General features: G+C 52.1%; 8 protein-coding genes across 15 annotated transcripts; 5 read left to right on the top strand and 3 right to left on the bottom strand.

Annotated features, from left to right (window-relative positions):
- The first annotated feature begins 21774 nt into the window (after positions 1 to 21774).
- On the top strand, positions 21775 to 28343 carry LOC104344426 (interferon-induced protein with tetratricopeptide repeats 2-like). Of its 2 annotated transcripts, XM_086478621.1 has the most exons (3): positions 21775 to 21902; positions 25636 to 25779; positions 26749 to 28343. In XM_086478621.1, exons 2-3 carry the CDS (start codon positions 25715 to 25717, stop codon positions 28076 to 28078), a joined length of 1395 nt encoding a protein of 464 aa, XP_086334747.1. In that variant the 5' UTR covers positions 21775 to 21902; positions 25636 to 25714; the 3' UTR covers positions 28079 to 28343. The 2 variants fall into 2 exon arrangements, with proteins under 2 accessions (XP_086334747.1, XP_086334746.1); XM_086478620.1 differs by lacking the exon at positions 21775 to 21902 and having other exon boundaries at positions 23607 to 25779.
- Positions 28344 to 30614: 2271 nt separating this feature from the next.
- On the bottom strand, positions 30615 to 36901 carry RACGAP1 (Rac GTPase activating protein 1). Its single transcript, XM_086478608.1, has 16 exons — positions 36817 to 36901; positions 36152 to 36354; positions 35652 to 35788; positions 35387 to 35456; positions 35114 to 35167; positions 34295 to 34372; positions 34051 to 34168; positions 33728 to 33858; positions 33329 to 33493; positions 32803 to 32898; positions 32369 to 32567; positions 31947 to 32052; positions 31623 to 31755; positions 31356 to 31494; positions 30999 to 31107; positions 30615 to 30690 (listed from the first exon to the last, which is right to left on the bottom strand). The coding sequence occupies exons 1-16, from the start codon at positions 36899 to 36901 to the stop codon at positions 30615 to 30617; spliced, it is 1899 nt and encodes a 632-aa protein (XP_086334734.1).
- A 16129-nt stretch (positions 36902 to 53030) lies between these two features.
- On the top strand, positions 53031 to 70996 carry ASIC1 (acid sensing ion channel subunit 1). Of its 3 annotated transcripts, XM_086478615.1 has the most exons (13): positions 53034 to 53395; positions 54471 to 54725; positions 56483 to 56493; positions 58349 to 58374; positions 68412 to 68562; positions 69048 to 69175; positions 69397 to 69547; positions 69630 to 69686; positions 69767 to 69920; positions 70006 to 70097; positions 70380 to 70459; positions 70588 to 70692; positions 70892 to 70996. In XM_086478615.1, exons 1-13 carry the CDS (start codon positions 53034 to 53036, stop codon positions 70994 to 70996), a joined length of 1677 nt encoding a protein of 558 aa, XP_086334741.1. The 3 variants fall into 3 exon arrangements, with proteins under 3 accessions (XP_086334742.1, XP_086334741.1, XP_009949965.2); XM_086478616.1 differs by lacking the exons at positions 56483 to 56493; positions 58349 to 58374 and having other exon boundaries at positions 53031 to 53395; positions 54471 to 54666; XM_009951663.2 differs by lacking the exons at positions 53034 to 53395; positions 54471 to 54725; positions 56483 to 56493; positions 58349 to 58374 and adding an exon at positions 66991 to 67614.
- A 5804-nt stretch (positions 70997 to 76800) lies between these two features.
- On the top strand, positions 76801 to 83666 carry SMARCD1 (SWI/SNF related BAF chromatin remodeling complex subunit D1). 4 transcript variants are annotated; one of them, XM_086478611.1, is made up of 13 exons: positions 76801 to 76968; positions 77108 to 77295; positions 78226 to 78268; positions 78355 to 78477; positions 78781 to 78903; positions 79395 to 79511; positions 79815 to 79916; positions 80001 to 80162; positions 80273 to 80370; positions 80801 to 80936; positions 81298 to 81420; positions 81662 to 81763; positions 81993 to 83666. In XM_086478611.1, the coding sequence occupies exons 1-13, from the start codon at positions 76801 to 76803 to the stop codon at positions 82044 to 82046; spliced, it is 1539 nt and encodes a 512-aa protein (XP_086334737.1). In that variant the 3' UTR covers positions 82047 to 83666. The 4 variants fall into 4 exon arrangements, with proteins under 4 accessions (XP_086334737.1, XP_086334738.1, XP_086334739.1 ...); XM_086478612.1 differs by lacking the exon at positions 78781 to 78903; XM_086478613.1 differs by lacking the exon at positions 81298 to 81420.
- Positions 83667 to 84614: 948 nt separating this feature from the next.
- Positions 84615 to 88518, top strand: GPD1 (glycerol-3-phosphate dehydrogenase 1). Of its 2 annotated transcripts, none has more exons than XM_086478651.1 (8): positions 84615 to 84655; positions 84822 to 84999; positions 85708 to 85779; positions 86118 to 86256; positions 87194 to 87306; positions 87608 to 87841; positions 88031 to 88137; positions 88422 to 88518. In XM_086478651.1, exons 1-8 carry the CDS (start codon positions 84615 to 84617, stop codon positions 88516 to 88518), a joined length of 981 nt encoding a protein of 326 aa, XP_086334777.1. The 2 variants fall into 2 exon arrangements, with proteins under 2 accessions (XP_086334777.1, XP_086334776.1); XM_086478650.1 differs by having other exon boundaries at positions 85639 to 85779.
- A 3394-nt stretch (positions 88519 to 91912) lies between these two features.
- Positions 91913 to 92071, top strand: COX14 (cytochrome c oxidase assembly factor COX14). Its single transcript, XM_086478689.1, has one exon. It carries the CDS (start codon positions 91913 to 91915, stop codon positions 92069 to 92071), a length of 159 nt encoding a protein of 52 aa, XP_086334815.1.
- Positions 92072 to 92764: 693 nt separating this feature from the next.
- CERS5 (ceramide synthase 5) lies at positions 92765 to 111250 on the bottom strand. The gene is made up of 11 exons (XM_086478632.1): positions 111218 to 111250; positions 110896 to 111176; positions 105016 to 105121; positions 102778 to 102908; positions 101745 to 101802; positions 101276 to 101326; positions 100488 to 100580; positions 99003 to 99131; positions 98611 to 98717; positions 96568 to 96724; positions 92765 to 93691 (listed from the first exon to the last, which is right to left on the bottom strand). The coding sequence occupies exons 1-11, from the start codon at positions 111248 to 111250 to the stop codon at positions 93542 to 93544; spliced, it is 1296 nt and encodes a 431-aa protein (XP_086334758.1). The 3' UTR covers positions 92765 to 93541.
- Positions 111251 to 114365: 3115 nt separating this feature from the next.
- LIMA1 (LIM domain and actin binding 1) lies at positions 114366 to 137006 on the bottom strand. Its single transcript, XM_009951283.2, has 10 exons — positions 136888 to 137006; positions 134213 to 134258; positions 131680 to 132141; positions 126123 to 126231; positions 124587 to 124747; positions 122127 to 122234; positions 119742 to 119799; positions 118886 to 119001; positions 115805 to 115938; positions 114366 to 115414 (listed from the first exon to the last, which is right to left on the bottom strand). The coding sequence occupies exons 1-10, from the start codon at positions 137004 to 137006 to the stop codon at positions 114415 to 114417; spliced, it is 2313 nt and encodes a 770-aa protein (XP_009949585.2). The 3' UTR covers positions 114366 to 114414.
- Between the last annotated feature and the right edge of the window lie 594 nt (positions 137007 to 137600).

Below are 137600 nucleotides of genomic sequence, written 5' to 3'. Positions count from 1 at the left end.
TATGGGCAGAGAGGCGGGGAAGCCTTTCAGTGGCAGAAGTGGCAGTAAAGTTCTCATCTCTTCCTGAAAATCAAGGGAACACAGTCACGCCTCTGAAAAGCTCCACTAAATCTGAAGGTTTCGTCTACATTTATATTAACATGTCGGCTCCCGCTGGAAAAATGCCTGTCCCAGGCAGCAGCACAATGGCTTCGGAGGTTTCCTCCTGCCACAGACCTGTTCAGTATCAAGTCTGGAGATGCTCGCTTTCACCTCCCTTGTTCTGCTACTTTAAAGCCCAATTTTATCCAACTCCTTCAGCTCGGTCAATGGGGTTTCAGGTCAACGTGGCAGCTTCCCTTGTGCTGACAGGCTCTGATCCACCCTGGAGTGGAGTGCTCCCATGCACGCCCATCTAGCCCAGTGTCCCTTCCCAAGCCATCCCTACCCACAGCTCCATTTTCAGAGATAGCAGAGTGCTGCCCAGAGCTGCCGGATTTACTAGAGCAACTAAGAGCGACTGGCTAAGAGCAACTGGCACAACCCCATCTGCACTGGGATGGAGGGAAAACACTCCATCTAGACCAGAAATGTGATTTTATGGAGAGAAAAACTCAGAAATATATCTAGCCTACCCTGACTTTCTGCGTAACAGACTGCACGGGCTCTCTAGATGACTTTTGCACAAGCCACAAGTTCTGCAGGTCTCCTAGAAAACTTCCAGGCATGCTTTGAACAGTTTATAGGCTGCAGAAAATGGGACAACTTTTAGGCCATTTATAGCATAAGAACATGCCACACTCCAATGGCTGCCTGAACCAACGCAGAACCCCAGACAGTCTTAGTAATGCTTTAACGAGTAATAAAAGTGTTCTTTCATACCTTCTTTGATCATTCCCTGTTTATAAGGCCCAAGATCACGCTTGTTTTTTCAACTGCCATATTATAGCAGAAACAGCACCGGTGGGTTTCTTCTTTCAAAGCCTCCTGTAGCCTCTTCAAGGCATTGCTTCCTAAAACACAGCTCCCTCTTGCAAATACGCCCTACATCTCCACTAGGCAGCATCAACATTCCTATTTTCCAAAAGAATCAACTCTAGTCAGATTAAAACATAGGCAGGACACAGCTGATACTCTTATCTGCCAAGGTATCACACTGGGCGCTATGGGAGAAGTGGAGCATGTCCGTCTGACTACCCAGAGTGGTGGCCAAATCCTGTCCAGAGTTGGTTTCCTAGAGTAGAACCAGCCGTCAGCATCTGACCTACTTTCTCTGGTCTCAGCTACAGCCTTGTCATGTTTTCTAACACCAAATCACACTGTTTGCGTGTGCCCAGGTTTACCCTGTTAATCTGAATATCCCTTCATCAGCTGTCTTTCCTCTGTCTGTTTTTCCTGTCTTTTCCATGTGTAAGTCATCGGCTCCTTCTCCTAAAGCCGCTACCAGAAGGGTTCAGCTTACCCAGATTAGAACTGCACATCAAATATCTACTTTTCGCTGAGATGAACAGTCCTCAGAGGAGCCTCCTCCTCCCCTCCACCTGCAAAGGGGGCCAAGGCTGAGCGGCTCAGCTGGGCTTGTCCACCTCACCTTGGATGAATTCCACCTGACAAGCCGATACATGGGATGAAGGAGACCAAGAAAGCCATCAGAAACCTTCCTAATTGTGGTTAATCAAAGACTTACTTTCCTGTTCTAGGGCAGAAGACAGAAATTTGGGAAGCTCACCTGTAACAAAGCTTTTAGGAGAACTTATCTGAGGATCAGTCACTATGGCATGGAGGCTTGCTATGGACTTTCAGAGACCAAGCTTTTCCATGCCCCATCCCAAGGACCTCCGATACCCTGTGGTATTTCCTAGGCGAAGATACTATTTCCTATGAATCATATTTCAGGGCAGACGGCAGATGCTGGGGACAGATGGAGACGAAGAGGAGAAACACAGAGGGGAGTACTGAGACACGGGGTCATTAGATAACAGCTTCTGGGCTGTATTGAGTTGCGCGTAATCGACTCCTCAACCTGGGAATCGCCCCACTTCGCCGTGTCTTTGGCAGCGAAGCCTTAAGGACTTCCCACCACGGCCATTTGATCCCACCAGCGCGTCGCAGTTCACGGCCGCGCTCGGAGGCAGCGCTACTGTCACTTGTGGCACGCTGTTAACCGGATCCCTGAGCTAACATTAAGCAACTGAGGTTAAAAATAAACCCTTAGGGTCCAGTTTAACCACACTGCAGTCACACAAGTTCAATGGCAGAAGCGAAGGGGCAGCCGAGAGATGGGAAAAGTGGCAGAACTGCTGGAGAACCTTCCCTCCCAAAATCAGCTACTGCTGCACCTCACCAGTATTCCCTCCTCTAGTTTTTCAAACTCTGGTGGTTACCAGTCTAAGGAACACGCCGTGACACAGCAACATTTCTCTTAAGCATGCAGGATTTCCCATTTGCCAAAGGACACCTAGTACCCCTGTCCTTAGCCCATATTGTACTGCAGATTCCCGCACCGCCACGCAGCCCACGTGCATCACCAGTAACACCCGTCACCATCAGTTTCCCCCCAGTTCCCTTAAGTAACATGAAGGTAGGGAACTCATTCCAGGTTATTCAGCAAATAGAGGAGCCGATACAAGTGAGAGGGGGGGGACTTTTTGACCTCAGACACCCTTCACTGTCGTGGTTCTCGCTCCTTTGTTCCCATTGTCACCTAGGCACTGCGAGCAAAATAAGTTTGCATTAGCATTGGGGGTGAAGAGAGGGGCTGCCACACCAGCGAGCACACCAGAGCTCAGGGAACGCAAACACCTTGAAAAAGAAGATCTCACGAGACGAGTGTGTTTTAGCTGTCAGCAAAGGCCTGCCAGAAAGAGCAGGGCCAGCCACACAGAGCTGGTTTAGTGCGCATCAAACGGAGCAAGTGTCCTGGGAAGCTGCTCTGGGGGAGGAGCTGGCAGGTTTACAATGTGCTTTTTTTTATGGCGTGCAATCCCTTGGGAACATCTTAAAGATAGATCTGGGATAGGCCTTCTCGTCCGTCACAGTCTCCCGTGTGAATCGGTTACGGTTCCCTGGGAGGGTAAGACTGGGACCCCACAGTGGGAGCTGCATGTTTGGCAGCAGCACCGTCACTTGTCCCAAATTCCTCCATTAACGTGCATCACGCCGCTGCTGAGACGTCCTGTATTTTGCCCTCTGCTTTTCTGTGCGTGAAACAACCTGAAGGGATCACTCTGGCAAAACCAGACTCCAGACAAGACCCTCTGCATGGACAACGCACGCTGCGCCTCTGCCTGCTTTCTGCAGCCCCCAGCACGGACCGCAGCGAGCCCCACCGGCCGCGAGGCGCCGATGCCCTGCGCCGTGCAGAGGTTCCCCTGTGCTCCAGCCCGACTCTCTCTTCACCATTTAAAACCGACTGGAAAATTCCTACGAGGCTGCTGGAGGCAAGAGAGCAGAAATGCCACAGGCACCGGCAGGAAGGTCTGCAGCATCCGCACGACGCAGCCCTCGCCTCCGACACCCCTGGATCGTGGCGGTGTCTCCCACCCGGTGCCTTTCCAAGCTCCTCTTTCAGTGTCGCCCCTGGCTTGCACAGCCCCAAAGCGGCGGGGAAGATCTCCCTCCCGCAGCCCTGCTCAGAGTCACGCTAGATTGCATCACGTTTGTTTTCCTTTGCCTTTGAGATCAGGATTCCTCCCACCTTGCCGAGAGCCGGGTTTTGCCCGGTCTCATGAGGAGGGGAGCCAGCGGGTGACCCGAATCCGGGCGCGCAGCTGGGTGGCAAAGCCTTCTCCAGCGCACGCCTCCGACGGGGACAGCGTCCGATGGGGACAGCGTTAGCGCTTTCCCGGGCGGCGCTGGTTGGGTTTCGAGAGTTTTAGCATTTACAGCGTCTGCTCCTGTGCTACACGATACCTCCGCAGCCCGAGAGCGGCGAGAGGACCCCGGTGCTGTGGGGAGGGACGCGAGCACCCGCCGGGAACGGCCGCGTTTGCAGACGCAGTGACCGGCGGAGTCACTGGCAGGCTACTCACCCTGGCTTTGTCCTTGCATCCAGAGGAATTAAAGCCCTTGGAGAGGAGGTCTCATTGTTCGAGATGGGCTTAAGGGAGGCAGCTGCTTTCTTTATATCTCAAGATTCACTAAAGTTCAGGAAGAGAGAGAGAGAGAAAGAGAGGGGACGGCGAAAGGGGAGGGACTGAGAAGGGCCCAGAGGCCGTATAGAATGACAATGGAAGGAAATGCTTTATCAAACCTAGAAAGCCAACCCTGTCCTGGGAACACAGAGGGAGAAAAAAAAAAGAAAAAACAAAAAAACTTGCACAAGAAAAGTGAGTTCAGCTGCCCTGGGTTCCTCCCTTGGCAGCGCAAGCCCTCCTCCCCCAGCCCCTCTCTCCCAAACACAATGCGAGCCGGTGAAAGCCGTCAGGCTCAAACACTTTTTTTTCATTAAACAGAGAGAAGTTTTAGTGTTGTGTTGTTTTTTTTTTTAAAAAAAATAATAAAATAAAAACAATCCAACAACCAAACCCTGCCCGGGAATGGGAATGTGACGCTCTTCCCCCTCCCCCGGCTCCAGCCTTCCAAGTTTCTATGAGTCAAACGTTTGCAATGTGTTACCGAAATGTTACCAAGCTGGAATGCAGCATCTGAGAGGGTTTAGCTAATAAAACTTTTGTTTGTTGGCTGGAAGAAAGTGTCACCGGCAGAGAATTCGGTTCTTCTTCTTCTTCCTTTTGTCTTTCCCATCTATGTCTTCGCCGGAGAGGGTTAACGGGTTGGGTTAACTGGTTGTGCAATGGTGACACCCCACGAGGGTGGCATTAACCCAGCGCTCCCTGTTCGAAGCGAAAAGGGAAATCGCAGCGTTAAGCGAGAGACCAAGGGGAAGAGTCGATCCGACGGAGCAGGTGGGAAGCAGAGAGCCGGAGCGAAACAAAATTGTACGGACACCCTCGGGCACAGCTAGGGACTGACCTCAGCTATGGAGCACAGCTCCCCAGAGATGGGATCTGGGGGTCGGAAAAGCACTGTTTCCTCATCTGACAGTCCTCAGGTTTGTCCCAAGGTAGGAGCTTTCCTCTGAGACAACCACCTGCTGGGCCCAATGGCTATAGCGTTTTCCAGAAGCATCTGCTCTGGGTTTGCACACATCAAACTTCTCAATTTTTTCCTCAATAATTTAACAGCCTAACAAGGAACACTTTTTTTTTTTAAATGATGTGAAGTTACCACCAAAATCAGTGTCTTTTTTTTCTTGTTTGACTGCGCCTGGCTTTAACTCTTGGCAACTGATTACTGTTACGCATTTTATCACTCTCAAATCTAGTCAAATCCAGTATTTTCCTGTGTCACTGAACACACAGCTGAATAACGGGCTGTTGGGTTTTGATGTCGTGACCAGATTAAGTTCCTTCAATGGCTTTCTGCAAGTCACACTCTCTCCTGTTCCCACCCTGTGCGACGAGCTGGTCTCTGCCCTGCCTGAAGCCATCCTCCTTTCAAGGATCTGTCTAGGGCAACACACACAGATTTCAAACATGAAGTCAGCTGCAATCAGGAAAAAACCTCCAACCTGAGGATTTTATTTTGAATTTGCTCAGAAGAGTTGAGCCAGCTGCACGCTGAGGTGCTAAACACCATTTAATGCTGGGTAGAAGTTCCAAGAGCACAGAACTCATTTGGATGCTGATATCTAATTCTCACGAGAGTTTTTGGCCCTTATGAAGAAAAGTTGCGGGAGCTGAAGAGAGGGCTTCCTCTCTGGTCTCTCGAGAGAAGGTCTCCAGGGTAAGATTTTGTTCTGTGCCAATTCTTGGCTCCACTCGAGGATCCTCACGGATCTTGGCCACATCATTACCTGCCCTTCACTCCTCATTTCTTTTCTTTGAGGAGAAACCACCGGTGTTTGTGCAAAAGGCCAGTGGGGCCTCCGACATGCTGAGGGACATAGATGTAGCGTCTTCCACTAGATCTGTAAGGGAATTTGGGCCATAGCGCAATAGTTTTGCAGCTCTGAGCCTTTGAGCATCTCACTGTCATCGTGGGAGCACAGCCTGGTCCAAGAAAAGTTGATGAGGACGATGAGTGCAAGAAGGAAAACAGGAGAGTGGGCGAGAAGCTGAGGGACTGTCCTTCTTCAGTGCTTGCAAGCCTTACTCTTTCCAGGAGATGGCTCCTTCCACCTGGGATTCCCAGCTCCAACCATTTCCAAGGATTGTAGCCTTCACCTTTCTGAAGGACCTTGTCTTCAGGGTTCAGCTCCAGGAGGAAGACAGTAATGCTCTTCCTGCCTCACCCATTGCCACCAAGTGTCCCTTTCAATAATAGCAGTTGACCTAACGTAGGACGCCTGGCTTCAGGTTTTGCCTCTGTCTGAGGGAAGGAAAGTCTCCAGCAGCCAGGAGAATCCTCCCAGGAGCCTTGCAAAGGGATGGACTCCACCTCTTCCGCTGAAGTTGCCCTGCTTTGTGCAGAGAGCACACAAACTCTCCTGAGAGCGGAGTCCGGGCTCCCTGCCCCGCTCCTGGATTGGAGGATCATGGTCAACCTGTCCTGGCTATTTCCAACCCAAGCTCACATTATCCTTTAGTGCCAATTGGAGCAACGTCAGCGGAAAAGAGGGACCATGGTGGTCCTTCTCCTCCCTCCTCCAAAAACCAAGCAATGCCAGTCCTGCTCTAGCAGGTAGATGTGAATTTCCGAGACTAGAAACAGCTGAAGTCTTCCCAGAAGCAGATGTTTAGCTTTGCTGTCACAAGGATGAAAATGGCTTATTTTTGTCCTCACAACTGGCAGCAGCAACATTCAAAGGAAGAGCAGGGCAAGTTCTGGCAGGGGGCTGGGAGGGATCCCTCAGACTGCGGAAAGCTGTGATTAAGGGCTGTTTTCTCCCCCAAATGACAAGTCACTCCCTGGGGTGTCCCAGACAGTCCTGTCCTGGAGAAGCCTGGCAGTAAAACAAAACTGTTTTGGGGATTTTTCTGACTCTGTTCTCAAATAAAAGAACCTGATAACCTGAAAGAGGAAAAAAAAAAAAAAAAAAAAAAAAAGAAAGAAAGAAAAAGGGGAAAGACCTGAGGGGAAGGGAAATGGCCATGGTAAAGACACGCTTAGGAGAGAGTGGCCATCAGCCACGTAGAATTGAGTGCCCCCAAACAGGGTCACTCCTGCTCTGGGTCTGAGGATCCTAGTTTTTATAACGAGTTACAAACTTTTACCTAGTTTGCATCATTTGCAGGTTAGGTGTAAGGGGACAAAACAAATTGCCAAAAGCAGAGTTGTTTAAAGGCCAGGCAGAGATAAGAGATACTGCCTTGTTTAACAAAGAGACATTTCCATATCTAAGGAAGTGAGGCAATCCTGTCTAATTAAGAAGACTGACCAAAGTCTCCCAGGAGGAAGAAAGAAGGTGAAAGATTAAAATCTTTGTGTTTCAAAGGCAGAGGAGACCAGCCAGGAAAGCTCCCGTTCTACCAACTGGAGAACCCAAAAGATGTTGTGTGGCAGCTTGAGCACTGGAAATGGTTATGATGGTGGATCCAAGGTGGTTCCTGAAGGTGTTCATGATGGGGGGGTGTGTCTGAAGGGTTCGGGACGGCCACCCAAAATGGGTTCCGTCCCAAAGAAGTTCTGTCTCTATCAGAGGCGCCTGAGGCCAAAGGCAAACTCTGGACACCACCCTGCAGGACAGACAGTCAGCTGGAGAAGGTAAGAGAAGGATTTTGTGCAGATCTGCACCCCATCAGCCAGGGGCAGCATTTCCCCCAGTTGCTGGTTGGAAGGACCCTCGTCTGAGGGCCCGAGGTGCACATGGCAGCTCTGGCACAGGAGCAGCTGGAGTCTCCTGGAAGGGTCAGTCCTGCCCTGAAAGAGCGTGGGCTGCCAAGGAGGGTAGGAGGGAACAGAGGCCACACAGAGCTTCTGGGGCAGAGTAGCTGTGGTGTGTGCGTGAGCACGTATAGACACCCCCTTACTGCAAACACGGGCAGCAGGTTCATGCTGTAGGAGGAGCTGGGAAGCGGCACCCAGTGGACTTTGAGGTGGGAGCGCAGAGACCCAGGGATGGAGCAGGCAGTGAGCAGGGCTTTCAGAAACCATGCCATGACCCACCTGACGAAGGAGAGCACGTGCTTAGCTCCTTTGAACTTCCACAGTCGTGCAAATGCTAAGCCCCAGTGCTCTAATCTGTGCTGGCATTTTCTAAGAGCACTTCTTCAAGGCTTCATCATGAAAAAAAACAAACCTCTGTACATTCCAGTGGGCGCCTGAAATCCCTAGCTATGTACACTGCTCTCTCAAAGGGAAATCTTCAGGTAGGCCACAAGTGCTTGTTTACCACTCATACCGCTGCCCTGTGGGTACACCCTGCTGCATTTAAGGATGTACGCGGAGAGGAGGAATTTCAAAATTTCAAGAAATTTCAGAGGAACTGTAGGCTAGCGCAGAGGAACGCAAAGACATACACGGAGAACACTCACACCATGTTGGAAATGGTGTTCTGGGACGCTCCCAGGACATGCTGTGCACGTGCACAGGCAGCCTGCAAGCTTTCTGCTAACTTGCAATCTGCAGAGCAGATTGCCTTGGGACTGGGAATGAAATAGCTCTGGAGGGACTACTGTGGCCTTGTTCTGTGCTGTCCCTCTTTTCTGCAGGTGATGGTCCCAGTTAAGCCTGGGATACCTCTTCTCAGGCTGTGCCTGACCCTGACAGTCCCCTTCCCGAGCCCCGCACGGCCCAGCACAGCACAGTGGCTCAGCACGGACTAACTTGTGCAGTTCTCTTTCAGTGCAAGATTTCCCCTCGTTGCCACCCCCTGGTGCTGGTCCAGCATCCCGCTAAAGAAGTCCCAATGTCCCCATCAGTGGGTGACCAGGGGCACAGCAGAAAGGCGTGGTGGCACAGCCAGGCCACGTCGCCTTCTGGGGTTGCGTGGCAGAAGACCTGAGCAGCTCCAGTGGCAGCATTTTTTGGCAGATGCTGTGACATCTGCCAGCACTGGCTTCTTCCCTGGTGTCCTCTCCAGTGTGGCACTGTCACATCAGCATGGACGCTCAGTTCATTTAAGGCTGGGAAAGCTGAGGCAGCGTAGGGAGGAGAGGAAGGGTTCTTTGAACCACATAGATGCAGATGGGTATTTCAGCAGCCTTGTCAGCTAGAAACTACTCAGAGGACAACAGTATTCCGTTCATAAACTGGAAAATTACAGGCTGCCCTTTCTGCACCTAATGAGGCTGGAGCGGGTCTGGGATGGTGTTTAGGGGTATAAAGGGTCAGATGAGTTTTGAAAAGCCTTTGGGTAAGAAGCAGTACAAGCTTTGCTGAAAATCCTGCTAGATGCTGTATCCTTGTGTTGAACACGCCTTCAGGACCTCACCTCTTCCAGTCAGAGCACGAAGACCTAAGCTGTGCTGCTGGATCCCAGGGTCTTGAGCTAAGTCAGCTGCATCCCACCTGCCCTGGCGGGCTTACAAGAGCTTGGCCTTTGCTTCCAGCAGCCACGAGCCTGCTCTCGCATCGCCTGCCTGAAAGCTGAGTGGAGAAGGGGACAGCCAGGGTGGCCCTCGGGCACTGGGCAGACCATCAGCGGCTTAAAAACTGGAGGGGCAGCAGCGTGGGTGCGGGCAGGGGGAGGAGAGCAGCCTGGAGCTGCATCTCTCTCCATAGAAGGCAGGAAACGAGCAGGTTTGTTTCTTCAGGAGGAGAAGAGTTATGTCTGCAAGGCACGCCGGCTAAAAATACTCGGAGCTGTTGAGGACCGGGGTGTGCGAGGGAGGTCGCGTGGGAGAGCGCGCCACAAGGGTGCTGAGCGCCCTGGGTCCGGAGGGAAGGTGGCAGCGCCACGTCTGCGGCGCTATGGGCTCCTTACGGCCTTTGCAGGGGAGACCCTGGGGTGAGGTTCAGCACAGCCAAGAGGCAGGACTGGGGTGCCCGAGACCCACAAAACTGGGTGCTCTCTGAATCCTGCCCACATACTTTGGCCCTTGTTTTCGGCTCCCAAGTGAGCACAGCAGCCTGGCTCAGCCCCTTTGTTAATAATTAGTACACAAAGTAGTTTGAGGCCCAGCTGCGCTCTGCAGGTTCTTCACATCAATTGTGCAGGGAACAGACATATGAACCCCCCCCCGGGGGGACTCGGTGCCCCTGCACAGCACCCAACACAGGGGACACCCCCCCAGGAAAGGGAACAGCCATACCCAGGCTCTGGCCATGTGACAAACAAGCAAGATATCCAACACCAAGAACATTTTGGACACCTGACATGAAATGGGGTGGGGACACAGAGTGACAGACCCTCACACCTCTAACCCCAGAGCAGACCTTCCCACTGGGGTGCACCTGCTGACCGAGAGCAACTCCAACAACTGTATTCCTCACGGGGTGTTTCCACCAGCAACTGTTCAGTCACCACAAGCCCCAGTCGAGGGTAAGGGCCAGGTTAAACTCACCCATCCTCCTGGCTCCGAGCTTCTAAGGATGGAGAAGGTGGCACATCAGCATGCCCAGTGCCCCTCCACACCACAGCACCACCTCCCTGGAGACCTCATCCAACACCAGACCTGCTTGAATCATTTCACATCTTCTCGAGTTTCAGCGAGCAAAAAGGCATTTCAAACCATTTTTCCCCTCCTGAAAAGGCTGGTCCCTTGCGGACGACTCCACAGCAAGGGCGTGAGGAGGAACTTGCCTGGCCTCGGTCCCAGTAAATCACAGTTCAGAGACAGCTGAACTCCATTTTGTGATTATTAACCCCAGCCCCGCTCCATTTGTTTGGCCTGTCTGAAGCTATATATAGTGATGGGAGCAGGCATGGCCAGGGGAGAATTGTGTGCAGCTGTTAGGCACAGCCCCCCACCATCCCAAAAATATTAAAAAAACAACCAAAAAAAAACACCCCCAAAAAAACCCTCCAGCAAAACAGGAAGACTATGGCTGGGAAATGAGAAGCAGCTGTGAAGAGGAGGGATGAGATGTCATACAGGGAGGCCTGACTTCGAAACTTGCAGGAAATGTATGAGAAATTTCACAGCCACTTTTCTAATCCATCATCCCACCCGTGTCCCACGGTGGCCCTTGGCTTTGGTGGCAGACTGCGAGCGCCAGAGGTAGGGGCATCTCCAGGGTGGACTCAGCAGGAAGACCTACAAGAACGGCTGTTTGCTCCCGCGTTGCCATCAACAATCTCTTGCTGTGCCTTTGTGACAGATCCTAATCACTACAGGCAGATTAAATGTCAAGATGAGGCAGGTGCTGAATCAAGGGAGCTCCAATATTGATTCTGTGCGTACCTGGTGATGAAGATCCTAGAACAGAAAAGCTCTGAACATATGCACCCACCTAATATGTAACCTGGGTGCCAAGGGAGTGAAGAAGAGGACCAGGATGAAAAAGTAGGGGTGGAGAAACCATGGAGGCGCCTTGCTGAGACCCCTGTCCTCTTCCTGCGCTCTCACGAGCCGGTGGCCTCTTGGCATAGACCAGCAGAAGATGCTGCTGTTCCTCATTGTGATTCACTTTGGAGCTGCCAGAGAAATACGCAGCAGGCAAGATGACGCTGCATTAGCAGTCTGCACACAAAAGCTTCCCTTCAGCTTCTGCGTCAGCCTGAGAAGCACCTAATGACTAAAAAGGACCGCTTGTAACAGCATCCAGGGCTCTGAACTTTCAGTGTCAGGCATAGGAATGTTGCTTCTCCGTGTGCACACGCAGCAGAAACCTGCTGGAGCTGTGGACGCATTTAGTTTGGATGGATCCTGCTCTTAAATCCGTGCCAGCGTTCTTACAGAAGCAAAACCTACCTGGCTTCTGCTGGGTGCGTATTTCCTTAGGCGTTCGTACTATTTAATATAAATTTATTTAAATGGATCGTTTTCCCCTCTAGACTTTCGCTGGGCAGACTGTTTCACAGCCAAGTGTATCTCACTGCAAAGCAGCTTTTATCTGACCCAGTCACATTTCCCTGGGCACGTGCTTGCTCCATCAACACCCAGTTAGACAATCCCTGCCTCCTGTGGCAACAAACTGCAGTAAGGGAAACCTCGCGGGCTTGAGCCTGAACCCCCTTAGCCAGGAGCAGGACAAGGTGGCCCGTCCCTCCTAGATGGACTTCTTCCACATTCCTGGAGGAGTTCAGAAGTGGAAAGAGCATTGTGGGGGAGGAAAGACCTTCCCTCTCCATGGGAGGATGACTTACTCCGAAGACCTGGTACCAGCCAGCGTACTGGCACGTAGGAGGCTCATTGCTGGCCACCAGTCTCTTGGCTCTTTGTCAGTTTTTCTCCCTGGCTACAACGGCAGCTCTGGCAACAGCCCCTCGCACCTGAACTGCTGCTCTGGCAGATGGTGCATCAGTTTAACGTTTCGTCTGAAGACAAAGCTGAGGGAGGGGAATGCAAGTGCTCAACTCATCCCCTGTTTGGCTACAGATGTCAGTGCATCAGCTGGCCAGGCAAAGCCAGACCCATGTTTACCTGGAAAGCTCTTCTTTCACTTCACTGCAGGTGGTGGCTGGGGTGTGTTCCTGGTGTTACCCAGGAGCCCATAAACTTGCTCTTCCAACCCTTGCTCGTAGCTTCCTGTTTGCCAGGAGAGTTTAGGCTGAGACCAGCCTGATTTGGTTTTGTTTTCGTGCAGCACAGCCTTTTCTTGAGCAAGGGAGAGGAAGGCTGGCTTCATTCAAGCTGTGGTTTCAGCAGCTGCGGGCACCAAGCACCCCGCAGTCAGGTGCGCTGCTCTCCAGCGACCGCACAGGGCTGATTCGGTGAGAAGGAGAAGACGGGGGAGCTGAGATCAAGGTGTTCATCTGCAAAGGAAGGAGCTTCCAACCGAAGTGCTGCCTGCGCGGTAGGCTTGTGGCTAGCTAGCTCACCCCTCCCTGTCGAGGCTCGGAGAGCTTCAAACTCGACCTGGCGCTCTTGTTCTGCACCTGGTGCCGCTGAACTGCTCCCCCGATGGAAAGGTCTCTCTGTCTTCCTTTCAGCAAAACCCAGGCAAAGGTCTGGGATGAACATGGGAGACCAGTATCTCTCTTTAGAACATCTCTCAGGCTCACCGCATTTTTCAGTCTTCCAGGACGGTAGGAACTGTCAGTGTCCCTCCCAGGGGCCCTAGGGACAGGGTGCTGCCGTCCACGCAGAGCTCGCAAAGGCTCATCCCTAGCCAGGACCCCGGTGTCCAGCTTTGAGTCTCTAAGTCCAGGCAAAAGAGGGAAGGGTGAGCAGAACACTCAGAAAAGTTGCCCACCCCAGGCAAGGATGCTTCATGCTCTTCGATCTGTTCATTCCATCCCTCTTAATGTGCTGCTCAGATACAGCACAGAGCAGTTCGTTGGAAAACGACCCAGAGAAGCTCATTCAGGCACGAGAGCTGCCAGGAATTCCTGAAAATTACCCCCTTCACACTCGATTTCACCCCTGGCTTTATTGTGCCAGTTTTAAGGCAAATGCTGTGTCCCATCGGAGCTGCTCAGTCCAACACGCCAGAGAACGAAGCTTCTCAAGCTTTCTTCTACCAGCAACCTCTGCTCTCACCAAACCGTTTTGCCAATCCCATCAAAAATTCCTGCTCCAAAAATGACTAATTCCTCTCGTGACACCAGGAGAATGGGGACCCTCCTGAGCATCTTCGTCACCCACAGGGGAAGCTTCGTGCCTGCAGGGTCATTGGGTGGCTTGGTAACGGGACATTTCTCTTTCAAAACCTCAAGACCGGTGCCATGTACTCTCTGCACAGGGAGCAGTAAAACTTCTCTCCCTGTTCTGCCTGCTTTTCCAGCTTCCTCCGAGTCCTGAGAGCTGCCACATGGGCACAGGCATCTAGTGGGATGCAGAAAATAAAGGGCAAAACCTGGGTGGTGACAGGACTGTGGACACAACGGAAGGAGTGAGAGGGCAGAGAAAGGGAAGGCTCTCGGGAGAGGTCTCCATGAAGTGCTGGTGGACCCGATGCTCCTGAGTGGCACTGATTTTGGTCATTCACAGACTGAAATCTGACCATTAATAGCTCCTATTTTCCCTGTCAACCACTGCTTCTTCAGGGCTCCTTTTCTGCCAGCTGCTCTTTGTCCATCTCAGCCAGGCCCTTGGAGAGCCGGGACAGTGGCACAGACCTTGAGAAACCCTGTGCAAATGCATTTGAAACCCAGAACCTCTTTTCCAGTCCCCAGTTTGCACCAGCCAGCAGGGAATTTAACCCCTTGTCGTTTTGTTGCTTCCATCTCAACCCTGTGTGCAGGCAGGAGAGCGAGAATGGGGAGAGAGTGTCCAACTGAGCAAACCCCTAGTCAGGAGAAGAAGTTTGATTTACTGAAGCCAGAGGTACTAAAAAGCTTGGACAGGAATTTGCACTAAACCTTTGACACACAAGACATTTCCCTTTCTGGCCAAGACAAACAAAGGAAGGAAGTGTCTGGGACTTTTAAAGCGACCTAGTGGAGACAGGTAAGGGCAGATAAGGGCTGAAGGAAGAGTGGGTTGGGTAAGGGAAGTATCTAGTTTTAAAGATTTGTTTGAGTCTTTAGTATTCAGCAAATCAGACTTCGGGGAGGCGAAGCTGCCTGGGGAAGAACTGCTTGCAGTGAGAGAAACAGGCTAAACATCCCCAAAGTGCTGAGTACGGGGTTTCTATTCACCCTCCGCTTTTTCCCTTTTTCCACATACTTTGCAAAGTTCTTCTGCGTCCAATGCTTACCCCGTGACTAAGGCTTACAGGATTTCGATGCTCATTAGCTGACCACCATCAGGATCTGTAAAGTCTCCTGTCAAACGAGGTTGGGCTCAGGTGCCTGGGTGGTGTTCGCCTCTACCATTCCTGTAGGATCCTGTGATTTCTGAGCTTTGTTGCTTGGTGTAAAAGAGTATTTGCCGCTTTCCAGCACCTCTTCAGCTCCTCTAATAAAAAGAACAGCTTGAGCTGTTCCTGCCCTTCAAGAAGGAGAAAAACACTATAGGATGGAGGGATTGACCAAAAAAAAAACCCCTCATGATTAATGCAAGGATCAGCTCTTCATTAATGCTGTTCTCTGTCCCCATAGCACTTGTATTGGGGACACAGGGGATCCTCACGTTTCCAGTGCTGGGAATGGGACCAGCAAGGAGTCTTCTGTGGGACAGCAGTCAGGACGAGGCCTGGCTCCTCCTTAGCCATGGCATCTCCGCCTGACTCCGAGAGGGCATCCTGTACCGTCGGCTGCTACGGGAAGACAGGCATCCCTCCAGCCTAGGAGCAAACAATAAGTACCCTTCCCAATTTAACGCCACCGATTCCTCATCCCTGCAGCAAACGATTGCTAGAAGACTGTCCCTGCCGACAGACTTAAGATGCCAGGGTTAGCCTTGCCCACATAGGGTTAATTTTCCTCCCAGGGTTTCAGTTTGTCCTTGGAGTTACCTGTGTGGTGGCTCCACAGGTCCCCTACATCAATCCCTCCATTAACATCCTGCTCTTTGACCTCAACTCTTTCCATTCTCCACAAAATTGCTCCAGTTTCTTTTTAACCCTTTTCCTCACTCGGGATGCAGCCCGGCAATATCCAGCCGCAGCACGGGGAGGCCGCTGACGGTTCTCCCTGCAGTACTGCAAAACTCAGCGTGGATGGAGGAGGTATTTTGGTGAGATCCAGGGCCAGAGGGAGCAGGAAGGTCCTCAGTGCTGTGCCCACAGTTCGCCCATGCCACAAAGTCACAAATTCTGCTCCTCGGTCTTATCGTGTTGGGGTATTTTACATGCTGTGAGTCATTTAATAAAATGCCTGTCCAGGGACTGGTCTCCTCGGCCAGGGCTGCCAGGGTTCGGACAGCCACTCTGCTGAGGCTCCTCCGCACATCCAGTCCGAGATCATGAAAACAAAGCTGCTGCTTTCTGGGTTATTTATAAAGCAAGCTGGACAAATAAACTTTTCCTACCCAGAATGGTCAAGGTTATGAATCCATAGTTCTCCTTTCCTATGGGGACCTTGTTTGTGACTCATTCCCGGCCGCCGCTCGGGGGCTTCCAGTCCATGAGCTGGAAGCGATGAGCCTTTCAAAGGGAGGAATGGCTTAGCAGAGGCAGCTGAAGGCTCCCTGCAAGGACCGAGCCTGGTCCACCCTCGTTTGTTACTACTAAGCAAAGACCTGCACAGAGAAGCCATCTGTAACCAAGCAAATTCTTTTCAAAACTCAGAAAACTGGCTGGAGCACCATCTTGAGGCAGTTTCTGGAAGCTGTAGGCACCCAATCTCTGGTAACACCTTTCGCTGGGCTTAGGGGGGGGTGGTGGTGAAGACTGGGGTGTCCCTCTGTGAGCACTGCGTGGGGTGGCACACACACATCACCAGGGAGCGGCTGCGCAGCCTCCGGACGGCAGCGGGACCCAGCGAGGCTGAAGGGCCCGTCCCACCCATAACTACCAGGCTAGAGCAGGACCTTGGGATTCCAGGTCTTTGAACAGCAGGTCATTACCCAATTCTTCCTTTCTTCAGCCACGTACCCTTGGGCAAAGCCTCTGTTACTGGATATTCTGCCGTGTCGTCAGCTAATCCGGCAGGTGGCCCCGAGACGAGGGTTTTCACAGTCAGTCTCTCCTGTGTCCCTAGAGGGTCCCGTGAATCACACTCTTCTCTTCTGCTGACTCTAATCTGTCCATTTATGTCATCTGTGACCATGGCGTGACTTTTTGCCTGTGTTTCTCTGCTCTTCATTGGTGCTTGTCACTGGAGCGCAGCGGGGGCTCCCTGCACTCGGGAAACGCTTCTCCGTCGCTTTTCCAGAAATACCTGGTTTGTCATTGCTGTGCTTGATTTGTTATCGGATTTTCTAAGATTTTCTTTCAAAAACCAGTCTGCCTAAGAGTCCACCTATGTCTTCTGATGGTTTCAACCGCGACTGTTATCCCACTGTATCCTTTTGACAGTGCAGAGTGCCGCTTCTGTTTGCTCTCTGAAAGCGGAGACTATCATATCTTTTAATTCCGCTGATGCTGAAAAGAGCTGCAATTTCTAAGCAGCGCTCCTGTGCGTGCCCCGACATGTTTCACAACTCAACACCAAGCAAGCTGGGCTCTGTAGCATTCAGTGAAGAGGCTGGAATTGTTTGGGTTTTTTTTTTTTTGCAGGGATTGACTTTCTGTAATCTGACCATTCAGGTTGTTCACAAAGACGACTTGATTTTTCAATATGCTCAAGTCCGCGATCAGCTTTCCCCACGGCTGATCAAGGTTTCCTGCACAATGAGTTGACTCTTTGTAGCTGATTCCTGAGGATTTCTTAGCAAATACTGCACAGGCTTAGAAAACCTTTAGCCTCGCTGCACGTGCCCTAAGCTCTGAGGCCGCTTGGGGGATGCTCAGCCTTGGCAGCAGGGGGTTAACAGCTCAGGGCGTATGTTTGAGGGTGATGCATCTTGGAGTGTTGTTTTTCTCTATATGTCCTATGTTCACAATATTAAATACTTCCTTCCCCTTTGGCCCTGGAGGCTGTTCTGAAAGCTGGAAGCCCAGCGTCTGTTTGAGCAGAGCCTCTCTATCACCAGAATCTGCTTATCTGCAGCTCAAAGGAAATTCTGCTTGGCTGATGTGTTCCAGCTCCGGATGAAACGCCTCCTGCCTGCACACGCGGAGGGTTTCATAAGCGAGGGGCTGAGATGCTGCGAGACTGCTTCTCAGGAACGCCGTCTGTGAAAATAATCAGGGGTTCTCGTTTCACGCCGTCAGCAGTTGCGGGGCCAAAGTCGTCGCTGGGATCATGCGAGCACCACGGGACTAGTTCGAAGCCTTTAGGGCAAGAGATTTCAGGGCTTGGGCGCTTTAGAGCGAGGGGGGGTGAGGCACTCAATAAACACTTACGTGGGGAGCAACGTCTCAGAAATGAAGCATCAAATAAAATCCCGCCAAGTGAAACACGATCACAAGGACTGAATTAAGCCACTAGAAAGTCTGGGCAGGTTTAAGAGCTCACGTCTGTTGAAAAGGGGGAGTTTTAGATTTTCAAGTGTCTTTGCATCACCAACAGCGTGCCTCAGGGCATGGAGCGTGCTCTTCATGCCGTGCTAAAAATAAACCCTTCAGGAAGGCTCCGACAGCCTTCTCGGTGCTTCAGGTACTCTGAACCAAGAGAGGGAAAAAACCACAAGAAGAGAAAGTCTTCGCGGGCCACCTGGGTGCCACGTGAGGCTGGAGAAGACTTTGGCCAAGCAGCAGGCAGTGGGTACAAAGCCAGGGTGCACCGTGGTCGTACTGAGTTGTGTCCCCAAACAGGGGAGGGGGTCACAAAGATGTTAGAAACAACACAAGTACCACACGTTTCTTCTTGTCTGATTCAACGTATATTTGAAGCCACTAAAACAGCTGGTGGGACGGCACTGGCAGACACACGCAGCACCGTATCTTTGCCACGCACCGGTGACAGCTGTTGGCTGAGATACGTCCTGGGTGAGAACAAGTGGACGAAGCAGAAGCGAAGCTTCCAGGAGCCGCTGTTTGAGTGGCTGGAAGCACGTGGGAAAACCTGCCGTCCTGGTGAGAGGTCTCACACGGGTTTAGGCCATTCGACTTGCCTGGGTGAGCAAGGGCCATCGTCAGCTCCACTTGATAGAGAAGGGAGCAGGGAGCTGCCGTCTCACTGGGTGGAAATTATAGTTTATATAAAACAATTTCACCTCTGTCACTTCATTTCCTGAAAAAAGCTGATGGAGGAAGAGTCAGAATTAGGGAGCGATAGAGTTTGTTTTCTTTTTCTAGAAGACGCTGTATATTTTTATTCTCCCCCTTCTTTCTGTGTTTAGATAAAAGTTAGGACAAAAAGACTTTGCTGAATTGGTTCCAAGTTAAAGCCCAAGAAAACAAGCTTCAGCCTTCAAGGCTGAGGCGTTCAGCGGGTCGTCAAACCCAGTTTTGCTCGCCCAGGAAGCAACACCCTCTAATCTCGTGTTTGTGACTTTGGCCACACTTAAAATCCTTCTCAGCAAGGATGTGCTGACATCTCGGAGAGCGAAGTCCCAAGAGAAACACAGCATTTGAAGGAACAGGAATTTTTCAGGAACAGACAATACGGTGGAGATCTGTCTGCAGAAATATCCAGGTTCCATCCCTGTCTGGGAGAGCAGGCACCCAGGCACAGTTTGAGATGTTTCTTCATGAATTAACACTTTTAAAGGGATCTTTCTGTCTGTAGCCTCTTTGCGCTATATTTTTGTTATCTTTAGTTAGTTAAAGCTGCTGACAGCTTCTTGTTTCAAGGTGTAGTTTAGATTCCTGCTTGCGAAAAAAATCAAATTTGTTTCATGGAAATTAAAATTACGTTCTTTTCCAAAATGTCTACACAAGCCTCCGTCAATAGAGGCAGGAAAATATCCTCCTGCCCAATCAAGGACCAGTTACATCACTCCCAACCCATTTCTTCAACCTGCTTTTAAAAGCTTGCTTTACTTCTATCCTTCCACTTTGCAGGGAAACCACTGAAAACTCTCCTCTGCCTCAGGCTCGTCACTCAATCTTCGATCCGCCCTGTTTTATCCAAACTGTGATTCTGTATCTTGTTCATGGACCATGTGGAACAGTGTCAAAAGCCATAAAACTGTATTTACTGCCTCTTCTTGGAGTGCAGCGCTCATAACATCGTTGTAGAAGTAAATTATCTTAGCTTGGGATGGTTGGATCTTGCCAAATTAGCATTGTCTGTTTCTCATTTTCTTTGGTGTTCTTCTTTAGGTGCTGACAAACAACATGTTTAACTGCTTGTTCCACCGTTTTCCCAGATCCCAACACCACATAATTCTCTCTGGATCTTCAGTCTCCTTTTTAAGAGAAACCTGTGGCATTTTTCTTGACTGTTTCCCACCCTCCCCAGGTTAGTGGAGGCTCCCTTCTCAGCTTTCTCCCACCTGTTGGGTGGATTTAATCTTGCCCAGATAACCTGAAAGTACATAATGAATGTAAGTGCATTTCTAGCTGTTTTTTCCTTACTGTATTGAGATTTCTTCCCTCTTTACCACTCATGTCAATTATGATGCTTATCTGATCTATCGCCCTTTGAAGTCTTGGCATTATTAGCTTCTCTTGAGAAAGACTTAGATCTACAGTTTCCTCAGTCTCCGCTCTCCACATATAGAAATTTCTCCATGATTTACCAGAGAAATAATCTCCTACCCAAGGAAGAATCCGAGGAATTGTAGAACCAGCTACGGTTCATCTCAGATATGCCCAGAATAATGGCTTGTCCTGCACGGACTGGTCGCAGGTGTCCGACGGCCCTTTTCTTTTGTTTCCATGGGACTGTCTATAAGCTCAGCCACATTTCAGAACTTTTAAATTCTTTAAACCTATGCAAAGCACCTAAACATTTCACTGGGGAGGATCTTCTTGCCTTCTCTTCCCCACAGCTGCTGTTAACTAGACCAAGTGTACTGCGTTCTGTTTTTCTCAAAGCTGTGCAGGAAACAGATTCGTCCTTCAATATCTATATTATTTTAATTAACACACTGTTTAGATCATCCACTGGCTATTATTCTTTCTACACATTATGTTGGGTTGTCATCGCTTCAGCTACTCTTCTTTCCCCGTTGCTCTCTGAGAGTTTGGCTCAGAACTAACGCAGCGTATTACTGCCACAACCTTACCAAAATCTGAACACCACAACTTCACGCCACACTAGTAGGACCATGTGCCTTTGGACCAGCAGTTGGCTGCTGGAATCAGAGGACCTGATTTTCTCCTGTGCTCTGCCTTTCGTTAGTTAACAACCCTACAAATCCCACAGATCCTCTTGTCCCCTTTTCCGTAGTCTGGAACTGGGATTTGGGCCCAGCCCTTTTGCCAGAGTTCGGGCCGTTTGCTGCCTCCTTCGGCAGCCATGAACGCTCTCAGCACAGAAGGGTGTCAGCCCTGGTCATCTCAGACACAAGTCACTGCTCACCTGGGCAGCTCTGCTGTCCCCCTCCTTCTGCCGACCTGCACCACACTCCAAATCCAGAAAACGAGGAGAGAGCCCCTTGTAGCCAGAGAAGAGAGATCCCAAATCCAGTGAAATACAGAATTAGACAAATAGTTGGTTTGGAACAAAGAAGGCTGGAACGTTGTGTCCCCTGCCCCGGGGCAGTCACTGCTGTGGGAGGAGTTAGAACCAGGTAAGAACTGAGGTTCCTGCAATGCATTGGCTTCTGAGAAGCGTAGGATTCGGTCTTATTTCTGAGCTATTCCAGCCAGCTGTCTTCCCCACATGTCCTCCTCCCACCTCCTCATCCATCATTGCTGAGGAACAAACCAGGCCCCCTCGCCGTGCTGCTGTTACGCTCCCAGCTGAACCATCCTCAGTGCCCTTGAACGTTACGACTGGCTCCGGGCCATTCCCACCCCTGGAACACCTCTGCTCCGCAAAGCTCACCCCCTCACTGGGGTTAAGAGCCATCCGAATTCAGCGCCAGGCCCTGCCCGCAGCCCCAGGGGCGCACGCTGCAGTAAGAATAGGCAGCGTTGTACGTACACATCCACTTTTGGCTTTCACTGCCTGCGCTTGCGAGGGGGCTCCGCACTTCCCAGTCTTGGGAGATGGCCTGAGGGCCGCAGCCCCTTGCGGGGAACGAGCTGGATCCCGAGGGAGCTGTCAAGAGCTCCTGGATCCCGGCTGCGTGCTTACGGCAGGGCGGTCGCTGCTCTCCCCTGCCCAGCCGCCTGCCCCGCGTCAGCCCCCGGTGCTCTGGAGTTTCCCGGCCTCGCTGAGTAGCAAATGCTCCGGGCTTATCACCGCATCAGAGCAGTTGGGAGACAGTTGAGTGGCTCTGTAAGTGCTGATAGAAGGGAAGGCTTTGCTCGTGGAGATAAGAGGTCCTCCCTGAGGAGCCAGGGGAGTTCGTTGGTATCGGAGTGTCTTCCAGCACTTCGCAGGCACCCTTTGTACGTGTGAGCTGGTGAGGCGGTCACGTAGAGAGCAGACAGAGGGCTGTGTTTTTGAGGTCAGTTAACCGAACCCCTCGCTATCATCTGTTTTCTTCTCCCTATAACTATTTTTCCTCTTGTTGATCAAGCCTTCGCAGCGGCTTCATCGGCTCACCAAGCTGTAAACAGACAGGCGAATCCTTGTATTTTTGGAGCCAGATTAACTCAGGAGAGATAGGTACTTTGGGAAGGTATTTCAGCCTAAGATTTTGAAATGTTTAACAGCTCCCTTTCTCTGCTCTCTGTACATGCTTGAGCAGCTGCCCGGCTCTTGCAGCAGGTGATAGAAGACACAGGTTTGTGAGTATCCCGGCCGGTCTGGGGGGAACGAGGAGCGGCTGGAGCAGAGCTATTCACTGCCATCTCCAGAGCGAGCTCCCCGCGTCAGCCCATGGCAGCAAGTCCAGTCTCTGGTGGTTACGGGTCACCTGATGCTCGTGTATCAGTAGAGCAGAAAGCCCAGGGCCGGTACCAGGTAACCCAGGTGTGCACAGAGAGGCTGTTCTCTGCTGTACGTTCAAAGCATTTAAAAAGAAAAAAAAGAAAGTCAAATATTTTGGTGAGGCAGAGGCTGTTTTTACACAAAGTTGCTCTCACAGTTTCAGTATAGATTATATGGAAAAAATATTTTTTTTCATTCTAAACTTGCTGCCCAGTCACTTTTTCGGGCCCTTCCTAGCTCAGCCATGAAGGATGAACGCCCTGCGCAGGCAGCTCATGCTCTCTGAAGTCCTGGTCTGTTTTCCCTCCTTGTTTACACCCAGGGGAAACCGCCACGTTTCCAAATATAGGTCTTTTCATCTAAGGGGGCGGGGAGGGAAATTGGAATATTGTTAAAAAACAATCCAGCTGCGAGGCAGAAGCGTAGCTGCTTATTCACAGGCTGGAGAGAGAACGGCAACGCAGACCTCGTGTCCTACAGCTCATTGATGGAAATCCTCTGCCATCTGCCGGCACGAATTACTAAAGTCTGTGGTTAGAAGCAATTGCCTTATAAGAGGTAGGAGAAAACAGGCACCTTCGCAGTATATAAGCCCTTATCTAGGGGAAGCGTTACCCATTTTGGTCTCATAAAAGATGCTGCAATCCTCTGCACACCCTCCAGCTTCTGAGCAGGTGGAGACCACAGGCTTTTGTCAGCGCAGCTCTTGGCCAGGGCCTCGTACAGTGACCAGCAGAGCTACGAATCGAACGCCTCTGTGCAAGTATTGATGTACCGGCAAAGCTCCGCTTCTGCCACCTCCTCTCCCCAGAGGCGCGGGTACGTCCGCGTGCAGAGCCGCAAGTAGCACGGCCTGGAGCAGCGGAGCCAGCACGGTCTGAAAAGGTGCGACAGAGACTGTAACCGCCTGTTTCTCACCTGGCTTCTTGCTCAGAGGAGCCCCACCTGTACACTTCAATGCCAACAAGGAAGCGAGATACAATTAACACGAGAAAGATTTCAAATGTTCAGCCAGGACTCGAGCTTTGTCAGGGAAATCCTGCTGCCGCACCTCAATATATTTTTAGTTTTGGCCTCTGCTACTCGGCTCGAAGCTCCTTGAGACGTCCCAGCCCTGCAGGCATGGTTTTCAGGAGAACAGCCTTTCCAAGCTCTGTCTTTCTGCTCCATGTTGCAGAGACAGCTTTAGGGCTTCAGAACCCCTTCACTGCCTCCAAGAAGAATCGGGCTGAGTCTGGGTTTTTGTTCTTCCTTTTCTTGCTTGATAAAGGACTCTGAGCCTGCTGGCCCCTCTGCCTTTCCTAAACAGTTCATCTGGTCTTATAAAGGTTATTTATTCCTACAGGCCGTGCCACGTCTCCATTCACAGGTTGTCAGTACAATAGCTGCTACAAAGGAAGATGAAGACAGGGCTCAGGCGCACGGTCTTGCCCCGCAGCATCAGGCTGCTGTGGGTAAAGGAACGGCCTGGAGAGGCAGAAAAGCAGATTCATTTCCAAGGCATGGAGCGGGTAGAGTACCAGGCTGGTTCAAGCCCCCTCCGTTCCCGAGTGGGCAGCAAAGGAACTTTATGACAGACGGGTGTTTTTCCAAACCCAGGAAACATCCGGGCCGATAAACCAGGATTTCAATCAGCTCAGAGGATTCGATCAGCGTTACTTGATGTAACACAAAACCATTTCAGAGCCAAGGACTGGTTTCAAGCTATCTCCGAAGCTACTTGTATTTTTCTTCTCTGCATCTTATTGCAGCTCTTTTGCTTTTCCTTCCCACTGTTTATCTTTCACAACACCAAGCCTTGCCTGTACTTCCCGTTTGGCTGCGTGGTTCATAGTTTTCTCATTTGCTGTTATTTTTGACTTCCATCCAAGCTTTGTATGATATTAATAGCTATTTCACAGAACCGTAATCTTCCTCAAACCAGCCCTAATATTAGCAGGAGAAAGAGCCAAGAACCACTGCCAAGGCCTGAAGGGCTTGAGCTCTGAACTTCGTTCTGCCAGCACTGCCCACAGCCCAGCTCGGCCCCTGCCCCAGGGAGTCAAAACATCTGCCCATCACCCAGCTCACATGGCCCCATCCTGGCCACGACGGGCAACAGAGAAGCAGCTTGTGCAAGCCGAAGTGCACAGAAAGATGCTTCCATGAGGATTCAAAAACCAGAATTTAGCGGTAGTCTAATTAATGCCTCAGCCTAACCAAGATCCAGCAATCACTTACCATTCATCCAGTTACAGCAACACTGACGACTAATATCCAAATTACCCAATCTCTATTAAAGGGTGTCAGTAATAGAAAAAGAGCAGCACAACAGGCAGAAGCATCGACCCCATCCCTCTAACGATAGAGGTACTTCCCTCGCGTTGCTGCAGTGACTCATCAGCATCCTGAGGGGGAAAGTTATAGTGATGGGTTTTTTCTTCTTTGCTGGGAGGAATGTGATGATCAGGTTGATTGTTTCTTCCTCCTCCGTTTAATAAAATAGCCCTGGGTAGACCCTAATGTATTTTCTACTGCTCTGTACCCTTGAATCTTTCTTCACAGAGCTGCAGTTCCATGTTACATCCAGATATACTGTATATATGGTGTTTTACCTAGTTTTTTTTTCTGTTACCTCTAAGTCCTGTTTCTGTCAGGAAATCTAAGTTTATGTCACCTGCCAAAACGGTGTTCTTCGATGAACCGTCACAGCTCACTGATGAGCTGCTGACAGCCCTGGGGCCGTGCTGTGCTTGATGACTGTGCACTGACCCCCTCCCTAAGGATAAGCATCGGGTTTATCACAGGCACAGCCGTTGTACCTCACCGTTATACAAAACTATGACAACCCAAATGCTAAAAAAAACCCAAATGAATTAGGTAACAGCCACCTTGCTGCTGGGCAGTTGCTGTTACAGGTAAACAAGCTGAACAAACCACAGCAAAGTTTCAGGCAGATCACGACAGATCCAGCCCGATGAGCCCCAGTGCCAAGGTCTTACAGAGTCATACGGAGCCTTTGGCCTTTTAACGACAATGCTGTATTTACACTCTGCAGCCCAGTATCCTCTTCTGTGGTCTTCCCCTTGTTACTTTCTAGCAGCTTTAATGCTAACAAAGTCCTTTCCAGTAGAGAGAAGGGCCCCAGGGGTGAGTTCAGAACCTGCTGCTCTGACCACTGGGTTTCCTTTCTTGTCTATCCAGACCCCAGTCCCATTTTGCAAAGGGAAGGTGGCAGCTTCAAGGCAGGGAGACCAGGATACTTTCTTGTCCTAGTTTAAGCTTTTCCCCTTTAGTCTTGTTTCCTCTGAGACAAATTGTTTTATCAGACCCTGCCCAGAAGGAAGCACTTTCGCTATTTAAGGATCAGTCAGTAAGTTACAGACACTGGACTGCCCCTGCTGCAGCATGGAAGAGGCGCAGCCCAGGCCATCGCTCCCTGACGGTGACGCTACACCCACAGCAAAGATGAGGTAAGTGCCCAGCGCCTGTTCTTGCAGCGGCTCCCACAAAGAGCGGCTTCGGGTTGACAAGGCTCAGCCCAATGTCCATGTTCAGAACCACACCATGGTTCAGGTGGAAGGGACCTCTGGAGGTCACCTCATCCAACCTCCTGCTCAAGTAGGGCCACCTAGAGCAGGTTGCCCATGACCACGTCCAGATGGCTTTTGAGTATCTCCAAGGATTGAGACTCTATGACTTCTCTGGGCAACCTGTGCCAGTAAGCCGTCATCCTCACCATTAAAAGAAGAAAATTTCCTGGTGTCCAGATGGAGCCTCGTGAGCTTCAGTTTGTGCCCATTGCTTCTTGTCCTGGCACTGGGCAGCCCTGAAAACAGCCTGGCTCTGTCTTCTTTGCACCCTCCCTTCAGTTATTCATGTATGTTTCTAAGATCTTGCTGAGCCTCCTCTTCCTAGGCTAAAGAGTCCCAGCTCTCCCAGCCTTCCCTCATATAAGAGATGCTCCAGTCCAACATCTTCACAGCTCCCTGTTGAACCCTCTTTGTTGAGCCACCTCTTGCCTCATCCTTCAGATGAAGGCACAGCCTCTTTCCTCCCTGCAGGGAGCAAAGAAATTCTCATCATGTGGTTTTGGCTGGCTGTGCTCTTTCCCATTCTTGCAGTCCAGACCAGGGCCTTTATCTTGGATAAAAAGAAAGAGCAGCCCTGGCTCCAGGCACCACTGGCTCCTCTTTGGAGCGCAGCAGGTCGGGAATGAAGCTTCCCAGCTGAAAATGGGCTGATTGGAACAAAGATTTACAGGTTCACTAGTAGCTTGAGTGCAATGGACTTGTTGAGCCAGTGGGGAGAGCCCCATCCTCCACCCCTCCCTCCTTTTTGTTCCATGTACAGCTGGGAGCTCCTTTCTGCTCTGTGCAGGTACCACAGGATCCCACCCCTCTGCCCGCTGACTTTCACAACTCATGTTTTCCTCTTTGCAGCAATGAACAACTGAAGGAGAAGCTGGATGCCCTTCAATGCCATTTCACCTGGAATTTGAGCGTAACAGGTCACGTTGGACTGACACATGTCCTGCAGAAGCTGGCTGTTGAAATCAAGCACACCCTCCACCAAAACCACGCAGCTCTCCTGGGGCTGCAGGCGTACCTGTACCAGCTGAACGGCCGGAACAGAGAAGCTCTGCAGAGCCTTAGAGACGCTGAAGAGCACGAGCGACAAAATAAGCACGAGGGACAAGATGAGAAGCAGGCGTCGGCTGCTAGTTCATTGATTATCTGTGGGAATTACGCTTGGATTCACTACCTTCAGGCCTCTTACCAGGAGGCTGAAAGCTACCTGGAACAAATTCAGCAGCTCTGCCCCGCTCCTTGGGATTCACGGCTGATCCCGTACATCCAGGCCCAGAAAGGCTGGTCCCTCCTGGCTGTCAGAACCCGCAACGGGGAACGGGCAAGAGAGTGCTTTGAGGTGGCAGTGATGCTGAAACCAGGGAACAGATATTTCCATACTGGGCTGGGAATGGCTCTTTATTTCTCCTGGAGTTACTTCTGGTATCCCGATATTGCAAAGAAAGCCATAATGCAATTGGAAAGAACTATCCTTGAGCAGCCAAACAACTACAGAGCCAAAATGGGTTTAGCCAGGCTACTCGAACAAGTGGATATAGAAAGATCGATTGACTTGATAGAAGAATGCGCAGAGAAAAGCTCCGATCCCGACGTCCTCAAAGGCACGGTTTTGTTCTGGCTCCGACGATCTACGGAGCGAGCAACTGAGATATTACAGCGAGCCCTGCAGCAGGATCCAGGTTACCACCTTCTCTACCAAGTCTTGGCCAGGTGCTATAAGGTACGGTGGCTTAATGCAAAGAAGGAAGAGAAGAATAATATATTGGATGCAGCCATCAAGGACCTTGAGCAAATTCTTTGTAACCACCCAGACCTTGACATCGTGTTTTTAAAGCTGCAATTAGCAGAGTTCTACGGCACGAGAGACCCAGCCCAGGAAGAGAAGATCTACAAGGAGCTGCAGGAGACAGAGGACACCCTGAGCCCCAAAAGCCGTCAAGCCCTTTGTCTCTACTGGGGGAAGTTCTTCCTCTACAAAAAGAAATCACCTGACAAAGCAAAAGCGAAGTTTATGGAAGGTTACAAAATTCCCACGCGGACAGAAGAGAGGAAGGAGTGCGCCTGGAGGCTGACAAAGATGGCTTGGTACTGCAGCCGCGACGATGCCGACGCCATCTACCACTTCATCCACGAGACCGACCGCCGCTTGCCCACAGAATTTTCTGGAACCGGTCCAGACTGATGGTGGGAGCTCCAGTCTGGAGAGAGCAGAGTACCCCTTCTGCAAAGCTAGAAGGCATCAAGGACTAGTGTCTGTCTCTCCAGCTGCAGGATCATCACCCCACGTAGATACAAGGGCTCCATCAGGTTTTTGGACCATCCCAGAGCTCATCTATTAGACACAGGCCTACCCATAGATAACTGGCTGCCCAAAATTTACACACCCTGCCCTCAGTGCTGCTTCTCTGAGAGGAGGGAACAAAAATAAAGGTGAAGAATTTGTTTCACGGGCTCTGAGCACAATCCTTTATAGGTACAGACCTGTGTGTCTCCCTTGGAGGTGCTGTAGATCAGAAGTGCGTGCCGATTCAGGCAGCGTGAGAAATTAACTCCCTTCAGCTACCAGAATTCTGTCACTTGCCACAAATAAGGTGGCTTCTCTGTAACGGCACCAACTGCCGAGTGGTCTTGGTGGGGGCGAAGCACTTGCGTGCGGGTCCCTGGCCTGTCCAATCGCATTTAATGCGAACACAGCAAGAGCCACCTGCTGCAAAGGAGCAGAGCGCTGCGATTCTACCTGCACTAGTCCTCTGAAGCGTCCGTGTGCTCACCCCTGCCTGAACATAAAACGGGGAGGGGGGTCGCTTTCTTGCACCAGTGCCCATTTAAGAGAAATCACTAGGAACAACTTATTCTGTTTCTGGGGCCAAAGTGAGGCTTTTTGTAGTCTTTGATCAATAAATGCTTCAAATTCCTTTCTACACGATTTCTCCTGGGCAACAGCTGGTGCCTCCTTGCAGCCCAAAGCAACAGAGCGTGGACTGCCAGAGATACACCCTTCCATCAGTTTTCAGTACCCCCAGGCTCACAGCAGGTACAGCTCTTCCCCTGCAGCACCCTGTCTACTTGCACATCCCACCGTGGAACTCGTGTCCTTCCCCTGCAGGCATGGGTGGGCACAGAGCCCCCCCATCCCAGCACTTGGGGCCTTGTTTCCAAGCACTGGCAGGGCCACCTCTGTGCCCAGCAGGAAGCAAGTGGGACTGGCTCGCTAGGGTGTCCCCAAGCCCCATCTATCCCCACAGAGAGCAGCGATGCCCCCCAGAAGGTCCCGCTGCAAATCCCCCAGAGTTTCTCTCCAACAAGGAACAGGCAAGGACCCGGTTTGGGAGAGGATGCACCAGAGAAGGACTAAGCCAAGTGTGTGCAAGATGCAGGATTTGGGGAAAGGGAACACGCCTCAGTGGTCCCCTCAGGCACATCTGGTGGGCATGAAAACACTAGAGGCCAGAAACACCCACCTGCCCTGGGGTCCCAGCCCCACAGGGAAAGGGGACCAGCAGCCCCCAGCTGCCCCATCTCCTGCACTGGGTCAGAGTCAGGCCAACACAGCAGGAGAGGACTTCACCCTCCAGACCCCACCACCAAGGGAGAGACAACCCAGGCCACCACGTTCAGCCCAGGCTATTTCACCTCCCGATACAACGTTGGGGACCAAATCCGTTGTTCTCCTTCCTTCTCCGGAGCCACGAGCCACAGCCTGGTGCGTGATCCTGCACCCCAGCAGACTGCCAGGTTCATTAGTCCTTGGGGCAGGAGCTACTCCGAGCACAGCACCACAGCCTCCTGTAACGCTCACAGGCCCACGTTACAACGCTACAGCACAAATAAAAAGCCATCAACCAGAGTCACGTAGACCACCAGCATTTACTTAACTGCACAGGTCAGGACAGTTCTCCAGAGCTCAATAAAAACAGCCACTTTGTAAAACTTCTGTATGTGTTCCACCAGTCTTTTCACACTTATCTCAATCTGGGAAAGCAGGGACTCCCAAAAGCAAGGGCGCTGTTCAGCCACCCTCATTCCCCTCACCAGTATGTGCAGCACCAGTAATTCATTTAGACTACCCAGGAATCCTTTGGGTTTGCATCTACAGACAATCCTCTACAAAATTCGCGTCTTGTAAACACAGTATCAGGAAACATTTCTTTAGAAAAAGTCACGGTCCCTCCGGCAGCTGATTAACCAGAGCATTTTGCCCACCAGAGAAATGCAACACTGCCATCCTCAGGGTTACAGGCTGCACGACCACGGCACGAGTCCAGAATTACAGACTTGGGTGCTGTTGGAGAGACTGGATTTGACAAAGTTCAATTGGGGTGGTGCTGCGCTGTGAAGAACCGCCTATGGAGTTTAAAGAAACACAACACCACCAAAGCAAAACACAACTTACAAACCTCATGTGACTGTTCCACTTAATACAGGTAGAAAACTGGATGCTACTGAAAAGTTTTGGTGAGTTCCTCTAGCACTTTTTTTTTATATTAACACTTGGACCAAATCCTGCTAGTTACTTTGGTCACCAATACTAAATATTAGATAATAAAAATACATTGCACAATAAAATCCCATTAAAAGTCTCAGTTAAGCCAAAAGATAAAAGGATAAAACCCAACTTATTACATAAGCTGCCAAGGGCTGCGGAGAGGACTTGCACTTATTGTACTCATGCGTGTCGGTGTGCGACCACTAGGACGACTCTAACTCCCAGGTCCACTTCACTTCAGCATAGGAGAGGCAAAGAAGTTGCCCTGATGCCCAAGGTGAGTTGTTGACTTGCTTTTGCTCCCAAATCTAGTTCAAGAGAAGTAGAAAGATATCAGTTTGGGATTTGGGATACAGAGGTCCAACACTCTCCCTTTCACAGAGGTCATTCCCCCAAATTTTCCCCACCTCCCAAAGAAAGCGTTCCTCTCCCTACCACACAATGAAGCTCATTAACCATCATGCAGCCTGCACTGCTGCTGCGGCACCAATTAAGGGAGAGCAAATCCAGGCTGCTCCCAGAATGGAGTCCAAAAGTCTGTTTTCAGTCCTCCTTGAACACCCAAACCACCTGCAGCCACCCCAACACCTCCACGACACCACCCATCGGCACTTACTTGGGGGTGCTTTTGCTGAAGGTGGACCGGACCCTCTGGGACAGGGAGCCTGATGACGGGGTCTTGGAGAGCTGCTGTTCTGGAGTAGTGAGGGGTCCAAGCATGCTCACTGTCAATAAAGAGGCAGCAAAGTGAGCGGCACGAGGACAGCTGAAGTTTTCATTGCCATGCAAGGAACATTAGACATTCCCTAGCATCTGTCAATACTAGACAAATCTGGTATTTCCTGGCACACTGTTCTTCCCTCTTCCCCCATAAAGCCTGCAGGAAGGGCTGGATCCAACCGTACCACAAGCAGCTTTGACTGAGGGTCATTGTTTTTAACGCACAGGCAGTAAAGCAGCGCCCAGGGGTTACCTTTAACATCTGGTGTCTGTGGAGTGGAGTAGGCATTGGTGTTCTCAATCACGTGCACTGCTGGGTCAATGTTTTCTTGGTCCACCATCATCAACTGGCTCCAGTAGTCCATAGGCATCAGCAGAAGTCGCTCCACTACCTAGAGACACCCGTGAGCAGCCGACGTTACCAACCACCAGACAGGCGTCGCCTCAGCTCCCTCCAGAATTCCCTTGAGCTCCGGGACTGGGAAACATCCACCCGGGTCAGCCCTTTCTGCTGACCTACCTTGGGCTGACGCTTAGTGTCCTGCAGGATCGTCATCGGGTCAGGATCAGGTACCGCGTGGGCAACGATGGTGGGGCCAAAGACCTTGGCCAAGTTGGCAACATCCATTTTAGTCTCTGGGCTCTGAGCCACCCTACGTTAAAAAAATTACCAAGAAAGAGAGAACATAGCTTCTCCCCATCGCCTGTCATACAGCTCCCCCATCCCACACACCCTTCAGCCTCTGAATAAGCAGGTTTTTTTCCAGAATGAAGACGTCGTGCCCACAAGCAGTAACAAGAGCCAACATCCCCCTTTCAGAACCACCAGCGCATGGGAACGTACCTCTGCAGGTGGACCATGAGGAAAGCCAGGGTGTCCCTATTGGCCTGAGGAAGTTCACCAACTGCTTGGTACATAGCCGCGACGCTGTTGTCCTCATCCGAGATTTCTGGGGAAAAGAAGTGTTTACACCTCAGAGAGCGATCGCAGAGGCACAGCTCTAAGAGCCCCCTCGCAGCAAGAGCCAGCCGGAGAAACAAGGAAGCCCGAAGCTTCACATGCCCTTGCAATAGTTCCGTATCCCGCACAAGCGCTACAGCTCCTTTCTTTCCTCTTCCAAGAGTACGGCAGAAGAGATCCTGGCAGCATATTGAACATCAACAACACAAGGGCTCCACAGAGCACCACGGCCTGCTGGTTCACATGACACCTAAACCTGTCAAGCCCAGGGAAAGAGCTGGAGATGCCATTTCACAACCCCTCACCTGCAGCTTCCATAAAAGTCTTGTTTAACCGGAAAGTGAGAAGGGGTTCTTTCAGGCTGCGTAGAAAGTCCTTGAGAAGGCCACAGATAGCATGGATATCATCCACTTTGCTAAGCAAAGGAATGTTTTTTGCTCTAAGAAACTTCTCTTTCAGCTCCCTCACTGTCTTGTCACAGCCAGATATCCGGTAAAGGCCCGTCTGTTAACAGAAAGCGTTGCTTAGAGGCAGAATATCGACTGCACGTACAAAGCTGTCATTCTTCTGCTCCCACTCTCTCTCCACACCTGAGCACTCCACACACCCTGTTGCTCACTCAGTCACCCACTGAGCAGCACTATACACACCGTAAATAAGAGATATTTGGGTTAATTTGTTTCCCTAACACCGCAACCCATTTCATTAGCGCTGTTTCACACCTCATTTTCATTTTTACCTCACGCAGCCCTCGCTGCTCGATCTCATTAACACAGTGCACTACGATGGAGGGGATCATTGGAGGTGTAGAAGGGACAAAGTCCATCAAGGTCCCCTAAGAAGCAGAAGGGAAAATAAAGAGACACTCAGTCTTCAAGACATGGAAAATAATCTCTCAGGAATTCACAGTGAGATCTAGGCTTAAAAAAAATTTTAAAAAATCAAACATTAATTCTTCTTCATCAGAGAAGAGCAACACTACACCCATCCATCAGCACAACGCTGCAGGATTGCCTACCCAGAGCTGCCGCATTCACAACTCAACACCCTCCCAACACCGCATCCCCACCGCCCACCACCCCGCTCATCGGAGGATACATTAGCAAGCTCATTTGCCTCATTTGCGTCTTATTATGCAGCTCTGAGCAACAGGAGCTCTTCTGTCAGAGGCAGACTTGTTGGAGCCTAAGCACGTTGCAGCTCTAACCAACCGTTAGCCCACCGGTGTCGGCAGCTGTACGGCCCCCAGCTCACCCCACACCCACCTCTCCGATCCGGACAGGAGTGCCTGTCAAGGTGGGGATGCAGGGAAGAGGACAGCGGTCCCGGCACTCTGGATGAGCGACCACACGGCAGTCTCTGCACTTCAGAGAGATTTTTCCAAATTTTACTCTTTTTCCACACGGAACACACGATTCTGGCTTGATAACCTAACGATTCCAAGCATACAGAGGGGAAGAGATCAGCACAATGTAGTAACTCAGCGGGACTTAACCCGGGTAACTCTAGAGGGTAACACATTCCCTGACCCCTGCAGGTAACCACCACAGTTAGTATTGACTTGAGGCACCATTGCTGGTGGCCCCTTATCAATAGCTTCAAACTGCAGACGTTTAAAAACAGAAGGAGATGCTTTTTCAAGTTCTTCCTGCCCGTAGACCTACCGTCTTCGAAACAAAGTCGTGCAGCCTCACTCCCCCGTTGCTCTGCGGGGTGCCAATGCCATCGGTCTCCAATTTGGACTCCACCTGCTTACTGCCAATGCTCGACTCGCTGCTCCAAGGCTGCAAAGGACCTGAAAGACAGAAGAAGAAGAGCGTTGACTGAATGGAGTCACCCTCCACCCCGCTCCACCTTTGCTTTAAAGCCAAGTGCATCATAGACCAGAGGCAGCTGCCTAGGCCCTGGCAGGAGGTAACTAACACCTCAGGGTAGCCTCGGGCCTGCTAAGCAGTCGCTTCAGGGCTAGGACAGACACGACACCTACCGCTCTTCCTCCGGCTTCGCAGACTGTAAGGCACAGTCTGGATAGTAGAAATAGCTTCAATTGGGCCACCATCGTTGGGGACCATGAGAGTTGTCTTTGCCACTATGGATTCATTTCCCTGTAGGAGAAACAGGCAGCTAGTGACAGCAATACTGACAGGACATGGGATATTCTAGTTTGTTGGCCCCAGAAGCAGGTATGCGACGTGACATAACGCACACAAACCCAGCTGGAACCACCATACCTGGTCCACTGTGGAGCCCATCGATCGGGTTTTCTTCTGAGGACCTGGCGGGCCTTCAATGAACTGCCTGGAAGACCGCTGAAAAGATACCATCCCTTTTTAACCATGACATGGGTTAACTTGGTGTTCAGCATAACTAGAAGTACTGAACAATTGCCTGCACACACCACAGACGCATTCAGTTCTTCCACAGTAACTGGAAGAACTGGTAACTGTTCTTTATGGCAACCTTGAAGCTGCCATGAAGCATCAGGAGGCCTTGATATGCTGCTCTTCCAAATAACTTTCCTGGCCAGCTTTATAATCCAGTTCAGGAAAAAAAAATACTGACAGAAAGAAGGGGAGGAAAATCAAACAAAACACACCACCAAGAAACAGAGCAGCAACTGAGCAAGTCCCAGACTCTTCCCAGCTCTGCTGGTGAGGATTTCAGGCTGTCCTTTCCCACCTGTGCCTGCAGATATACTAACAGCAGACCAGAACAAGCACAAGCTCCTTCACGGAACAGAAGAATATTAACTTCCTACATGATCTTCCCCATATCTGGCAGCTGTTAAGAATCTTCAAGCGCTTTCTGGCAAACTCTAGGCCACAACAGAACTCCACTCCAGTCATTTTATAGACAAACAACAACATCAGAATTAACTTTCAATCTAAATCCACACAGCAGGTCAGTTATAGTCGAAGCACATCCATCTCAAGTTTCATTGTGATTAGTAGCTCAGACACCGTTATAGGTGGCTCGAGATGGCAGATGGTGACATTGTGTCAGCTAAGGCCAACAATGGGGTCTATTTGAAGGGGAAGACTTGAACATACCCGCTTCTCTCTCCTTTTCAGTCTGACAGCTTTCACCACGGAGGAATCCCAGTCCTGGGGGAAATACACAACACCGGTTCGCTCTGTGTAAATACCATACTGCCTCTGGCCAGGACTTTCATTATGTTTTAGCCACCACCACACCAGCCAAACGCAAGTCAGCTCCCCCAGTTTAACACCACAGTAATCTAGGCACAAGGGGTCTCTAGAGATTAACCCACACCCCTCAGGCTTTGCAGTGGGAGAACACTTTAGAACTTGGAGTTACATTACCAGTGACTCATCAGTCTTGTCAAAGCTGATGTCCGACAGAATTGAGCCAGATTCATCTATTGTAGACAGCCTAAAACCCCAAAAATCAGAAAAAACGTCTATCAGTTTGGCTTTCAGTCAGCCATGGTTCCAGATCAACCCAATTGACTCAGAAAAGCTGTATTTCTAACCGGAATAAAAACTGAAACCCTGTTGGTATGGGTGCATGTGTCAGAGGTACACGGGTGGATTGATATTTACTCCAACAAAACACCGTTTTGCCTACCTTTTGGCGCCTGAACCCCCTACAGAAACCTGGGGCCTGTTCAGAAAGGCGAGGGCAGTCTTCTGTTCTTCGCTTAGCTGAATGCTCCCCGATGCATCACACATGAGCAGCTCTCGAATCAGTTGTATTTGCCGCTCCTGCAAAGGCAGATAACATCGGAAGCTGCCACAGGATGAACCGTGCTTGATTACCAGACAAACCAATCACCAGCATTCGCGATACCACACCGACAGGCTCTGTGTCAATAGGCTGCCACGGGCTGCAAAGCCCTGCTCTGACAGGCAAGGGCAGCTCGGCTCCAGGCAGCAGCCAGCCGCCCTTTTCCAGGCCAAAGCAGACGGCCGCTACGAGAAGCCAATTTGTTGTTGTTGGGTCTTTTTCCCTCCTCAGGGAAAAGAAGTTATCATGAGTGCCAGTCCTTGTTTTCCATAGATCAACGCAGTCTAATCACCTCATCTCCACCCTCTAAAGGGCTAACTGGTACGAAAGGAATTACTCACCAGCTTTTCACAGTCTGTTTCAGCTTTTTGCCTTCGTTTGATCTCCACATCCACTTGATTGCGAGCGTGTTTCAGCTTCACGTCCAAAGCGCTACGTTCAGCTTCAGTTTTCATGAGCAGCTCTTTGTACCTGCCAAGCTCATGCTCCGTTTTCTGCAATTTTCTCCGATACTCTTCAAAGCTCTTTGCTAACTGAATAAACTCTGTGGAGCAGACACATACATCTTCAGCTACCCATGCAAGCAGAGCAGATCCAGCAGCCCTCCTTCCGCTGATGGTAGGTATCTATTAACACAACCTGCTCTCGGCTGCAGAGCAGAGCAGCCAGCCCTTCGGCGAACCCGCCTACCCTACAGACATTCATGAGAAATCGGAGTTTTTCAGACCAAGTCCTTCACATCAGTGTCAACCAGAAGAGCCAGAACACGAGAGCCAGCGTGGATGAAGTCAGCTGGCTGCAAGCAGAACGTGGCCCTGCCTAGAATTTCAACCCCGTGGCTTCATATTTCCCAACAATGAAAAAACCCTCAAATCTGGCGGCCTGCAGCAGGCTCGTTACCCACAGCATCATCAACAGGTTCTTCAGTACCAGCTAATCGTGTTTGTTTGCCTGTTTATATTCTCACAGCAAAACCAGCACAACCCATTTCAGAAACAGAACTTACGGTATTCGTTTCCTTCACTTAAAACCTCCGCCTGGCGCACGAGCTGATCATACAGACTCCTTAAGTTCAGCATCGCAGTCTCCATCTTCCTGCCAAGAAACCAGAGCTAAATAAACAGCCCGGCCCTTTCTTCCCACCTCCAAATGGAAAATGCGTTACCAGCCCAAAGAGAAGAGAATCTGCTTCAGAATCACTGGTTTTGAGGGTTTTAAGACAAGATTTAGGAGCCACACAAACAAAAATACATTAAGAGTTATGTTTTGTAGAGATATATGCATCTAAACCCTTCTGTCAGGAATGAAGATCCGCATCCCTCCACAGTTTAGAGGCATCGGAGCCACAGAGAGATGTGGAATAACTCCCCACCCTTGTGCTTCAAATATTGTCCAGTATACTACAGAGGCTCAGCACCCAAGGCAAAATCCCAAATCGTTCTCCTTCTGGAAGGCTGCAGAACACAACTCATGCCCTGTCTACGAATAACCTGGTACTATGTAGGCCACCAAAAATCTGCAAGTTCTCCAAGCTTCGTGAGATAAAAATAGGAGCAACGTTCTGTGGAATTTTAATACAGTTTTAAATTTAGCTGCATTTTAAGTTACAGCTCCTCCTGCAAATAGCTGTTAAAATTCAGACAGTCAGCACATTTCCCTCAAACAGTAGCAACAACGGCACAAACAGAAGCAATGAAGAGGAAAGTCTCCAGCTCAGCAGCACAGAAATTTCAGCGCTAACGCAGGAGGTTGCTGGGGCACACGGGGCAGCCTCGGGTAATGAATCAGCAGGTGCGGAGAGTTGGGAGAGGTGCCAGGAGAGGTGCCAGGAGAGGAGGCAGCACCCCGGCCCAACGCACCCGGCTGGTCCCAGGCTCTACCAGCACATGGATACCCCGGGACTTTCCGTTTCGTGGACTGCAAGGTGTGGAAGAGCTCGCTGCTGAAGGGCCCTCCTCTGTTCCTCGTAGCCTGCTTAATCCGTGCCATTACTGCTACACTTTCGTGCCTTAATTACCAGCACCGCCATCATTAGCGCCGCGCCCAGCGCCACGGCAGAGGCCGGGGAGGGCGAAGGAGCCAGGCCAGCCCGCCAAGCGCCCACCGCCGCCCGCCGCCACACCACCCCCGCCTGGGAGGCGGCGAGGGAAAAGGTCGCGGAGGAAACCGGCGCCGGGCCTGCCCAGGGCACCGGCATAGGCGGCTCCCCGCGGCCGGTGAGGGGAGCCCCGCGGCTGGGCGAGGGCCGAGGCCGGTGCCTGGGACCCGAGGCCGGTGCCTGGGACCCGGTGCCGGTACCTGGGACCCGCGGCCTGAGCGAGGGCCGAGGCCGGTGCCTGAGATCCGGTGCCTGGGACCCGGTGTCGGTACCGAGGCCCCGCCGCTGCCGCCTCCCGCTCCCGCTCCCTCACCTGAGGCGCCGGCCCGGCGCGAGCTCCGGCTCCAACCGCCCAGCCCAACCGCCCCGCACTTCGGTTTGAATCCCCGCTGCCGGCCAATCCCAGCGTGCCCCCCACCCTCCCGGCCTCTCATTGGCTCTGTTCACTGGGCGTCTGAAGCCAAGTCGGCGCCATGTCTGCTGAGGGCGTGGCCTCTCTGCTCCACTCCCCAGCGCGAGGAGGGACGGCGGCCCGAACGGCGGCGAGCTGAAGCCCGCCAGGCGCCATCTTTACTGTTGGTAGCTGGCTCCAGCCCGTGTTGCTTAGCAACAGAGCAGGCCGGGGACGCCGGCAGGGCCTAGGCCCCCGAAGCCGAGGGCTGGTGCTTCTCTAAGGGCCCAGCCGCAGCCATTGGCACCCGAGCGGCTGTTTTGGGGAGAAAAAACTGTTCTCGGGCCCAGCCCCTGTTGTGATTTTAAGCAAAGCCACCGTCACAGAGCGCTGCGAGGCCTGCGCGAGGCGCTGGATGCAGCCCATGGCTGGTCCAGAGCACTGGCGCTTCACCAGGAGGCCATTTATTGTGTTGTCGCTTGAGAAACACGGCGCCTCAATGGATTTTTGTCTTTGAAACGTTGATCTGAGTAACAGGCAGCAATCCATCCTGCATGCCAAAAGGCAAAACCCCATTTCAAGCCACCTACGAGTCTTCAGAGACTTGCAGACGTTTAATATGCAAACCGATAAAACACAAACCAAAACCCAACAATTACAAGAAGTGAAATCACATAATCATAAAATAACAGTGTGTTTTAATCTTTTAAATCTGAAACAAAACAGTGGGTAATTGAAGAATGGATATTAGCAATTAGAAAGCGGAACTAAATGCTTAAAATTGCTGAGTGGAAGAGCGAGTTCATGAAGCAGATTGCTCTAACATCCAACTGCTTTGTCAGAACTGCTTTATGTAGGTTATATAGTCTGCTTTAGCTTAATTAATAATAATTAATTCATAATAGATTGTAAAAAGCCTCAAGGTCTCCCAAAAAGTAAACATTAATGAGGCTTCCTTGAGGAAGATCGTCAAAATTATCTACACTTTATAGGGGAACTGAGGCCCAGAAGAGACACAACTCATCCTCGGAGTCCATGGCGAAGCAAAAGAAAGGCACTGACCTTGATATCTGACCTCATGGCATGGAAAATCATCCAAAAGCCCAATTTGCCACAGCCTGGAAAGCCAGTTGGAGGCTGATGGTTACACCCGGCTCCGCTGAGAGCCTCTTGTGCCTGCAGATCCCATCCCCGCACTACTTGCACCCCCTTTTCTGAGGGGGTTCAGCTGTTTCGGTGCCAGCCCCAGGGTTTCCTGCAGCTCCTGCCTGTAATTAAATCTTCACAGCTAAGACGTCTCTATTGGCAGATCATATTTATAGGCAGGCGAGTTGTTTTAGTGTCATTCTTGAGCGTTAAGGAGGCTTTTGCTCATAAGCAAATTCTCTTCTCTTTTAAACTGCCATCTGCAATCTCGTGCCAATAAAAAGGCACATTATTCCAGATTATTGCCCCCATGGTGCTTGTAGTGAGTTACTGCATGAGGTACCGGGTCTCAGTGTTATGCAAAATAGATTTCTTCCATATGTGTTCAGACGTTGTAATTCCAAATCCTCCTCTGAAACATGATGGGTGGGAGCTCCAAGGGCGTCAGGAACCAAACACCCCAAAAAAAGCTTCTCAGAAACCCCCTCGCCTGCTGATACGAGGTGGACACGGCAAACGGGCCACATCCTACAGCACGTGCTGCTTCCCCGGTCCCAGCCCTGGTCCCTGAAAGCTTTGTAGAGTTTTTCTTTCCTCCTTCCTGACTGATGCGTGATGAGAGCAGAAAGGCCAGAAGCACCTTTCACATAGAGCTTTATTTCAAGGGAGAAGAAAAGCCAAAAGGATTGAGGGCCTTTTCAGGACCTGCTTTATTGCAAAGTAATTATATTCTCTTTTGTTTGTGCCGGGGAGGGGAGGGAGAAGCCTTGAAATGTCTCATCTGGGAAACCGTTAATAGAATTTATGCTAATTTGATGATTCCGGCGATTACTGGCGGAAGCACTTCACATTTTCAGGCAGCAGAAATTCTCCTCCAGTTCCTCCTGCGGTCTCGCTCCGCTTGGTCTTTAGCCCGTTCACCTCCTCCAGCCGCTGGAGACCCCTTTTTGCTGGGCAGGGCTTGCGGACCCCACGATGCGATGCAGATTTTTGGTTACGCCGCCGCCGATGGGCTCACTGGTGACCCCATGCTTCCATCTTTTGGGGCAGGATGCAAAGAAATCTGCCCCGGTGCCTCGCGGTGCTAGCAAGCAGCCCTGCAATAACAAACCTTCCCCTCTCAGCCTCATCCTCTGGTGGAGCTTTGCAAACACAGATCTCTCTGCCCGGCTCCTGCCTAATTAACTCCAGAATTGCAAACCCATTTGTGCAGCTTTGCGCTCAGGGGAAACCTTTATTAAGTTCCTTTTAATCCAAAACCAGTTAGAGCATGATGGGCTTCGTGAACAGCCACTCAAAAAAAAAAAGGGGGGGGGGGGGAAGAAAGCAGAACTAGAAACTTTAAGACAGTAATCTTTCTCCAGGGGGAAAAAAAGCAGAAAAAAGGTGCATTTCTCCTGCTGTGTTAATACAGCGTGGGTTTCAAAAAGGAATGGTCCAGTAGCCTGAGAAAACTACTCAGCAGGCTGAGCAGGGAGAGCAGGCTGGGTTTAACTGGAGGAAAGTGGACATTTTGGGGAATTAATTTCTAATTTCTGGTGCCTGGCCCGAGCCGCAGGCCGGCAGATGGCATCACGCTCATGCCGTTGGGTGGGAGCTGCGGGGTCTCAGCCATCGCTCGTCTGTGCAAAATATTGCTGGGCGCATCGCCCGCGCGGTGGGCGAGGAAGGTGCCGAGGAGCCGCGTCCGCGCCGTCGGACCGAGCGACGAACGAGGTTTCTCGGTGCTCTCCTGCCCGCGTGAGCCCGGGATGATTCCTCCAGCCGTGACCGGCATCGGGGTGAAGAGCGCTTGGATGGGATCCGCCGGGACAGGAGGTCCAGCCTCTCTGCTCCTTGTAGCGAAACGGTGCATTAATGTCAGCAGAGAAGCCGTGGCCCTATCCTGAACTTGTTAAAAAACAACGGGAGTCTCTTTTGCCTTCATCTGGCTTTTAATGAATGACCTCTTGTCGCCGGGAGCTGCGTGCAGTGACAAAGGACCTTTGTGGGCTGATATTTATGATTTCATTTAAGCCAAGGAGTAAGCTAAGGGAGAGGGCTGGAAAATAAGAGCTGAGCTGATGTTTCCTGCTTTAAACTCAAGGGATCTTTATCTACTTTTTGTATTAATACAGTTGTCATCTCTTAAATATTTGAGCAACTCGCAGCCGCGAACGCTCCCGCGCTGGAAGGACGCGTGGGTCACGCTCGGTGTCAGGGCGAGGAACTCCAGCTCTCCCGAGCCCCTCGCCTTCCCCTGGGCCCTAACACTGGGGCAAGGGGAAGGTTTTGCATTTTCCTAGACGCCACCCCAAAACCGCACACCCGTCGGGCGCGCCGAGCCCTGCCGTGAGAGCCCGCGACCCGCTTGCGGGGGGCCGGGGCGCATCCCCAGGCTGAGCGCAGCCGCCGGCTCCGAACACCCCTCCCCGCGCCAGCAACTTGCCAACGCTGATAAATTTTTGCTTTTTCCTTCGGCGGGCCTCGGCGGCGGATTAAGCAGCTGGGAGTCTGGAGGGCGAGCGCGTCCCCTCTCCTTTGCCATGCAAACAGAGAAAATTAATCTTCCAGCTTTCTCTGATATTTGGGCTGAATTACAAGCTGGGAGCGGAGATAAAGCGCGGGCGAAAGGGAGGTACAGGTACAGCGGAGAGCCAGGCTGGCTGGCACAGGCCTTTGTCCGTGCAGATAACGGCTCTCCTCTCTGTGTCATGCATAATTCACCAGCGCTGCCTCGCTCCATCCCGGTCATCCCTCTCTCTGCTTTCACCGCTCCTCTTCCACAGGAGCTGGGAGCCTCCCGGTCCAAGCGAGCCCGTGCGTGTTGGCTGCGTGTGCGGGTGCAGGAGCACCCTGGCGCGTGGGGCGGCTGCAGCGCCGCTCTCCTTGCGGGTTTGCCCTGCGACGAGGCAAGGGAACGCCGTCCCCTCTACCCGGAGGCTGTCGGAGCCGGGGTACAGCCGCTGCCGCAGCCCGTGCTGGGATGGGTCACCGGTGCCCTGCACGCAGCCCGGCAGTACCCGACGCCGATCCAGCTAAACCAAACCAGCCCATCAACCTCTGCCAGGGCCCAGGGTGTGATTTGGTATGCCCGTCACATTCCAGCTTCGCTAACCACGCTACCTCCCGAAATTCCTCTGATGTTATAGTTGGATAGAGGTTACATCCTTTGGGATACCAGCCCCAGCATTAACAGACACCAACTGCATTTTATTTGGTCGATCATCTGGCGTCTTCTCTGTACCGCTCTTGACAGAACTGTGCCACACAGAGCGGAAAAGCCATGGAGGTTTTCCATAGCCTCCGAGAGTTTCTTTCCCAGAACAAAGCAGAAATAACCCCGGTCACTCCCAGCCAGGCAGTGAACATAGACACCTGCTTAATTATTTTTGCTTTGTAAATGAAAGCAGTGCCGTGAGTTTAATAACCACTGCTTGGGAGTAATTGGGGCGATTATTGTATGGCCCAGGGGGAAAATTGCAGCTTGTTATCTCCAGGGAGTAGCATTAGGATCCAGCAGATAATCAGAATGTTATTTGTTGCACTTTAGATGACATTTCTTATGGATTTAGAAGTGATAGTGATCAAAACGTGTTGTCAGAGCCACCCCCGAACCGGGGAATCCAGAGACCTGTAAGCTGAATAGCATCTGAAGCTGCCCAGGACAGCTGCTCTTCCAGCAGGACAGCATGAATAACAGCCATACCCGCCACATTTGAGCTCAAACACTTCCAGATCTGAGCGTCACTCCTCTCTTTTTTAATTTGATCTTCTTATAAGAGAGATGACACTCAGGATGCTGCAGGAGAGGATGCAAAGGGGGGATATCAGCTCTAACAGATGCCGCCAACCAGATCTATACTCAGCGATAAGGTTGCTGGAGACCTTCCTGCCTCTGTTTCTCCCTCCCCACCCCAGTCGATAGCCTCTGCCTGTCCTCTCGCCTGCAGCAGTCCTGAAATGTGAGGCCCAGAGCTCTCACGCTGCTGCAGCGCCAGGACTTTTGTCTGCACGGTCTCGTCGAGACCATCAGCGCTGGGTGTCCTCACCGTGCGCGCCGCGGTCGCCCCCCATTGCACCGCTGAGCAGCTCCTGTCGGCCTTGTGCTCTCCTAAAGACACTTGTGGACCCTCAGGTAGCACCTTTCAGCTCCAGGATGGTTTCTGAGCCGGGGGAAACTGTTCCAGCAAACCCAGATGTGGTGGGTGGGCAAGAGGCAGCACAGCTCCCGGCGATGCCTCCCAAACACCAGCCCTTGGCACCCCAAAATGCGCTCACCCAGCCTGGCCGCAGGGGTGGAAAGAGGGTTTTTAGCAAGGCTAAGCCCAGCCAGAGCCTGTGGCGCTCTCGCTTTCGTAGGTTTGCTGCACGGGAGCGTCCCCAAATCCTCGTTCGGGCTCTGCTCCCGGGGGCCGACTCGTGGATGACACGGCAGCGCCTCGGCACCCGCACGACACCGGCGCGGAGGAGCCTGCCAGGCCCGCGAGAGCGCTGAGCCAAGGCAGGCTCCGCTATCGATCCCCCAATCAATGACAATTCAAGGCCTGGAAATGACAGCGCCTGTCCTTCGTTCTCGATTCCCACCCAAGGCTGGGCACGGGGAAGGGGGGAGCTCACTCAGAGCTTTCGCAATAATCCGAAGCGGGAGCAGAGACGGGAAGAGCCGCTCTTGCAGCAGGTGGGTTGTTTAACAAATTGGACACACAACGAGACAAAAGGCACAGAGCAAGGAGATCTGGCGGGACCGGACCTTTATCTCCAGCACGTTGGCAGCCAAATCTTTGTGCAATATTTATCAAGGGTGAGCGGGCAGGAGAATTGGCAGTCGATGCATAAGTGAGGAATTAAAGCCGCTGCCATCCTTATCTCCCAGGCAGATATGCAAGGGGAGGGGCGGACAGGAGCTGCGAGCCAGCCCAGGGCAATCGAGTTTGAAACCATTTGTGGATTTAACGAGTCCAAACTTTATTAGCTCAGCTGATGGGGAGCAGATTAGAAGCATGAAGGAGGGCAAACCAGCACATCCGCATCCTCCAGCTGCCAGAGCCCAGCACGCTGCCTCCAGGCAGACGTTTCAGCTGGAAAATCCCTCACATCGCTGGGCGGGCATTGCACAGCTAGGGGGGACACGGCAAAGCTGCCCCAAAGGCACCAGGTAAGGGCCCAGCGGTCTTTCAAGCCCAGTTAAAATTCACTTTTAAACTGGGGAGTTTAGGAACTGCTGCACTTTCTCTCCTAATCTTGCTCAGCAGTGAGACAAAGGCAAAAGATGCTTTGCCCTCGGGTATATTCGTATTTTCAGTCAGAGCCACGGCTGTCTTGCGGAGAGCAGACACTGCTTGGCACTTCACAGCCACCCCGTGAATACGCCTCACGAGACACAGTCAGGAAAACCGCAGGGGAAGGGACGGATACGACCTCGATAATATCTGCAGAGCTCCGAGTCGGTCCACCGAGGGTTTCTGCAGGCGAGCCGTCCCCAGGGAGGGCAGCTCAGCTCCCGCAGCGGCCAGCCGGCTCCCCCGGCCCCTCCGGCACTCGCAGCTCCCGCAGCTGCGGAGGGCGAGCAAAGGGCTCCTTCATCTCCACGATCCCCTGGGAATCCCCAGCTCTCACATAACACGCTGGTAATTAACTCACTTATTGGCTTTGCTTTTGCTGAGATTGCATGTTCAAGATGGGCTCCATCTGCTCCTTGCAGGGGCTTGGCTGCCGGGGGAGGGTAGCAACCCCCCCTGTTCGTAACGAGAGAAACGGGTCATTCCTGTAAACGGGAGACAAGGATTAGGCCATGCCAGGGACCAGCAGCAGCCCGACGACGACGGCTGCGGGTCCAGGCTGCCCGACTCCACCGGCCCTTTCGCCGCGCACAGACCTCGTGCCAACCAGCCTCCTCCCCTGGGCACCCCCCAGCCCCAGACCTGGCTCCACCGGCACCACCGCAGCCGCTGGCTTCATTAAATGGTTTTAGGGGATCTGCATCTCTCCCTTTCATTTCTCTTCAAGGCAAATAAGAGCGCGAGAAGCCAAGTGGGACCTCATTTCTGGAGATGCTGGACTGCTGGGAAGACGACGCACTGATCTACATGCCCGGAGCATGCAGTGCTACGTTCCCTCCCTGCACAACACAATTCCTCCTGGAGAAATGGGACACAAACACCAAGGGGCAGCAATACCAGAGGAATTCCCAGCTACAGCCTTTCCCAGGCAGGTTCCCCCTTTGGCCCCGATGTGGTTCCCATAAATCCTCCCCAGGTTATTCCAGCCGCTGTCACGGAGCTGTAGCAGCAAATCTCAGCTTAGCTCGGAGCAAAGCGGCGCAGAGCACGTGGCGCTCGCCGGGTCCCCCAGCACCCATCTGCACTGCCTTTGTCTCCTCAGCCTTGGAGCGGTGCGTTTCCTCCTCTCTGCTGCAAAGAAACGCATTAGTTGCAACATTGCTCTAATTTGTTTGCCAGCTTTCAGAGAGCGGAGAGGCTCGGCTGCTCCCATCGGTGCTGTTTGGAGGATGTCTGCACACCGGCAGCGTTAACCCCTCGGCTCCTGCGCCATCGCTCAGGCTGCTGGAGCGCGCTTGCACACCCGAGACACTCGAGCTGCCTCCTCCCATCGCGGCTCCGCAGCGCTCGGGGCCACAGCAAGCGCGTGCCGCTGGCCCGACCTGGCACTTACCAGATGGGGGGGATCCATTTCCCCTTCCAGCTATCCTCAGCGTTTCCTTAATGAGATGAGTTTTGTTGTGACCACAACCAGTGTCAGAGGGTATAAAAGAAAATGTGATCTGAACGGGCTCTGTGGCAGCGACAAGGACACGGGGACAAGCAGCCGCCAGCAAAGCCAGGGTAGCGCAGGCGGAGAGATGGCATCGGGCGAGCGGGGCAGCGCAGGGGGACGGCCCGGATCTGCACCCGGGGGGGGGAGGTGACGCACATCGCACATCCCAGCATCTCCTCCGCGTGCACCCACGCAGCGCCGGTACCCGCTGGCGGCCTGGGACCGAGCGAGGCCTTTGCCTTCGCTGGACACGCCTGCAGGAACACCGGCACCGGGCGTTTCTTCTCACGTCACTCCAAAACGGCTTCGGCTTCTGATGCACATGTCAGAGCGGCGAAGAGAGTGAGGAGCCAGGAGGGGTGGCCTTGGGCAGCGCTGCAGGGCCGCCGGTGACGGCGCAGATCCCCCCCTGCTTGACCCAGTCGTGGCCCAGCACCCTGTGAAACGGGTTCGGTTGATCTCTGCCCCACACTTTCAGACACGGGTCCCATCCAGCCTGAGCATCTTCAGACCCTCCAGTCCAGGGGAGCAGCCCCAGGCTGCGTGTGTCCCAGATGAGAGGCTTTTTCTGGACACAGGGTAAAACAAGCGAGGATGGCAGGAGCCAGCCAAGGTGGGATTGGAGGACGGGGAAGAGTTTCAGGGCAGCTGCTGAGCAGTAGCCAGCGGTTTTGCATCGCCTCCTGCTAATTGCTCGAGCTCATGAAGCCGCACGCTCAGCTCAGTGACTTTCTGCAGGGTTTGCAGCCGCCTTCGGTTCGCGATGTGCCGCTCACAACGCTGGAAAGCTGATCACAAGATTTGCGGGATGGCAAGAAGCAGCCTTGAAGGGGATGTAAAAAAAAAACCCACGGCAGTCCTGAAGCAAGTGAGGGGCACCCAGATCCAAGGGTGATGAGCAGCAAGCGGGGGAATCCCAGCTACTCCCAGGTGTGCAACGTCGGTGCAACACAGACGAAGTGATACGGCTCTTCCCGAGGCTGCTGGCGAGGAGGTGTACCTGCCTTCCCGCAGGAGGGGGGCCCCGGGGAGTTTCTCTCCTGGCCCTCGGGGATGGTTTCTGCTGCCGAAACTCCAGGAGAGCCAGAGCCACCTTCCCCATCGCTCTCCGTGTCGCCAGGTCCCCCGCACCCGCCCTGCAAGGTGCCTGGTTGTTAAGCAATTCAGCCTCCTTTTTATCCCAAGCGCAGTTCTGAAGGTTTAAATAGAAAGATATCAAAATAAAAGATAATTGTTGAGAAAGATGAATAGGGGGGAGGAAAAAAAACCATCAGCATGGAGGAACTCTTGTCTAATTTCTCACCCACGCAGAGCACAGCGATATTAGTGCCTTCAGCTCTGGTTCATAAAAGCTTTCATGGCTTTATTACCAACTCCCCGAACAGCTTGTCCTTTTAATAAACAAAGGCCTTCAGATAGCATATCTGCCCATGGGAGATCCCATCAGGACATGGTTAATCCAGGCAGAAACACACAAAGCATCATTGCACCCACCCGACCAGGGATGCCTTTGTCTGAGGCACGAAAAGGTTAAAAACCACCCCAAAACGCAAGGGGGAGAGGGGAGGGTGGGAGAGAGGAGCCACCTCTCTGCCAGAGCCTCGCAGCGGCGGCACCCACCCGATTAATCGGTGCTGCTGGGTGTCCTCGCCTTCCCCGTCAGCCCTGCTTTCCACAGCCGCTGGCCTTGGCCACGGAGGCCTTTAATTATCCAAACTGCTGCCCCTCACAAAATTAAATGCCGCTGAGGATGACTCAGTGTTTAATGGACTGGCTGCTCCTCGCGCCGGGAAAGCCAAGCGGGTGCAAGCGAGAGCACAGCACAACACGGCATAAATCAGACGGAGACTCGCCGCACAGGGGCGAGTGACCCAGCAGCTCGGAGCAGGGAGGCAGGAAACGGCTGATTTTAAACCGTTGCGGTTTTACTCAGGATAACCCCGTCGGTAGCTCCCGCGAGCGGCAGCTCCGTGTGCTGGGGCTCGACCCTCTGCCCAGGCGGTCTTTGACCCTTCGCATCTACAGCACTTGGGGGACGGGGATCTGCTCGATCTCGAAATCCCACAGGATCACGGAGCTGCTCGTGCCGGGTGCCCGTTCCTCAGGATTCGGACGAGGCGGTTTCCTGTGGAAAGGTCTCAGAAATGGTCAGGCACGATTTAAACAGCAAGAGCAAACAGGAATCAAGAGATGCGGCACAAGGCTTATCTCTTCCTCCGCTTGCCGACCGGGGACAGCAACATGCTCTGGGCCAGCCAGAGCCAGCGGTGGCAAGCAGCAGCTCTGCTAATAGCCTCGTTAGTCTCACCAAGATGCTGAGGCTTTGGCTTCCAGCAGATAATTAACGACGTGCTCATGAATTAGGAAGCCCTGGACCTCTACCAGGGCCTGTGTGGAGGCAACAGAACTGCTCTTAGTTCAGAGCTAGAGCAAAGTGATGCCTGGAGGAGCAGCCCAGAGCGATGGGGACGGTCAACGGGGACGGCTCTCGGGGCTGGGAGAAGCGGTACCCAGCCCTGTGCAGATGCAACAGCCCCCTAAGGGCGCAGCTACCCCTCCAGCGAGGAAGGCACACGTAAAAAGTCCTAGTAAGGCCCCACAGTGCCTCATTTGAATACAATTTACTGTTGCTAATGATGCTGATGGTTATTTCCCCAAGCTAGGACGTGTTTGGCCCCAGACTGGGCTCCTGGAAGCAATTTCAGATGAGCAATCTGTAACACTGGAGCTGATGGAAGCAATTTACAACCCATTAGCTGAGATCGGCTGTGAAGATATTTCACACCTCATCCCGTCCAGGTTTGAGGGGGGCTTGAGTTTTTCCCCCTTTCCCCTAGAATTCCTGGCCTGGGGTGACAGAAAGGGCTGCGAGGCTGGACACTGCACCAGCCTTGCAAAACCCACCGACATGAAGGGTTAGAGCGAGGCCAGGCTCCCAGCGCAGGGCAAACAACGGCACCGCCCTCCCCGCGAGCAGCTGAGCACCAGCGCTCGGCCCCTGCAGCCCCAGCAGCAAGCAGAACGGGCTCTGTGGCGTGCCACGCCGGCGGCCTTTTAATTAAACCTCTCGCCTTAAATACACAATGCAATCCCGCAGATCGCAGGGTCAGTCCCCGCCAGAGCCGCCACAGCCCAGGAAGGCCAGCAGCGGTGCCCAGCACCTCCGTCACCCACAGCATTCAACAGACCATTACGAATTAAATCGCCTCCTGTACAGCAGCTGGGCACGGGTGCAGATAAAGCAGCAACCTGCGAGCCAGGGCTGCCTTGACAAGAGGCAGCGATTGCAGGGCATGACCCCAAAAAGCAGAGAAAAGCCTCTCTTACCCATCCTTGCAAACCCATCCTTACCCTGGGGATGCTGTTCCAAGAAGTAGGGTGGAAGTTTATTTCTGTAACAGAGCTGTGTATGATGGAGCAGGGACAAACATTGCTCAGAAGGTGAGAAAATAGCCCCAGGGCTTGAGTTATCCCTTGGCCCAAGCTCCCGAGGTTCCCAAGACACGCAGGTGCCTGCCTGCCTGTCTGCTGGAGCCTAAGCTGGGAGCCTCAGCGCTGCAGCACCTTCCCTTAATTACTTTTTTCATGCTAATTGCATGCCTGAGGGGAGCCCTGGCTACTGAATCCATGGCAGGGCTGAGCACCCATTTTGTGCAGGAAGGATACAGCCACAGCAGCTCCCCTCCTCCTCTTCACACCCCACTGCCCATCGCTCTCGGGTGCCAGCCCACCCCTCGGCTACCCGCCTTTAAGCCTCCCTGCCTGATGTCTTGCTGTTACCAATTATCACCTGGGGCTAATTGTTAGCTCCTCACCCATCCCACGGTCCTCAGCTGGTCCCGATGCTTCTCCCAGCAGGAATTAACACAACCCTCACGTGGCTCCCCCAAAAAATAACGCGGAAATGCTCCCGCTCCCCATGCTCCACTCAACTCCAAGGATGCAGCTGCATCCTTCCTGGCCGGGGGCCAGCGGCAAGGAAGTTTCCTCCGACTGCTCGTCTCCTCCCCAGCTCCTGCGGGGAAGGGTCCCGGGGTGTTTGGGGGCCCTGACAGCCTCCCGAGACGGTGAGGAAACAGGCTTCCCAGCCAGGGTGGCTTGGAGACATAGAACCCCTTCACTGGGGTTTCTTGTGCGGTGGAAAGGAGGGGCTCGCAAGTACGTCCACGAGGCATCTGCTCCGGCCTGAAACCCCATCCCTCCCTGCGCGCAGCCCTGCCGCTGCCGGTGGATTTACTGTCAGCCAAACCACTGCAGAGAATGACTTCTCATCTGGAAGAAAAAAAAAAAGGTGTGGGGGGGGAAACAACCCCTTTTTAAATGTTCTTATCCCTTACCCAAGCAGCACATCCTTCTCCAGGTTTCCACCAGGAGCCCTAATGGAGGGACGGCTGTCAGCAGGCGGTTGTCGTCCAGGCAAGGAGCAATGCCGACTGGCTGCAGAACGGAGCGGGGAAGGGAAAGGCAGAGCTGGTGCCAAGTGGAGACGCTAACGCCGCTCTCCCAGCCTTGCAGCCGCGTTTCCAAGCACTGACAGGGTCGTCCGTGCACCCAGCAGCAAGCGAGGGGGGGCATTGGCTCATGGGGGTGTCCCTGGGCCCCATCTCTGTTTCCCCCCAGATCTCCCCAAGCAGGTCACGCTGCAAAACCCCGGGTTCCCATTCGGGCAAGGACCCATTTTGGGAGAGGATGCTCCAGAAAAGGACCAAACCAAGTGCGTTGAAGACATGGGATTTGGGGACAGGATGGGCTGCCTGCCCCTGCCGTCCCCAAACTGCCCGTGATCCTGTTAGCCATGGTTCAGGCAGGGACAGAGTGCTGGGAAGCCACCTTGGGCAGGGACACAGCTTGTCAGGACGACCCTGGGGTCTGGCTGTCGCTTCCCAACATCACACTTGTAAAGGACATTGGAACGTTCTTTTCCATTTGACTGCAGTCGCCTTACTGGGAGCAGTGGGCTGTTGCCGGCTGCAGCCTCTGCTCCCTGCGCTGGTGCTGGGCAGAGACCTGCAGCGGGGTGTGCGTCCCCCAGCTCGGCTTGGGTGATGGGGACACCCCGCTCTCCGGGGCAGTTGTGGGGAGCAGCTGGAGGTGAAGCAGGGTTGGAGATGTGGTGGCACCGGGGGGAAGCTGGGCAGCACTGTGCAACCCTCTTGCTCTGCCCTGGGGGAAGCAAAGCACCCAGCACCCAGCGCCCCCTGCCCCGGGCAGCGGGGAGCACCCTGGGGACAACGACACCTTTCTGGTGACTCTGTAAATGGCAGAAGGCGAAGAGGTGGCAGAGGGGCAGCACAGCCTGCGCAGGGCAGGGGCAGGAGCACAATCCCTCTGGCAGGGTCTTGTCCCCATCGTGGCGAGCACCGTGCTGGGGACGTTGCCACCGGGCAGTGAGGAGCGGGGCTGCACCCAGCGAGCCCAGGGCAGGTGCTCGAGGCACCACGGTGCCCCGCTGCCACCCCGAGCAGGCGGCCAGAAAGGGCTGGAAGGCGCCCGCCTTCGGTCCTCCCGAAAAGCACCAACCCAAGCGTGTCTGAGCACCCGCCCCGGCGCTGGGGCCACCCATGGGTGAAGCCTGTGAGGGTGGTAGAGGCCGTGGCAGGGAGAGCCGGGTCAGGGCTGGATGGGGGGGCCGGGGGGGCTGTGGTGGAGCGAGGAGCCGGAGCATCACTGGAAGGCGCTGGGGGATGGGAGCAGCACACGCACGCACACGCACACACACATTACCCACATGCACACGCCAGCAGCACCAACAGCCCCTGCCAGCAGCCTGCAATCGCTGGAGCGCCCCGCTCCTCCGCCTCTCCCTCCTCCTCCTCCTCCTCCTCCTCCTCCTCCTCCTCCTCCTCCTCCTCCTCCTCCTTCTCCTCGCTGCCCACCGGCCTGCGGCACCCCTCCGCGGCCTCCGGCCCCACCAGCGCACAGACAATGACTTCATGCGGATTATGCATCTGAAGAAATCACCAGCTCCCAGATAGCCACAGGGGGAGGTATCCATGTGTTTGGCAGGGAGGCAGCCTCCCGCTCGCCTGCCTCCTTCCCCTCTTTCCTCTTCGCACCCGGCAGCTGCCTCCTCTCCGGCGATGGTCGCCTCCGGTCCCCCGGCACGGCGTTGAGCGAGGCCCCGGCGCATCCCCGCTCCCACGCTTGCACCAAGGTACCGCCGAGGCTATTTTTATTCCCCCCCCCTTCTTTTCCGGTTCGCCCGCCGCTGCCGGGCTCGGTGCCTCTCGCACCCTCCGTGCCTGTGCGTCTCCCACTCCCGTCTTCCCACCCAGCAGCAAGAGGTGGAGGGAGGCTCGTCCCAGCCCCGGCACCCGCGTCGCAGCGGCAGCCGCCGTCGCGGAGCAGAACGAGCCCAGCTCCGGCCGCGGCCGCCGGCCCTGATTCCAGGTTTGCATCCTCGATTCCTACATCTATCTGTCGATGCGCTGGTGCCATTTGAGGGAGGCGGAGGGGGACCGGGGAGGGGGAGCAGGTGGGAGGGGAGGGATGGATACGGTGGGGTGCTGGCGGGGCACGGCGCCCCAGCCCTGCCACGGGATGGGGAGGACAGAGAGGAGGTGGAAGGGGAGGAAATGCAAGAGGCTGCACCCAACTGAATATAGAGACACACACACATCTCTGTGCGCTTATGTCTGTATATATATAGGCTTGGGGGGGAGAGCAGGGCAGAGCAAAGCATCTGCCCCACGCGAGGGCTGCCGGGCGCATCCCTGCGCGGGGATGCCGTGGGCTAGGCAGCGGCAGCACCCATGAGGCCTCCACGGCACTGAGCGCCCACGGGCTCCCTTCTCGGCAGAGTGGCCACCCCAGGGTGCCGGCACGGACCATGATGGACCTGAAGGTGGACGAGGAGGAGGTGGACAGCGGGCAGCCGGTGAGCATCCAGGCCTTCGCCAGCAGCTCCACCCTCCACGGGCTCTCGCACATCTTCTCGTACGAGCGGCTGTCGCTGAAGCGCGTGGTCTGGGCACTGTGCTTCCTGGGCTCGCTGGCGCTGCTCGCCCTCGTCTGCACCAACCGCATCCAGTACTACTTCCTCTACCCCCACGTCACCAAGCTGGACGAGGTGGCGGCCACCAGGCTCACCTTCCCCGCCGTCACCTTCTGCAACCTCAACGAGTTTCGGTTCAGCCGAGTGACCAAGAACGACCTGTACCACGCCGGAGAGCTCCTCGCCCTGCTCAATAACAGGTGGGTGCCGGTGCTTTGAGGTGGCCCCAGGTGACATCTCCGTGTGCCAGGGCAGGCCACCGCACGTGGCCTCGGCCACCACACCAGCCCCGCACCACGTGGGGCAGCGAGCGCTGGAGAGGTGCACTCCGTGACTGGCGTGGGCGGCATCTCCTTAGTCTCCATGAGGAAGCAGATCCCGAGTTAGTTCAGCTCTGCAGCTGGATGCGGCCACTGTGCGGCCGAGAGCTGCCAGGTCCTGGTGCTGTCCTGGGTACGTGGCTCCCACGCTGGGCTGCCCTGTACGGATCCGGCACGCGTGGCTCCCATCCCCAGCGCGTGGCACATGCAGGAAGGCCAGGGCCACCCCGGGACGCCTGCGGGGCGGATCCAGCACGCGTGGCTCCAACACCACGGCCTGGGTGCCTGACACATGCAGCGAGGCTGGGGATGCCAGCAGGTGAAGCTGCTGAGCACCACCCAGGCCCAAGGATAGGAGGACGCTGCCATTCCTTGGACCGTGGGCCTCTGCGGTGACAGCGTTCCTGGGAAAGCCCCTCGCCCGCCCTCCCCAGCCCGTCCCCACGGCTGCAGCGGCGCCTTGGTGCTGCCAAGCCACTGCCATGAGCCCGGTGCCGGCAGCGTGGCGCAGTCCCTGCCCGTGCCATTTGCCAAAGGGCTTCGCCGCTGCCCCTCCTCGTGCCCCAGGGAGGGGTTTGTAGCCACCAGAGCAGGGGCTGAGACCCAGCACACTCAGCCCACGTCCCGGCGAGCCACCAAAGGCACAGGGCAGGCGGCTGGGCTGGCCTCAATCAGGGCCAGCGCTGCGGGACCAGCTTTGGGGCAAGCGGGACGGGTTTGGTATGTGGCCTCTGCCGCCGCCCAGCTTCCCCTTGCCCATCCTCCTGCCACCTCGCACGTGCCTCTGGGCCGCTTTGTGCCGCCGAATGCTCTGCAAATGCCACGTGCAAAGCGGCTGGGACTTCGCTGAACCCACGCCAGGGTCGGGGCAGAAGGAGCTCGTGCGAAGCCCAAATGGCTTTCACCGGCGGGAGCAGCGGTCAGGCCTGAGCTTCTGCCTGCTCCTTCCCCTAAGATACGAGATCCCGGACACCCAGACCGCTGACGAGAAGCAGCTGGAAATCCTCCAGGACAAGGCAAACTTCCGAAACTTCAAGCCCAAACCTTTCAACATGCTGGAGTTTTATGACCGGGCTGGCCACGACATCCGGGAGATGCTGCTGTCCTGCTTCTTCCGCGGGGAGCGATGCACCCCCGAAGACTTCAAAGTGGTGAGTGCCCCTGCGGCCCCAGCCCAACGCCACATTTCCCCCAGGCCAGGAGAGCGTTTGTCCACCTGTAGCCGCTCCTGCCTCCTTTCAGCTTGGAAAGGACCGGCAGCATCTTCATTAAGGGGATGCCAAGGGATGTCCCTGGGTTTTAGAGGTCCAGGTGCCCCCCAGGAGCATGAGCTGCTCAGTGTGGTTGCACGGGGTGCTCCCGTGTGGGCAGAGCTCCCCAGGATCGCTCGAGCTCTGCAAAGCAGGGTTGTGCATGCCGGGGTGGAAACCTTGTGCTGGGAACTGCTGCGCGGTGAGGAGGCACCAGTGGAAGAGCAGGGAGAGCCCCAGCGACGGCCGGCGGGGACCCAAGGGAGCCCCGCAGTCCCTTGGGGAAAGCAGGTCCCGGTGGCACGGCGCGGCGTTGTGCCCCGCCACGGAGGTTGCGTCTCATGCTGGTGCATGGACCCAGTGCACAATAAAGCCTTTATCCCCCTGCGGCTGCCTCTCCCCCATCCAGCTGGGAATGAAAACAGTGCCGGCTATTCGGGTGCTGCCTAATAAATTCGGCAGCCGGGGTGGCTGTTCCCGAGCTGGCTCCAGCGTGGAACGTGCGGCTCTGCGCTGTTCGGGGTCCCCGTCCTCATGCCCAGCCTAGGGATGTCCCACTCGCGTCCCACGCCGGGCGAGGATGAAGCTGCCGAGCACGCCAAGGCACCGGCTGGGCATCCGCGGAGCTGCTGCCCAGGTCCCAGCACAATTCGGGTGATTTTAATCATCTGCATTAAATTCCCTTGACAGGCTCTTTACATAGAGCCTTTCTCTGTTGTCAGCCGTCAGGCGTTTTATTTGTTAAATGGAGGCAAGTTGCAGCCGGAGGGGGCTGGATCCTCTCCAGCTGGGGCTGGCGAGCGGGGCCGGGTCCCAGCCTGCATGTGGCCACTGGCCGGTTTCAACGCCAGGCTCTTCCCCGGGCACGGTCGTGTTTTCTGCGCCGAAGCGTCCTCAGGGTCCCTTCATCTCTTGAGGTGCAGATACCCTGCTTTCTGCATCCCCTCCGACCGAAAAATACACTCACAGCTGGTTTGTTATTCCTGCCTGGATTATTCCTTGCAAGCAGGTTGGGATGATTTAATGGATTTGATTAGAAAAAGCTGGCTCTGTGCTATATTTATGTTGCTCTTTGGATTCCCCTTGCACAGGCAGGTCTGTGCGTGGCGGGGCTGGGGATGGTGCTGCCTGTGCGGGGTCCCAGCAGCCACCCCGTCTCGCTGAGCTGTTTCAGAAACCTTTGCCCCAGCCCTGTGGGGGGCGGGGGGGGGTCCCGGGGCTCGCAGAAGCTTTTAGAGGGGTTGGTTTGACAGGTTAATTCCTGCCGCCTCGCTGCTCTCTCCTCCCAGCTCGGACCGCGTCTGCCCGGGCTGAGCTGGGCTCGGTGCTGCTCGGGGCCTGGTGGCACTGGTCAAGGCTGGTGGGTGCTGGGGACCATCACCCAGTGATGCACCATCATCCCCCCACACCCAATGGGGGTCCCACTGCGGCACGCAGGGGCTGTGTTCACCTCTGCATTTCGGGAAGCCCGTTGCACCGTCCAGGCTAGCGGGACGTGCCGAGCGGGTGCTCTTGCAGCCAGCGCCGCCCCTGTGCTCTCGCTGGTGTAGAGGAGGTGCCGGGTGCGGAGAGGGGACTCGCCAGGGAGGATTTTTGGGCTGCCCAGACCCCACAGGCTGGGGGAAGCTGCCTGCATGCAGGGACGCACGTCGGCTCTCTCCCTGCGCCTGTCCCCTCTGCAGCCATTTAACTTCGGTGCCGTGGTCGGTGGGGAGAGTCGGGGGGTCAGTGGGGAGAGCTGGGGGGGCAAGCGCCCACCTGGGCGACGCTGGCCGCATGCTGATGCTGGCTGGCACAGGAGGCGACGGGAAAAGCCGTGGCTCTGCCGCCAGCACCGCGGCCCCGACACGCCGCTGCTGCCACGTTATCTGTCCCCGGCAGAAGGGAGGGCTCGGGGGAGACGCGGCGAATGCAAATGAGGGGCTGCCGTCACCGAAATATTCAGGGGGACAATAAGGCGACAGGAGCTGCCTCTTGCCCACGTGCCCCCTCGCACCGCCGGACACTGGGCGAGCATGGCCGGGGGGCAGCCGCAGCAGCCCAGGGACCCCCCCAGCGCTGGGAGAGATGCCTGTGTGCCCCTGCATGGTGCACCCCTCCAGGAGCACCCCAGGGGGGTTTTGGGCTGGGTCTCGGCCCCCCTGCCCATCATCACCCTGCAGCCAGGACAGGATCCCCTGGCGCGCAGGGCTCGTGTCGGATGCCGTGGGGAAACCCATCCTGGGATTATATCGGCTTTTCCCACCTCCTCTTTCATCTGCGTCATCACCAGGGCACATCAGGGGGGCCTCGGCATTGTTCAACCCCCTCCATCTCCAGCCACCCTGGCGGGTGCACTGCAGGGGCTGGGTGCTCCCCAGCAGGAGCCGGTGCTCCAGGGATAGAGACGGAGCTGACCAGGCTTGGACTCATCCTGTACAGGGGACTGGACCCTCTAAGAAGACCCAGGGGGAAACAATCGGCCCACCCCAGCTCTGCCCTGGCTCGTCACAGCCCCTCCGGCACCATGGAGGCATCTGGCATCCACCAAAGCTCCCCCACTGCAGTGGCCCAGGATGGGGAGGAGGACACCGAGGGAGGAGCAGCCATCTCCTCTCCCCAGCCCCAAAATCCTGGCACGGCCTTACAGCCCAGAGGGACAAGCACAAGGCTGAGGGGCAAGTCCTGACCCCCCTCAGGGCACGGGGTGAGGATGTCCCCATCACCGGGGCTGTGCCCAGTGCCTCACACCCACGGGGCCTCATACAGGGTGGGCAGGCGGCCGCCCAGTTGCCCTTTGCGGGGAAGGGGGAATCGCCCTCCGTCGCCTCAGTTTCGGGACTGCGCTCCCCGACGTGCTCATTAGCAGCAGAGATCAATGTTGCACGCTCGCTACTTCATTATTTATAAGTTCGAGCCCTCGCTCCTCTGCGGGAAGGCACGGCCCCGCCGGCTCCCAGCTTGCGTTTCCTCTCCCTCCCCGCGCCGGCAAAAGGCCCCTGGAGCCCTGCTCATCCCCCGTGGATCTGCTCCTCACCCAGCAAGGGAAAGGCCCAGGAGTCCCGTCTCTGGGCAATAAACCCCATTGCTTTTCTCTCCATCCCAGGGAAAAAGGAGAAACCCAGAGGACGAGCTTCCTCTCCACGCCCCAGTATGGCCCATGGGATGGGCACTGGGGCTGGCCCATGGGAAGCCAGCATGGAACCTCAGGGCGGTGCCTCACGCTCCTGAAGGCCCTTTTCAGGGGTCGGTGCAGCCAGGGGTGATGGGAACAGCCGTGGCCAGCGCTGTGCAACGTGCATTTGCAGCTTTTCCTTCTCACACCCCGCCAGCCTGTCCTGGGGGAGAGCCACGTCTCCAACTCCTCATCACCGTCCTGCTTCAAGGCACAGTGGCTGAGCCCGGCGTGGGAGCTGGGAGCCCTGGGGCAGAGCGCACGGGACATCCTCAATCAACTGCAGAGGATTAAGACCTCTGGACCATTTCCATGAGGCTCCGGGGCTGAGCTGGCACTAGGGAGAATTGAGTTTGACATGGAGATCATGCCGCTGCCTTTTGCATTGGATTCTGCATCCTCTGCCCTGGAAATACAGAGTGCACGGAGGGAGGGCAAGGGAGGGAGCAGGAAAGGTCTGGAGCAGTCCCAGCACACCCCAGCCACACTACTCCTCCTTCCTCCCATCTCTGGAGCAATGCAGGAGCTTCTGTGATGGAGAATGGATCCAACGGCATCTCCCTGTACCCCACAGCACCCCACTGCACCCTGCTGAGTCTCCCCACCACCCTTCTGAACCCCGCCACACCTTGGTGAACCCCACTGGACACCACCAGATCCTGCTGTGCCCCTCTGCACCCCGCTGCGCACCCCATACCCTGCTAAACCCCAACTCCTGCCCCTCTGCACCCCCAAAGCTCCCTGCTCAGCCCACCTTGCTCCAGCTGGTGTGTGTTGGGGGGGTCAGCTCTTGCCACCCCAGGAACACTGTAGCTTTTTCCCCCTGAAAAAAAAAAAAACCTCACGTCATTCAAACCCACCCCGTTGGTGGGTGCTGGGGTGTCTCCAGCACCCGTGGGAGCTCAGAGGGAGGGGTGCAATGGGGCATCCTCAGGCTGCTGGTCTCAGGGTACCACGAGGATGCTGCTGGTCTCCCTGCTCTACCTCGACCCTCAGCCCCACGGGACCCACGCCCCAGCACCCACCGGGGGACCCAGGCATGTGGCCCACGGCCCCCCACGGCCCCACACGGAGCTGCGGCAGTCACAAGCCCCGGAGCCCCGCGGTGAGCAGAGCTCCCCCACGGCGCAGCGTTAGTGGATAATCATAGAGCCGGAGTGAAAAGCATCTCCAACGCAGCTGGAGAGACCGGGCGCGGGAATTACTGATACCCAGATATTTCCTGCAGCTTTAGACAGTTCATAAACAAACCGCATGGGCCCATCTGGCTCCGGAAAAACAACTTGGGGACCACGCTTTGGTGGCAGGGCTGGCCACTGGCCCCAAATAGCGTCATCCTCCTGCTTTGGGGCCGGTCCCCAGCGGCACGTCGAGCCCCGGCAGCTCCCACCGCTGTGCCCAACGGAGCCGGCACGTTTACAAATTCTGTAAGACATTCAAGTGATTTATGTAAATCACTTTTTAAAGCAGCTCATGGGCTCCTAAATAACTTATAAGCATTTGAAACTGCTCGCATGTATCCGTTATTTCTGAGCAGCGATTCACCTCCGGCGTCCCGGCGGTTCTCCCCAGGGCCCGGCTGCACCATCCCCACCTGCATCATCTGCAAACTCCCGGCCGGGCTCACCCTCCGCTTCGGCCTCTCTCTGCTGTCAGACAGGAGCATCGTTTGACCCCAGAGGTTGCCTCATTTTCCAGCCGAACGAAGCAAACCCGGTGGGACATGGGCTGCCTGGTGCAAAATAATTGGAGGTGATGGAGCAGAGCAGTCGCGCACGGGACCGCAGCCACGGACGGGACCGCGGCCGTTTGCTGGCGGTGACTCGGCTCTCCCGGGAAGCGCAGTGGGTCGGGAGCACCCCAACTCTGGCAGCTCATCGGCAGCTCAGAGGCTTTTGAGTATCACGGTATTTTGCTCAAAGCAAATCATCCAGAAAGCAGCTGTGAGCAGTTTAGCCCTCGGGCACGGAGCAGAGACGCCGGCGAGCGTTGCTCTTTGGCTGCCTCCTTTCCTCAGCTTCACCCAAGCTTTTCCAGACACAGCCACCCGCGGGGTGCAGGCAGGAGGACTGGGGATCCCTCGGCTGCTCGGGGCTTTGCTCACCCCATGCTGATGCTAACGAGGAGACGGCGACTCTTGTCCAACGCCGGCTGCATTTCACACTCGTTCTGCAACAGGACAGCGGCGCCGTTGCTGCGTGGGAGCAGTGCCACCGAGCCCGCCACGGTCTTGGCCGAGCCGCTGCGAAAAAGGGTCAGGAACGAGCAGACCGAGGACACCGGCACCGGGCACGGCACGGCAGGAGGCGGACGCGTGCCTGTGCCCCACAGCCGCTTCATTAGCAGCTCTGCAACAGCGCAGGTAAATCGTTCAGCGCCTCAAACCTCCAAGCCCTGAACAACATCACTCCTGCCCGCCCCAGCAGGAGATTAGGAAAGGAGAGGGAAGGACACGCAGGATCAGGATCAGGCCCAGCCAGGGGTCGTTTAGTCCCTGGCCCTGCCCAGGCGCAGTGTCCAGCCCCAGCGGCAAGAGCAGCCGTGCCCAGAGCCACGGAGCGCAGCAGCACACCCGGCGCAGGGCAGCTGTGCACACCCGGAGGTGTCACGCACACCCAGGAGCACCACGCACACCCAGGAGCACCCTGCACACCCAGGGGTGTCACGCACACCCAGGAGCACCACGCACACCCAGGAGCACCCTGCACACCCAGATGTGTCACGCACACCCAGGAGCACCACGCACACCCAGGAGCACCCTGCACACCCAGGAGCACCACGCACACCCAGGAGCACCCTGCACACCCAGACGTGTCACGCACACCCAGGAGCACCCTGCACACCCAGGAGCACCCTGCACACCCAGACGTGTCATGCACACCCAGATGTGTCACGCACACCCAGGAGCACCCTGCACACCCAGGGGTGTCACGCACACCCAGGAGCACCACGCACACCCAGGAGCACCCTGCACACCCAGATGTGTCACGCACACCCAGACGTGTCACGCACACCCAGGAGCACCCTGCACACCCAGGAGCACCCTGCACACCCAGGGGTGTCATGCCAAGAGCTCGGAGCAGCTGAGAGGCACCTCAGGCCATTCCTGCTCCTCTTGAGATGCCTTTGCACATAAAGAATCCTTAACAAATGAATTATTAATGATTATTAATAAGCTTTAATGGCATCTGTGGCTGCTGGAAGAGATGAGGAGGCTTTCAAGTGCTAACCGGCCACCATGGAGGCAAGGATGTCAGGGCTGCAGTCAGGGTACCCTGGGCACACGTGCCCCACGGACGCCGGCCCTGAAGGGAGCCGCAGGCTGGAAACAGCCCTGGCCCACCACCAGCGTATGGTATTTTCCCAAATTGTTCCCCCTTACTCTCCCTTCGGTCCTTACCCGAGGCCCAGGCTGAGCAGCAGCAGGGCACACGGCGCCTTTGCCAATTCTGGGGATTTTGAAGAATCTGCCCAGGAAATGGGAAACCTCCTGGTGCCATTTTCCCTCTCCCCTCGATATCAAGTGGGGAGAAGCCGGGGCAGGGGGAGCAGGTCCCCCTGAGTGTGTGAAGCTGTGCAGGAGACCGAGATCTCCACAAGGAGATCCCAGAAATTAACTGTCTCACAGCCTTTTGCCTTGGTTTTAATTTATCTGGCTTTTTATAGGCACCTTTGTTTCATCGCCTGCAGAGAGTTTGGCCGGAGCTGGGGCTCTCTAAGCAGCAGGCATCACTGCAGTTCCTGCAACAACCACGACTCAAGAAGCTCCTCAGCATCTCAGACCCTTATTTATTTATACAGGCCCTGATACTTGGATATTATAACCTTTTGTTCATATTTTTGGACTTTTTTTTTCCTGTACAGAGGGTTTGGTGTATTTGCATCCAGGCTCTTACCCTCAGGACAGAGACAGGGCACAGCGCTGGGGCAGGGTGCTTCCCACCCACTCTCTGGTTTATCAGGGATTTTAAGCCCTCCCTGCTCCTTGCTCTCCCGGCAGCCCCATGGCCCAGTAAAGCGACAGGGAGACCCATCCAGAGCAGCCGCACGCCGGAGCTGCACAACCACCCTGCTTGGATTAGATTAGATTTGAAAACCGTGATGCATGCAGAGCCAGAGCAAGCAAACACAGCAAGAAAACCAGATAGGAATACATTTGCCCCCCCCCCCACCACCGATAAAACCGTCAGCTTGAATCTGCTTGCACGAACCGTCTAAGCAATCGTGAAAGATGTCGGAAAAAATTGCAACCTGCTTATGGGTAATTCGTGGTCGGCAGGAAACACGGAAAGGCATCGGGATAAGTGTCCACCCAGAATAATCCCAGCCGCCTGGGAATTAGCGGCACCTCGGCAGCATCCTCCGCATCGCGGCGGGGCAGGAGCCGGTGCAGTCCCGGTGACCCCTCCATGGCACAAAGGGACACCACCACCGGGTAAATCACCCGGAAAGCTCTCGGCATTACAAACTGCTTCAATTACAGGAGCGTAAATAGATCCCCAGCAAGAAGGATAAAGTGGCTGCGGGAGCGGTGGCGGTGGCTGCACAGCGAAGGGCCCGGCCACGGGAGGAGTTGCAGAAGGATGCACGGCCACGCTCGACCGCCTGCGGAGCTGCAGGGGGTCCTGGCGGAGCCCCCCGGAGCCCCTGAGCCAGCGGGGCTGCAGGTGGCCTCTGTGCCCAGGGCAGCAGCACCAGCACCCTCTGGGCTGGCTGGGGAGCGCTCAGCAGCGCTGGCCCAGGGAAGCTTTGAAAGATTAATGGAGTTTAAATGGAAGCGTTTGGAGAGAAGATAAGGCTCATCTGATATGAAATCATATGGAACAACGGGAGCCAAGGAGGCCCCGGGTCCATAATGAAGTCCACTTAGCGCATTACTCACCATAATGTGCTTTTTATTAAAGTCCTGTGCTGCAGATGCTGGGTCTGCAGCCGACAACCTGGGGCAGGATGGCACAGGGACCTGGAGCACCCAGCCCCTCCACCGAAAGCAGCTGGGACACAGCGCACCAGCCCCGCACGTCCCAAAAAGGCACCTTTGGTTTCCCGTCCCTGGCTCCCGCATCACCCCGTGCCGCAGCATCACCCGTCCCCGCGGCTGGGGCTGGGCTGCCTGAGCCCACGGGGACGGGGTGGAGAGGGGGCGGAGGTGGGGAATAATACAGAGGAAAAACTCCTTTTTTAATCATCAATTTTTCTGCATTAGAATGTGACATGCTAATCCACTGTGAAGCGTCTAATCTGGGGGATAAAGGGCCGGATAACACAAGCTGCGCCCGGCTTGGCTGGCGGAGCGAGCGGAGGCAAGGTGGCAGCATCTGATAAGGGGCGGCAGGATTAGTCCCAGTCGAGATCCCGGCTGCCCAGGCAATCCCACCTTGCTCGGCTGCCTCTCACCAGGGTCGGAGAGGGGATCCGCAGCCCCAAAGCGGCTCATCCTGCCCGGAGCAGCGATGGAGGCACCGCAGGTGCCACCACCAACATCTTGGCAGCTCTGGGAGCTGCAAAGCCCATTCACGGGCCAAGGCACATTGCGAACCTCTCCAACGCAATGCACTCGACTGTGTCACGGGAGGAGGGCAGCCCGGCTGCGGGGCGCCCATCTGCCCCATCAAATAAATATCCATCCCCTAAATCCTGCTCCTGGCTGCTGTGGGGCTGCGCCCCAGCTCATCCCTTCTGCTCCGACCTCTGGGCACCCCCAGGCAGCTTGGCCCTGGTTCAGCAGGTCCTTGGCAGGGACGGGCAGCACCCCGTTACAAAACCGAGCAGGTCCAGCTCCCGGGGCACTTTCTGCGACAGCCTCCCCGGGGCTGGGCTGCCGCTTGCCGGCCTGGGATAACAGAGCTTGCGATGTTGTTTTCTCCTCGCCTCCTCGGGGATTGGTTTATCTCTATGAATAACTCCATCCCGGCTTTGATCTCCTCTGCCATTAAAGCGTGACAGGCTGTGAAATGTGCTGTTGCTGCCGTCAAATCCCCCTCCCGCTTCCCCCCCCCCCCCCCCCCCCCCGCCACCTCCGTGCTCCCCCGCTCTGGGAAACCTCCTTTCCTGGGCCCGTGACGAGCTATAAAGCAGCGAGCGGGGCCGAACTGCCCCAGGACGGTGGCCAAACATTATGCCAGAGCCAGGAAAAACCAGGCTCCTTCCACCATCCCACGTACCTCACCGCAGCGGGGAGGAGGGCATCGAGCATCCCTGGTCCCCAGCGGTGGGTCCGGGGTGTGGCGGCATCATCCCAGCACGCGCCGCCACGGGGGCTGATGTCACGGCTAATTATAGCATCCCCCGTCCCTCTCCCCCGCCAAAGCTTTACCTGAGAGATGGTAAAAATAACTCCCGGTGAAGGAGGAGCTGGAACGAGCCCAAGGACTCCTCCAGCATCTCCAAAACTTGCACAAACCAGGACAGCACCCCCCTGCCTGCAACACGGGGACATGGCCACGGTTTGTCCCCAATCATGGAGTCAGGACACGCTCCCCTGAGTGCCGGTGCCACTGTGCTCCTGGCTGCAACCGTCCCCGGTCACCTTCACCCTGGCTCAAGTGTCGGCTCTGGGACAGGTGGCGGTAACCGGAGCCAGGGCAGCGCTCGTCCTCGCCGCCCCGCGCGGCTGCCGGGAACCGGCCCCAGCTCTCTCCGCGAGCTGTTTAAGCCGAGCACGGCAGGTTAATGGCCCCGGCCGATGATGGAGTGTTTTCATTACAGCATCTCCCTCTCCCTGCTGCAATTGCTTCCAAGCAGACGCATTAAACCTCCCCGTGCCATGGGATCGGGTCAGCCCCTCACTCTCGCCATCAGGACCAGCCCGCAGGGCCCCAGGCAGCACCGCTGGCCTGTCAGAACAAAACCCTTCAGGCTTCTCTTCCATTTTCCTCCTCCTCTCCCTCCTGCAGAGACTGTGCAGAAATTCCGTGTCCCAGAGCTGGGGAACACCAGAAATCCCACCCTGACCTCAGCCAGCTCGTACCTGCTCGCTCCCCGCCTAAAGCATCCCCCAGTGCTGGTCTGTGTGTGATCAGCCCAGCTCGCTCCCAGCTTGCTCCCACAGGGCTGAGCCAGCCCAACACTCCCAAACCCCGTCCGAGGCGAAGCCCTGATGCCTTTATAGCCCAGCCCTGCCCCCGGTGCAGCTGCAGCTCGTCTCTGTCAAAGGCAAAGGGCCGGGATGTGACTGCGTCCCCACGGTGGATCCCAGCCACCCAATCTGCCTCCCTGGCCCCATTTCCCAGGATGAGTTTCCAGCTCGGACTCCCTGGGTTGCTCCCAAAAGGTGCAGACTTGCTCTCAGCTTTATGAAATTTCATCCCGTGGCTCTGGCACTCGTCCCCAAGGTCACTCACCCTTTCTCCCAGGTGCTGACAGCACCTCCAGCTTTGTGGCAACTGCCAGTGTCCCTCTTACACAAGGGCCCTGTTGGGAATGTTGAGCTTGGGGAGCCCCAGGACGGCTCCTCAAGGGATAACCCTCTGTCACATCATCGGTCATCATCTTGGCTGAGCCTGCCCTGGCAGGGATCCCCAGTGCCGGCCCTGCCCATTACACAGGCATCACTTGCTCGGGAGGAGCAGATAACTTCGCGCTGGTATCAGGTCAGATTTGTGCAAGTTTCCTGGCTGTATTTGTCCGCCCGGTTTGGTGGTCTCCATGTCTGCGAGCTGGGATGTGCTCAGGGACCGGAGGCCCCGCAGGCACAGCAGCCGAACGGGCGGGCTGCTCATCGCACCCAGGCATCAGTCAAAAACCTCCCATCCAGCTCCGGCGCATCAAAGCGCTGCCGTATTTAGATGCTCCCCTTCCCCTTGGGCTGGGGATGGCGGCTGCGGTGCAGGGATGGGGCTGGAGATTGCTCTGTGGTCGCATCGGATGCTTTTATGAAGTGCTGAGTGCAGGAAAAAAGCAAACCGCAAGAAGGGGCTGTGCTGCTGCAGGGAGGAGACGCCTTTGCTCCCGCCAGCCAGCGCGGATGATGGCTCCATCCCACCACCCTGCAGCAGGGCTGCCTCCCCGGGACCCCCAGCCCCAGCCGGCTCAGCAGCGTGAGGCCTGGACACTGTTGCCTGGGGGAAGAGGTGGCTCCTTGTGCCCCACAGCGACCCGAAGCAGAAGGTGACACACTGTGCGCTGGCTGGACTCTGCAGAAGGAGGCATCGCCTGCACCATGGCAGTCCCCAAATCCTGCCAAAACCAACCCTGGCTTGAAGGAGGACGGACCTCACACCGCTCAGGACATCGCCTTCGCTGGACGCTGCCGTGCACACACCGCTGCCCCGCGGCACGGGGAGATGAGCCTGCAGGGATGGTGCTGCCAGGTCAGGATGGGCACCCTGAGAGCTCGGGGACACCACAGCTCCCTTCCACCCTCGCTGGGCGGGCGCTGCAGCAGGACAGTGTCACAGGCGTTTTGGGAAAACCTCTGGCTCCAGCCGCCCCGACGAAGAGCCCGGAGAGCCCGGCATATGGTGGCTCTGGAAACAGCCTGGCAGCCGGCGGGGAGGGCCTGGCTGGAGCAGCCGGTCCGGCTGCCAGGGCCTGGCTGCCCCGCAGCGAGGATGGAGGACGGAGGATGCGGTGCGGGTACGCAGCACGCCGGGCGCCTGCGCACACACCCGTGCACACCCATGTTCGCCGGACCTGGCAGCCCCTCGGGCCCCCCCGGGCAGCACCGGGAGCTCCCAACACGTCGGTGCTTCCGGAGCCGGTGACATCTCTGCTCCATCCCGCCAGCCGCAGCCGGCCGGTCCCGGGGGACCTGGGGAGCCCGCAGAACCGCCCCTCGCTCCTCCTCTCCTCCTCCCTGCTCCTGATATATCCTCCTCTCTCCGTCCCCTCTGAGCATCCTTCCGCTCCTCTCCTTCCCTCCTGTTCACCTCTCGCTCCTTTTCCCTTCTCTGTTTCTCTTCTCTGAACTTGCCCCTTCCTCCTTCCCTGCTCTCCCCTAGCCCTTCTCACCTGCACCCTGAGGAACCAACCCACCATCGAAGACCCCCAGGCCGTGGCAGGGTGGGGGCCGGGACCCCCACGCCTGAGCCAGGACCTCCACGCTGCAGCTGGGACCCCCACGCTGGACAATGCCTCTCCAGATATTCTGCACCATCTCCTTCTCCAGCGAGGAAGGACCAAGAGATGCTGCAGCCGCCGGGAGGGGAGAGGACGGAGCAGATGAGTTCCTGTATGGGCAGGAGGAGGATGAAGAGAAGGAGGAGGACGCAGGGGCAGCCACGGACTTCGTGGCCTTTGCCAGCAGCTGCACGCTGCACGGGCTGAGCCACATCTTTGTGGAGGGCAGCCTGGGCGCTCGGCAGGCACTCTGGGCGCTGGCCTTCCTCCTCTCCCTCTCCGTCTTCCTCTACCAGGTGGCCGACCGCATCGTCTACTACCTGGAGTACCACCACGTCACGCTGCTCAGCGAGGAGGACAGCCCTGTCATGACCTTCCCTGCCGTCACCTTCTGCAACATCAACCGTGTGCGGCTCTCGCAGCTCAGCCACGAGGACCTGCTCTACCTGGCCCCCCTGGTTGACTACGAGCCTGGGATGGAGCTGGGCTTCGTCCCGGCCCAGCCTGGCCCCGGGGATGAGGACGAGCCCCTAAATTTGTACGGGTTTTTTAACCGCACTTGCCACCAGCTGGAGGACATGCTGCTGAGCTGCAGCTACCGGGGCGAGCAGTGTGGTCCCGGCGACTTTGCGGTGGTGAGTAGCCCCAAGGCGGCCAGGCACGGGGAGCAGCTCCGGCCGGCATCGTGTCGAATCAGGCACGGTGGGCGACGCTGTCCTTGACAGCTTCACTCAGGGACAGGCTGATGTTTCAGCCCCGTCCACCGGCACCTGGGCGTCTCGCTGGAGCTGGGGATGGCACCGGCTGCAGAGACTCGCTGGTGGGACACGGAGAGCAGCCCCAGGGCTGTGCTTGCAGAGGAGGTGCCGGGCACCTCCATCCCAGCATCACCACTGCCCGTGGGGCACCGTGCGGTCTGCAGCCCACTGGCCTCACACGCCCCCTTCGCCCAGGCTGGCAGCAGCTCAGCGGCGTGGAGTCACGCCGGCTGCCGGAGGCGTTATCTTGGAACGGCCAAGGAGGGATGAGGGGGTTCAGGACCCTGTCCAGCCCCGTCCTCTGCAGGGATGGAGGAGGTCTGGGAGGAGGCGCTGGTGCAGGCGTAGGGCTGAGTGCCGCCGTCTCGGGGAGCTGGGGCTGCCGTGGGGTCTATGGGGTTGAGGTGCTGTAAATCTGCAAAGTGTCTCCTCCGAGTCCAAGCCATCCCTGTGCCTTGGTGGGGAATGTCTCCTCCTCTACCGGGGCAAAGACGGGCACTTCCAACAGGGAGAGACACCCCGTAGGGCAGGGGCCTGGGTCGGATTGTACCCCCAGGCTGAGGACGGCTGTGTTTTGGGGCTGGTGATGCCCTCCCGGCTCCATGCTGTGGTGCCAGCAGCAGTTTGGTGCCGGCAGAGGGGCCCCAGCCTCAGCCTCATGTCCTCTCCTGCAGGTCTTCACCCGCTATGGGAAGTGCTACACCTTCAACGCAGGGCAGGACGGGAAGCCCCGGCTCATCAGCATGAAGGGAGGCACTGGCAACGGCCTGGAGATCATGCTGGACATTCAGCAGGACGAGTACCTGCCAGTGTGGGGGGAAACAGGTAACCCACTGCCCCAGCGGCTGTGCCAGCAGGTCCACTCAGTCACCAGCAGCCCCTGCCGTGCTTCCCAGCCCCTTCCCGGCTCTCAACCCCATGGGTCCACATCCCCCAGGCTCCTTCCTCTTTGCTCCTTCCATTTCTCATCACTTCGGGTCCTTTTCTTTCCTTTTTCCTCCTTGTCTTTGCTCTTCACCATGGCAACTCCCCATCGGTTTAGACAAACAGCCATCAGTTGTTTATAAATAGAGGCAAACACTTTCCCTGTCGCTCTCCCCGGGGTGCTGGAGCAGGAGGGTCAGAGGCGGAGGGGACAAGGACACGGTGTATCAAACAGATGGACGGATGGATGGACACATGAACAAATGAATTTGCCCAGGGGAAGGGTGGGAGATGGGAGAAGTTTTGTTCCCTTTTGCAGCAGGGCTCGGCGCAGCCCTGCAGGTTGGGGTACAGCGCCACGCTCACCCCACTTCTCTCTGCTGCAGATGAGACCTCGTTCGAAGCCGGGATCAAGGTGCAGATCCACAGCCAGGACGAGCCCCCGCTGATCGACCAGCTGGGCTTCGGGGTGGCTCCCGGCTTCCAGACCTTCGTGTCCTGCCAGGAGCAGCGGGTAGGGACTGGGGGGGGTGGGTCTGGGATGCTCCCTCCCACCCTGCGCTGTGGGCTAGACCTGCTGTGGGATGCTGAGCCTCCCCCCCACGCCCCTGTCGCCTGCCCCCATGTCGGATGCCACCTGGCCCCGGGGACCGATGCAGCAAGGGTGTCTGTGCCCCCACCACGCCGGGGGCCGGCGGGCTTCTCTCCTTACTCCTGGCTTCTGCCCCCTCCCAGCTCATCTACCTGCCGCCTCCCTGGGGTGACTGCAAAGCCGTGGTGGGCGACTCGGAGTTTTACGACACCTACAGCATCACCGCCTGCCGCATCGACTGCGAGACCCGCTACCTGGTGGAGAACTGCAACTGCCGCATGGTGCACATGCCAGGTGAGCCCCACGTGCGGCAGGGGCCGGCGCAGCCCACCGACACAGTCCCACCCGGAAAACCTGCTTTATCTCTCTCCTCCAGGTGATGCCCCCTACTGCACCCCGGAGCAGTACAAGGAGTGTGCGGATCCGGCCTTAGGTGAGGCTGCCCGGCCCTGCGGGACCGAGCTGTGGGTGTTGGATTTCTCCATCTCTCCGTCTCCCTCTCTCCCTCCCCAGATTTCCTGGTGGAGAAGGACAACGAGTACTGCGTCTGCGAGATGCCCTGCAACGTGACCCGCTACGGCAAAGAGCTCTCCATGGTGAAGATCCCCAGCAAGGCCTCTGCCAAGTACCTGGCCAAGAAGTACAACAAGTCGGAGCAGTACATCGGGTAACATGCGGCGGCCGCGGTGGTGGGGCAGCATCTTGTCCCTTCAGCCCAAATCTCAGCCTGATGCCACTTATGTCCTGCACAGGGAGAACATCCTGGTGCTGGATATCTTCTTTGAAGCCCTGAACTATGAGACAATCGAGCAGAAGAAGGCGTATGAGGTGGCTGGCTTGCTCGGTGAGTGTTGGCGGCTGTGGCGGGGGCCCCATGGCAGCATCCAGCCGGTGTTCTCCAACAAGGTGGTCTCATGTTGGCCCCGTGCACCGTGGCCCTCTTCCCGAGGCGCTGCATATGCTGACGGTGTGGATGCAGAGCAGGGCACCCCACTGCCATGGCCCGGCACCAGTCACAGCACGGACGAGTTCTGCCCTTTCTCTGCTCCCTCTGCCACCGAACGCCAGACTTGTGCCACCCAACACCAGACTTGTGCCACCCTGATGGCTTCCCTCTCCTCTGCAGGTGACATTGGAGGGCAGATGGGGCTGTTCATTGGGGCCAGTATCCTCACAGTACTGGAGCTGTTCGACTACGCCTATGAGGTGAGTGTCTCTTGCCATCCCCCAGCTGCCAGGGAGCCCACGTTATCCTGGAGCACCGAAACACTTGTGTAGGACACGGGGAAGACTCGCCCGTAAGCTCCCAGGGTACCGAAATGTGCCTCTTGCAGGTGATAAAGCACCGGCTGTGCCGGCGGGGCAAGTGCCGCAAGAACCACAAGAGGAACAACACGGACAAGGGCGTCGCGCTGAGCATGGACGACGTGAAACGCCACGTAAGTGCCGGGCGCGCCAGGGGAGCTGCTGGTCTCCTCTCGCGGCTCGAAGGCTGCCCCAAAGGCGTTGTGGGGGGGAGCGCTCGGGACAAGAGCAGAGGCACCAGGGAGAGACGATGTGGGGAGACACGACTCGCTCTCTGCGGGGGTCTGGGTGAAACCAGTGACCCTCGTGTCCCGCCCATCCTCTGCCCCACAGAATCCCTGTGAAAGCATACGCGGCCACCCGGCAGGCATGACGTACGCAGCCAACATCCTACCTCATCACCCGGCCCGGGGCACCTTTGAGGACTTCACCTGCTAACCGACGTCTGGATGTACAACCTGAGCTACCAAAGCCCTCCGGAGAGCTGCCCTTCTCCCTGCGAGCGCCAGCGGAGAGACACATCTAGGGGACCTTGCTCCTCGCCACGGTGGGACACGGACAAGAGCGACGGCCTCGGATTTCGGGGCAGGCGGTCGGGTCGGGTCACGCTCGAACCCGGCACGCAGCCCCCGCGGCAGCTGCTCCGCGCCTGCCCCGCTAGTTCAGAAACTCGAGGACGCTCCAGCCCGGCCATCCTCGCGGTGCGGGGAGCGACACGCACAGCGGGCTGGGGCACGGGCCTGCCCCGTCTCCTCCCCTCGGCTCCCCTCGGCCTTTTTAACTAGAAACCCAGAAGCCAAGAAGAAGCAGCCGTTCGGCCGCAGAGTCTCCATCCACAGCCCTGTCCATCTGTCCGTCCGTTGTCTCCATGCCCATCCTGCTCCAACGCCTTGTCCGGCGCTTGCTAGGACCCCCGTGCCCGGCCAGAGGGATCACCGAGGAGCCCCACGGCGTGCCCGGCAGGCCCGGCAGCGAGTTCGGCAGTTCCAGGAGAGCCGCGCTGTCCCCTGGCACTGCGGTGGCCCGCAGCCCGCCCTCGCCTGGGCTCTTCTGGCCGCTCCACGCGCATGAAGACGGGGCCCCTCCACCTCTCCAAAACGTCTTCCTCGGCACCCTGCCCCAGGCACAGCGGTGCCCAGCCACCGAGCTCGCTGGCTGGCCGCGAGCACCAGAGGGGACTCGGCCGGGGGGATGCCACCTCGGCACTGACGACCCCACTACCCGGGCACTCTCGCTCGGCCGCATCAGGTCGGGCGATGGTGTGGTCTCCCTGCCTGTCTCTCCTGGGCTCCACAGAGCCTGGCCAGCACCAGCCCTGCCCCACAGTCCCTCCCGTCCCCAGGGAACCTGGGGCTACCCCATTCGGCCCCCAAACACAGCCATCCTCGGGGAGAAAGGCAGAAAGAAAACCCCTGGCCCCCATTTCAGCCGCAGCCACCGGCTTGGCTTGGCCAAGGCCACCGTGAGGGACAGCCCCTTGGCACTGCTCTGGCCAGGCAGGCATAGGAGCCCCAACACCAAAAGGGTTCATAGGCCGAGGGACACCCCACGGCACAGGGTGCTCTGGTCCACGGGACCGCAGGCTCCCACCCCACCGAACGCCCCGACAGCCCCTGCCCTGGGGCACCGTGAGCCCTGGGCATCGTCGGGGCGCCTGCCGGCTCGCTGCCCCGGGCCCCCCGCTGCTCCTCCCGTCGCTGCCCTCTCCCCGGCACGCAGAGACCTGCCCTGGCAGCCGGGGGCCGGCCGGCCGGCACTGGCCGAGTCTCTGCTCCCCGGGCCCGCAAGCGCACCGCCATTTCGCTCTAGGGTCAGTGGAAATTGGCCTCCCCCAGCCCCTGCCAGCCCCCAGGCCCACCACATCAAGCAAGAGCCCTCCCGGGGCTGAAGTGCTACTTATCTTTAAGAGCTTTCGCAATAAGTCTTTTTAGTAATTATTATTTCTAAACTGCGGTTTTGTTTTTATTATTGCCATTATTATTATTTGCTTCCTGACCAAAATTAGGAGCTGGGGGTCAGTCCTTTGTATCCAGCGATCACCCAAAGATGACGGGTCGGCCACATCCATAAATTTTCTTATGGATTTTTCCTAATGTTTCATTGCATTTCATTTATTTATTTTCTTTCTTTCTCTTTCCCATTAAAGCTTTTAAAGATGGGGCTGGGATTTGACCTTGAGGCTCACCTGTTGAAGCATACGCTTTTCTGTTTGTTTCTATTATGTCATCTGCATTTTATATTTCTTATATATAATATATATGACTATATATATATGTGTACATATATATATATATCTCTATGTATGCATCATATCAGTGTAGATACCCATCTAGTAGCATTTAGGCCTTGTTCTTGTGCCATTTTTTTTTTCTGTTACTGATCTCTGAATGCCTTCAAGTGTATAAAGTGTTGAATTCTCTCTGGTATCTGTACTATGTACACACATTTTCATAGGAAGCACAATAAGATGACAGATGCATTGTACATCAATACCTGCTACTCTTAATGATGATATAAAGAATGATATAACTCATGAGCACTGAGCCTTTCTCTCTTGCTGAGCTCCTGGAAATGCTCCCCAAGGAGGCAGGTGGGGACGGCATCATCCCAGGATGTTCTTGAAGGATTCACTGAAATTCTGGAGTCAAGACCAAAAGGTGTGGGGGGAGGATAAAGCTTTGGTCCAGACTTCCAGTACCGCCTTTAAACGCGCACGTGAACACCAGCAACATCAGAGCTGATGTTGAAGAGAGTCACACGCAGCGTCCCTTTGCCGAGTGCTGCGCTAACGCGGCGACTGCTCTGGGTACCTGAGCGAGCCCCAGCATCGCCGCCAGGTCCTGCGCTGCCGTGTGAACACGGCCTGAGGGACACCTAGGACTGGAGGATGGGAACTGGCTTTTGCTCTCAAGCAGGGGGAGGAGAATTAGCATATGCACAGCTGCTAATCTTTGACAAGCCTCACACTTCTGTGGTTTGGGACAGACACCTGAGATTCAGCAGAAATGAGTCACGAGCTTGAACATCACCTGGTTTTAATTTAACCCAGTCAGTAGCAGTTGTAGCACAAGCTGTATGTAAACACGCTTTTCGTCCTAAAAATTTCCAGCTACAATGAGCAAAAGCAACATGCCAGCTCCAACACTGGGCATCCAAAAAAGCCCCCAGGACCCCATGAAGGCTGAATAATAGTGAGTGGGCAGTGGGCAGGGAATACTGAAAGGCCAAACTCCCCCCGGTCACTTGGCTCTGGCCACATCCCTGTTGCTTCTGGAAATGGCAGACGGGTGTTTTGCATTTGAAGAAGAACGGTCTTACTGCTATTCTGGTCCTTCTCTGCCAGAGCTGGTGCTGCAAAGGCCACAGGGTGGGCTCTGAATAGGAACAAGATAATATAGCTAAGCCCAGAAGGGAGTTAATGAACCTAAATTAATTGCAGACAGCCACTGCGAGTAGCCAGGGCAGCTGACCGTGCCCGCTCCCTCCGCAGCAGCGTTCGCAGCAGCTCCGGTGGCAGGGGGGCAGGCAGCGACCCTGTCTCTGCAAGCTGTAATCTCTTCCACAGCTCTCCATTAACCTGCCGGGCTGCGCTGGGAGCAGGTCACCCCATCCATCTGTCACAGCCTCCCGTTGCATAGGCCCATCCCCAGCCTCAGCGCGGCCGCCTGAGGCTTCTGCTGCCGCCGGACACGATGTCCGTGAGCCACAGCCTGGAACGGACTCGCCGAGGAGGTGCCTGGACCCCAAGGGCAGCAGAGCCGAAGCAGTTCCCGTGGGGGTACAGCAGACAGGGCACCCCCCGCGAGCGGCTCTCAGATACGAAGCAGAAAAGCTGCGCGGTGTGAGACCCGAGGCTCCGCCGTGCGCGCCACCCGCGCCCCGTCGGAGCAGGACAACGAGCGCGGGCCGGGGAGCTCCAGCCCGTTCGGGATCACGGCGGTGCGTGGAGGGGCACCCCCCCCGAGTGGGCTGCAGGGGGCTGGCAGGTGGGGGGGGCGGCGTGCGTGCATGCCGGCCTGTCCCTCGGTGGTGCGAGACTCGCGCTGTGCACAAGGCAAGGAGTTAATTACACCTCAGAGGAAGGATCGCTGCCGATCCGCGCGAGGCCGGCGTGGGACACTCCTGGGCCTGAGATGCTGGGAAGCACCTGCTTGCACGCTGCTGTGTTTACCTCGCAGATTGTGTGGCTGCTGGAACCCTACAGAGCAAGGATTAAATCATGCAACACGCATATCACCACGGCAGAGATAGCATCGCCTCTTCTCCTCCCTGGCAATAATTCCCGGTTACCGCTTGCTCACTGCTGAAGCTGCCAGCAGAAACAGGCGCTGAGATATAATTACACAGTCCTGGATGCTGTTCGGCTGCCTGGAGCCAGAGCCATACTGGTTGGGGAAGAAGATTTCAGAATTGCTGCCTTGTGCCAGCAGGTGCAGTAAAAGGAAGGTGCGCGGGGAAGCGTTTCGCAAACCATTTCCACCGGGAGGAGCGAACAAACCAAACCCTTAGGGCAGAAGAAAGGACAAGTGTAAGGAGACACCGAGCCAAGGAAGCTGGGGTGATTTTCTGCGTGTGTTTCTTACAAAACGCAGCTAGAGACAGAGGACAGAGAGGACTGGTCAGAGAGCATCCCTGAGGACAGAGGGCTGGGGTCCCTCCCAGTTCAGCTCGTGCAATGTGGGGTCTCTCAAGCCCCTGCACCTCACCTGCTCCCTGTGCCAAGCTAAGCGACTCTCCAAGTCCCACTTCCCTCTCTTCACTTCTCAGGTTAGCCCTTGCTTCCACTCACTCTTCCCCCCCTCACTCTGCACGTCCCTCCCAGGAGAGCCAGGCAACCTTCCAGCCTGCCCAAAAGGCTCCTGCCAGGCTTTAAGTCTCAGTCAAAGTTGTATCTGAACACTACGGAGCAGATAAGTTCCACTGCTTTTCCTCCCCATGAATATTTCATAAGGCTGCCGGGTGCCAAGCCTGTCGGAGGTGGCATTAAATTAACTGCACGGACACATGGATGCTGAGACAACAGTTAATGGCTGCGCTCAAAGCTTCGTGTTTTTCACTGAGGACAGCAAATGCCGTACCTGGCAGCGAAGGTGCCAACACATCCCCACTTCTTTGCTCAGTCAACAATGCCACGTACTGTACAGGACAGCCTCCGAAAGGACCCATGATCATCTTTAATTGCTTAATTAATACTTGCGGTGTGACTGCTCACTTGGCTTTTTTTCACAGATTAATGCTGGCTGGATTTGTGTCCCTTTTCTCTCTGAGCAACCGCAAGGGTAAGTGCTCCGGGGACTGGGGAACTTAATGCTAATACTTGCAGAACGTGGCCTTTAATTCCAACATCGGGCTTTCTGTAGCGACCCAAGTCACTGTCAAGGGAGATGAGGATCCTTTTCCCGGCTGCTCAGCCTAAACCTGAACAAACTGGCTCCAGCCATGGCCGTTTACGCTCCCATAAGCTGACTTCTTAAGACGCTGGTAACAGCAGTTGTGGTGAGAGGTGTTACTGCCACGTTGGAGCCCTCCATCCCCAGGGCAGGCAAAGCCACCTTCCCCTGAGCACATCCCAGGGCAAGGGAGGCTTCAGGACCATCACCTCCCGCAACGGGCGCCGCGTGTCTCTAACAGCGAGGGCTACGGTCACGGCCTGGCAAGCCTGGGACGGACATCCCAGCCCTCCTCGACTCCGGGGCAGCTCGGACTGGAACAACTCCTCTGCAGTAACTCTGCCGGCTGCAGCAGAAATCAGCCGGGCTAAATCAGGACAGGAGACATCAGAACGAGCGCGACAACGACAGAGGCAGGCCCGTGAGTCCCTGAGTGCGCCCGAGCGACTCAAGGAGCCACAAATCCTCTTACAGGTGGTTTGAGACAGAGCCGGGAGCCCCTGGCACCCAGCCCGCTGCCTCTCCCACCCTGCTGCTCCCGCCCCCCCGGACTCTCCGCTCCCCCAGAGCCCCGGCAGCCCCCGCGGGCTCCCCGGGAACGTGGCTCCCAGGGCCCTGCACCCCCAGGAGCAACCCCCGCGCACCCCGTTACCTTCCGCACCCCCCCCAGGACCCTGCACCCTCCCAAACCCCCACGGCCCCAGCGGCCCCAGCGCCCCCCTCGCCCCCTCCCGCGGGCCTCCAGCCAGCAGAGGGCGGCGGTTGGGGGCGGGGCCTCTCTAGCGCGTCACGCGCGCGGGCTCTCTATGGCGTACGTCCGCTTCCGGCCCGCTCCCCTTTGTGCTGGAGAAGATGGCGGCGCGGGCGGGCTTCCAGTCGGTTACTCCCAGCGGCGGCGGCGGTGGGGCCGCTGCCGGGGCCGGCGCGCTGGGGCCGGGCACGCCGGGCGGGCCGGTGCGGATGGGCCCGGCTCCGGGACAGGGCCTGTACCGCTCGCCGTTGCCGGGAGCCGCCTACCCGGTGAGGCGGGGGAGGGGCCGGCGGGGGCGCACGGACCGGCGCTGCGCGGGGCGGGGCGGGACGGGAGGGAGCGGGGGCGGCGGGGACGGGGAACGGCCCTCTCCCGGTGGGCACTGGAGCCGTTTTCTTCTCTCCGCAGCGCCCCGGAATGTTACCGGGCAGCCGGCTAGCGCCGCAGGGCCCCTCCATGGGGCCGCCCGGTTACGGCGGGAGCCCGGCGGTGCGACCGGGGATGGCGCAGGCCAGCCTGGACCAGGCCCGCAAGAGGCCGGCGCCGCAGCAGCTCCAGCAGGTGCAGCCGCAGGCCGTGCCCAACCGCAACCACAAGTAAGGGCCAGCACCCGGGGGCAGCGGGGGCATCCCGGGGCAGCGGGGGCATCCCCGGGCAGCGGGGGCATCCCGGGGCATCCCCAGGCGGGGGCACAGACGCGTTGCTTCTTTCCCCGAAGGTATCCCCCCCGGGGAGAGGCTGGGTTTGGGGGTGCGGGCAGGCAGCCCCGAAATGGGAGAGCGAGCGGTGATTCCTCGCTGAAGCGGGGACCGTGCCGGGCGCGGGGCAGCGTCAGCCGCTGCCTCGGTGTAACCGGCTGGCTGCGCTTGGCGGCACAAGGCTTCGCCGTTGGGCCGCGTCCCGGGCGCTGTGTCTTCGTCCTGCGCTTGGGCAGCTCCTTGTTGGGTGGCTGAAAGGGAGGTCAGCTTTCTCGTGCGGCTCCTCTGGGAGTGGGGAGCTTCCAGCAGGTAGAAGAATAACGTGCAGCTGCTAGACTGGAGCAAGCCGAGGTTACGTTCCTGGCAGTATAACGTGTTGCCTCGGTAACGCTGGTAATTCATCCCGGGGTTTAAAATGCAGCTCCCAGGAAAGCCGATGTAAAGCTAATGGAGGCTGGAGAGTCGCTGTGTTTAGGCATGGTGTCGGTGCGCCCTTCCCAGCCGGAGGGACCCCCGCTTCCTGCGCTCCCGCAGGGGCTGTGGCACGTTCAGGCGATCAGTCACGCTGCCGCAGGGCTCGTCAGCTCTGCAGCGCCGGAGGCCTGGCGGGGGCTGCGGGGAATAAAGAGCCTGACGTCGCGCAACGATCAACGGCTCTGAAAAAGAGCCCAGGCCCGAGACCGGCGTCCAGGCCGGGAGCGGTGCTAATGCCCCAGCGCTAAACCAGGGAATAAGCCGTCGCCTCGCTTCCTTCGTGAACGCCTGCAGGTGATTTGCAGAAAGCGGGGGCCGTTTTAACGCCCGTGTGTGCATCTTCTTCCTTCACAGCGCTAAAAAGAAGAAGATGGCTGACAAAATTCTACCTCAGAGGGTGAGTGGCGCGTGCAGTTGCAGCCTGTGCTGGTACGGAGTAGGCTGGGGGAGCTGACGGGGATTTGCGTTCTTGATTGGCCGTAGATTCGTGAACTTGTACCCGAGTCTCAGGCCTATATGGACTTGCTGGCCTTTGAAAGGAAACTGGACCAGACGATCATGAGGAAGCGCTTGGATATCCAGGAGGCTTTGAAGCGACCCATCAAGGTAGGGGAGGGCTGCGTTCCTGGTGGTCGTCAGCAAGGTTTGGAGGCTCTTGCGGTAGTTAAAGACAGCAGGAGGGCACTGGAGCTTGGGTCGTGTCCATGTAAGCGTGGCGTATCGGGAATCTTAATGCTCCAGATAAAACCAAGGAGTGGAACCAGAAATGCCACTTCCCTTGCTGCCTGCCGTGGGACAGGGGGAATATGAGCCACTCGAAACATTAAGCTTAGTTTTAGCAAAACATGAGCAAGATAGTCAGCCCTTTATTTCAGAATTAACGCTGAGCCGATGCTTTTTTTCTCTTAGCAAAAACGAAAGCTCCGTATTTTTATCTCCAATACCTTCAATCCAGCCAAGTCGGATGCAGAGGATGGTGAAGGAACAGTCGCCTCCTGGGAGCTTCGGGTGGAAGGACGGCTGCTGGAAGATGTGAGTGTGAAATCCCCAACCACAGAGGTGACTTTATGGATCTGGAATTGGCAATGATACCAGTTTCTTAGTGTCTGAGAGCATAGCTAGGGGCTTGATATCCTCCTTCATCTCTCTTTTCCAAGGAGTCTGATGGTGACGAGACCAAGAGCCCAACTTGGAGACCGAAGGGTATCCCCATGGCAGGCCATGAGTTATACAAAGTTCTTAGAGCTGTAAGAATGAATGGTGAGAGCAGAGCAGTGGCACTCGTGTACCCTGGCGCTGAGAACCAGGGCACTTGCGCTGTATGTAACTGCTGAGTGATTCAGTGCCTGCAAGCTCATCTTTAACTCCAGCCTTTCACTTTCTGACTTGGAACTTGATTTTCAAGCACATGTTGGTGAATTTAGGTGTTTGGAACTTAAAAAGGAACGCTGTCGTGCACGGTGGCTGTGCTTGAGCGCCGAGACTTGCTGTCCTAACGCTTTTCCTTCCTGTGTTGCTTGCAGTCTGCTTTGTCCAAATATGATGCCACCAAGCAGAAAAGAAAGTTCTCATCCTTCTTTAAATCTCTGGTCATTGAACTTGATAAAGACCTGTATGGCCCTGACAATCACCTAGTAGAGGTGAGCTTCTTTTTGCTGTGTTACCTCTAAAAGTGGGTTGGTGTTTGTAGATCAGTTTAAGTTGAGAGGTGGGGATGCCTAAGGCTTGAACAAGTGGCTGGGAGCCAGGAGCTCTTAAATTCTTATCTTGGCTCTTCCTCTGACTTGCTGAGGGTCTGAACAAATGTATGAGCTCTTGTTTCAAGCTGTTAGGTGGGAATAGGGTGAACTCTCTCTAGGTGGGTGGGATTTGTTGGGTGCCAAGCAGCAGGAGCAAAGGGAGCCAAGTGTGGGGGCGCTTCTAAATGCGCTCTCCTGTTCCAGTGGCACAGGACTGCTACGACTCAGGAGACAGATGGCTTCCAGGTGAAGAGGCCAGGAGATGTAAACGTGCGCTGTACTGTCCTCCTGATGCTGGATTACCAGGTAGGATGTTGGGAGTAACAGCGCTGGGCGTGTAGCGCTAGATGTGTCTGCGGCCATCTCACCTTTCTGGGCCTTTTCCTTCAGCCTCCCCAGTTCAAACTGGATCCCCGCTTGGCTCGTCTCTTGGGGATCCACACTCAGACCCGTCCGGTGATCATCCAGGCGTTGTGGCAATATATCAAGACCCACAAGCTCCAGGACCCCCACGAGCGGGAATATGTCATCTGTGACAAATACCTCCAGCAGGTAACAGCGTGGCTGGAACAAGCGACTGTTTCAGCTCTTCTTTGTCAGCAGCCGGTGATCGCTGGCACCGAGCTCCCGCTCCTTTCCTTAGCCCTGTGTTTCTGCCGCAGATATTTGAATCTCAGCGGATGAAGTTCTCGGAAATCCCACAGAGACTTCATGCATTGCTTATGCCCCCAGAACCGATCATCATTAACCATGTGATCAGGTGAGACTGAGCCACTTGACTTCCTATTTGTAGGAAGAAGAGTGGAAGGGATGGATGAGGCTGGCACAGGAAGATGGTGGATGTTCTCATTTTCAGCAGCATTTCCCGAGTTGCCTGTCTTTGTTTCTCTGTACAAGAGCAGCCCCCTCTTTTGTTTACCACATCCCTCTCTTCCACAAGGCGCTCCCACGTTCATGCTGTCCTTGGCATTACACTTCTGTAGACAGAAATCTGCTCGGAGCAGTCACTTGCTCCTTGTGCTGCAAAGCCACCAGCGGAGCTTTGCTGCTTGGTGCTAGAGCTGAAGCTAACACTAGCGTGGCTTATCCCTGCCTGCGGTCCCTGTGCTCTGTCATCCTAGGGGAGCCACAATTTGGTGCTTTTCTAAGCTGCTCCCTTACTTTGGCTTCTTTCTTGTGGATGCCCCTAGTGTTGACCCAAACGACCAGAAGAAAACGGCTTGCTATGATATTGATGTGGAGGTGGATGATACCTTGAAAACTCAGATGAATTCCTTTCTGCTATCCACAGCCAGTCAACAGGAAATTGCTGCTCTGGATAACAAGGTAGGAAGAGCTCCTTCAGGTCTGCCCCCCTCCTGGCTGGGCAGGAATGTGTCTCTGGAGCAGCTGAGCCCCGAACAGGACAGGGGTTCAGCTTTGTGCTGTTGTGCGTTTGGAAGCTGGAGTGGGGTCAGCCGTGCTTACCCACAGGCAGCTTTACCTGGGAGTGTAGTTTTAGAGCAAAGGGTCAGCGGGAAAATTGGTAATACTTAGAGCAGGAAACTGGGAATTGAAAATCTTAGCTGATAGGTGTGAGTCATCCAGGGAGCGTAAGAATTTGCCTTCATGTGTTGGGTCTCTTGATGTTTCTGCCTGACTTTTTTTCCCTATTCAGCAGTTCAGTTGCTGTGCTTCTCTCCTTCAGATTCATGAAACAATAGAGACAATTAACCAGCTGAAGACCCAGCGTGAGTTCATGCTGAGCTTTGCCCGAGATCCTCAGGGCTTCATCAACGACTGGCTACAGTCCCAGTGCCGGGATTTAAAGGTAAAAGCTTTGTCTTCTGTGGAAGGTGGATCCAGTCACACGCTTTGCTCATTATAACCAGCTCCCACAGAGAGGCAGGCAATTTCCTGCTCAGAAAGCAAGACTAGAATTGGAGTCAGGCGTAAGAACCTGACCTGACTGTACTGAAATTTCTTTGAGGAACAGGGGAGGGGGGTGGGTTTGCTCAGCACAGCCAGAGCTTTTGCCCTCCCTGAACTGTTTTGTCCTTTGTGCTCTCCAGACGATGACTGATGTTGTTGGGAATCCTGAAGAGGAGCGTAGAGCCGAGTTCTACTTCCAGCCGTGGGCTCAGGAAGCCGTGTGCAGATACTTCTACTCCAAGGTGAGCGTCCCGGAGCAGGGGTCCCTCTCCATACCCAGTGGCTCGGCGTACCTGTCACTCCTTGCTGACCGTGGAAAGTGGCAGTGCTGAGCTTGGCTTGTAGACACTGCTGATGCATCTTGGTCCCAGTTTGAGTTCACCCTTTTCCAGCTGGGTCCTGTGTGACGCGGATGCCGTGGTGCGGCACCATCTGAGTACGTTAATGGTGCAACTCTGGCTTCTCTTGCAGGTGCAGCAAAGACGGCAGGAATTGGAGCAGGCCCTGGGAATCCGTAACACATAGGCTGCTCCGCTCCTCCCCAACCAGAAGGCATCACGGCTATTTATGGAGACAGAGCTGCAGAGTACGCTGTTAAAGCTCACATCATCCCACTCCGGCAGCGAGGCCCGCGTCATTACTCATCCTGGCATTGTCCCTTTTGGGGCAACTCCAGGACACCTGGGGTCTTCTGGGGTGTGGCAAGCAGAGAGGCTCCAACGAGCACACATTTCTACCTGGTTTTCTTTCTGACTGTTGCCTTGTCAGTCCCAAGGCTTCCGACAGCCTCCCCTTGACTCCGCACTGCCCGTAGTGTCCCCAGTAGCCAGCGCGACTGCTGACTTGGAGCCTTTCTCAAGTTCAATTCTTCCCCAACTAGCATCTAGTTGTGGCACATGAGACCTGGGTCTGGGAAGCCTGGAGCTGCTCTAAAGGTGGGGTTCTGTGGCTAGTCCCTGCCCACCTCGTTTTATAGCAGGGTGCCAGGAGATGTAGTGGGCAGGATGCTATGAGCTGACATACCTCCCTGCCCTGAACTCCCTCGCTCGGAGGGTGCTGCTGCACTGGGCTGCCTCACAGGTCACTCTCCTCCTTGAGGAAGTTACTGGACTATGTAGAGAACTGCTTCTTCCCGCGTCCCTTTTTCCCTGCCCTCTTCCTTTCGTGTTCTTCGACAACTGTCCTAGGCCGGGTTCACAGGGGAAACGAGGCATTGGCTGACTGCAGGGATGTGGAAGCAGGGGTCACAGCGGTGAGACCTCTGCACTTGGGGTTCCAGCGAGCCGTCTGGCTGCTTTCCCCTGCAGCAGGGAGAGGGGATGCAGCAGCTGCCTTCTGGAATTGCGCAGGGACACAGTGTTGTAGGCTCGTTCCTTTGGGACGGTTACCCTGTGTCACTCGCTGTGGGGACCAGAGGCTCCTTCGTGCGGATCTGAGGGTGTAACGGGACAGTCCTTGGGAATGGACGTGGCTCCACGCATATGCGAGTTAGCAGGTGTTTCCGTGCTGAAGCTCCTGTGGGTTTTAGTCAAGTTTTAGGTTCTGGGGCTGCTGTAAGGCCCAGCATGGTTCAGGAATGTACAAGTAGATTTTCTCTACTGTGGGGAGTAGCAGCCCAGATGCCTCTTCATGGAACGAATTACTAGTGAACTAGTGGTCAGGGATAAGAGGATGGCTTCTCTTAACCCAGACCTCAGTATTTCTGCTCGGGACTGTAACGCAAATGGACTTGAAACTCGGTCATATTCTCTTGGAATAGCTGCAAAGTTGTGTTACTGACAAACCCCCCTCATCCCCACACCCAGCTTTGCTGTGGTTGGGAAGGTTGCTATGAATTGGGGAGCCTGGGTGGCCCTACTCCTTGTGTCTGTGTTACTACATGTCTGTGAGAATAGACTCTCGACTTCCCTTCTCCTTTGCCCCCTTATGAAATGGCTCCTCTGTGGTACTGGGGTGAAGATCTTGGTGCTGATGAAGCAGCCCACTGACTCCTCAGGGTACTCACACGTGAAGGATGCCGAGTACTGCGTAGGCAAACATAGCTGTTGCAGAATAACTGCTTTTCTTAACTTGAGTATTACAGTTTTTTTCCATGGACCAAAATTTTTTTTGTACTGTATCCTTGTAGACGTCACCCAGTTTTAATAAAAGCCTCCTGTGAAGGAAGCTGTCCTCCCTCCTTCTGTGTGCTGACAGCATGCTTTCTCTCAGCAGCTTGGTGGATGACACTTCATGTACTTGCTTGGGAAGGGACAAGATTATCTCCACTTTTTTTTTTCCCTTTTTTTTTTTTTTTTTCTTTAACTATAACAAAGCCAAGTGGGTTGAGAGACTGGAGGGAAAATGTTCTTCATATTTTGGCCTTTTATAGAGAGCCTTCATGTAAGGATCTCCTGGCTTGCAGAGTCTGCTAAGCCTTTGCAAAGTGCTTTTGTGGTAAACAAGCAAAGTAACTTGATCAAAACTGGAAATCCAGTGCCTGAGCTGCTGCTAAAGTCTAGACAGCCCCATTTCCACACTGCTGCCTTGCGGAGTTGTGACAGCCTGTGACAAGCCCCATGGGAGCCAGGCATACTTTTGAGGAAACTGAATTAACACTGCAGAAGGGGCATTACTCTCTTCGTCCTGCCGTGTTTATAACAGTAGACGTGGAATGCTTTGCAGAAAACCTGTAAGCCCTTGTCGCAAGGGAGGGAGATTCCTCTGTGTGTAGAAGAAAGGGCAGCTTGCCCAAGGTCAGGCCGTTGGTGCTGCTGGCGCTTGAGGCTGTGAGAATGGGGCTGGAGATGCACCCTGGGGCTGCGACCAGGTGGTTCATGTTTCTTACTGGGGAAGAGGGGGAGAGCGAGAGGCTTTTCTGCAGGAAAAGGGGGAGAGAGGCCCAGCAGTCGCGACTCCCGGGCCTGTCTCGCCGGTTGCCCCTGCAGCTCTGCCCGCCGAGCTGCCGGCTCCGCCACCCCCGGGGCCACGGGTGCCCGGTTCCCCCCGGGGGCGAGGCGGGGCCGGGGGCGGGCCGGGGCCGCCCCTGCTCCAGGCGCCCTTGAAATACCAGCGGCGGGCTCAGCGCTGCGCAGCGCCCCGGCTCCCCGCGCCATGGGTGGCAAGAAGGTTTGCATCGTGGGCTCCGGCAACTGGTGAGCGCTCGCTGCCTGGGCACCCGGGTCCCGTCCTCCCCGCTGCCCCCCCCGGTACCCGGTGCAAGCCATCCCCGTTTCGCCAGCACCCCTAGAGACCCATGGTGCTCCCTGGTGCCAGCGGACCGCGGTGCCCGCTGCCTACAGCTCTGCTCTGCCCACGCAGGGGCTCGGCCATCGCCAAGATCGCTGGCGGCAACGCGGCGCGGCTGAGCACCTTCGAGAACCAGGTGAACATGTGGGTGCTGGAGGAGGAGGTGGGCGGCCGGCGGCTCACCGACATCATCAACACGGAGCACGAAAATGTCAAGTACCTGCCAGGGCACAAGCTGCCCCCCAACGTGGTGAGTGTGGCCCGCCGGCGGGCGCTCTGCTGAGCGCAAGGGCCCGTGCTGGCAGCCGGGCTCTCTGCTGAGAGGTGATAAATAGCTCTGCCGGAGGCTGCTGGAGCCCTGGTGTCCCGGGCACCGGGTGTGCGAAGGTAGGGAATGCACCGGGCTGCACGGGACTCGGTTACACCCTCCCAGTGACCTTCATCTGTGCTTGGATGAGCTGCAGCCCTGGCTGCTCTCGCTGCCCACCTCTGCCCCCGCTCTGGCATCCCACAGGCTGGGCTTGAGGCCATGTGGCTGCCTCTGAGCTGGCAGGGGCAGCGCACAAAGATCCCGTGGGGCCGGCTGTCCCACGGCTGCCCGCTCAGCCCCTCGGCTGGCACGGGCCTGCTGAGGTGGCCCCACAAGGGCCCCGGCTCTCTGCACCGCTTCCATGGGACCAGCTCAAGCTGCTTTCGCCCTGCTCTGCTGCAGCCCCTTGCCCTGCCAGCCCTGGAAGGGGACCTCAGGGCAGTGACATTGCCCTTCCTTCCCTTACAGGGAACCCTCAGCAGTTGCTCTCAAGCTCCTGCTCCCCTTGTCCTGGGTTCAGGACATGCTCGGTGCACAACTACAGGCCCCAGTCCCTCATGACAGTCACACTTTCTTCAGGTAGCAGAGCCAGACCTGCTGAAAGCCTGTGCCGGGGCTGACATCCTGCTGTTCGTGGTGCCCCATCAGTTTATCGGCAAAGTCTGTGACCAGCTCAAGGGCCACGTGAAGAAAGATGCTGTTGGGGTGTCGCTCATCAAGGTGTGAGCAGGAGGAGCGCTGCCCGGGCAGCTCGCTGGGGCGCTGGGCCAAGGGGGCTCAGCTGGAAACAACCCGGCTCGGAGAGGCTGCAAAGGGAATCCTGGGGTTTTGGAGCAGAAACTGGGCTCCAGGGTTATGGGGAGAGCGGGAAGTGGGGGGAGAGTCTTTGTGGGGATTTGGAGGAGAAGCGTGTGGGGGATCTCAAGTGCTGTGAGGAGCGGGGTGCAGCTGAGCGCTGGGGGGGCTGTCGGGATGAGTTGGAGTGTTGCAGCACGGGGAACGACGGGCTTGGGGCATGGGGAGGTAGATGCTCATCTCTGTCCCTGGTTGTCTCCCAGGGGGTGGATGAAGGGCCGGATGGGCTGAGGCTGATCTCAGACATTATCCATGAGAAACTGGGAATAGAGATGAGCGTCCTCATGGGGGCCAACATTGCCAGCGAAGTGGCAGAAGAGAAGTTCTGTGAAACAACCATCGGTAAGGAGCCAACATCCCTCCTCATTAGCAGCCTTCATTCCTGGCGTGCAGGAAGAGGAAAGGGGTGAGTGTGGTGCAGCTTAAACTGCTGCCTCGGGTGAGCTGGCCCTTTTTCCCTGCAGAGGCAGTGAGATTCCCTAGGAGCTGGATCAACTCATTCACAGGGTTTACGATGTGATTGCGCGCTTCATTAAAACCAGAGTTGTGCCTAAAAGTTCCTGCCAGCATCAGGCAGCCTGCCTGGCACAAATTAAAGGGGTGGACACCGAGAGGCCCTTTAGAAACAGAGTTCCTACCTTCATTTCCTTGGGCTTCAAGGGACGCTCACCTGGATTGCATGTTATTGCCAGCCAGGGCTCCTGGGAAGTTCCTCTGGTGGCTGTTGCTAACATCCTCCACGCTGTTCCTGAGTCAGGCACGGCAGCCAAAACCAACAGAACAGGTTGTGAGGTTAGAAGTTACGGGACTCAAAGTATCTGTATTTTAAACAAAAGCAAACACGCTGTGCAGGAGGCTGCAGAGACTGGGGGGGTATAAGCAGAGCGTGTCATCCCCGCGAGCACGCAGAAACGCTCTTGTGCGGGACACTGCAGGGACAGGGAGAGCAGCAGTCTCTGAACCTGAATTTGTAACCTCTGAAGATGCCTTTAATCTACTGGGCACGTCCTTTCTGTCTTGCTTGACACAGCAGTAGGGATTGTGCCCATCTTCTGGGAATTCCAAGGTTGAATCTTGCCTATTTGCCAAGCGATGTGTGCTTGGCACTTTGTGGACCTGCAAATGTTTAGCAACGTTCATCTGTTGGGCAATAGGCTCCTCTCGCTGCACTAGCTGCCAGAGCTATGCTGCAGGAACGCACCGCTGGGCAGGAAAGCAGCACAGCCCTACCTTAGGGTCTCCCCCCATCATCTTCCTCCTCCTCCCTTTGTCTCCTCAGGCTGCAAGAACGTGCAGCATGGGCAGGCGCTGAAGGAGCTGATGCAGACGCCGAACTTCCGGGTGACGGTGGTGCAGGAAGCCGACACGGTCGAGATCTGCGGGGCTCTCAAGGTGGGTGAGCCGCTCACCGGGGTTGGCAGAGCCTGCGGTTCTCTGGGGCTCAGCAGGGAGCCCTGGGGAGGAGGCTGCCAGTTGAAGGAACCCAATGGATGTTGCACCGTGGCTCGCTGAGACCGTTGGGTCAAAGGCCAGACTTGGGAGGGAACTGTGGATGTGTCCTGTTTGGCTGCTTGGAGGGATGATGATCGCTGGCATAGGGATACTGCTTGGGATCCCACAGGCAGCTCACGGCCACAGCAAAGCCCTGAGCTCCGTTGGGCTCCGATCCCTCCACGCTACTGCTGTTTTCCAGAACGTTGTGGCTGTAGGAGCTGGTTTCTGTGATGGGCTTGGCTATGGAGACAACACGAAGGCTGCCGTGATCCGTCTGGGACTGACGGAGATGATCGCCTTTGCCAAACTCTTCTGTAAGGGCCCCGTCAGCCCCTCCACCTTCCTGGAGAGCTGCGGGATCGCTGACCTCATCACTACCTGCTACGGTGGCCGCAACCGCAAGGTGGCCGAGGCTTTTGCCAAAACGGGGAAGGTAAGCAGAGCGGGGAGCAGCAACGCTGATACCTGCATCAACCTGCTGAGCAGGCAGGGAGGTGAACCCAGTTAGCACCACGGTGTCCTGCCTTCACTTGCCCAGCGCCACAGCCTGGCTCCAGGGAAGGACCGTGGGGCAGCAGCTGGGGTTGCCGGGTCCAGCTCCCTCACTGGTGGGTTGTTTCAGTCTATTGAGCAGCTGGAGAAGGAGCTGTTGAATGGGCAGAAGCTGCAGGGTCCCCAGACGTCTGCTGAGCTGCATCGCATCCTTAAAAGCAAGAACGTAGTGGAGAAGTGAGTGCTGCCGTCTCTCTTGTCCGCTCTTTTGGGGTGGGGCTGGGATCTTCCCTGCAGCTGCGGGAGGGGAAACCCACCCTTAGCATCTCTGCTGTTCAGGCCAGTCTCCACACTGCCCACATCAAGCCAGCTGGGCAGGACGGCCTGTGGGACGAGGCGCCACGCCGCTGTCCCACCTGCTCCTGCCCCGTGGTCCTGCACGTCGCAACAGAAGTCGAGGCGCTCCGACTCTGCCAGCTGTGGTGACGGGGCAAGGGGTGACTTTGTTCATCTGCCCACAGGTTCCCCCTCTTCACAGCTGTGTATCGGATCTGCTACGAGGGCAAACCTGTCACTGATGTCATCAAGTGTCTGCAGAACCACCCTGAGCACATGTAAGTGGGCTCTGCCTGCAAAGCCACTGATCCTGCCGAGCTGAGCGGAGAGCTCCTGCCCATACCAACTTGCTCTGCTCCTACGGCTTTGTAAGGAGTCTGGATTTCCTGGGAGGCTTTGCAGAGCGCTGGAAGGGCAGAGCTTCCCTTTCCCAGCCCTGGACGCTGCCAGCCTGAGCCTGGCATCTGCACAGAGGTACCCGCTGATCTCCTTTCTCTTCGAAGGGCTCATTTAGCTTCTGCTGCTGTCTAGGGGCTGCCCTAAGCAGGGCCGAGCATCTTCCTCCTTTCCCTTTCTCTTGTGATGGATGCAGTTCTCAGAGGGACTCTGCCAGGTCGTCTTGATCGATAGGGGCTGTGCAGGAGGCGCTGCTTGGGAGGACAAGCTTTGCTATTAGCCCCGGGGGGGCCACTTTGCATGATACCAGCCCTTTCCTGCTTGCTGCCTTTGCTTTTGGCTTAACCATCTCGTGGAGAGGCCACAGTTCCCTGCCAGGCTCCACCAGGGTGAGTGAAGCTCCTCAGGACTTTCAAACGGGCTGAGAATCGCTCTTCTTTCGAAGAAGCACCAGCACAGAAAACAGCATTCTTTGCCCCGCTGCCACGTGCTGCTTCCCCAGCCGCCACCAGCTGCTCCTGCCGAACGGTACGGCCGACGCTTTGTGCGTGAGGGCAGCCCCAGAGTGAGACTTTACAGCTTGTTTATTTAGATTTGGTTGGTTTTTTTTTTTTTGCTCTCGCAATCAAACCTGGCCCCTGCAGCCGGGGAACTGCCCTGTTGTCACAGATTTGCCCCTGCTAACTCCATGCCTGCTGACAGTCCCCAGGCAGCCTTTTTCCCTCCTGTCGGTTTGTCCTCTGGCTGGCTTTGGCAATGCAGGGACCAACTGCCCCAAAGTCTTTCTGAGCGGCTGGGAGGCTCTGCAACCCTCGGCAGTGTACCTGACGCAGCAGTTGGGTCATGTTGCTTTTAGACAAATGATCCACAGCAGCTTTTGGCCTTCTCTCTGACTTGCTCCAGTCTGTGCCTCAGCCTGGACCTCGCTTCTATGATGTGTGGCTTTCTAGGAGCCGAGAAAGCAGGTTCCACACTTACTTTCCCTGCTGCCCCTTCTGCGAGGGTGCTGGAAACTGCCCGCTAGCCCCAAGGGCAGCAAGGGACGTGATCCACAAGAGGTACAAGGAGACCTCCAACATCACAGGAGAGGACAGAGGTCTCATGCCTCGTGCTGTGCCTTTGAAACTTGCCCCTTGTCCAGCCACGTGCCTCTCTGGTGCTCTGAAGCTGGCTCACTCCGCTCGTGTTTGCTCAGGCCAGCGTGTCCAGCGGTTCACTGATCCCTGTCCGGGCTGGCAGGCTGGAGCTGCTGCAGGTCTCGCTGTCCACCCCCGTTCCAGGTCGTAGTGCCTCTGGGTCTCTGACTAGCACTGTACTTTACGAATGTTTAAAATAATAATAAACTCGGAGAGCAGAGACAAGATGGGCTCTTTGCTCTGTGGCTCCGGTGCATCATTGTCTTTGGGTTGTTGCCTGCTGGACTTGCTAAGAGTGCAGACCAGGGCACTGTCAGTTCCCTCCTGGCTCTGCACCCTCGTGTGCTGTCCCAGAAACAGCAAGAATTTCCCTGCAGGTCACTGTTCAGTCACAACGTAACACAGTGTCCCACTTGCTTTTTCTCCGCACCGGTTCCAGTGTTAAAGTTTGGCTGTAGGACTGAGGAGGGTTGAGGCTGCAATGTTGAACTGGGTACAGAATCCTGACTCTTCTACCTGGGGCCTGCCGGAGCTGGGCCAGGGCCCCACTGTGCCCCATGTACCCCAGGGCTCCCCTCTGATGTCTTGGCTCCTTAGGACATGTGGTGGGGTTTTATTCATCTCTTCCCAACTGCTTTTCCTGGCCGTGCCTTGTCCCTGTCTTTCTTTGAAATGCGTCTCGTACTGAGTGACCTTTCCGGGACTGTTAGCCCTCTGCTCAGCCTCTTGCTAGGGGAATTTAATCTGCTTGCACTGCAGTTGTTTCTGTGCCTTTTATTAGACACACTTTCTCACTAGGCACCCTACGACCTTTAAATTCAACTGAGCTATTGTACGGAAAGTAGCCAGCATCGGTTTCCTCTAATGAGGAACTTTATTGAGGTTGGAGGGAGGATAAAGGAACTCCAGCGTGTTCCTGCAGGGCTGGCACAACTTCTAGTTCGCTTTGTCTTGAAGTGCTCCAGGAATCCCAGCTCAACTGTTTGGACACGAGATTTATATAGGAGAGAGGGTCTCCGAGCTCTCCTCCCTCGACACATGGCAGTCTCTCATCTTGGCTTGCTGAACTCTGGCCAGCACCTGCCTGGAGCAGCAGCAGGATCCAGAATTGTGTTTTGGACTTGCATTTAGCTGTCAGCTCCTCTGCTGTGGAAGTGCCTTGTGCATCCCTCCTCGTGGGGGCTTCTTTGACACTGTGTGCTGCTGGCCCTCACGGCATTTGCTGAAGGTCCCAAGTCTCACCTGGGGGTAGCCAGTGCACAAACCTCTCTAAAAAGACGCTCCTCTGCCTTGCACTAGTGCTGGAGTTGGTGAGCTATAAAAAGTCTTCCCTTTGCCATTTGGAGTTATGTTCTGCAGCCTCAGCACATCCAGGCACTGCAGGACTCTGCAGCCTCGGGAGCTGCTGCTGTGCAGCGGCCTGGGGAAAGGACAAGGGAGAGGGGGGCGGCCTGGCTCTTGCAGCCTCGGTGCTTGACAGTGCCCTCGGAGCAGCGCAGTGCTCTGACAGCAGTATGCGGATGCTAGCAAGGAGCTGGGGCAGGAGAGCACCACTCGGTGCCAGCAGCTGCCCTAGTGCCTTTGGAGGAGGTTCTCCGGCTGTGAGCACAGGCTGGGCCCTCAGGAAGGGCGGTGAGGCCTTCTCGCTGGAGGGGGACCTGTGCGGCCTCTGCTCCATCCTGTGAGGACAGGCCCCTCAGGCCTGCTGGCGCCTCGGCCTCACGCCGGACAGCCTGGGCTGTGCCTCACGGTGAAAGGCCCGGCTGAGAAAGGCCGGTACCCAGGGCTGTGCCGAGGAGAGCGGGGGCCGGCGGGCAGCAGCCCTGGACGGAGGCCGCGGTTGGACGCCGAGAACCTGAGGCGCCACCGCCACCCCCCGCGAGGGGGCGCCGCAGCTCCCCCCTGAGCTTCCCTCCTCGGCGGACTACACATCCCAGCAGGCAACGCGGCGCCCCTCCGCCGCGCCTCCCACGTGACAGGCGAGGGGGGCGGGGCGCTGGCCGGAAGCGTGCTGCAGCGGAACGGCGCGCCGGTGGTCCCGGAGCGCGACGGGGCAGGTACGGGGCCGGGGGGGGGGGACGGGACGGGACGGGACGGAGCCCGCCCGGCCTCGCTGACCGCTGCCTTGTGTTGCAGGCGCAGCCATGGTGTCCGGCAAGCAGCTGGCCGACTTCGGCTACAAGGCCTTCACCAGCTCCATGGTGCTGCTGACGGCGTACGGCGGGTACCTGTGCGGCGTCCGCGCCTACCGCCTCCTCCAGAAACGCCGGGAGCGGGAGGCCGCGGCCGGCCCGGAGAGCTGAGGGTGGTCTGGGGCCTGGCCCCGCGTTTCCCGCCTGGGGTAGGCAGGGAAACAACCCCCCCCCCCCCCGGGGTCCCGGGGAGATGGCGCGCAATAAAAACGGTGTGACAAAGCCCGAGCGTGGTGGTGCGTGGTGTCTGCCCGCCTCGGCCCGCAGCAGCTCCCTGGGGGTCTTAAAAAGGGGCTTCTGAGAGGCAGGACCTGGGCCAGCAGCAGGCAGGATCACTGAGAAGGGGCAGACCCCGTCCTTGAATTTTTTTTTTTTTCTCTCAAGATCAAACGTGTCAACCCAGTTTCTGAAGCATCTTTTAATCGGAGATAAGAGTATAAAATGGTAACAAGTCGAGAAGTTTCCAAAATTCAGCTCACGATTGACACATTGGTCTTCCATTGCCCCCAAGTACCATTGAGTAAAAAAAAAAAAAAAACAAAACCCAAAAAACAACAAAACAAAAAAGAAGCAAAGCCTGTGGTGTGGCTGCCTTTCCAGCCCAGTGATTCTTCCACACAGTTGCAAAATGAGAGCAGCAACATTCAGTTCTGTCTGGGAGTACAGACAAGCAGGACCAAAACATCTTATTTTGTGGAAAGTTAAACACAGCCCACCAGTACTGGTCCGCCCTCAGCTCAAGTCCCAGCTTAGCCAACTGTAGGTCTAGAAACATCTTCAAAACCACAACTTGCAACAGAAAAAAAAAAAAAAAAAAATTTAAAAGGCATGTATTGTGACAGTTGTCTTAGGAGCAATAAACAACCCCCCTCCCCCATTTCAGAAGGCTGTAGTCAAGACTTCAGAGGGGCTTGCAGCACCAAAATAGGCAGCAAACGCTGGCCTGGTCCCTCGTGACAGCAGAGATAGAAGCTGTAACCTCAGCAGACAGCACCCCGAAGGCAAGTTAGAACAACGTTTCTGTTGGAGCACAGTCCAACTCAAGGCTTGGCTGTAGCCCAGAGCGCTCGCAGCAGGACTGAGAAAAAGAGTCTCTGCTACAGCCAGGGGAGCTGGGACGCGGAGCCACGGGACCCTGCGTTCTCCGTGCTCGTCAGCGGCTCCAGGAGTGCATCGAGGAGATCTGCTGAACCTGCGCTGGAGCAAACCGTCACTGCAACGGCACCGTCACCCTCCTGCGGTCGCCAGCCCGCCCAGTCCAAACTCACTCTGCCTTGAGTCGATCCTAGTAAAAACCAGTTTGTCACAAACAAGGATACCTCTGCAAATATCGATGGGACTAAGATTTGAGTACAAAATGGCTTAAGGTGAAATCTGCAGCTTTGTTTTTGCCCTAGTTATGGGCTTTATATCCCTTCGGTTGTGCAAAGCCTCTGACTGGCCTGGATTGTGCCCATTTCAGATTTGCTGGAGGTTTCTGGGGAAGGGGTATCTTGATTAAAGATCACTTGGGAATGTGGAGCTCAACACATCTAGATATTTAAAGATAAGTTCGTGTTTGCTCAAGGCCAACCCACAGCCTTACTCTTCTGTCCACTGGCCACTAGCCACATGGCCGTTAGCGCGGTTGGAGCCGTTACTGGAAGTGCTGAAAACTCCTTTTGTGCTGTTGGAAGTCACATCCTCCTCTTCAGAGCTGCTCTCTACATCACTGCGGTCATCCTTTGATACCTAAACATTTCAAATGAAATTTCGTAGTGGGAAGGGGAGAAGGGAAGTTGAAAAAAAAAAAAAAAAAAAAAAAATCACAGAAAACAGTAGTTAGAAGGTGGTGTCCATGCCATTAACCAGCTTGAGTCAGTTACATTTCCCTTCTACATTTGATCCCGAATCACTTCAAACTTACAAGGAGGAACCTGTCATCACACACAGACACAGAAAATGACAATTTGGAAATACGAGTTCCATTTTCCAAACACTCTGTGCGTCTGTGAAAGCACCCCACTCTTTTTGCTCTCCCCAGATCGGAGGACACCCTAGATCTTTGGTTGCTCTTGTCTTCCAAGAGCTGCATTCTAGATTGGCTAAACGCTGCTTTTCCAAGCAACAAATTTGTTTCGAATCGAAAAACCTCTCGCACCATAATCATCAGTGGGTACAATGACCAAACCCCATGTGTTATATCAGTTTTAGAGGGAACATTTTGTCCTATAGGGAGTGGCTTTGGTATTTTAAAGATTAACCAGCTATATTTATCACATTGCTGTTTGCACAAAGTGCTTCCCATTTTCACTGCTTATGAGAACTTTTTTACAAGCAAAGGCCTGTTTGGACAATGGGCTGTTGAGCAGAGACAACAATCTAATCCAGCAAACACCCGTTCAGGAACAGAAGGAGCATCTCGGCCCAGAAATCCAGGTCTGCTTTACAGAGTTACACCTTTTGACTGCAAATCCGGCCGAAGTGGATCCGTCCGTGCGATTTGGAAGCAGACGCGGGCGCAGTCGCTGCCGGCTGCCCCGAGTGCCGCGGGAGGGCACTGCACCGGCGCCGCCGAGCCAACCGCGCCAGCAGGGGAAGGGAAGAGATCGCAAGCCTGGCCCCAACTGCAAACAAGCACCTTGGCTGGTGGCGGGGTGCCAGAGCCGAGACCTCGGCTGTGCCGAGCAGTCGCTGCGCTACGGCCCTGCTTTGCCCACCCCAGGGCAACCAACAGCCCTCGTCTCCTCAATGCGCGAGCGCCTTGCGGCCAGCACCTCGCCGAGGATTTCATTCTGCTCTGCTTGCTTTGAGGCAGGGTTACAGCACCAGCAGGAAGTTTTTGAACTCCAGGGAAGGTCTGGCAGAAAGCCAGGTAAAGTTAATGATCTCCAAGATTGGTTTTGACAGGCCTCTTGGATGTCCTGGCTTCTGTCTGTTGCCAGAACTTTTGATATCTTTGCCCACTCTCCTGCTCTGTTGGAAGTTCAAAGCGTCACTGGAAGGAAGCAGAAATCCCTCGAAATTTTTCCCATTATTTGGGGGACAAGTGACTGTTCTAGTCCTTTTCACACAAAGCACTGCATTTCTCCCGTCCTTTTCCCCTCAGCACAGTGCTAATGAGCACTAAAGACAGATATCAGAGTCTCTGTGGGCGTATAAAAGCAGAAAGGTGAAGGTCATGCAGCCAGCTGACAGCAGATAAGAACAAACCCCAAGATACTGCTTTGACCTTTGGAAAAACCCGCATTTTAGCATACTGTCATAACCAGCACTGTATCAACCAGGCAGAGAAAGATTTTAAGGAAGGCAGCAGCCATCTAAAGCCCCAAGACCACAGCTCCGCTTCTGTCTTAGCCTTGAAACAGACCCAGGTGCAGTTCAGTGAACAAACAGAAGCGCAGATCACACTTACATGCAAAGGATGAAACTGTCCAGCTCCAATCTGGCACAGAGAAAAGGAGAAAAGAATGAAGAAGACAGAGCTTAGAGTCCTTTCCCTGGCTAGGTCACCTGGACAGGAGAGAACCAAGGGAAGGAAAAAAGATGTAGACCTCAGGATACAGAAACAGCTGCAGAGACAGAAAATAAGACATTTGCAGTGGCAGCTGTGGGGAACAGATGAAAAGATTGTGTGCGTACTCCAAACATGCCTTCCCCTGACAATCGCTGCCACAGACGACTACGATATAAATATTTTTCAGAGTTACATTCCACATGTAGGGGCAGCTAAGAAGTCAAACACAAAATACAGTAGAGCCATGAGAGAAACTCAGATCAGAATACCAAAGATCTGATTAAATAAATAAATAAATAATCACTTGTGCTACAAAATCAGCTCTTGCTCTCTGGTAGCTGCAAAGGAAGTGGCTTCTCTTGACGGGTAGGCTGGGTGTCAAATGAGTTCCTAGCCCCATCTCAGGGCTTCCCCTGTCTCATGGCACTTCAGCTGAACTACACCTTTTTGCTTGGCAACGGAGGTCGCAGCCAAAAGCGAGCATTGTTCACTCTTAGGGCAAGACCTGTTGCTAACCAGCTGCTGTAGTTTCACCCTCCTTCTCCCTAAGATTCCCCACACAAATTAAAATTAGGACAGAAGCTAAACGGCACCCCATCAGCCCAGTGACAGCCAGCAAACCCCACTGCATTCCTGATAACCCCTTCTCCCCCGCCTGCTGCAATGCCTGGCCTGCACTGACAGCCAGAAGCCTCTGTCCGTGCTAACAAGTGGAAGATGCATAACCCCCGTCCCATCCCAAGCACCAGCTGAAGCTGGAAAACATCCTGTATGATTGTTCAAAATGAGCCTACCACCACCTTAAACTCCAAAGTACCTAACCGGTCTGTCATCATCACCATGATTACAACATCGGAATGTACTGGAAAAGGGTGTTATTTCCCTGCCAGGGAAATAACCAGGACAGAGAGGAAAGCATCCCTGCCTTCGCATACGCCTGGCAACTCGAGTCTGCAGGGCCACCAAGGTGAAAAACCTGCCCTTCTGCAAAGCACTCCTGATGCAAGCCCTCCAGAGCGAGTACCAGCCCTCACTGAAGGGCCCAGGTTCTCACGATCGCTTAACAGGGCTTGTAGGACAGAGGACCCCAAGGAGTCACCAGCAATCTTACCTTTCCTCGCACGAGGGCCTTGTAGGCAGTGCGAATGATGAGATAAGACCAGATGATATGCAAGATCTGCAAGGTTATCAAAAGCCCATTGAAGAGCCACCATGAAGGATAAGGACCGATCAACTCCCAGCTTTCAAATAGGGTTGTATTCAAAATCCTAAAAGAGATCCAGAAACACGTTACAGACCGGCTGTGCTGGTGACATGGCTTCCAGCTCCAAATTGAGATGAGTGGCCAGATGCACAACAGTTTGTGGCTCATTTAAGCATCTGCTGCTTTGCTCCTGTCAGAGCGGCGAGGCAGCTAGTCTCTTGCCAGAGTCAGGAGACAGACTAAAGCTAATTAGAAACATTTGAACTGAGCAACAAACAGGAGAAGATGCGAACGTTCTGCAACTCGGTTACACACACAGATCTGCTGCCAACTTCCTTCTCAAAAGCACGAGCATTTCTAACAACTTTACAGGAAGTGATGTCAAGCTGCACACTGGTCACCAAAACAACCGTTAACACGTTCATACTTGGGCAGTCTTCACCCATACTTAAAGATCAGGAAGGAATTTTGCTCCCAGTAGGCCTCCCTCCCTGTGCGCTATTCTCTTCCCTCAGAGTTTTATAGATTCCTCCTGCCAAGCTGGAGGACTAGAAACAGCTTTATGGACAAAGCTTTGTGCTCTCTTTCATTACTGTTTTGTTGTTCTTGTCGCTGGGAGTTATTGCCAGTACTTAAGAAACTTAATAAACACTTTAGATTTTATGAAGTAGAGAGGTATGGAGAGACCTTTAAAGATGTCATTAATTTCACACAGCTTTTAACGTTTCACAAGAAAAGAAAAACAAGCCTTTTAAAGAAGAGCCTAAGTCCCCCAAAATGCAGCTGCAGAAACATCTAACTCGTAGCCAGTTTATAGATGAATTGAATGCAATTCCAGAGATCTCTTGAGGTTTTATACTAATTAGGGAAGGGAATATAGGCGAAGTGAAATAGCATAGGGTCTGCAATACCACTGCAAGCCTGCCAGATTTCTCTACAAAGTTGAGGAATTACATTTCAGCCAGTGGAAAATACATTAAAAATTTACAGGACTGCTGAGCAACAGCATGATGCAAAAGCATCACCTCATGACAGACAACAGCAATAAAAACAATGTCAGCTATCTCATCTGTCACTGGAAGGAGCCTATGAAGACGTAAGAATTAAAGCTCTGCCTTATCCAGACTCCCTTGATGCATTTACTGGAAAACAAGCAAGAGCTTTAATTGCAACCCTGATACCAACACGCCAGTATTGTTTCTGCCGACCGTCAGGGCACCCTAAAGGAACGGGGATGCAAGCTGTCCATTGCCTAGGAAATAAATATACGCAGTAAAACCAAAATAAACTGATTAATAATCAGGCGTAACCAAATTTTCACCACACTCTTTCAACAGAAACAAGAGGTGGGTAACAGCTCATCAAGAGAACCTCACCAAGCCCAGCCTCTTGAGGCAAGAGGGAATCTCGTTATAGGATGATGAGCTATAAGCCATTTAGCCAGGGTTTTACCTCCCAAGAAACTCAAGACCTATTTCAGGCTCTGAACAGTCATGACCCAATGACAGGGCACGAGTGTCATAAGAATCAGGAACTCTTAACGACAACTAAGCCAGATACTCAAAAATCAACTTTTCCCCAAGAAACCACGCCTCAGCCTCGTTTGTAACTATTTCCGAAACTTCTTAAGGGAAGCAAAGAACCCTTCGAGTCCCTCAGAGCAGGCACCGGCTGTCTGGGCTCCAGCTAACGAGCACTGTCATCACTTTGCAGTAAGAGAGGGGCAGCTGTGCATTAGGATTCCAGTCGCTTCCCACACTCCCTCAGCTGACTGTGGAGAGGTTCCTTCACAGGCCCGGTTGAACGTACTGCTCCAAACAGTACGGGGGCTGTCTGCAACTTCAGGCTGCCTTGAGGGACAGGCTGGAATGATTGCAAGGAACCTAAATACAAAGGCTTTGCTTAAAGGTTTGGAAGAACAAACAAGACCTTACAGCTCAAGGTGCTTACCAGAAAGGATAAATGCCCAACCGTGTAACAATGAATACGACACCAAAAAGCATGAAGAAAGCATCACATAAACGTTGGTACTTGGCATAATTGGCTAGCTTTGCAGCCTAAAAGAGACAAGAAACATGAGAATATCATTCCCTTTGTGCACTCATGTAATTACCAGGCTGTAGAGCTTCAAAAACCCTCAAGCCATCACATTTATAAGGAGTTTGGAACATTTAGGGATTATTCTCAGCATTAAAGCAGTTATGAGGAAAAGCTGACAAGGCAGGATCAGCAGCGTGAGTTTTACGGCATATTTAATGCAGTTTGTCAAGAACGGGAGAGTCAGCCTGCTCCCCCGAGACCACATTAGCATTAGATACACAAAAATTTGAAAGGAAACTCACCTCTAAAAGGAAATCTGATGCATCATGGAGGCACAGCACCAGAGTTCCAACCCGCACCATATTATTCATGTAAGAGAATGTAATGAGTCCAATCGTAGCCAAATGATGGACGAACATGATCAGGAAGTCCTGGAAACAGAAAAAAAAAATGAAGACTCTTTGGCTGTCAAACAAACAGAAAGGTTTGGAACAGAGCCACCCAGCTGACTAACTGGGGCCACAGGATTACTTCAGTTCAGGCTCCGACTCCACTTTGTATAAAGCACAGCTCATCACACGACACCAGCCATCACCACGAACGGTTCCAGTAAGGTCTCTCCCAGCATTTGTGCTCCTGCGGAGTCAGAGCTCTGCACAGACACGCACTCAGCAGTGTCTCTTTGGCACACACACGCAAGGTAAAGGGAAGAACGCCCACAGACCCCACTGAAAAGACTGACAGGAACAACGTTATCGCCCTTATTTTTGGCTCCTTTTGGTTTCACAGTCATACTGCAAGTCCTTTCAGCTCTTGGCACAAATTTAAGTACGCTGCTGTCACTGTTGTCAGTGTGCAAATGCCTGCCAGAGCACAGCAGGCACAGGACACAAGATAACCCCACAACAACCTTCATTAAAAGCCCTTCATTAAAAACACGGTTACAATGCACACGCATTCAGGGCTGTTTCCCAGTTCAGCCCCCTGGGTACGACACTTCCATGTCAATGTACCTTCCCGTGCTTGCAGTGGGGAATGTAATCCACCTTGTTAAAGTCAGAGTACAGAATTAAACATTATGAACAGTACCACAGATGCTGTTAAGCACTCCCTTTCTGCAGCTCCAAGATACTCTCTAGTGCCTCACCTGCTAATATTTCAGTACAGACAGAAATCCCAGGCAAATTTTTCTTTTTGAACAGTCAGCACAAGAATTGGGATAATTTGCTACTTTGCAGTTTGTGTAACAGGAGCAATAAACCATGATTTACTATGAACTGTTTTCCAACAGCAACAATAAGCAAATCCTAGAACGTAGGGCAACGGAATTAGATTCCGGCAATCGCAACCAGTCCTCGTTCTGCTACGCACAGAGATGAAAAATCACTTTCAAAAAACCCCATTTATTATTGCTTTAGTGTTTGCCATCTTCTCACCTGACTCAGCAAGTTACTGCTTTGAGCATTTCATTTCCATGTTTTCTTCTAATTAAATCTATTTTTATGCAATGATTTGATAACTTTTTATTGGAAGGTATTGAGTGATTCTGTTCTTTCCTCTGGAAGGTGAAAGGGAATCTCAAGGATATACCAGGTTGCATGTCAGGCTTGCTCCTCCCTCCTCCCCAGGACCCGGTAGTGATTACAGAAGGAGGCAGCCTACACAGATGCAAATGAGGAAGCCAACACAGTTCTTGCTATGCTTCAGCTTTACTGGCCAGGCACACTCATTTTTTGTTAGTCCTATCTATTTAGTGAAGCGGTGAGTGCAATTCTGGTTAATCTCACCTTCCGTTTAATGTCTGTAAACTGAGAAAACATGAGAGACCAATAGAAGGCCAGCTCCAAGATATAGTAATAATAAAGCCTGGACGTTAGAGGCTGGAAAACAAAGAAAGATAGCACAGTTAGAAGACAAAGTTCTTTAAAATTTACATGAAAATCAACTTTTTCCTTCCTTCCCATCCCACTCTGTTCCTCCAGAATACTGAGACATAAGTTAAAAGACTCAGAATTAAGATTTAGTAAAAACAAGCTTAAGCAACAGACCTCTTACTCTAGGCTTAGTCACACAAACATACTCGTGTGTTCGAGCTTTATTCAAAAGGAGTAAGATTCCCTTGTCAATATTTACAACTCATACTGCAGCCTCTTGGGTTAGGAAAACCAGGCACTGAAACAGGCTGGTTGGCCTCTACACAGTCATGCCTGCTGCAGAACGAAAACACCACCGTAAATAAGTTACCAGTATAATGTTATGCCTATTTTTTTTCTCCACTTTTAATAATCTCAGCAGCAAGTACACATAAAATGAACCGAGTCAGTTCTGAGGAAACACGGCTATTGACAAACCTAACCAGGATCTGAAGGCATACAGAGTCAATGCCACCTTCGTGCCTGCCAAAAGGGATGGCCATTCGCTCCCCTGAAAGCTCACCAGGCTGCCACCTCTGCAGCGCCCACCCCGCAGAATAACGAGAGGCGCTCGAGTCTACTGAGTTTCAATCTGCTATTGCTAACAAAATACCAGCTGAAATTGTGCAAAAAGGTGGAATCTAGTAACGTTTATCTCCTACCTGAAAAGGGTAGTTGTACCAGCACTGTCGTGTGTCCCAAAACCAGGGTGCCTAAAGGGAAAAAGGCAAGTTATTTTTCTACTGGGTTTTTTCTTCCCTATCACCTAAGGCAGTTGACCACTGCAGCACTGTTGCACTGAAATTTTATCTTGATTCTATCATCCAAGCTAGATCTATTGTCAAGCACCCTAGTGATTTAAAATGTTCTTGCTGCAGTCAAAGGCAAGTTTTACTGCGATAGAAATTCAAAGCATAATCATACAGCTCTATCTAATAATAACAAAGACCCGAAGAGATCCATCTCCACAGAAAGATGACTATCGCCACTGACCCCCCCTTGTTTTAAGCTAGGTGCAAGCACTGAAGAAGTGAGACAGGTAGTCAAGCCCCCTACATTTCAGCAGGAAGAGCCATAACCCAGCTGCACGGCACACAGAGCAACACGGGGGGGGATGACAGATCAACTCACCGTCCAGAGAAACCTGATTCCATAAAAAAATATACTTAAATAAAATGTAAATCTCCACCTGGAAAAAGAAGCAAAAATTAAACTTAGGAAATAGAAATAGCTTCTGGTTAACATTTGTAACAAAGACTGGAACAATTGTGAATAAACCCAATTCTGACACCTGAAAAGCTTTCACCCACCAAATGGTAATCCTTCATTTGTGCACATTTCATGTAAGGATAAACCTATTTAAGGGCTTTCACACCACACACGAGTTTGCATCAACAGCAAAGTTTGAAATAAATTTCAGAGTGAACATGCATCATTCATATGCTTTAACAGACAGTAACAAGATAAGTCATTGTTATCCAGAAGGTATCCTAATGTACTATTCGTCCCTCTTACCTTGTGGCTTTAAGTAGACAAAACCATACTGGGGGGAAGAATTAATATGAAGGAAGTTACTGGAAAGGGAAGAAACCAGCACAGAAGAAATAACAAGTCAGGAAAAAAATATTCAGATGCTACCAGACTAACAGAGATAACTGCAAGCATTCAGAAAGAAACAAAGAACAAAAGAATGAACTGAAACGAAAAGAACAGGAATCCAAGAAGTGTCTGTATAAAAGTATATACAACATTGTGTAAGCCATAAGGTCGTTCTGTCTGGGAACAAACACTCGTCTACAACGTAACTGTGCAGCCAGGAGACTTGTCTTCAGTGTAACTACTCAAGTTGTGCACACGTGTGCACACTGAAGTGCTACGTTTGCATGAAGGACCTGGTCCGCTATCTAAAGCTGCTCACTGTTGACAGGAATAGCTCCTGTACGTGTGTTCTGGTCTCTCGTACACACACACAAAATAGTTTAGAATACTAAATTCTAAAAAGCCCTCCCTCCTGACTTCTTTCATTCGCTTGTATAAGAATTTATCTTGCACCAGCCAACCCCAAGACACCAGTTTAGCAGCTGACCACAGTTTCAGTTAGAAAAGAGAACATACAGCTGGAGCTTTAAGATGAAGCCACATCTTGGCCTCTGCACAAACATACATGCTCTCACAAAATTTAGTGAGGGTGGTGGGTTTGTCCTGGTTCCTCCGATGACGAAACCAGCGCTGGATCTTTCGAACATCCCAGTCTAGCTGCTTTGACAAGCCTTCTAACCTTTTTCCATCTGGAGACTGAAGGAAAATGAAACAAGTGTCATTTCTCCTACTTCTCAACCTGCTTTCACTCCGAGATCCCCTCTGTACTATGACAGAAGTGATGCACAGATATCAAAAACCACACACGAGGAAGGCACTACGTATAGGCTAGAAGCAGGAACCCATTGCCACAAATGTTCATTCCAGTTTAACCTTCATGAGCCACTAATTACTTAATTATTCAGAATGCTTTTGGTTTAACATTTCCTCATCATTTGACAGCACATTACGACAAAGAATGCAATTGTTCTGTTTCTTAATTTGGGGGAAGGAGCTTTTAAAATGTCCTGTCCTACCTGTTAAAACTTGCACATCAATCCAAACAGCCCAGAACTCAGGAAGATCAAAGCTGAATATGTTAAAGAGTTGCTACTCACTGCAAGTTTAGGGAAACTTTAAAAGTAAGAGTTGGTTTAACACGCTAGATATTCCAAAAGGGTATCATAGAGATGGCACTATTTCTGTTATCAAAGTTTATAAGTAAAATTAAATTTGAAAACTGAAATGGTTGTATAATAAAGAATATATCACTGTTCTCTGACTGGAAACTCTACTGGCAGTTTGTTTGTTTGAATAATGACATAAATGGATTTATAAGAGACAAAGTGAACAAAACCTGATAACTACCTCTAAAATGGCCCAGTGGTGAGATAAGCCACGTTAGTTTCAGACCAGTGTCCTTTTAACAAGCTCTGCCAGGGAGCTCTTACAACTGAAAGATGATAAACACATTTTACTACTGGCGTTACACACAAACCCAAAAAACTATGCAGAATGCTGATTTAATAAAAAGAGTCACCAGACTGTTCAACTGAAAAGCAAAACCATCTGTCACTGATTTTTCAGCACGGAGACTATGACTTTCCTGTAATTCCATCACAACCAGGTCTCTCCGCACCCCACTAGGCTTAAACAGCTCGGGCTACCTGACACTTCTGCATTGGAAGTGAACCTACCCCAAAGGAGAACTTACAGGGCTCCGATGTCAGAACAGCAGTGAAATCTTTCCCCTGCATCAGAGCCGCCCTACATTCTGATTCTCCAAACCCACCAGCAAACCCAAGCATATTGGTACAGTTTCCATAAGCTAGATAAATTTTGCACAGCATGCGTCCTCATGGGTTTCCTAAACTTTAATTTCAAGGACATCCCCTACATAAAAGTCCTCCCCACAAACAGCATCAAATCACAGGGACTTTTCAGTTCACCCGTCGTTCCAAATACCTCAAAACGTTAACGATCCCGTGAGGCGAGTTTTAGAAAGGCTTTTACCGAATTTCCCTTCCATTCACTGAGCACTTTATCTGCTCCACTCAGAATGAAGTTCAGCACCACCAGAACATAAAACCTTCCATTTCATTATCTTTAACGAAAATCTATCATGCTGTCTGCGTGGATTCCCCTGTCAACAGTCAGCAGGGGATGGTGTGGAATTCTGTAACCTCCGAAGTGAAGGAGCACTGTCAGCTTCAGTGAAAGAAAGGCCACGACACAATCACAAGGAACACCTACTGCCAGCATTAAATATCCTACCCTTTATCAGGGTGCACTTGCATTAACTGAACACTTTCCTTAAATAACTGAGTTCCACTGTGACAGCTATTGTCCAGTTCCACAGTAGGTGGCAAAAACAGGAGGAAAGCATTCACACGACTGGCCAATAAAACCAGCAAAGGAAAAGATCTCAAGGAAAAGGGTAGCACTTTTCCAATAGAAAGTGAGAGATACTGGGAAGTTTCTTGTTAAACCAAGAACTACCACCTGTTACAGGAGTTACAGTTTGGACAAAGGCAGGGAACTAAAGGAAGAAGCCTCGTCCTTTTCTAAAGAGAACATTTTTTTACTAAAAAAAAAAAAAAAGATTCTGTGCTCGAAGCATCCGTCAGCCATCAAGAGAATTTACTTTGCTACAAGAAGGACATGCCAGAGGCAAAGTAAAACAAGAACAAGCACACTCACTGTGCATGCACAGTGTGAAATGCATTTCTCCTGAACTAGAAAAGTGGAAGTAACACACACCCCCACACACCCCCCCCCTTACTTATAGCACTCCATTTCTAGCAGAATTTGAAGCATGACTCACCTTAGTGATGGATGTAAACACTTTCTCTAAAATTGCATTGGGCTGGGCTCTGTGAGGTCCACTGTCTTGAATGCCAAGGTTTACGGCACATGGCTTGGCAATAAACCTGAAAGAATTCCAAAGAAAGAGCCAGATTAAAACAAAAGGTGCATTTCCCTCCTCTGCCTAAATCACAAGGACGCTGACTTGTCACCAACTGCAAAACCTATCCAAAAAGCTTTTGAAGATTCCACTCACTTTGCTTAAAGAAACTTCACAGGTGAAGTAACATCTTTTATTAACCCAAATGGTAACTGCAGACATCTAAAATGAAAAATTAAATCTTAATGTCCTTAGCTTGTAAGGATCAGAACGTGTTCCCCCAGGGGGATTACCATTACCCAGAAATAAAATAGTAGATCACTGACAGGAGTCCTCTGTGAACATCAATGCTAGAGCCTCTGCAGCCCTATAAACAAAATGCCTTATTTCCAGCATGCGCCTTGGTGTCCCATAGGTCAGAAAAAAAGGGAAGTTCAAGTGAGACAGTTCCTAAAAGATACACAGTTTGGGGGTTTTTTAATTGTCTTTGAGAAAAACGAAGTGGCTTGTTTCTTTCGGGAAAGCGAGGAAGATATAAGAAGTCACTCAGTCTGAAAGACCCAAGATCCCCGTCAGTACCTCACTCAGCCCTGTAGGTGCTGCGTACTCCAAAAGCTGATCGACACTTTGTGAATTTTATAGCACAGACACTCTGAGAACAAGCCTGGGTTTACAACTAAAATGAATATACACCCCTTCAAAAACGATTAGGTTTTACTGCACTTTTGTGTCAAAACAGGCACAGGACTCTAAGGAAAACACGTGTTACCTGGACACGTGAATTGTTTCCTGTCGGTGGGCAAGAGAGGGGGGTTTCAAGGAGCAATTTTTATTATTTTTAATCGATTATTTTGAGAGAGAGAACACAAAGAACCTGTTTCTCCATGCCAATTTTGAAAAGGACTCAATATTTGCATCACTAAACCTATTTTGCTTCAAAACGGAGATTGTTTCAGAGACAACTGAATTGAAGAGAAGATTATGCACGTGTATTCCACTGAGCAGACTCGGTGCCATCAAGCAGAAAATGCCACTTTTTCCCACCGCTACATTTGTTACCACTTCTCCTTGTGTTTAAAATGAGAGACTAAAATTCAGGAGAATCGCGACTACAAGTGTCCCAACAGCAATTATTCTTGGGAGCACACTGTTAGTCCCTCAGTAACACGTAGCTGTGACTGCGTTTAGGAACAGACACAGGTTGTGGGGTTTTCCCCTTGAGAAATTACACATCAGCTCATGACTAAAGGAACTCCCCTGCTCTCAGAAAATACTAAACAAGTAATAGACGCTGTGGCCCCAGGTTTCACTGTGCTGCCCCATTTCTTCATTTCAACAGTCACAGCTTTAAAAAAAAAAAATTAAAAAAAAATAAAAGGAAAGGGTGATTTCCTTTTAGCTTGGCTCAAAAGGCTCACTGCTTCCTCTATTATCTAGACCACCAGCCAGAAATCATGTTCTGATGTTATGAAACAGTTGGCTAGGAAAGCGTACACCTTTATATTCTTCTTTCCTACAGGATATACCACAACAACAGCAAAGAAGTACACATGTGCCATTACAGGATGCCAAATATTTTTATTTCATTTCGTGGGACACTGCTTACAGCTCTATAAAAAAATCCTGGCCTGAAGACACTCAGTTTGGGTCAGTTTCCTCCCATAAGAGAGGAAACCTGAAAAATCTAAAAATCTACACATTCAATTGATTTATTATTCAGGAAGCCTTCTTTTGTTTGAAGAAGTAGTAAAGAAGAGAACAAATGGTTAAGAAAGCTCACGGTGATTCATACAAAGTTTTGGCATTATTCTAGAATTCAAAACCTGAAGCATCAAGGAAAGAAGAAACATCATCCCCTCAGAAAAAAAAAAAAAAAAAAAAGATGCAGAAATAATTCTTTGGGACCTAAAGATTGGGGGAAAAAAAAAAAAAAAAATCAATTAAAAAAACCTCAAAACTTTGCATGAAACTATTCCTAAGCAGTAGGCTTCCTACACTAGCAGGCTTAGGGAAAAAAATACAGATGCTTCCAGAAATTAGGAGGGCGGTGAATAAAAAAATCAAGAGTAAGCCCCAGGCTACAGATAGAGCACAGGACTCCAATTACCCAGTCAAGCATGCGGGTGACCAAAGAGCAAATGAAAAAAAAACCCGCAAACATTTCTAGGTGCACAGAAGCGGACGGACACCAACACAAGCAAAGAGCCAAGTCACAACAATGGAGGCCACGGAGGTAGTTCCAGTCCCAGAAACAGGAAGGAAAAAGGATGGCAGCAGGGGAGTTCATTGCTTTTAAGGAAGTCTGACCCAGCGCCCTAACGCAGCTTCTCTAACTCCGCAAGAAATGGCTTCATCCAGTGGAACTGCAAGTGACAGCTGTCCTTCCGCAGGGCGTCCCGCCCTGCCACGCGAGGTGGCTTCACCTGAGCTGGGCACGGCTGGCTCACGCTCACCAGTCCACTGAGCAGCCACGGTCCAACTGCTTTGACCAGTTACTACCTCGCAGGTGGAATATGAAGTGAATGATCAATCCTGTTGTCCGTCAGAAAAATATCAAGATGACACGTTATCTCCTTTAGGTGTCCGTTAAGGAAAACTCACACCCAAAACCTCTGTGGCATTTTACAGTTTTGGCCCCAGAACAGCTTTTCAGATGTGCAAGTTTTGCACTGCATCCCACAGAGAAAGAATTCTGCATAGCAATAGCAGTTAAGCACCAAAAAACCCACTACCCAGATAGTAGGATCTCCACTCTTAGAGAGATTCACAACTGAACAGCAGATGACCGTGAGCAACCTGACTTGACTAAAACTTGAGCCTTGCTTTGAGGAGAGGATTGGACAAGGTGACCTCCAGAGGTCCCTTTTAATCTAAATTATTTTATGATTCCACAGAAATCTTAACTGCAGCAACTATTCCCAAGGTCAATTTACTGCCACACACTCCCAGCAAGGAATTACCATCACTTAACTACTTCTGTTACACTTTTCTGAACACGCATCTGCTCACTGGTTTAAGTCACACCTACCAAGCTACCTTTTTCACGCTGGCGATTTTGAAACCAACACCAATGTTTAAGTTCGCAGACTCATTCGCTGTAACAAGTATTTCTCAGGCATGTCGTACTTCACAAACCCAAAGGCAGAATCCTTCTTTATGGAACATCCGGGTTTGCCTGGTGACTCCCTATTACAGCTCAAAAGGAAGAAGAATCTGCAAAACAGCAAGATTTATAAACTATGCACTCAAAGTAAGAGTTTGTCTCTCCATAACCTCTCAGTTTCACAGTGTTAAGATTAAACCACCTCATTCCACAACTGTCCCTAATTTTCCAGACAGACCTGACGAACTAACATCTAAACCCACTTTTTTCTTCCCCCCACGCCCAGCTTGAGCACAAGCTGCAGCTCCTTCCTCAGACCTGTAGAGTAACAAGCATATCTGTTGCCAAAGGGCATTCCAGTGTAATTATAAACACACCATATGAATAACAGGATCCAGGTTTTCACAAGATACCTGGGAATTTTTTTTGTGCCTGCAGTGGGACAAGATGTGTCAAGACAAATAAGAGCAAGTATAACCAAGGAAAAAAAAAAAAAAAGCCCAAAAAACCCCTTGTGGGCAGAAGCCCTTCTTTATCTTGCCTGCACAAAAAGCCACCCCCTACCACTGAGTCAGGACTTCACCTTCCTCTACCAGTCTTGCCCCATCTCTGTAGTCATATACTCCCCACAGCCAGTCAGCCTAATGAATATTTTACCAATGTCCTGATGAAAAGGTTAATTTATAGGAGCATTCGCTAACAGAAACGTGTCAGCGTTACAAGTGTCAGTGTCACAACAGCCTCACACTGAAGATCTACAGAGAGAGGAGAGAGAAAAGAAAGAAATGAGGAGAAGCTAAAACAAAAGAGCTGCACAAGTGTATAATTCGCATTCTGAGTCATCAAGTCCGAGTGCCAAACGTGTGTCAACGAAGACTTTTGACCCAATAATCCCTAAAGCCTGAAAATATTGTATATGCACAATGGGGTTTTATTAAGACAAACCTGAACTTTTATGACATGTTCAAAGTGGCAGGAGGAAAGATAAAAACATTACTTGAAAAATACAGTCTTTTAAAATAAACGTACTAGAAACTGCCCGGGATGTCACTCTCACAATCTGCTTTCGCTTCAGGGTACCGCCATTGAGACACACTACAGCAAAGACGCAGCTGAAAACCAGGAACAACCCGCTCGGGTAGGATGTGCTGTATCTCTCCCAACATCTCATACTCCAGAGAAAAGAGAATCTTTTGCACTTCTTCACCAGACTAAGACACCTGGAGTAAACAGGGCTTGGAAAGTGAGGAGCCCTTCCTACAACATCCCTTTCAGGGGTACTGTTCTGCCTCACAACTTCCTTTGCTGGCGCGTGTGAACATTTTGCCAAGACTAGCAGTAGCACACCAAGCTGGGATGAGATTTTGGCACTGCGACACGTGTTCCCGGGTCCTCTGCACTGGTTTGAACTGGCAATAGTTTTCTGAAGCCTTTTTTTTTTTTTTTTGGACAGCAGAAAGATAAGATGGAGAAAAAAAAGAGTCTCTCAAATTTCTCTGCTACTCTGCTGATCTGCTTAATTTTTCTCCACAGTTCGCCTATCTTTTAACTTTACCCCAGTCCCTTCTTGTTTAATTTCTGAAAGCTCAAGAAAATTCGAACTTCTCACAGGAAACCCGCAAAAGAAAATCAACTCAATTCCTACTCAGTTTAGTCCTACAGCCCTTTTCATGCTTAGAAATACTTCTGCCATTTCAATGTAGAAATTCAAGATTAAATCAATCTTTAATGAACTCTGTGAACAGGAAGACAAGGTATCCTGGTCTGCTTCACCTAACAGTTTTCCTCAATAAGCCACTTTGCTAATTAGTATCTGTGTCACCCACAGTCTGCCCTGCGTGTGGCTGTAAGATACACATCATGGAAAGGATAAACCTCTGCCTCGGGGAATAATTAATATCATATGTTTATGGATACCCAAGTAAATAAGAAACACTGTGTTACACCTGTTTATGGGCAGATACGATGATCTGCATGCACTGCTGTTGTGGCCCAAGATGCAGGGGACCCACAAACCGCTTAACAACGCGCTAGGCCATGCGAACAAGTCCTGTTGCCTCATCCAGCAACTCACAACGAAAGTACAACAAAGGCAGAGACCAGCGACCCAAGCAAACCAACTGCAGAGCAGCAGCAGCCGCCAGAGGCTTTCACTCGCCCAGCCGAGGTTTTCCTGGATAGGAGGAGAAATGAAAGTGAACTCCCCAGGCTTTTTTCTTGCACTCCCTGAGCGTAAGGTACAGCCAGCGCTGGAGGAGCCTCTCGGGACCCAAAGCCAAGGGAGAGAGGAGGCCCACGGGCTCGTGTATGTCGCGACAGACACAGGGGTTCCCGGCACACGTTTTCCAGGGTTACACAATATTCCCTTTCCACGCGAAAAGAGCCTCGGGAGACGCCGCGGGCGGAGAGCCCGCCACGGCCCCGGCGGAAGGCCTCCGCGCTGCCCGAGGGGCGAGCGGGGGGCCCAGGCAAGCCGCCCCGCGGGGCCCGGCCCGCCCCGCCTCGCCTCCGGCCCGGCCCCGGGGCCGCCCGCCGCTCCCCCCCGGGGCGCTCCGCAGCCCGTTGCTAAGAGACACCGGTGGCCTCGCCGCGCGCTCGCCCCCGAGGCGGGAGCGGGCAGCGTCCCCGCCGCCTCAGCCGCCGGAGGGCCCCGCTGTCCCGGGGGCGCCCCGCGGCGGGGGCAGTCCCGCGCTCACCTCTCGAAGAGCAGCCGCACGGCGAAGATGCCGAGCGCCAGCGGGAAGGCGGAGAGGACGTGGCCCGCCCGCGGGTACTGCAGCCCGCTGCCCGGCGGGCCAGGCTCCCCGGCCAGGTCCGCCCACGTCACGTTGTGCGGCAGCCAGAACCGCTCATTCCAGAACCAGGCCCGCAGCGCCGCCGCCGCGGCCGCCGCCATCTTCCGCCGCCGCCTCCCTCCGCCTCCCTCCCGGCGGCCGCAGCTGAGGCGGCCACCGCAGCCGACGGCGGGACGGGACGGGGCGGGGCCGGGACACGCGCCAGCACCGCCTCTTCCCCCCCCCTCTCGTTCCCCTCTCGGCGGCGAGAGCGCATGCCCAGACAGGGCACGGACGGGCGGGGCTCCGCCTGGCCATGCCCTCGCCGCGGACCGTTAGCTCGGAGCAAGCGCAGTGCGGGGCTCGCGCGCCCGCCTCCAGGCAGGGCGGGGGGCGGGATTGCGAGGGAGCAGCGCTGAGGGGACGCGGCGCGAAGGCGCCCGGTCAGGCGCTTCCGAGCCCTCGGGGTTGGTTTTTTTTTTCTTTCCACGAACAGAGACGAGTTGTTCCGACTGAAAAAAGTCCTCCAGACCAGTCTGGAACGGACGGCGCCCCTGAAGGGAGCGCAGTCTCTTCCCCCGGGAAGGGCCCGGCTGAGGCAGGCGCCGAGCCTGGCCTGAGCGCCTCGGGTGCGGTTGCTGCTCAAGTCCGGTAGATAAACCCGCTCCCACGCACCCCGCGGGCAGGATTCCTCGGTGGGGCTGAAGCTTCGCTCACCTCTGAAGGGAAGGGCCCCCGAGCTGCAAGCAGGACTCATGGGAAGAGTTGATGGTAAGGTACCGAGGATTAGCCTTGCTAACACAAAGAGCAATGGGGTTTAACGTTGAAGCACAAATCGGAGAACGAGAGGTACACTGGGTGGCCAAGTTTAAGATACTCCTTATAGCTTTTAAAACATCCAGGAAAAAAGTGTGGTTTAGCTTGACAGTTTTGGGATGAGGGTTACCAAGGAACAAAGGCTTTGTATAAACTCTGCAATTAGGTTCTCAGGCTCCCCATAAAGGTGGTCAGCATCACCTTCCTTGTATTGTAGCAAATGATTCATCTTTCCTATAATAGCTCTTCTGGCATCTGTCCAGTTGAGAGCAAATTAAATGGCCCATTAAGCACTCAAATACTACGATAACTAATACATTCAAGGACAGGCTAGTTCATGATCTGTTCACTTTTTTAAAATTAATGTATTTAAAAGTACCACTTGTGCTAATTTCTCCTTGAAGATATTCAGCCAGTCTGAGTGAACACTAAGGGTCCTTGTACCTAAAGAGACTCCCAGATGCCTCAGATTTAACTACAGCTAATGATGTGTAACATTAAAGTCTCTGGTAACTGCAGCCAGTATTGCTTTAGTATCACGTAACCATGGATGCATTGTAAAATTCAACTGCATTTCCTAAGAAACAAGCAGTAGGCATATTCAATAAATCCAAGCCCACAACAAATACTCTTCCCTTCCTTTTCAAATACACTTAGTACAGTATCCAGTCAAAGATCTCCCATTGCTTTGTAATTTGAGGAAGTCTGATACCAAATGGATTTTGTTAGGAAGAGATAAAGATTACAGAAAGCAGCATGTGCTTGCACCTCAGCTGTTTTAGTTTTGCAAGACCTCTATCTGTGCAAATCAAGTCTTACTTATCCCTTAAAAAGAAAGAAAAATTAGCAGTAGGTTGTACACCTCATGATGGGCAACTGCTGATACGGTCCAGCTAGACAGCAGGCTGCTTTTCCCTTCTCTCTCCCTCCTTCCCCTACGTACCAGTCACACACATACATTTTCTCATGCTGCTGCAGGACACCCAACTGTTCCCTCTAGGGCTTAGCCCTGCCTATCCCAACCGAACCCACCTCCAGCTTAAGTGAAGGTAACTGCAGCACAAAGCAGCTTACAGGAAAGGGGGGGAACACCCCTCAGTTGTCCCTACCATGCCTGAGAAACACCTGAAGCCAGAAACAGAAGTGTAAGATACCTGCACATCCTGATTTCTTTTGCTCATCCTGTTCTAATCCCTCTCCCACACGCTCTCGCAGATGAGAGCCCAGTCTGCCCATTTGGCTGTCAACCAGACAAAAAACGGACACACAGTGTCACCTAGTGGCACCAGAAAAATCACTGTCTGGGCTCCAGCTTTCAGCAAGAGCACCGGTATTTTCCCATGCTCTTTTTAAAATGCTGCCTCTTTGTGAAACGAGTACGAATCCAGTCTTCAGACTTAAATTTTAATGTAAATGACCGAACTTTATTGAAGATTGTGTAGTTAGCCGGACTGTTAAGAAAGCAGAATATTTTACACCTCAAGTATAGTTAAAAGCTAATTCTCATGAGAATACAGTACAATTAAAAGCTAATATAAAAGGACATCTTCCTTCCACCGTTCAAGATTTCATTATTTGTAAAATATATGAAGTCAAGTTTAAAAATGTACTAAGCTTCAATGCTAGCAATCAGAAAGTTTCACTGTTTAGATGGTTTTATTCCAGAGATTTTTGCAATGCAGCATAATTTCACAGCCATAATGAAAACATTTATGGCAGCTTGATACAAGTAGGATTCCAAAGTTTTCAAAAGGCCTTAAAAATATCTGCAGGTTAAAATCAATGATGATGAACTCTCAAGTAAAAAAAAAAAAACAAACCTCAAACAAAAACCCAACAAAACCCACTTCAAATGCATATGAAATGCAAAATAATGCCCTGCAGGCTACTGCAAAAGGGTTGTCTTGTCCTCAAAGAGATCTGTCAGTCAGCACAGCTTCTGGATAAGCACTAAAATACGTATGTTCCAGCAATGGGCACACCATTCCAGTTGCACAGAGAAAAATAAGGAGGAGGGAGTCTTCAACTGGTCACAGGCAATCTTGAGAAAGGAAATCACGTTGCATTCGGTTTAAGAGGCTTCAGTTGTTGGATACCAAGCACAAACGTAAATGTTTTTATTATTACAAAAATCACAGTTGTGCCCTTTATGTGTATTAAAGTGCATGAAGTCACCATTTTTAAAGCAGGCCAGAAAGTCCCTTTAAAATCGGTCCCTAAGCACTGCAGTAGCATTTGTAGTGGTAAGAGTAGTGTACTACAGAAAGCCTGTTTCACGCCACCATTACGAGTACAGTGAAGTTCTGTAAATTGTTAGTGAGATACGTATTGAAGCTCAAAAAGAATAAAACAGTGGGAATAAAGAACAGCTCTGTTCTTGTGCTGTGGACAGAGATGACCTGTTGAAGCTACCCCACAGCCAATACTCGTTTCCACGCACCTAGATACACTCTTTGCAGGCTTCCAGAGTACTCTTCTAGTTGAGATAATTTGCACATAGGATTCCCTTAATGTCGATGTGCAGTATAGCATCGCTTTCATGGAGGACAGCTGTCTGTTAAAGCTAAAACCACCAATTTAAAGAGGCCCAGCACCTTGCAGCAAGTTTTCTAGTAAAAGGCCAATTTATTCTTCATCATCTTCTTCATAGTAACGATTCCTTTTGATCTGTTCTTCCACAGATAGCTCTTCCATATCTTCACCCTCCCAGAAACCAACATCTTGGGATTTGCGATTCTGGTTAGATGATTCCTTAGCGGTCACGACATTGGCTAAACTGGAATGTTTAGGAGAATTTGGTTCAAGGAATTCTTCATTTGGAATTTCCTGCTCTTCCATAGCATGTTCTTCCTCATCCATCTCTGCATTCACCTGGCCATTTTCTACCAAGTTATGCTCTACTGTTTTGATACCAGACAACTCCCGTTCTTCCTCTACATTTTTCTCTTCAGCACTCTGGATGTTCCTACTCTCAGCCTTCTTTTCCTTTTGCTTTTTGTCTACCACGATCTCTCTCTCCAGTTCCTCACCTCTTTTCAACATGTCTCTCTCTGCCTTAGAAGGAGAAGATGAATTCTCTGGTTTATGGCCTTTAACAGATATTGTTCTAAACGAGGCTGCGACTGTAAAGGGACGACTTCTTTCCTTCAGCGAGGAAGATCTTCTTAACTTTTTGAGATCCAGATCCACATCCTCCAGCACATCTGGCTTGGAAATCTCTTCTTCTGGGGGCCATTTGGGTTTCAATACTTTGATGCCCTCATCTAAGGCACTTCCTTGAATACTTTGGTCAGATGGAGGTGGCCAGGCAATCCTGAGCTTTTTTGTTTCTGCTGGTCTCTCTTCTCTCTCAGGCAAAGCTGAAGCTTTTGCTTCCATACTTGCTGCCAGAAATCCTACTTTTGCAATTGGGGCATCCTCTACCCCTGGGCTTTGCGGACTTTCTGTTGCATTTACACCAGGGAGAGTCTTCTCCAGGGATTCTTCACATTCAGTTTTGCCTGCCCATAACTCCTTATGCTGTTTGTGTCCAAAGCCTTCATCATAATTGCCTTTAGATTTGAAGAGCTGATTGAAGTGAGGCTTGCAGTAAATATTCCCACGCAGAGATGCGTAAGTCCCAAGGCTGTTTGGGAAAATATGAAGTCAAATGTTAGCATTCACTGTGTGTTTTAGTTACGTTACTGAAGAGATTCAGTTTCAGTCTTCCAACATTAGAAGAGACAAGCTTACAGCCTTCATGAGTTTGCACAGCCCTGTCTTCAAGCGTCAGGAGTTCTTTACAAAGTTGGACATTATATTTTTCCCCACATAAAATTACATTAAGAGTTTAAAACCAGACTGCATCGAGTGCAAAAGCCGCTGGCAGAACTAGGGCTGTATTCCCACTCCTACACTCCGATGCGCTGGATTACGGTCGCCTTTGGCTCAGCTAAGCCTGAGCAGCACCTTACCCAGCCGCCGAGGAGGAAGGCTACACTTCCTAGAGAGCAGCCAGACGGAGCAGGGTGTTTACCTGAGTTTACTGTTGCAATAGGAACAGCGGAAACAGCTGATGTGAAACACCTGCTGGTTGGCAAAGAGCCTTTCCATCGGGTACACAGTCTTCTGACACCCAACGCAGGTTTCCTTCATTGGCAACTGAAATTTCTACGGGAAGAGAGAAAGCTTGTTAACTGGAAACTGAATCAACTGCGAGCGGACTTGGCTGGGCTTCATGCATGGCTTCCAGAGTTCTCAGAAAAACTGCAGCAATTCACTGTCTGCAGCTCAATGCTAATTATGGTAGAGTGGGTTCTGGTGGGCACTGAGTGAGGAAGAGGCTATGGCAGGCCCACAGGATTGCTGTGGCTTGACAGTGAGCCAAGATTTTGCCCTAGTGAATTCCACAGCTGAAGCATCACAAGTTGAGCAATGGTTGAGAAGGGACAACGAAAATACTAGAACTCAGTTATAACTTTGAGCCAGTTCTCAAAAAGCTGTCTAATCTATTCTGCAACCTCAATTTTTCTTGACAGGAAAATGAAGAAACATTCAGATAGATTACAGTCAGTATGAGACTTACCAAAACAAAAATAATTAAAAAAAAACATTGTAGAAAAAGAGCTGAAATAACCTCAAAATAAAAGGTAGAGGGTGGGAGGGGAAAGCAGTGGAACAGGCTGCTCAACAGTTCAAAATGATTCACTTCTGCTACACACTCTTCTCTCTTAAAGAGGAGGAAATAGCCTCAGCCCAGATGCAGGCAGCAGGAAACACTTCTGACTTCATTTGTAAGCAATTCCAGTTCTATGGCAAAGAAACTATACTCAGGTTTCAGGACATGCCGCCCTCAAGCTTGCTCAAGACTTAAAATGAGCAGGGCTTTGAGGTTAAACAGCTAAAATTGTTTATGTGCTCACTAAGAGACTTTCCCAAGAGTTTAGTGCAAAGGCAAACTTCAACACTACGGAGTCAAGCGTCACTGCTGCGCTGGATGGCAACGATCTCAGATTTTGTTTTCTAACAGCATCAAGGAAGCAAGTACATTGTCCATGAAAAAAGGTCACTTGGTGCCATTTACTTCTTGGAATCTATTAAGGTTGGCCAATAGGGAAGACACTTTAAATGGAAAATGAAATAACTTACAATTGAAAAATTGGCATTCCTGGGCTGCATGTTGATTACAACTACTGTAGCAGCAGGGTAAAAGAGTGCCTGGGCTCCACACCATGGGTCTGCACAGACACATCGGTATTGTAGCTTTTCTTTGACAATTACCTGCTACAAACTTACTAAAAAGCTTTAAGGAAAAATACGATGGCTCAAGAAAAAACAGGAAAATCACAGGAAGACATAATTACAGCAATTTATTTATAACAGACTAGAAACAATGGTTAGGCAAGAAAAGTTACAGTATGTGAGGGACAGATTGCTGAAGACAGAGCCAGCTGAAGTCATTTTGTCACAACCATAAAGTCTGCTGCCAATTTAATTCCAGTGTAATAGGTATTTCAATTTTTTTAAGGCATTGCTTGAAGTTATAGTAGATTAAAGTTCTAATTATGATAGATTGACCAACAAAAGTTCAGAGTTTCAAAAAAAAAATCCACAATTTCTAGGTGCTGCCAAAACCACAAATGAATTCTGAATTTTGAGTCACTAAATGAAATATCAAAAAATGAGAGTTTACCAACGCAAACAAAAACCTCATCATGCAGGCTTGCCACAGGCAGCACGGCAGCAACCATCTGCTTGCCCATCAAAAAGTAACTCTCCTCGAAAGCAAGATGACATGACAGTGCTGGCATGTGCTTCTGCAATGCACATCCTCGTCTCAGGAGAGGAACTTACTTGGGTAACAATGAGCCCTATGTCTGATGGAGAGGCGTTTTGGGGTGTGAAGAGAAAGAAATTCCTTTCCAGGCATACTACAAATAGGAGCTACAGGAGGAAGATGAAGCCCAATAAATATAAAAAACACTTGAGAGAAAGCTGAGAGTTGAGCTCACATTAGGAGGGAAGCAGGAGGCAGGAGCAGAGGTTAGGAACCAAGAACAGGCAACAGAAGCTGGAAGAGACAAATAGGAACCTCACATGAATAAACAGCATCTGGGTTTCTATCTCAGCAGTGCAGCATCTAAAGCGGTAACAAGGCAGAGGACTAAAACGGTTCTAGTAATATAATGAGATAGCACAGAGGGCTAAGACACACGGGTTGTGTCTGCTGTAACAGACCGAGATTACAGCAATGTTAAAGGCAGCTCTGGTTTCACATACTGGCATTTACACTCCAGAACACTAGGAAGCCACATCTCACTGGTCTTCATGAGGTCAGTGCTGTTCCTCTCAAAGATGGGGAAAACAACAAAAGCACAGTTGTTTCCTCAGGAGCGAGCCAGGAAGTCTGTGGCAGCCCAGGGAATAGGCATCCTAACTCCAGACAGCACACGTGACAAGAAAGAACAGCGTGATCAAAATGTTCAGCACTGCTGTTTGTGCGTCTAATAAGATTAGCAAATACATTCCTATCCAAGTTCTCCATCTGCTTTATGCTTTATAGCTCCCGCTAAACAAAATGCAAAATTAAAGACTTGTTACTCAGAATGGCACCCTCAGTCTTGTGGGGTCAGTCACCACGGTGCCCTTACTATAAAGTTGCTCCCAATCGCAGTTACCTTGGGAACAGCTGGAAGAGGAGGGTGGAAAGCCAAGTCCCAGCCTACTAAAGGCTCTGAAGATCAGTAGCAGGACCTCAGTGCCAGTCTCTAGGAGCACCGACAAGCCCCGATACGATCCCCTGCTCACACCCCTGCTCCCCCACTGAAGAGAACCTGCCTCTGTCGCAGGGGCACGCTGTTGTAACTGTAGTGCGGCAACTCCCAGCAAGCAACTGAAACTTTGTCTTTGAAGAAAACCTGACAGTTTTGAGACGCTTTTCCATGCTGAATTAAAGTTCCCTCATGAACACAGTCTGATGGGGACAGAGCGGATATTGATGCCGTTACCACCAGGCCCTTTGTGACCAAATTGGTTGCATTAAGGCTTTTCAGTATTAAATACAGAAGTTAGTTGGTTTTAACTGTCACCAATGTTTGAGATTATAGAGCTGCTTTACCTTCACTGCTTTTGGCTGAGGTGCATCTGTCTGGCCAACTGCTTTAGAACCAAAGTTCTGCTGCTTTGTGCTGACAGGTTTCTGAACTTCTGTCTCGCTCTCCAAGTTTTGTCCAACTAAGGGAGCAGAGGAGGAAGAAAAGGCAATTACAATGACTTCAAAACCATGGAAAGCTTATGCTCATAAGATCCAATAGCAATCCTACCAGCTAAGGGCTAACACGTTTTTTCTTGAACACCTGCTATTAAAACTTTAGATCTAGATATTTAAACAGGATCATTCTACTTTTCTGATTTACCAGAAGTTCTGTAAAGGAAGCTAATATACACGGATCCAACATCTAACTTGCAAAGAACTGCCCTTCCCTTCTGCTAAGTGCTCACACGTGGGCTTAGAATTTAGGTGTAAAAGCTAAGGCAACACAAGAAAGAGCTTACACACTTTACTGAATAGGAACTTGTCTATCTCTGGACAACACCAAAGACACTGGGTAACTGCCCTGCATTAATAAGTACTTCAGCCTATTGACTGATGTAGCAGTTGCCACAGCTATTAGTTTCAGTCCAAATGGTGAGGAAGCTGCGTTTAAATGTCTTCAATCAGAGCAAACAAGAGTTACAGATGTCTCAGAATTATAATTGCAAATGAACTAAACACACCACACACAAAAAAAAAAAATCTTACAAAGTTTGCGTTAGGCATGGGACAGATTTTTAGTAGAAGACAGGTTTTTATTGGGTCAAATTCATCGTTTGCCAGGACTGATCTTGAGCAACGTACACCCAACTGGGCAGAGTCAGTGCTTTTCCTCAGCCACACGCTCTACTCTTGTTGAGGCAGCAGAGCAAGCGCTTACCGTTGCCATCCTCCAGGAGACCCGAGTGGAAAGACAAGCTGTTCTCACCCACAGAAACCTGCACGAGAACATTTGACAATGAGCACCTTTGACCTTCTGAAGTCTGGACAATCATGGCCTAAGTAACACAACAGGCAGTCTGACACTAAGCACTTCAACAGGAGCAGCCTGGCCACACCAAGGTGCACGTGAAGCTCCGCTCTGTTCTGTAAGGCACAAGGCAGAGTCCAGCTGACTGCCAAGAATGTTAGTCCTTGCTACAAGGTAGACATCCTCCTAATTTTACAGCTCTTGCAATGTTCACATCATCTGCCATAGCGTTCAAGCACACAACCTCCCTATTTTTGTACATCTTTATCTGTTAGTCTTCAGAAATCCTTGTGGATTTCGCTGATGTACCCCCCAGGTTCTCTTACTTGGGAATCCCTTGACACCAAGCAGTACACATGTGCTGGGATCTCATGGCTCCCTCCAACACTGACAAATCTATGACATGTAAACATTCAGCAAAGACAGTGCTTTTCGAAAAAAAAAAAAGAAAGAAAAAAGAAAAAAAGAACAGCTGAATTTAAAAAAAAAGGTTTTGTAGAAGTAGAAGTCTGCTGTTCCCAGGTTAGGGCAAAAACGCCTGCACCTATCCTGTTCATCCTCCTTCAGAAACAGATGCATTTTTTTAAAAAAAATTTTAGAAGAGTTGGATATAAACTAGTTTCAGACACTAAACATGTTACAGCTAAAGCTCTTGATGTACATTTCTTTATTAAACTCGGCACTATTGCTATTAAATCAAATAGTTTTAAGTAGCTACCCTGAGAAACTAAAGTACTGTAACAAGATTAGCTGCAAATCATCACTAATTCACTTTAATGATTGAAAGATCCATTGCAAGCAACCAAAGTTTGCAAAATTAATGAGGTAATGAGGAAGCAAGTTACATATATTAACATACTCTGGGCTACTGAAAAAATAACTGTGACACTAGTATAGTGTCTAGTGCCTCAGCATGTTCTGTGGCTCTTACAGGGTCACACACATCTGGCTATTAAATCTTTCATGGGATCAGTGTGAAAAGTGACAGAGAAGGTCAGCAAGTTTCTTTTGTTTCCTTTTGCCAGAGGATTCCCCGTTCTGACATTTACTACTAGTAGTTTTAATTAGGCTTATTTCCCAAGTTCATCCTGTCATTTCAGAAGGACAATCCTGGCTCTCAAACAATGCTCTATTCAGGTTCTTTATTGCACCTGGACACCTCAACGAGTAACTTCACAATTCCAGCTGAACACAAGAAATTTTATTCAAATCTTCCATCCAACAACAGGGATGTGTTCTGATTTAACAGGTGGTCTGTTAATTAACTCACCTTTTAGCAAAGAGCAGCCTGGACCAGTTGGACGTGAAGCTGCTCAGCTGTCAGTGAGGAACAGCTGAAAGCAGCAATTTGGCCCCTTGCCCAAGGAAGGCTGGAAAGCTCTAAAAGCCCTCCTGGCATTAGCTGCCACGTGTTCAGAATGGCTGGAATACACAGTACCCCAATTATTATTCAGCTACTTTTATCCCGTCTGCTGTCCCCAGTTTAGTATACAAACGCCTGAGCGTGCTTTATTATCTCTAATTCACGGAGTAATTTAGTCTCAATTTACAGCTGAAGCTCAAAACGAGGAACAAACCCCAACTGGCATTCTCAGTTACCTTAATCAAAATTTAGCCACTAGATGCAGAAGAAGCAATGACAAACTGCTTTTACTTGCATCACACAAAGCTCCTCATGTTGTTTTTTTTTTTTTCCTGGTGTGGTTTCTTTTTTGTTTTATAAAAAGAAACCCAAACCCCAAAAAACCAACACACCAAAGCCCACAAACAAAACAAATACCTGGCTGTGAATCACCTTTTTACAGTTAAGGAACACGACACAAAAAAAGTTTTAGGTGGCTTCATCATTGTCATCAAAAATTAATGGCAGAGTAAAAAAAAAAACCACACACAACATGGAACACCCAGAACAAAAACCCCCACAAAGCCAGCAGAGGTTTCAGCCCTAGTCAGCTACTGAAGCAATCAGAGAACACAGAAGTAGGATATTGAAGGTTTCCGCTGCACTACAGGCATGTCATTACTGAGAAGACAGTGGAACTCTCCAGGGAAACGTAAAATTTGTCTCTAGATATTCTCTACAACAGCTTATAAGTCTTCCACAGAGACTTGCTAGCTTATAATTCAGATACAGTCTAAAAAATAAAAAAAATCAGGAATTCTGCAGCATGTAAATAATCCGTATCAGCTGCTCACACTTCTAGATGGCATGTGGAACAAGCATATCAGCAGCGCTTCTACAACGAGTTCCACTTAAAGTGAAGTCCTTGATCTTCACCAGCACGAGCATCTTACCTTCTCCCCATCCTGACAGGAAATGGAGTCCTCAAGACTTGGTGGCATATTCTCCTTCTGCTCAGATTTGTAATTCTTGAATTCACTTTCACTGGCTTGAATCTCATTCTATAGAATAAAGCACTTGAAAGTTGACAGGTTCTTTTCCCCTAGGAAAGTACTTGGTTTCTGTTTTTCTTAAAATCTATTTTAAACTGTTTTCCTAGTATATACAGCGATAATTAAAGGAAGGGGCATAAAAATCTATACAAACGTGGTAAGTGATACATTCCAATGAAGAAAAAGAGATGGGGCTGTAGAATTTTGCTGTGCTCTATAGAGGTAATGCCAGCGTTTTTCTAAACTACCCCTTTTCTCTACTTCCTGAGTCTTTTTTAAACTGAACTCTCATTTCCCCTGCTCAGTCCACATCTTCCTTTTCCAGAAATGTTAACTTTTCATTTGAAATTACCAGCATTTCAAGACAAGCACTAAAATGCTGTGTAACTGAAAAATATGATTATACTTAACAAATCCTAGCCTTGCTTCAATACTAGTCAAAAACTTAATTCTGTTATTTACTGAGATTTTTGTTCTTGACAAACCGACTTGTTTAAGATTTTCACAAAACAATCTTTCAGACTTAAACAAAAATAAAACCCAGTGAAACCTCGTGTTTCTTTCATTGCCACAGGATACAAGATAGAGAAAGACTCGTGCCTTTCACAAGACACCTTCTCTGCAACATGAAAGAGAAACAGCCAACGCCAGCACCAGCATCTTACTGGATTTCATAAACAAGTCTGCACAAAGCCAACCACATCTAACAGGTACGTAGCTGAATGTCAGAATTCTTATGTAAAGATCTCTAAACACACTGTTCATCATCTCTCCCTCCCCTTCCTGCACTGCAGAGAAATGATTGCTTCTCACCCCTACTCTAGCCAACTGTAAAAGCATCTATCAGTTTTAATCCAGGCCTAATTACACCACAATGCCTTCAAAACAGTTGTTCCCAAGAGACTTTCTGGCTTTCCTTTGTAGCACAGATGTGACACATTTTAAGAGAAGGGAAGTACAAATACCGCGCTACCATATCCAAAAGAGCTCCAGTTGCTTTGTCAGCAGGGAAGGAGAATATCCACAGTTATGGCTGCTACTGGAACACAGAAGTACTGCAAACACTGGCCGCGGAAACCGTTTGCTCCATCATATGTGCTGCCCTTGTCGATGCGCCAGGCCAAAATTAAAAGAGGTTCTGCCAAAAGGGCCATCCTAAGAGCATCGGGCCGGGCTGACACTCAAGCTGATGGCATTGGGGATTTGCAAACAGGAGTCTCAAGAGACACCTACGGCACATCTCTTGCCATTAGGACATAATTTAGTGGAGCAGCTATCACTCTGAGCCAAAAACTGGAAAAGACAATCTAGCAAACTGAATCCAGGCAAGAAACAGGATGCAAGAATCAGCAATTAGCAGTTAATCAGATTTGTTGCACTGGCTGCAATTACTTTCCATTCATGCAGTGAAGTTTACTCAGTCTTTCCTCCCAAGGGTTAGAGACTTAGACCCATGCTGCATGTGACATTCAGAAAGCATTTCAGCTGGGTAGAGACTCTCTACAAAGACACCCTGGAAGCGTACACTCTTCCAAAGCTTAGAACCATCATTTTTGGCTTTTATTTCCAGTGCAAGTTTCTTAATTTAAAGGCCTATCCTCTTAAAGCTTATTACTCTGGTTAATAAGAGTCATACTTAAGCAATAAAAGTTCCCATCTTTAAGCAAAACTATCAGACAGTTCCAGCCAATGTACTTAAGCACTTCTTAAAAGCTGAGATTCCTGCAGTCTCTTCAGCTGCAATACTTGACCATGATTGATTAATTGCTCATTTCCTGATCAAATATCTGCAAAATTGGCACAGGTTCATTCACTGCAAGAGTCTAATTAGCTTTAGATAATGGGTGAGAAGACTTGAATGGAGGTGAAAAGCAAAAGGGAGGAAAACTGACTGCAGATCCCAAAGGTGCAGGCCCAGAGATCCAGGTTCTACTATGCACTGTGTGACATTGCAAGTCACTCCATCCTACTGTACCTCAGTTTCCCCTAGCTTATAGGTAACGTACAATACAGAATTAAGCTTGTTTTAAAATAAAACAAAAAACCCCAAAAATCAACAACATGCAGAGAGCTACAGACATGCAAAAAGGAAAAGAATGGTAGCTATGTTTCAGAAGGCCTTCAGTCAGGGGGCCAGCAATTAGTTCCTTGGAAAACTTTCAGGATTATCCCAGGAAGATGCAAATACTTTCTTCCTGCAGCGTGTAGAGGCAACTCTTCACTAGAAATGACTCCTATGGGCACAGAGTTATTTTCAAAAGATGGTGTTATCTTCAAAAAGCCTGGTTTCCACAAGATCTTCTTTCCAGTCTCAGGTTGGGACAAATGCTCACTGCTACACAAGCCAAAGCACAGACTTACCATCGTAACGAGGCCTGTGGAACTGCCCTGCTTGGACACAGCTGCCTGATACTTCGCCAGCCTGTCCTTTATTGAAGTTTCTGTTAAGCGAGGCATCTCCAGGCTTTTCTTGGTCTCTGCCTTCTCTGGGCTGAGTGCTGGACTAGTATCTACAAGATGCCCTGCAAAAAGAACTACATGAATAAAGGGTAACTTTCAGGAACACTGGTAGAACTGTCTGCGAAAGATTTACAAATCCCATCCCTTCACCACTCCCATGACCACAGAAATTCCAGATCTGAAGAGCACAGAAATGCTTCAGTCAAGATTTTATGCTCCAAGTCTCATTTTTAATGCAGCTCGTTTCAGCGCATTCACCACATGCAGCGTCCAGCCAGCGGTTTCAGAAGTAACAAGGGCAAACAGTTTTAACGCTGAAGTGTAACACTGAAGTAGCTGCTACAGTGGCTCAATGGAAATATGCATCATGCCTGTAGTGAAACAGTTGTCAGTCTTCTGGGGAAAAGATGGGAAGCGAGGAAGTCAGTCTCACCTGCCACTTCCACCTTCTCCATGACAATAATTTATCGCATGACATGCTACAGAGGAGGATCTCGAGAAATAATTCAGCTTAGGCTCACAGGATCATTTGAAACATCTGTTCTTATCTCACGAGGAAAGAAACATTTGGGACCTTAAGTCTTTGCATAGATGCAGATCTCCTGACTCTCAGAACTATGCCCCGTTACTTGCCATCCATCTTTCATTTTTGCTGTCACACGTTAGCCAAGTAGGTTTAAAAAGCCAGCTCCTGGGAGTGCCCTGCTATTTGACTTCTTTGTGAAGTGGTCAGAGCTTCAGTAATAGCTTAATTGTTCGATAAAGACAGATAAAAAAAATGACCTTTCACTAGCTAGCAGCCTTGAATGACTAAAAAGTTGAATGACTCATTAAGGTCCCTCCTGGGGACAACAAACAAGTAGTTCTTGCCAATCTCTCCAGCATTGCTGAAATAAGGACACAACGTGCATCACTAAGTAGTGAGATACAGTATTAGCCATAGCCCGAAAACACAAAAGATTGTAAATGCTGTGTTAGAAAAGAGTCTCGAAACATATGAAAATACAGAATTTTGCTCAAGCCACAAGGCCAGCTGTAGTTACCTGCGTCTGGACAAGGCAGGAGGGATGAGAATTAAGAAGGAAGAAGGCATGTTGTCTTGTCTGTCTGATCACTACTTTCTAAATTAGTTGGACTATTAAAAGTAGCTCTAGGATTGTCCTAGGATTAAGCCACAGGGAAAAAATGGGTTCCACTCCTTAACTTGCTGGTTAGCTCCAGTGCTTTGGTTTCCTGTGCTTAAGAGATGGTTTAAAAGTCCCAGCAAGACTCAATTCATTAAATGTGACGCTCGCATAGACTTTACAGATGGCTGCACTTCCTTCCATTTCTGAAAGGCAAAAGTTATTTCCACTGTACTGTATAAAGTAGTTTTATATTATAAACAAAAATAAAACCAAAACCCAAGCCAAAACACAAACGAGGAGGTTTACTGACCTGATGTACTATGGCTCTTCTCTCCTTGGCCAGCATCAAAGTCCTCTGAAGAGACGCTGTTTTCAGAAACCCTCCTACCGACTGCTGTCTTCCTCTGGTCTCTAGGGACCTGTTAGAGACAAGACCCACCTATCAGCTGCCTGCACAAACAAAGATTGTTGCGTATAATCCTTTAAGATGCACAGGTGTCACTAGCAAATCTGCTTTACTGGAATAAACAAGTCTAGCAGGTGACATCTTATTTAACCAATATAAAGTTTGATCACAGAATCCCTGACCCTCTCACCTGGAAAACACTTGCTTGAAGAGGTCAGTAGATGCCCTTTGACTAGCTATCTTTGTTGAAAAGTCAAAGAACCACAAAGATCAGATTTTTAGGCATTTACCACTGCAAATACAAACCTTCAGTCTAGAATTCTGCATTTCGTACCATTTCTTTTGAAGGCAATGTTGAAGGTCATTTTATGAAGATTTAAAAATCAGAAAAGGGATGAAAGGAGCAAGCTATCAAAAGTTTGCATTGATTTTCAGCAACAGAAAGAAGAATAAATACCATTGTAATAAAAGTTATCTGAAGTTACTTGTTTTGATTCGGATAGCTCATGCATTTGGTACCAAATAATTCCCTAATTAGGTCTGATAAGGCTGAAGCTTAAGCAGGAGAGTGCCAGAGATAAATATTCTCAGATATCCAGGATAATCACTATCTGCAAGGCTGCAGTGCTGGACAGGGTGGTTTGTAGCACCACCCCACAGATGCTCTGGCTGGCTCAATCAGATTTGATGCTCCTTTGTTGAGACCAACTCCCCAAACTCTAATGCTCAGTAAAAGAAATTGTGAAAAGACATTTCAGCAGCTTTGATAAATGCTCAAGTGGTGCAGAGTTTAATTTAACTTCACCAAGATAGGATGTTTCCACAGCTGAAAGTCAACCTATGAAATACTAGAAGGTGATGGATCTTTGTTCCCTCCCTAGGAAGAGTCACAGAGCCAGCTGAAAATTAAGATTGAGGCTAGTGTAGGGGAAAAGGCAGGTTTGGCAAGATGCTCCAACCACACATTCCCCCCACACACCCCCCAACGAGTTTCTTATTTGCTGGTCACCAAGCTGAAGGAAATTCCAAAGTTTTATTTTAACAGAACTGCACTGTAAGATAATCACTGTGAAAAATCAGGCTGCTTTGGCATACAAAACGGCAACTTGACCAGGAAAGGAAAATGCAGCTGGAAAACCTCTTTTTCCATTAGCTTGGGAAATATTTTCTGTTTCTGTGGTTTAAGACTTTGGTAACTTTTCTTACTGGAAAAGAGCTTAGCAATGACAAGTCTTTTCCTTCTATTGAATGTGTTGATAGGTTCAGTTTGGGAGTGTCTGCACACTTGTAAGGACTTGCACATTCCTCATTCTGTACAAACCATCCTTCGCTGATTCTTATTCAGCTGATGTCCACCTCAACGTCACCTTGAGCCCACGGGTCTGAAGTTCTTACAACTCAGACATTTGTCGTTCGAAGGGTCTAGCTTTTGACTAGTATACAGAGACCATTAGAGGCAGAATACACTTGAAGACAAGACCCTTTGAGGACACAGAAGAACTATGTTTATTAGCCCACTTGAAACCCTTGACTACTTTATTGCTGCCTTGGGTTCGGTTTTTTCTTTATTTTGGGGGGGGGGTTGGTGGGGTTTTTTGGTTTTGTTTTTTAATAATACAGCACACACATTTCCTTGCACTCAGCAGGAGTGACAAAGCTACAAACGAAAAAACAAGTTTGCAATACAGACCCATGGGAAGTCTAACGGGCAGCAGACTGCATAAGGAAGTTTTCAGCCCTAGGGAACAAATGTCTTAATTCAATAATTTAGATCCAGCATCTGGGATTCAACCTCACTGAAAGAAACCATCAGTACTTTTCAGGAGAAAGGAGAAAAAGGCAGTTAGAAATCAAGATTGGAAACTTGTTTGGGTTGCCTCTGCTCATTCTCCCTTGTTTCAGAATCTCATTTCCATTTATTGTCACTGCAGTCTTTCTTCAGTAACATCATGCCAAACTGCCCTCATGTCAAGAGGACAAAGAATTCTCAATTAGCACTGACATTAATTATTAAACAATTAAGCTGCTAAATAAGAGTTGGCAAAGGGCCAGCATTGTAAAACAATTACAAGTGCTCAGTCAGTGCCCACCGACAGGAATTCTGGATCAGGGTCCAACACCTCACCTAGATGCATGCACAAAAATCAAGGTTTTCTTCCAAGCAACCAAAAACCTCCATATTTTTACCAGCAGGGAAGGATTTCATATTAATCAGAAACAGACTCTTCTTGACTCTGTAGGACCTTCATGAAGGCTGGTGAGTTCTGACTCCAGAGCAAAGAGCTTTCCCCCATCGTACCACCTTGCTGTGGAATCCACTGCAGCAGGAAACATTCAATTATCAGAGGCAGCCATCTCAGGAGCAGCTAAAACAGACTGAGATAGTGAGCACTCCAAGTGCCAACTGAACCCCCTCCGCAGGTCTGCCAGGTCCTCTCCTCCTGACCTCTTTGCCACCTCGGGCATCTACAGGAGTTACAGTTTCACCTGAAGAACTTTTCTGTAGATAACTTGTATAATGCAATTAGCCTAGGTCTCGAGAGTAAAAATCCGAAACACCAAAGAGCTTTAGTTAGAGGTCAGAGATATTTCTGCATGTGTCTTAGTACTAAAACCTACAAGTATAAAGTCCATGTCGTGTAGATTTTATATCAACAGTTATATGCTGTGGGGAAAAAAAGCAGAGTAATAGGGAAAATAAAAGTTTAGCAAAGGGAAGATGAGGGACTTTCCCCACCACAATCAATAGACTGACCAACTGCACGTAATCAGGGTGATTATGGCTCATGGAAGGTATCCCCTTTGGCATGAAGGAATCCCTGACTCCCAGCCTTACACATATGCCACTCAGTTCCCTTTACAGTCCCAGCTGGGCCACGATCCCCATTGCCACAGCTCCTGCTATTTGCAAAATGAGATTAAATATTCCCCATGTCTGGAAAGCCCCAAGGTTCTAAGACAAAACAGGCGAGTGCAGAGGCACCACATACAGAGTTAAGAGCATTTCGCCTGGGGCACAAAGAGTTGTTGGGCAAAAGACCAAATAAAAGTTACACCTATTTCATTATATACTGACTCTGTCAACTGCAACCCTGCACGTGAGGTTAGCTGCACAAAACAGTAAGTTTTTGCCTTAAAAGAAAACCAGAAACCAACTTGGGAGACAACATTTTAGGAAATGTTGCCGATCTGCTTGCTCCTTCTTTTCTTCTGATCTTCCCTGTGTATGCTTTCGCTATCACTTACAGGAAGAATTCTTTGAAATTGGTTCGGCACTAAGCAAAGACTGAACATCAGGTCTTTCATCAATCTAGACCGACCCGCCTGCCTCTAACACGCCTAGAGCATTTTTTCCCATGAAGATGCAATAAAAAAGATCTGCCTTGTATCTAAATTGCAGAAGACAAAGCAAGATCTGAACAAATAAATGAATAAACTAGGATGTTTGCTTATAACCCCGAAAATGGGAATAGGTTTGTTTAGAGTGGGTGGTAGAGTCAGGAAATCCAGGCTCCAATCTGGATTCTTGCAACAGACTCACCCAGCAACCAGGCAAGTACCTTTATCTTTCCTGCCGTGAGGTTACAGCCGCGTTGCTACTTAGTTTATACAGCTGTTTTGTCAGCAAAGCTCTGACAGCTCTCCTACCTTAAGGCTCAAGGAAGCGCCAAGGAAAATTGCCATCTCCCAGCCAAATCCATGGTTGGACTCGATGTTCTTAAAGGTCTTTTCCAACCTAAAGGATTCTGTGAAGCCTTTCTTGCACTTAAACCAGGGCTTTATCAACGGACAGAGCTCAGGAAAAGCAAAAATGGAAGAGGCATCTGCAGCGCCTGCAGTTCGCCAAGCTTACACCACTGCTGTAGTTGCTTCCTACCTTAGTGAAAAAGGTCTGTATCCCCAGAGAGCCCAACTATCTTCATTGTACGTGACTGCGTGACATCATCTTCCAGCCCTCAGATACGTTCCCAGAGCCAGAAACCTTACAATAGTGCTTTCTAATTACAAAGACACCCCCCTCCCACTCGTCCACTTCAACTTTAGAGCACTTCTTGCCTTTTCCTTTTTTAAAATTCCAAAGTAACCAGATGAACTTGGAGTAGGAACATATAATTTGAAGCTCACCTGAATAGTTTCATACCTGCTCTTTGGTATTTACTGCGTTCAAAAGGTTTTTAACAGTATTTTAATTACTAAGCTTGACAGAAATATCAGTTCCAGATTCAGTCAGCTCCGAAACAATTTATTCCCCAGGCTAAGATAAAGTTACTTGAAGCCCATCTGCAAAACGGTACTTTCCTGTGGAATCCCGACTGATTAATGCTACAGCAAAGTTCAGAGAAGTGCTAGCGGGAGGTCACCCGCCCCTGCCACGGACCTGATAGCCCGGGCAGCTCCGCCACTGAGAGACTACGAAAATCTAAATTGTGCTATGACTGTATACAGCCCCAAACCTGACTTTAACACAGAGTTACTCCTCTGAAGCCCTTAATTGTTACATATTTGAACAACTTTCCTACAAAATGTGTTTGTTTTACTCAATGCTGCAAGAAAACCACCCGCAGTAAAACAAAGCCAGAAGTATAGGAAACTATGAGAAAACTGGAAAATCCACCAGCATCAAGGCCTCAGGACTATGTTGCAAGTCACTAGCATATGCAACTCATTTTCTAGTTAAGCAATTCTCCCCGGGGACACACAGTCTGCAGTCCACATGCAGGATCAGATTTCATGAGCAGTTGAGGAAAAATGCAAGCCCTGTGCATTTGCAAGTCAAAACTAGTGAAGGCAGGAGCTTGCCTGGCTATCTCTGCTTATTTTCCCCGTGAGGACTTTTTTTTTTTTTTTTTCCAATAAGAAACATTTGTCAAGATACAAAAATGAGGGAACAGCAAGGAAAAGATGGGAGTATTTCACAGGACTTATCTCTCCCTGTGTGTGACTCACATACTGATACGTAGGTTAAAAAAAACCCTCTTCACTCTGGCAAATACTTCCATCTCAGCTGTAACCGCCCGAGGTTGCTGAGCTCACTTCAGTTACTTTTTCTCTTTTATATATATATATATATAAATATACAAGTGTGTATATATATTTTTACACAATTTATGTTTGCATAACTCAATCTAAAGACAAGACATAAACAATCCCAACTTGCTTTTTAAAGACATCTTAATGAACTCCATACTTAGGTTTCTCTCTTCAACTGCACCCCTTCCACAAGCAAATTCACTTCATGCCCCCAAGGAGCAATCACAAGTAGCCACAACTCCAAGCCCCCCGCACACATTTGGAAGCTCAAATAAGTTATTAACACCAGCTACGTATTTCAGCTCAAACAATGAACACGGTTATCTGCAGAGTCAGTAGTTCGCAGCCACTCCCTCCGGGGACTTTTCCCGGTGCCCGAGAGGCAGCAGAGATTTAGTTTCTCTTAAAATTCAGCGGGACGGATCCTTACCTTGCTCTGAGTCGCTTCCCCCTTCTCAAACATCATCTTGAGCTTGTTCAGCGGCACGCTGTATTTCTCCACCTTCCCCGAGGAGTCCGCGCTTTCGCCGGCTTCAGGCTTTTCCACTTCCCTGGGCTCTCTCAGGCAGTTTTCCATCTTACCGCCCTCCGGCGAGCGGCTTCGAAACCTTCCGCTGTCCCCACCAGGACACTGCAGCCGGCCGGGGGGGCCCGGGGGGACCTGGGCGACAGGCGGAGCAGCAGCCCCCGGGCTGCGCTCGGCGGCCGGGGAGGGAGCGGGGCTGCTCCCGGCTCCGAGCCCGGCGCTGCCGACCTGGTGCCCAACCACCTCCGCACAGCCGCTCCGCAGCGGTTCCTTCCGAGGCTCCGTTCCCAGCCCTGGATTCTCCCACTTCTTCTTTAGCACGCTCAGATTCCCCCTTTTAAAATGAGGGGGAAGAGTTTCTGTGTTCTACAAAGAACAAAAGTTAATTCCAGTTATATGCCTGATGGAGCAGCGAAGCACTTCCTCCCTGGGCGAAAGGAAGTGAAAGGCTCAGTCTCGTTCGCAGCTCTGCTTTTTCAGACAGCTGTGAATAGTTACAACTGTGCCACATGGAGAAAGCATCCAGGATAGGAAAGGAAGGAGGGGGGAGAAGAGAAAAAGTCAGGAGCCCCAGCAGGAAGTGAGCAAACAGGATGGCCTTATAAGGAAAAAGGGAGTCAAGCGCTAATGAGTTAAATGACACACAAAAGGCTTGAATCCACACGTGAAGGAAAGGGGACCGAACCCCACACAACAAGGGTCTCTAGGCCTAGAACAAGCAAGCAATAGCAAAAGCAGCCCTAGGAGAGATGGGTGGTGTGCCAAGCATTGCAACGTCTTCCCGCTGGTTCAGAAGGCAAGTTACCAGGCCTTCTAAAAAGCTGCAGATTGGCTTTCAGAAACCACTACTTCTTCAGAGGTAGTATTTCTACTATCAGTTAACGTTACCGTTTTAATCCCAAGAGATCTGTCTTCAGTGTTTTACACCACGCAGCGTAAGGCTCAAGCTAAGCACTGACAACAAATGTCTTTTTGCTCCCATTTATAAATACCAGATCATTTGCTGGAATTTTTCTTCTCTTTCACTCAACACATTGCAGGCTCTTGCAGGATGCGTGCAGACAAGTCATCAGCGCTGCCTTACCACTGCGAGCGAGACGGTAACACACGGAGCAGCAGCAGTGCTCGTATTCCAGTGCTTCTCAGGCTAGTTTTGCTCACAAGTCGTTACCTCTCCCCATGTTTGATTAACTCAAATCTAATACCCGCCACCATTGCATTTGTGCTGTCTCTCCCTTACGGAGACCACTATGTATCAAACTCACTGCAAGTGGAACAGGTCTGCAAGGCTTACAGGAATTAAACAGGATTAGCAGCTATATTAGGATTTAAATCTCTCACCCTATTACTCTTCTGGTCACATTTTGAACACTGCTTTGCAAATTAACTTGAATCTACCTAGACTTCAAAAAAAGACCAGCTCACTTGCTGACTGTATTTAAAAGAATCCACCTAGACTTCAAAAAAAGATCAGCTGTCTTGCTGACTGTATTTAAAAGAAAGTACTGAAGTTATAAGGCAAATGTTGTAATGTGATAGAAGTACTGAAAATTGCGCAGCAGGTTTCCACAGGAACACCTCTGGACGTGATGCCTGTGGAATCCCCACATACTTCCTAACACAAGTCATTCTGGCTTGGGACTTGCCTGTTCCCTGATAAGACAAGAAAATTTAAGACTGGAGACTGATTTTTAGAATGCTTACTTCATCACACCTCTATCCCGAACAGAGAAAGAATGACTCCCCAAGCACTGCAGAGATCAAGGCAGCATGGTCTAACAAAGACTTACCTATATATGCTGAAAACATTGTCAGTCATTTTAAATAAAAACTAAACTGAGGATCTGCTTACACAGAGACCTGCGATCTTAGTGCCCGATATTTCAGCCAGGGTCCCCCGACCCCAGAACAGTGAGTGCAACGGAGTTTACAGGAGGGAATACAAGGCTTTAACAGAGCCAGAAAGGATGGCTCTCCCTCAGCCCGGGGCATTCTGAACCCTCTAAGCCACTTCAGAGAAGATCCCCCTTAATGGATTCTACAGCTATCAAAGACATACACATTAGATTTCAGAGAGGCTGGCAGCTTTTAAATTTAGTTAAGAAAGGAAGAGGCACCACACAACTGCCTACAGCTAAGAACAGAGAAGGGGATATTCATGGGTCGTGGTTAACTCGTTTTGCCTTCTGCTTAGGAGCGAATTGGTGATTCAACACATACCTTTGGGAAAGGAACTTGATTTTCTTTCCTTTCATTCTCACTGGGAAAGGGTAGGGGGAATGAGTCAAAAGCAAACACTATGTCTAAGCCAAGTTTTCTGTAGGACACATGGCAGCAACTTTGATATTCCAAAAATCAACTGTCACAGAAACATTGCATGTAGGTGATCCGCTCTGATGGCAGGCTGTTGCTTATTGCCTAGGCAACAAATACTTACACTTCTTTTTTTCTCTGCAGTGGCTTCTTCAGCCGCTTTCTGATACCTTTGAGATAAAGGAAAGAGAGAAAAAAAAAAAAACACAAGCAGTTTTTAACCAAAACACTGAATGCTCTTGAAAACAGCTGAGATCTGTTTTCCCCACCAAGGACTCTGTGCACTTCCCAGACTTTCCAAATAAAACCAGAGGCTGGAAAAATACTAGCAAATAGTACCAGAACAATGCAAAGTGATAGACATGTTTTAAGTCATTCAGATTACAATAATAACAGACATTAATATTTTTCATTACCTAAGCACTCTGATTCTCAAATATAGACAGTTTACCTTGGAAGAGCTGTATTGTTTCCGCCACCCAGCTGTCTGCTGTGCCCCCTCGCAGGAATAACTCAGCTATTTATACAGCAGCTGCTGAACCGTAACAAATTACAGCTTGGCATACGAAGAAAATCTACATAAGTGCCAGTTTATTTTACTATGCTGGGCTGTAAACTGCACCAATTCAGCAGTTGCTTCATGAGCAGCTGAACCATCCCAGCAGTGGAAACAGTAATCACAGCCCTCTGAAGATAAGCTACCCTGGATCATGAATCAAAGTCCTTTAAGAAGCTACAGAAAACTCCCAGCAATCTGCACACCCGCAGCTCGGAGCACACAGACCACGCTGACAAGTACCCTGCGCAAGGTGATTCCATTTTGCTTCCGAAATGCACCAATTAGTCGGACGTGACAAATTTTGCCATTTCGAAGTTAAGCTCTGCTTTTCGAAGGGAAGAAACGTCACCCAGCACCTGCTTGGGCAAATGACATTTCTGTCTTCTTACCTGTGGAATTCTACTTTGGACACAACTGTCAATATGTTACAGGCAGTAAACGAGACACTGATGTTGCAATAGTCACCAGCTTCAGACCTTAAATAATTGCTGCTATCAAACCAGTAACTAACATATATCATGGGCTCAGTTCCTTCCAAGAAAAAAATCCTGATGTGCAGATACCTGCTCTATTACTTAATTTCCTTTTATAACAATTAATTTTTTTTCCCTGTTGTGACTAGTGTGCTCCTATGTAGATTTCTCCTCTTGTTACACTGGAGAGTAAACAAATTGCACCTTACTTAGCTCTACAAGCTGCATTTATTGCACAGACTGAAAGCTGCTAAAGGAGTGTAGCCGGCCCTCTTTAATCAATGCAAACATATTAACCTATGTCTCTCTACCAAAAAGGTTCCAAAATTTGAACAAGACGTGCCGAGAAAGTAAGTTTATGGAGGAAGATCAATACTGGAAGAAGCAACAGAGAGAGACCTGGGGATGAAAGTCAAGTACCACACGGGAAAACCAACCAGGACTGAAGAGTCCCAGACAGCACTCACTGTCAGCCAGCCCATACAGCGCGCTGTTTAAGTTGCTGCTGTTGCAATTTGCATGTCTCTGCCCTGACAAAACTGATAATCTAAACACTCTATGGAAGGAAAAGAACCTTTTCACATATAAATATTTAAGTAACAGCAATTTAGAAAAATTACACTCCTCACTGTGAGTGTCAATGTTAGCAAAGCCAGCCAGTAGGGCTGTGTTTTTCCAAGGAGCTGACATCGCTTATGCAGAGGGACCCTACTTGATTAAGGAATAGCAGTTTGGATTACTTCCAGTAAGCCCTTTTCAAAGGATTATCAACATTTAGCAAGATGAGCAGGTTCTGTAATCAAGCTTCAATGAATGAATAAATTACCTTAACAAGAGCGGTCAAAGCAAGCAGCTTCTCCCTGGGACAGGGTACTTAAAGAGTAACTTAAAGAGCTATGTTTGGGTAAAGTCCAGATTGCAATTATCCTTCCCCTATAAACTCCATAAAGTTTCTCCCACACTCAAGATTTAAATACTCCAAAACCTTGCTACGCTATTAATGCACTAACCTAGGAGACTGGGTTGCCCAAATCCCACTGAAAATCCAAGCTCCAGTCTGTATAATTCCTTAAGGAAATAAAAGCTTTTCCAGAAAACATGCATAGGCTACCACCATGCAGCTTTCTGTGGATAAAATACTACTTTATGACCTGACTGCGACCCATCATCCATCTCTCAGACAAAAGGGAAGGGTAATATTCCGTTTCTACGTGAGTTTTGTGGGACAGCTCAGAAGAACGCAGCTACTGGGAAATTCTCCGACGGAACTCTGACTAGAGGGTTACATCTATCTCCGCCAGTTGACAGCATTACCACTTCTAACTAGTCTCCAATTAACTGATAACGCGTTGCTGCTACTTTTTATAGTGCCAGGCAGGAAATGCCATGTTAGCAGAGAAACCCATGTAGTTCCTGCCTCAGCAGTTGAAGACCATTTCTGGTGAAGTAAAACCCTAATGGCAACAGCCGCCCACATTCCAATACCCTGCCCTCAAAACCAAACTGCAATTCATAGTTTGACAGCAAACATTCTACTTCATTTTCTGAGAGCAGAAAAAAGATACCACAATTCTGATCACTGAAACAATATAACGTCAGCAACTAGAAAAACTTTTGCCCAGCACATGTTAAACCAGAAACTCAAAGGCCTACAGATCCGTATTGTCTCTAAGAAGCAAAGCCACGGTCAGAGAAGCAGTCATCCTTCAAGGTACCAGCTGGCAACCTACACACCCAGCCTGTGCTCAGCAGCCTCACAGCACTTACTTGGAGAACCTCTCCGCAAGAGCTGATGACTTATTCTTGTTGACTAGAGAAAGCTCTTTCGCAGTGATTTTCAAAGACTGTGAAGTCCATTGTCTTCTGTTAAACGGAGAAGGCTCCATCTTACCACCAAAAATACCTGCTCAGGAAGGAAGTACAGTGCCGGTCAATATGAATTATGTGAGCAGAAAAGCAGTTTCACGAAATGATTTGATACCAAGTCCCCATTCAGGTGCTCCCAGCGTACTAGTGCCACCGAGTCCTGATCATTCAGGACCTTGTCCATCAACTGACTTAAAAAAAGGCATCAGATTAAAATTAGAATTTCCTCTGCAGATGCCACTGAGACGGTGCCCTTGATAAAAACCCGAGCCACCGTGACAGGGGTGAGAGAGGAGCCGTGGGGCAGAACAGGAGTAAGAAGCAAGCTGTGATTGAAGGGGACGCTAACGTGACGCTCTGTATTTCCTACACACGGGCTGCAGGGAGCCCTAATGTGCCCTCTCTTGCTCTGGTTTCTAAACCAAACGTGCTGGCATTTATGTAAGAAGGCTCGAGTTATGAAACCTAAGAGGATGTAATTCCTATGCAAACATTTTTCATTCACTCTTGTGGTGCTCATTCTTAACGCAGCAGCCGTTTCCTCTCTGAGCTGAAACAAGCCGTCTGTTCACAGAGGCAGCTGTAAACCTCATGCTGCCATCGCCCCCAGTTAC

The sequence above is a fragment of the Leptosomus discolor genome, chromosome 27 (assembly GCF_034619465.1).
Source record: "Leptosomus discolor isolate bLepDis1 chromosome 27, bLepDis1.hap2, whole genome shotgun sequence".
Lineage (NCBI taxonomy): Eukaryota > Metazoa > Chordata > Aves > Leptosomiformes > Leptosomidae > Leptosomus > Leptosomus discolor.
The sequence above is the reverse complement of the archived record's forward strand: the minus strand, read 5'-3'. Positions and strand labels throughout refer to the sequence as shown.

Bases quoted from the DNA above. Each gene is read 5' to 3' on its own strand.
- LOC104344426 (XM_086478621.1), top strand. From the start codon at position 25,715: ATGGAAGAGGCGCAGCCCAGGCCATCGCTCCCTGACGGTGACGCTACA. The intron at 25,780-26,748 runs GTAAGTGCCCAG...TCCTCTTTGCAG, and splicing joins ACACCCACAGCAAAGATGAG to CAATGAACAACTGAAGGAGA.
- RACGAP1 (XM_086478608.1), bottom strand. From the start codon at position 36,901: ATGGAGACTGCGATGCTGAACTTAAGGAGTCTGTATGATCAGCTCGTG. The intron at 32,568-32,802 runs GTAAAAATGAAA...TTCTGTTAACAG, and splicing joins AGCAGCGAGGGCTGCGTGAG to ACGGGCCTTTACCGGATATC. The intron at 31,108-31,355 runs GTAACCCCTGGG...CTTTATTGACAG, and splicing joins ACAGACACCAGATGTTAAAG to TGAGCATGCTTGGACCCCTC.
- ASIC1 (XM_086478615.1), top strand. From the start codon at position 53,034: ATGGACCTGAAGGTGGACGAGGAGGAGGTGGACAGCGGGCAGCCGGTG. The intron at 53,396-54,470 runs GTGGGTGCCGGT...CCTTCCCCTAAG, and splicing joins CTCGCCCTGCTCAATAACAG to ATACGAGATCCCGGACACCC. The intron at 70,460-70,587 runs GTGAGTGTCTCT...TGCCTCTTGCAG, and splicing joins TGTTCGACTACGCCTATGAG to GTGATAAAGCACCGGCTGTG.
- SMARCD1 (XM_086478611.1), top strand. From the start codon at position 76,801: ATGGCGGCGCGGGCGGGCTTCCAGTCGGTTACTCCCAGCGGCGGCGGC. The intron at 78,478-78,780 runs GTAGGGGAGGGC...TTTTTCTCTTAG, and splicing joins CTTTGAAGCGACCCATCAAG to CAAAAACGAAAGCTCCGTAT. The intron at 81,764-81,992 runs GTGAGCGTCCCG...CTTCTCTTGCAG, and splicing joins GCAGATACTTCTACTCCAAG to GTGCAGCAAAGACGGCAGGA.
- GPD1 (XM_086478650.1), top strand. From the start codon at position 84,615: ATGGGTGGCAAGAAGGTTTGCATCGTGGGCTCCGGCAACTG. The intron at 87,842-88,030 runs GTAAGCAGAGCG...GGGTTGTTTCAG, and splicing joins CTTTTGCCAAAACGGGGAAG to TCTATTGAGCAGCTGGAGAA. The intron at 88,138-88,421 runs GTGAGTGCTGCC...ATCTGCCCACAG, and splicing joins AGCAAGAACGTAGTGGAGAA to GTTCCCCCTCTTCACAGCTG.
- COX14 (XM_086478689.1), top strand. From the start codon at position 91,913: ATGGTGTCCGGCAAGCAGCTGGCCGACTTCGGCTACAAGGCCTTCACC.
- CERS5 (XM_086478632.1), bottom strand. From the start codon at position 111,250: ATGCGCTCTCGCCGCCGAGAGGGGAACGAGAGG. The intron at 111,177-111,217 runs GGGGGGGAAGAG...CCCGGCCCCGCC, and splicing joins GCCGAGAGGGGAACGAGAGG to CCGTCCCGTCCCGCCGTCGG. The intron at 96,725-98,610 runs GTAAGCACCTTG...GATCTCTTTTAG, and splicing joins TTGGGCATTTATCCTTTCTG to GATTTTGAATACAACCCTAT.
- LIMA1 (XM_009951283.2), bottom strand. From the start codon at position 137,006: ATGGAGCCTTCTCCGTTTAACAGAAGACAATGGACTTCACAGTCTTTG. The intron at 134,259-136,887 runs GTAAGTGCTGTG...TTTATCTCAAAG, and splicing joins CTTGCGGAGAGGTTCTCCAA to GTATCAGAAAGCGGCTGAAG. The intron at 119,800-122,126 runs GTAAGATGCTCG...GTTCTCGTGCAG, and splicing joins CCTGTCAGGATGGGGAGAAG to GTTTCTGTGGGTGAGAACAG.